At 53.1% G+C, this 135,662-nt stretch overlaps 11 protein-coding genes across 26 annotated transcripts in view; 5 read left to right on the forward strand and 6 right to left on the reverse strand.

Moving 5' to 3' along the window:
- Positions 1 to 1,239, reverse strand: part of Tmem59l (transmembrane protein 59 like) — a 3,747-nt gene extending 2,508 nt beyond the window's left edge. The window contains exons 1-2 of one of the 2 annotated variants that reach the window (XM_032919180.1): positions 614 to 817; positions 19 to 163 (exon numbers count right to left, since the gene is read on the reverse strand). In XM_032919180.1, coding sequence (XP_032775071.1) covers positions 19 to 163; positions 614 to 802 — 334 coding nt within the window. In that variant the 5' untranslated portion in view covers positions 803 to 817. Of the gene's footprint in view, positions 1 to 18; positions 164 to 613; positions 818 to 1,038 lie in introns of those variants that run through there. The other variant, XM_032919181.1, reaches the window with a different exon arrangement.
- Positions 1,240 to 6,888: 5,649 nt separating this feature from the next.
- Positions 6,889 to 18,075, forward strand: Crlf1 (cytokine receptor like factor 1). Of its 3 annotated transcripts, none has more exons than XM_032919166.1 (9): positions 6,889 to 7,132; positions 12,449 to 12,730; positions 12,968 to 13,097; positions 13,230 to 13,399; positions 14,859 to 15,016; positions 15,085 to 15,253; positions 17,250 to 17,437; positions 17,535 to 17,582; positions 17,799 to 18,052. In XM_032919166.1, exons 1-9 carry the CDS (start codon positions 7,009 to 7,011, stop codon positions 17,817 to 17,819), a joined length of 1,290 nt encoding a protein of 429 aa, XP_032775057.1. In that variant the 5' UTR covers positions 6,889 to 7,008; the 3' UTR covers positions 17,820 to 18,052. The 3 variants fall into 3 exon arrangements, with proteins under 3 accessions (XP_032775057.1, XP_032775059.1, XP_032775058.1); XM_032919167.1 differs by having other exon boundaries at positions 6,890 to 7,132; positions 17,540 to 17,582; positions 17,799 to 18,075; XM_032919168.1 differs by lacking the exon at positions 17,535 to 17,582.
- Positions 18,076 to 18,285: 210 nt separating this feature from the next.
- On the reverse strand, positions 18,286 to 20,904 carry Rex1bd (required for excision 1-B domain containing). 2 transcript variants are annotated; one of them, XR_004389772.1, is made up of 5 exons: positions 20,792 to 20,904; positions 20,575 to 20,711; positions 19,894 to 20,098; positions 18,967 to 19,043; positions 18,286 to 18,500 (listed from the first exon to the last, which is right to left on the reverse strand). XR_004389772.1 is itself a non-coding variant. In XM_032919281.1 (5 exons), the coding sequence occupies exons 1-5, from the start codon at positions 20,861 to 20,863 to the stop codon at positions 18,428 to 18,430; spliced, it is 510 nt and encodes a 169-aa protein (XP_032775172.1). In that variant the 5' UTR covers positions 20,864 to 20,904; the 3' UTR covers positions 18,286 to 18,427. The 2 variants fall into 2 exon arrangements, 1 of the variants encoding a protein (XP_032775172.1); XM_032919281.1 differs by having other exon boundaries at positions 20,629 to 20,711.
- A 1,318-nt stretch (positions 20,905 to 22,222) lies between these two features.
- Positions 22,223 to 24,453, reverse strand: Uba52 (ubiquitin A-52 residue ribosomal protein fusion product 1). 3 transcript variants are annotated; one of them, XM_032919068.1, is made up of 4 exons: positions 24,350 to 24,453; positions 23,497 to 23,610; positions 23,281 to 23,367; positions 22,223 to 22,487 (listed from the first exon to the last, which is right to left on the reverse strand). In XM_032919068.1, the coding sequence occupies exons 2-4, from the start codon at positions 23,597 to 23,599 to the stop codon at positions 22,291 to 22,293; spliced, it is 387 nt and encodes a 128-aa protein (XP_032774959.1). In that variant the 5' UTR covers positions 23,600 to 23,610; positions 24,350 to 24,453; the 3' UTR covers positions 22,223 to 22,290. The 3 variants fall into 3 exon arrangements, with proteins under 3 accessions (XP_032774959.1, XP_032774961.1, XP_032774960.1); XM_032919070.1 differs by having other exon boundaries at positions 23,497 to 23,607; positions 24,350 to 24,413; XM_032919069.1 differs by having other exon boundaries at positions 24,130 to 24,372.
- A 2,351-nt stretch (positions 24,454 to 26,804) lies between these two features.
- On the reverse strand, positions 26,805 to 40,144 carry Kxd1 (KxDL motif containing 1). Of its 4 annotated transcripts, none has more exons than XM_032918482.1 (5): positions 39,859 to 40,144; positions 32,841 to 32,965; positions 31,219 to 31,371; positions 28,696 to 28,742; positions 26,805 to 27,584 (listed from the first exon to the last, which is right to left on the reverse strand). In XM_032918482.1, the coding sequence occupies exons 1-5, from the start codon at positions 39,964 to 39,966 to the stop codon at positions 27,352 to 27,354; spliced, it is 666 nt and encodes a 221-aa protein (XP_032774373.1). In that variant the 5' UTR covers positions 39,967 to 40,144; the 3' UTR covers positions 26,805 to 27,351. The 4 variants fall into 4 exon arrangements, with proteins under 4 accessions (XP_032774373.1, XP_032774374.1, XP_032774375.1 ...); XM_032918483.1 differs by lacking the exon at positions 39,859 to 40,144 and adding an exon at positions 35,908 to 36,071; XM_032918484.1 differs by lacking the exon at positions 39,859 to 40,144 and adding an exon at positions 35,660 to 36,031.
- Fkbp8 (FKBP prolyl isomerase 8) lies at positions 39,956 to 46,945 on the forward strand. Of its 7 annotated transcripts, none has more exons than XM_032918475.1 (9): positions 39,956 to 40,051; positions 41,567 to 41,853; positions 43,130 to 43,299; positions 43,374 to 43,462; positions 43,712 to 43,953; positions 44,745 to 44,917; positions 45,768 to 45,845; positions 46,104 to 46,235; positions 46,482 to 46,945. In XM_032918475.1, the coding sequence occupies exons 2-9, from the start codon at positions 41,592 to 41,594 to the stop codon at positions 46,566 to 46,568; spliced, it is 1,233 nt and encodes a 410-aa protein (XP_032774366.1). In that variant the 5' UTR covers positions 39,956 to 40,051; positions 41,567 to 41,591; the 3' UTR covers positions 46,569 to 46,945. The 7 variants fall into 7 exon arrangements, with proteins under 7 accessions (XP_032774366.1, XP_032774371.1, XP_032774370.1 ...); XM_032918480.1 differs by having other exon boundaries at positions 43,712 to 43,932; XM_032918479.1 differs by having other exon boundaries at positions 43,715 to 43,953.
- Positions 46,946 to 51,291: 4,346 nt separating this feature from the next.
- Ell (elongation factor for RNA polymerase II) lies at positions 51,292 to 98,618 on the forward strand. Its single transcript, XM_032918775.1, has 12 exons — positions 51,292 to 51,475; positions 79,375 to 79,422; positions 85,765 to 85,886; positions 86,017 to 86,180; positions 88,083 to 88,348; positions 90,348 to 90,472; positions 91,656 to 91,734; positions 92,039 to 92,519; positions 96,434 to 96,494; positions 96,608 to 96,779; positions 97,129 to 97,173; positions 97,254 to 98,618. The coding sequence occupies exons 1-12, from the start codon at positions 51,341 to 51,343 to the stop codon at positions 97,368 to 97,370; spliced, it is 1,815 nt and encodes a 604-aa protein (XP_032774666.1). The 5' UTR covers positions 51,292 to 51,340; the 3' UTR covers positions 97,371 to 98,618.
- A 1,736-nt stretch (positions 98,619 to 100,354) lies between these two features.
- On the forward strand, positions 100,355 to 103,262 carry Isyna1 (inositol-3-phosphate synthase 1). Its single transcript, XM_032919214.1, has 11 exons — positions 100,355 to 100,525; positions 100,602 to 100,730; positions 100,805 to 100,966; positions 101,129 to 101,261; positions 101,351 to 101,544; positions 101,689 to 101,838; positions 101,916 to 102,131; positions 102,218 to 102,382; positions 102,462 to 102,575; positions 102,674 to 102,891; positions 102,972 to 103,262. The coding sequence occupies exons 2-11, from the start codon at positions 100,611 to 100,613 to the stop codon at positions 103,171 to 103,173; spliced, it is 1,674 nt and encodes a 557-aa protein (XP_032775105.1). The 5' UTR covers positions 100,355 to 100,525; positions 100,602 to 100,610; the 3' UTR covers positions 103,174 to 103,262.
- Positions 103,263 to 103,463: 201 nt separating this feature from the next.
- Positions 103,464 to 114,322, reverse strand: Ssbp4 (single stranded DNA binding protein 4). Its single transcript, XM_032919095.1, is given in 17 exon segments — positions 103,464 to 103,736; positions 103,967 to 104,037; positions 104,039 to 104,070; positions 104,154 to 104,182; positions 104,443 to 104,676; positions 104,756 to 104,810; positions 104,893 to 104,928; positions 105,018 to 105,063; positions 105,264 to 105,334; positions 105,413 to 105,483; positions 105,609 to 105,678; positions 105,757 to 105,816; positions 106,312 to 106,404; positions 108,183 to 108,267; positions 108,353 to 108,414; positions 108,527 to 108,599; positions 114,122 to 114,322. Coding segments are annotated over 17 exon segments (1,242 nt in total). The 5' UTR covers positions 114,178 to 114,322; the 3' UTR covers positions 103,464 to 103,638.
- Positions 114,323 to 130,271: 15,949 nt separating this feature from the next.
- Positions 130,272 to 133,025, forward strand: Lrrc25 (leucine rich repeat containing 25). The gene is made up of 2 exons (XM_032919373.1): positions 130,272 to 131,059; positions 132,854 to 133,025. Exons 1-2 carry the CDS (start codon positions 130,272 to 130,274, stop codon positions 132,990 to 132,992), a joined length of 927 nt encoding a protein of 308 aa, XP_032775264.1. The 3' UTR covers positions 132,993 to 133,025.
- Positions 133,026 to 134,523: 1,498 nt separating this feature from the next.
- The window catches only part of Gdf15 (growth differentiation factor 15), a 2,933-nt gene continuing 1,794 nt past the window's right edge, over positions 134,524 to 135,662 (reverse strand). Inside the window, exon 2 of the mRNA XM_032919316.1 lies at positions 134,524 to 135,305. Within this exon, the coding sequence (XP_032775207.1) occupies positions 134,674 to 135,305 (632 nt within the window). The 3' untranslated portion in view covers positions 134,524 to 134,673. The remainder of the gene's footprint in view (positions 135,306 to 135,662) is intronic.

A 135,662-nucleotide genomic window follows, 5' to 3' on the forward strand; every position in this document is an offset into this window, starting at 1 on the left:
CAGCCCTAGAGGACTCACCTGCTTCACATTCTGTCTCTGTGGCATTGGGCCTAGAGCTCCTGGCCACAAAGCGGCAGATGGAGAAAAGCCGACAGCCCCGCTCACAAGCGTTGATCAGGACGGCCTTGTTATTCGGGGACTCAGAGGGGCCCTCTGGCTCAGGCTGGGAAGGGAGATAGAGACTCAAGCAAAGGGACTCGGGGAAGAAGGCTAGGGTCCCCCTAAGAATCCATGAGACTGAAGTGAGGTTTCAGAAGGCCCAGGATCATCATTGGGGTGGGGGTGGGGGTGGGGGTGGGTGTTGCCCTCGGAGAAACAGAAAGCAGCTTCGGAGCAGGCTGGATAGTGAAGGTCCTGGCTGGAGGAATGGACTGCACAAGTCTCAGGATGGCGGCGGCAGAGGGCTTCTCAGAGAGCAGAGAGCTTGTACTTGAGGGACAGAGTGGCGCAGAGCTGGCTCCGGGAAGGCAGTGAGCAATGTGGGAAGAGGAAAGAGCCTCCCCCATAGGGGAAGCAGGGACAGGCACCCAATCATCCTTGTACTGCGGGTGGGGTGAGCTCCAGGACCTCTCAAGCACAGGTCCCAGCCATCCTGTGGTATGTCCCCACTTACAGTGTTCACCCCAGGTGCCAATTCATCCCTTCCTGGGTACCAATTAATCACTTCCTGGAAGGAAGGGCAGTTCTGAGAGACCCCTCTCCTCCAAGCCACCCTCCTTGCAGGCCCCTCAGCTCCTCCCACTCCTGAAGATCCTCTACCACCGTGTCTCCCCACTTCTTCTAGGGACACTGGCTCCCGCATCTCTCTAGAGACTCTCAGAATCCCGCATGCCTCTGCCAACCTAAGGGACCCCACATCAGCTCGTCCTGGCAAGGACCTCCTCTCCCCCATCCGAGGTTCCCCCATCCAGGCCCCTTCCGAGGATCCGTCTCCAGCAATACCAAATCAGGGACTCGCATCCCCTCCCCCACCTGAGGGTCCTGCCTCAGGTCCCTTCCCTTTTCCAGTGACTGAATTCCTGAGAACCCATCTGTTACCTGCGCAGGGGGCAAGCCAGGGTGACGCTGCCGACACCGCTGCTGGCACCTCTGAGTGTCCCCGAGCTGCGGAGAGAAGGGGTCGCGCGCTGGGGTTGGGGTGACCGGTGACGCCAACAACAACAACAGCGGCAACGCTACCGCAGCCATGGCTGAGCGTGCGCAGCGCGGGATCCGGGTGCGGGTGTCAGGCTGCGGGACCGGGTGTTGACGTCACTGAGCGAGGCAGCCTGGGAAGGGGGAGGGGGGCTGCGGCGAGCGGGGCGGGCAGGTGAATCTCTACCTGGGTCAGGGACACCACATCGTCTTGATGCTTATGGCCCGGCACCCCTGCCCGTATTTGAATCAGCGGGCCGGGGATGCCTAAGAGGACCTGACTAGATAGGGTGATAGGCCTATCTCAGGCCACTCAGGGATGGAGGCCAAGAGCAACTGGGGCCAGGAACATCCAGGATCCTTAGTTAAGGAATTAAAAAAAGGGAGGAGGCAGAGCAAGGAAAAGGAATATGGACAGGGTGATGAAAGAGGGGAGAGAGAAGGAAACCAAGAGGATGAAGAGATTGACGGCCTGAAAGGATAGAGGGGGAGGTAGGAAGATAGTGGGGGTGGGGAGGTAAGAATGAGAAGAGGAAGAGAACGGAAAGTGGGGGAGGGGAAGAGGTAAAAATGGAAAGAAGGAAGACAGGGAGGAGGAGAAATAAGGGGTGTTTGAGTACCAGGAGGAGGAGGAGGACAAAGACTTGGGAGTGAAGAGAGAGGAAGTGGAAGAAGGGAGGCCAGGAGAGAGTAGGACCATAGAGCTGGAACCAGAGTGGATTTGGAGCATCTCAGGGCTCAAAACCAGCCGACCACCAGCCACAGTCAGCCTGCTTCTGGGACACTAGGATTCTAGGGGAGGTACTCTAGGGGCCGCTGCCTCCTCCAGGAGGTCCTTCAGGGCGCAACGCTTAAGGTGCGCCCGCCATTTCGGTGCAGAAACAGACCTGAGGGAACCTAGTGTCTCCCAGGGACTCGGAGGCCCCCATCACTCTAACAAGGCCACTGAGCCGCTCACTTTTCCCATCTGGTGGGAAAACTTGAGGCAAACAAGGACACTGTGGCTTCCGTCCTGGGTTCAGAGGTCTTCCCAGTTTCCTCCGTCCGGGCGCCAGGGCGGGGGCTCTGAGCCCCAGTGGCCTGCTTGGCACAGGTGCCTGCGCCCCGCGCGCCCTGTTGCTCCGCCCCAGCAGACGAGGAGGCCGCTCGCAGGGTCGTCGGGTCACTGGGAGCCGCAGGTTCCGGCCGGGAGGAGGGGCTGGTGCGCCCGGGTCCCCGCCGGCCGCTCGCTTTCATCTCAGCGGCCCGGGCCGGCCCCCACGTGGCTTAATCAGGCGCGGCTGTGCCTGGCGGACCTGAACATCTGGATCCCGGCGCGGCCCCTCCCCCGCCCCTCCCGGGCTGGGCCTCTCTTCCACCAGCGCACCCCGGGCACCGTCCCTGTGGGATGGGACCCCGACTGTTTCCCCAAGTCGGACGCTTAGGCGTATGCTCATCAACCCAACACGCGGAAAGGCTGAGGCAGGAGGATCGCCGGGAGGTCACGATCAATCTGGGCTAAGAGTTCTAAGTCAGCCTGGCCCATAGAGTGAGACCCTGGCTCAATAAACCAAACACAAAGTCTGTTTCCCCAATTTACAGGTGGGAAACCTGGCATCCGGACGCCTGGGCAGAGCCGGAATTCAAGTTCACACTTGTCATTTGCAGAGTCCCGGGCACTTAACCCTTCCGCAATTACGGTCCTTCATTCAATTTCAAACAAACACTCCTTTCAACAAAGATTTTCTTGCCATGACTTCTCTGACAAAAAACATATAGGGTAGGGCTGTCCCCCTTCCAAATTAGGTCATAGGAACCCGGAATGGCACAGGGGATGGGCCTAGGTGACAGAGTACAGGAGAGCTAGCAGAGGCTGCCAAGCTGGGGAGGATGGGGGCTGAAGACATGGGCGGGCCTGACAGTCTCAATAGTGAAGGCTGAGACAGGAGGATGGCCGATAAATTGAAGCCAGTTTGGGCCACGTGACATCGTGTGTGTGTGTGTTGGGGGGGTATCGTTCAGTGTAAAATAGGACGTCGTATGCGTATTTCAGATAGAGAAACTGAGGCATGAGGGATTGGGTTGGAGCGCCCCAGGGCTGAAAGTAAGAGTTTAATGGCTTCCAGCACCCCCTCCTTTTCCGCTCCTCGAGGCCGCTGGGGGTAAGCGGAAGAGGACTTGACCCCGGCCCCCCAGGTGAGCCCCGACGCCCCTCCTGGCGTTCCCCGGGGAGCTGGTCCAGGTGAGGGGCGGGCGGCCGGCGGGCGGCCGGGGTCGGATTTCAGGAAATCCGCCGACATTCCTTCGGGGCTTAAGAGGGAAAGTTGACTCGCCGCCGCCCCGCGTTCCCCCCCCCCACTTCCTACCCCCCGGGGCGGCGCGGCCGGGGGCGGGGGGTGCTGTCCGCGTGAATCAGCGGACTCCCGGCGTTCGGGAAGCAGCCACCCGGTCAGGGAAGGCCGCAGACAAGCGCCCTTTGTCCCTGGCCGCCCTCGTCACGACCCTGTTGACCCCCACCCCCAAGCGGAGTCCAGCCCGGCAAGGCTGGGTGGCGCCGCTGATTGCTGACGACACCGGGGGAGCGATGGGAGGAGGGATGCGGTGCTCCCCCACACGGCTGGCCATCCTGGAACTCAGCACCAGTCTTTTGAGGGTACAGAGGAACAATGACCCCAGGCTTGGTGGCCCCAGAGCACACAAACCCAGGCTGGGAGCTCTCCACATCCCATATCTAGTACGTAAATTGCAGTACGCTACAAAATTAAGATTTGGTGTTCCCACTGTCTAGGCTTTCCGGGGGAGAAAGGCTGGGGCACCCACAGGCCCTAACCCAGACTCTCACTACCACATTGCCCAGAGCACGGCCAGGTACAAGCAGGAGGGGGAGGGGAGTTCCCAAAGGAATGGTCAAGGGAAGAGCAGGTCCCAGCTCTGCCCTTCTCGGTCTGGTAGGCTTTGATTTTTACTGGTCCTGCTGCTGCTCAATCAAAGCTTTGGTGGTTCTCCTCTGGGAATCTGAGGCTAAGGACATTTCCCTGATTTAAACCTGCCTTGCTCCTCCACAGGAGACCCCTGGGTAAAGAGTTCAGGGCTAATAAAGAGCTCTTCCACCCACCCCTTTTAACATTCCCAGCCGCCTTCAATGACTTAGGTCAATATTTGTCAGAAAGTACACCATGGCTACCTTCCTTTCCTAAGCAAAGAAAGGCCTGGACTGGAGAGGAAAGAGTTAATTCCATGGGCACACAGGGAAAGGGTGGGTGCACCTTAAGGTCAATTTCTTTGCCCCAAAGGGTAAAGGTCATCCAGAGGGCAGAGGTCAAACACCAGAGAGGGTTGTCTGCCAGCTTGGGTCAGACAGCTAAGTGGGGTGTGTGTACCCTTACTCTGAAACCCAGCTGCAGGACACTAGCTGGTGCTGTTTTCTGGCTACTTGGAGGGACAGGATTCTTTTATGGCTTTTACTTTTTTGTATTTACTGAACTCTTCTGGCCTCACTGGGCCCAGCAGCATGTGTCTGGGGGCCCTCAGGTATTCAGGACTAGCAAAATTAAGTGGCTGGAGAGCAGGCACTTTGAAGGGCTATGCTGCATAGACGATGAAAGGGCGAAGGTGTGGCTGGGGGAGTAGTGAGAATTCACAAAAGGCTCGAGGGAAGTTTTCCCGAAGCCACAGGCAAAGAGCTAAGGCTCCTGAAAAACAACGAGCCCAAACAGCCAGCGAGCTGGAGAGGCGAGCATATGGTGTGGGCACAGGGTGGGCAAGGCAGAATTGGGTCTCACTTCTTTCAAAGCCCCCTCTGCCTGTGGTGAAAACAAAGACAGGAGGAAGGCGGAAGGAACCCCAGAGGAGGGCCTTGCAACATCCCGGGGAGAGGACGAGGGGCCTGGACCAGGAGGGGGGGTGTCAGAATCTCAGGATGGGGGTGTGTTTTGGAACCAGGGCCAACCGGATTGCTGATGGATTGTACGTGTGGGAAGAAGGGGGAAAGCGTTCAGTCACGCAGCTCCCAGGTCGTTGCCTGCAGCACCTGGGTGCATAGGGGAAGTTAGCCCTTTCCACCCGGGGCTGGGAGGAGGAGCATTCGGGGGAAAAAAAAAAATAAAGATCTTTACTCCAAAAGCCTCCCAGGAGATTCCTACCTCCCTACCTATACCGAGACCAGAGTAAAGCGGGCGCTGTGGGGGAGGGGCGGCGATGATCCTGGAAATGTAGCCAAGACTCACCATCTCCACGGAACCACGGGCCACCTGGCCACATTTCTCAGAGGGGACCTGCAGACCAGTGCCACCTCGGCACCATACTGTGCTAGTCAGATTTTAAGTTTTGGGGGATTTTTTTTTCCCGTACTTGATTCCACGTAAACTTTTTAAGTTGGTCCCAAATTATCATCTGTACAAAATTAGAAACCGAGGCACGAGAGGCCTGGTTTGCCCCCAGCCAAATCGCAGTGGCCGCCTTAGTTTTTATTTCCCTCCTTTGTCATTTGAAGCTACTTGGAGGACCTTTAAGGAAGGGACTGAGCCTCAAAGGGAACGACTGTATGGGAGAAGTCGAACCCTTTACTCCCAGGGAGCTCTGGCTGGGGGCCTTTATCCAACCCCTGGGGTGGGACCACCCGGGAACTCGCATTTCAAGCGCTGCCTCGCCAGCAAAAGACCTTACAGGCCAGAGACCTCCCTTCGTGGGCATCCGGATAGGGTGGAGACGAAGACGCAACCAGGGAGATGAGATGCCAGGGCTGGGCTGGTCCGGGAGGGGTCCCCAAAACCCCAAACAGTGGCCAACAAAAATAACCCAGAGAAAGAACTCTGCGCTCAATTGGAGATAATTCTGAGTTGCTCGGGGCTGCCCGCGTTACCTGAAGTTGGCGGGCGGCGGCCGCCGCAGCGATTACTCACCGCGTGGCGCACCCCACCCGCGGGCCGCTGAGTGGATTTTTCCGTGGGGGGGTTGAAGAAGTCTAGGGAGAATTCTCTTGCACCGATGCACTTCTGGAAACTAGGAATGCGGGGATCGGTCCTGTTCCCCAAAAGACACACCTCTCCCCATGTGCCCATTCATAGGGGCTCCCTGCGCGCTCTCCCGGACATCCCCATACCCAATACTGGCCGAGAAGACAGGCGAGAAGGGACCGTAGGCCGGAGAATCCCTGCCTTCTGGCTTTTTTTTTCTTTTCCCTCTGCGTCGGACGAGGCTGTGCACCGAGGCGGAATGAAGGCTTAGGATAGGGAATCGATGGGACCTGTGCGCCCAGGGCAAGCGACTGGGGGCAACTTTCAAACTCCCTGGGGAAGAAAGAGAGGATGAACAGGGTTCAGGTACTGCTCGATGTGTGCACAGCAAACCCAAGTGGGTATGGGGGGGGCGTAAGACGGGCGGGGAAGGCGGGTAGGAAGGGTCCGGGTTGACTGGAGGGGATCCTGGAAAGGCACCAGGGCTGCGAGCTAGGGACCCATTCGGAGTTAAGGGTACAGGATCCCAGATGAGGGGGTGGGAAGCCTGGGACGGGCGGGACCGGAGAGGGAGGTTCCACGGGCAGGCGGGTGGAGAAGGAGTGGGGGGCTTCGCGCAGGAGAATGGGACTCCCAGGAGTGGTGACTGGGCGGAGGCTGGCCGGGCAGGGCGCGCGGTGCCCCGCGGGCGTGGGAAGGCCAGTGCAGGGCCCGCGATCACCCCCCCCAGGGGCCGGGCCGGGCCAGGGGGCAGGGGCAGGGGCCGGCAGGGGCGAGCGGCGCATTAGCGCCTTGTCAATTTCGGCTGCTCAGACTTGCTCCGGCCTTCGCTGTCCGCGCCCAGTGACGTGCGTGCGGACCCAAACCCCAATCTGCACCCCGCAGAGTCGCCCCCGCCCCATACCGGCGTTGCAGTCACCGCCCGTTGCGCGCCACCCCCATGCCCGCCGGTGGCCCGGGCCCCGCCGCCCAATCCGCGCGGCGGCCGCCGCGGCGGCTCTCCTCGCTGTGGTCGCCTCTGTTGCTCTGTGTTCTCGGGGTGCCTCAGGGCGGATCGGGAGCCCGTGAGTACCGTGCGCCCTGTTCCCCACCTCCCCAGGGAAGCCGGGATCGGACACCCCGGGGGGTAGTCGCGGGGGATGGAAGAGGGGGCGCGAGCGCCACCTGGACGGCCCGGGAACAAAGAAAGGCGGCCCTCGGGGCGCCCTCACCTGTGGGGCTCACGGTACCACCACTCAGCAGCCCAAGAATACCCCGTTATACATCAGAGGCCTCTTATCTGGGTTCCCTTTGCGAAGCTATCCCGCCAGGCTCGTTTTGAGGGCCATTGCAATGTCCTGGGACACCCCCCCCCTTCAGGGTACCGGGACGCTTTGGGGCGCACGTCTGCGTTTTGGATCTCAGAGCGGAAGGGAAGCCTCCCTGGCTGGGGGCGCACGCTTGGGTGCGTTGGGTTGGGTGCTGGCGCGGAGTGGGGTCCCCTCCCCCCATGAAGTGATGCTCCCCGGAGGGAGGGTGGGGCGTTATCGTGAGCCCTCCTGTTCTGTCCGCCTGGCATGCAGCCCGGGGTCCCCCGGGACTTGCTTCTCCGTGGGGCCGGCGCCGCCCCCTCCCCCCTATAGCGGACCCCATGCTTTGGTATCCTCGAAGTTCTCTTCACTGGTGGGGCTCACAACCGTTCTCATTCAGGCTGCGCTGGGTTGAGAGCCTCTAGCGACTGAAATTTCGGTGAGGAGCGTGAGCAAGCGTGTCCGGGCACCGCGAGCCCAGACTTCATTGTCTTAAGGGGCACCCAGTGGGGATCAGCTGCCGAGAAAACCCCACTGTCCCAGGAGGAACTCCTGGCCTTGAGGCCCCATCACCCAACGCACACACTCTCGCCAGGATGCGGTCTCCACATCCAGACCCTCTCTGGGACACACCCAAAGTCACACAAAAGAGCCCCACTGGCTTATGTCCCGTCACCCTGCCCTCCGACGCGCGCTGCAGCCCAGATGCGTATTCGCACACCATCGCGGCGCTCGCATTCCATCCTCTACACACACACACACATACACACACACGCACTCACACACACTCGCGCGCGCGCACACACACTCGTGGTCCCACATTCATTTCACAGGGGAAGCAACACCGGGGTACGCATATGGCCGAGTGCACAGGAGACCTTTCCCAACGAGTCTCAGGACCCCATCCGGAGACACAGGCCACACCGCAGGGGTAGGCAGCACGCTGCGCTGCTGTTCCGGGGCTAGTAGCCTGTGTAGTTTGTCCGCGGTGTCTATGGTCTATGCTCCAGTCAGGAGACAGGGACTCACACTCCTGCTTGCCCAAGGCGTCTGGGCAGGTGTTGGGGTGACACCCAGGACCTTTCTGGGTAGTTGGTGTCGCTGCCAAGCTTGGGTAGTTTTTGAATGCCATCAATAGCGCTAAGCTTTGTTTCCGGGCGGGCTGCAGAGCAACAGGCGAAGGTAGCGGAGTGGGGGTGGCGCGTGTGTTTTTTTCCTTTAAGGGGGAGAGAAATTAAATAAGAGGTTCTCACACCTCTGCAATCTGTTTGTACTTACGGTGTGTCTTAGCACCTGACCAGCCGGCTGGTGGGTCGTAAAAGTGTATGCAGGTACCAGCGGGACAGGAGATGGGGACCCCTGGGGGACGGCTGGGATGGAGGCTACCTTCCCCTTGGCCTTTCAGGCGATCTCACACTTTTCCCTTTTAAAACACATGGTGTTCTTTTTAATAACAGCCGCAAGTCCGCACTGGGAAAGGGGGGAAGAAGCTTGTATAGGCCCCAGCTTTGTGGGGGGAAGGAGGGGAAGAGGGAAGAAAAAAGGGGAGGGGTGTCTCTCTCTCCAGGCTTAGGGGGCTGCTGTCAGCTGCTGCTCTGTCTAGCTTGGCATGTGTGCGCCCCAGTCCCCAGTGGCCTTGGCCCATTGTTTGTTGAAGCCAAGAGGGAGACTGGCGTCCTCTGTCCCTGGGTGTCGAGCTCATGCTTCCTAGTTGCAGCTCACAGACCGTCTTCCCTGTTTTAGGAAGGGAATTAGGGAAAGGGGGCGCCAGGTGTACTAAGTTCTTTTGGGGGTCCCACCAGTTGCTCTAAGGAGAAAGCTTCGGCTGTCCTGCCCAAGCTGGCTTGGCCTTGCCCCCTCCCCCCTCAAGCCAAGAAGGGCAGCTGCTGGGGGAATCCAGGCCAGGCTGGCGTGGTAAAAGGGCATTACCCCCCAGCCAGGACCCCCCAGAGAGTCTCCTTCCTGGCCAGACAAAGGCCGGGGAGGGACAGAGGGGGTGTGATCATCGCCCAGGAGTGCAGACGGTGGGGTCCCGGGTCGGGGCAGTGCCTCCCACCCTGCTGAGGGGGGCGCACAGGCAGGAAGCGGTGGGTGGGCCAGGGTAGAGACGCTGGCACGTCCCAGTTCATGCCGAAGGAATTCTGAATTAGCGGGCGGCTGGCTGCCTGGGACCTCCGGGGCGGCCCCCTGGCCCCCGCCGCCTCCGCTCTGGCCTGCTCCTCCTGCTCCTTCGCACGGACGCGGAGACCTCCGCTGAGCCCTGGGACAAGCCCCAAAAGCAACTGCGATTGCAGGCTCCAGCAAGACCCGCCTCCCCTCAAGGCCAAGTTTGCCCCGGAGTAATCATTCAGGGCCAGGACCATAACCATGTTGGTGCCACCTATTCCATCTGGGATGAGGGACCGTCCAGGGCTGCAGCTTGGCTTCTTAAAGGGAGCCTGGGAGTGGGTGCAGTCCCTATTCTCTGAGCCTCTTGGGAAATGGGTTTTGTTTTTTGTTTTCCAATACTCTTTGCCTTTTCACCCCAACCCAGGGCTCAGTTTTCCTCCCTAAAGGTTGAGAGCCCTGCTGTCTTCCCTGACCTACCCCAGGGCTTTTGCACATGGAGCCCCACCTCCCCGCTTGCCCAACTGTGGCTACTGACTCACTACATTTGGCTGTTGGTAACTGTTCTCAGGGCCTCAATCACAAGGCTATAGCCCCAGATCCTTTCTCTAACTCCTTTTCTTTCTCGCCTTTTCTGTTTCTGTGACTTTATTTTATTTACTTACTTACTTATTTATTTATTTACTCTTTGAGACAGGGTTTATAGGGTTAGCCCTGGCTGTCCTGGCACTCATTCTGTAGACCAGGCTGGCCTCTTAACTCACAAACCCACCTGCCTCTGCCTCCCCAGTGTTGGCACTAAAGGTGTGGGCCACCACAGTTAGTAAGGATAAGTGTTTAGCTGTGTCATTATTTCTATGGTGACCTCAGTTACTGGCGTACTGTAGGCTGTGAATGAATGAATGAATGAATGAATGAATGAATGAAGCAAGCGGGAGTTGTCCCACCCTGAGTGAAAAAAAGGCTTCAGAGAACTGAATGGAGTTAGGTTCCCAGGGCAGCCTGGCTTGCTGGTCTTCTGGGCGCTCCCTATGAAACTTTCCCCACACCTCCCCACCACCCTGCCATCCTGTCTGACAAGGATGACCAGTGGCCAGATGGGGAAACAGACTAAGGAGGCTTGGAATATGTTCCCCTCCTAGGCCTTGCTGAGATCCCAGCCTATGAATAGGACAGCTGTGGGCTGACCTAAGGGTGGATAGGCAAGAAGTGGGGGGTGGGGGTTCCCCCAGGTCTGGTCACCAGATCGAGGTCACTTCCTAAGTGGCCATCTCAGTGGCCCAAGGAAGTCAGATTGTGGAGAGTCAGGATTCCTGATTGGGGGTTGTAGAGAGCCTTGCATGTGGGCTTCTGTGACTTTCCCTTCTCTCGTGACTCAGAACACAGAAACCTTCCTTGCACAGTCTCAAGGTGTGTACTGGAGTGCAAGCAGGGCATAGGGAAAATGAAGGCTTAGTCCCTCAGTCTGCCCTTCATGGTTCACCCAGCAGGGCTCACCTCTCCTCTACACAGGGGCTCCCTGCACAGCACAGACTGACCTCAAATCTGTGATCCCCCTACCTCGGTCTCCTGGGTGCTGGGATGACAAACATTACCAGGGTAGGACTTTCCATTTGAGGTATGTCCACTCCACAGAAACACATGTGTGAGGTTAGAGTGATGGAGAGAGCTCACCACCAGGACAGAGAAGGAGAAGAAGGAAGTTGGTAAGCCAGGCTATGCTTGGTGGTTCACGTGGTCCCAGAACTCTGGAGGCTGAGGCAGGAGGATGCCAAGTGTCAAGGCAGTGTGGTCTAGGCTAGATAGTGAGTCCCTGTCAAGAAAAGAAAAAAAGAGAAAAGAAAATGTTTGTAGGCTGGTGAGACAGCTTGGTGGGTAAGGGCAGTTGCCTCCAATCAAGATGATCTCAGCTCTGTCCTTGGGGCCTCATGGTGGAAGGAGAAAGCAGACCCCAGCCAGCTGACTTCCACATGTGTGTTACGGTGTGCACACATACAGGGAGCCGTCATTAATAGAAAGTACTTAGGTTTGAGTAGGCATTTATGACTGATGTTTTTAAATTTGGGTTTTGATGGGACATGAAAATGTATTTGTTTGGTTTGGTTTGGTGTCAGTTCTGGCTTTTTTTTTTTTTTTGGTTCTTTTTTTCGGAGCTGGGGACCGAACCCAGGGCCCTGCACTTCCTAGGTAAGCGCTCTACCACTGAGCTAAATCCCCAGCCCCCAGTTCTGGCTTTTTAAGACAGGGCTTCTCTGTGTAGCCCTGGGTGTCCTGGAATTCTCTCTGTAAACCAGGCTGGCCTCGAACTCAGGGATTGACCTACCTCTGCCTCCCAAGTGCTGGGATTAAAGGCATGCACAGGCTTTCAGGAGAAATGGATATTTTTAACTCGAGCATTCGGGAGCCAGAGGCAGACTAATTCCAGGCCAGCCAAGGATACAGAGACCCTGTTCTCACTCTCCCACCAAAACCCCAAAATGTATTTTGTGCTTGTCTATGTATATGTGTTTTGCAGCATGTAAATTTCTGAAGACAACTTGTAGAAGTTAGTTCTCTCCCTTCACAGTATAAGTCCTGGGTTCGAACTCAGGTTCTCAGGCTTAGCAGCAGTCTCCTTTATGTACTGAGCCATTTCACTGGCCCCTGCTTGACTGATGGATTAATTTTGAGAAAAGGTCTCCTGTAGCTTTACTCAAACTATGTACCCAAGGGTTATCTTGAATTGCGGATTCTCCTGCCCCACCCCCAAGTGCTGGAGTGGTAGGAGTGTAGCACCTCTCTGGGGAAGGTGCTACTGGCCTTGACCTTGATTTTGTTGCCTCAGCTTCAACAAGCTCTTGGGCCTCATTGTTTTTGTTCTTTATCTGTAAAATGGGTGAAAATTAGTACCTGCTCAAGACTTCATGACTCTTGGACAACCAAGCTGGGTGAGGGACTTGAAGTAGGCTCATCCCATGACTGACAAGTATCTCTTTTTGACCCCAGACACAGCTGTGATCAGTCCCCAGGACCCCACTCTTCTCATCGGATCCTCCCTTCATGCTACGTGCTCTATACATGGAGACACACCGGGGGCCACTGCTGAGGGCCTCTACTGGACCCTCAACGGCCGCCGCCTGCCCTCAGAGCTGTCCCGTCTCCTCAACACCTCCACCCTGGCCTTGGCCCTGGCTAACCTTAATGGGTCCAGGCAGCAGTCAGGGGACAATCTGGTGTGTCACGCCCGAGATGGCAGCATTCTGGCTGGTTCCTGCCTCTATGTTGGTCGTAAGTGGGACCCCAGGACACCCAGGAACACATGGGGGGGCAGCAATGATAGATTTAGAGAGTAGAGCTTGGGTCCTCTGTCCTGGGGTGGGGCCATGGGCAGTCTGAGGTGGAAAAGGCGTTTGTGTGCAGGTGTAGTCATCCCCAGTACAGGCAGTGCAGCTCTGGGACAGCTGTGGCTGCACTGTCCCCTGTCTATCCAGCTGCTTTAAAAAGTATGTCATCTTTTTCTTGCAGTGCCCCCCGAGAAGCCCTTTAACATCAGCTGCTGGTCCCGGAACATGAAGGACCTGACATGCCGTTGGACACCGGGTGCACATGGGGAGACATTCCTACACACCAACTACTCCCTCAAGTACAAGCTGAGGTTGGTGCCCAGGCCAGCCTTGCTGTGTGACCTCAGGCGATATCTGCCCTCTCTGATCACATATGTTCCTGTTGAACCCTGGGGTTGCAGGAAACAGGTCTAAGGACTCAAAAGGGACTCTCCCGCCTACAGGTGGTATGGTCAGGACAACACATGTGAGGAATATCACACTGTGGGCCCTCACTCGTGCCATATCCCCAAAGACCTGGCCCTCTTCACTCCCTATGAGATCTGGGTGGAAGCCACAAATCGCCTGGGTTCAGCGAGATCTGATGTGCTCACACTGGATGTCCTGGACGTGGGTGAGCCCCCAGTGTCCACCTAGACCCAGTAGGGCCCCCCAAGTCTTTTTGGTTCTTCTAGAGGTCTTAGCCACAGTCATGGTGGTTGCAGGACCGTGGCTGTTCATAACTCGATGCACAGACTTTCCCTCACCAAGACAGACAAGACCCCCCCCCAGACAAACACACACTCTGCAGAAAACACCTGGTCTGATCACCCTCCCTCTCAGCAGTCCAGGTGTTCAGGAGGGAGTCCTAGGGGATCCAAGAGGGGGCGCCCAGGTCGGAAGGCGCCCCAGGAAGCCAAGGCCTTGAGCTGGGGGGGATGGGGGGGTGAGGGTTGGAGGCAGGAAGTGGATGATCCCTGAGCAGAATTGGGCCTAATCTAATTAGGGTGTTCCCAGCCCAGAGCAGCCTGGGCCATTTAACCCTTCAAGTGCCTCACTGAAGACTAGGGGGAGAGAACAGCTTGTACTTTCTCCATGGTCCCCCAGAAGGGTTCCGGGGTGCCCCTGGCTCATTCCCACATCCCAGAGCATGTGTATCTTCCTGGTATCTTAACCCTGTTATGCCCTGTGGCTGGCGCAGCTGCCCTGTGGAGGCTCTTGGTAATGTATGAAGCAACAGAGGTGGGCATGGGGTGGCGATACATAGGGATGGAGCCAAATAGCACTCCAGGGTGGGGTGACATATAATAAAGCTTGTTGTCCTGACATTCAGGAGGCCTCCACAAGATGATTACAATTGTTGGAACCACTCTGAGCCATGTATTGAGACCCTGGCTTAAAACACAGACAGTAGCTTTAACAGTCAGCTTGTGACTTAACGGTCAGCTCAGGGTTTCATAGGTGATGGGTGATGCTCGCAGGGGCTGGGTGAGCCTCACAGGTGCTGGGTGATGCTCACAGGTGCAGAGGGAGCCTCACAGATGCTGGGTGAGTCTCACAGATGCTGGGTGAGTCTCAGTGCTGGGTGTTGCTCACAGGTGCAGGGTGAGCCCCACTCCTGTTTAGTGAGACCTCTGCTGCTAATCTCCACCCCAGCTGGACAGGCTTGCTGCTCTATCCTCTTGAGGACAGGATTGTGTGTCTTCCATCAGAGAGAGTAACAGTGATAGCAACTGCTGCTGGCTGTTTCTGAAATATTAAATGACAATGGTCTCTCAGGCCTGGGTGAATAGCCAACAGGTGTGTGTAGTGGGGGCGGGAGATCTGGAAAACGCAGATATGGTCCCAGGAGCCACTGTAACCTAGATTGCACTGGGAGTTCTGTCCCTAGACAATACTCACCACGCAGTGTCCTCAGGGCTGGGCTCACTGTTGCAAGCCTTTAATGCCAGCATTAGGGGAGGCAGAGGCAGAAGGATCTCTCTGAGTTCAAGGCCATCCTGATCCACATAACAGGTCAGCCAGGGCTGCACAGTAAAACATTGTCTAAGAAAAAAAAGCATCTCCAGTGACCTGGCTTGCTCCACCCCCAGTGACCACGGACCCTCCACCCGACGTGCACGTGAGCCGCGTTGGGGGCCTGGAGGACCAGCTGAGTGTGCGCTGGGTCTCACCACCAGCTCTCAAGGATTTCCTCTTCCAAGCCAAATACCAGATTCGCTACCGCGTGGAGGACAGCGTGGACTGGAAGGTGCCCGTCCCGCCCCGGACCCGCCCCTGACCCCGCCCCCCGCATCTGACTCCTCCCTCACCGTGCAGGTGGTGGATGACGTCAGCAACCAGACCTCCTGCCGTCTCGCGGGCTTGAAGCCCGGCACCGTTTACTTCGTCCAAGTTCGTTGTAACCCATTCGGGATCTATGGGTCGAAAAAGGCGGGAATCTGGAGCGAGTGGAGCCACCCCACCGCTGCCTCCACCCCTCGAAGTGGTGAGCACCTCTCCAGGGCTGGCTGGCCCGTGGAAACCCCAATCCAGTCTGTCCTTTCTTCCCTTATTTGAGACAGCGTCTTCAGGTAACGCATGCTAGCCTTAAACTCACTTCCAGACAATGGCCAGCGGCCATCACCACACTTAGGAGACTAGTTATGTTACACTTATGGCTCCGGATTCTATTTAGTCATTTGGCGAAGGATGGCGAGCAACAGTGTGACCTGTTCGAAGAGAACTGAAGATAAGCTGTTTTTAACCTCAGTGCCCTAGACTATCTGTAAGTTAATTTTATATGAAGTAGAACATTCATTACCCGTGGTCCCACGCACACAATCAATAGACCAGGGCGCCTTGTGCTCAAGGGTCAAGACCATGGGGGTGTTGACTGCTGGGCCACCCCGCCAACCCTTAATATAAGGTAACCTAGGCAACCTTAATATTTGCAATCCTCCTGCCTCAGCCTCCTGAATGCTTAGAAACCATGCATGAGCCCCGTTTCTCTCCTCTGGATCCCTTTCTCAAGGTGGGAGAGCCTACAGTTTGTCTTTTGTTCCGCAGACTGTCCTGCCCATGGATCTGCATTCTCTTCTATGAAATGTATTGCTTAAACTGGGCTTAGTTTCCCCATCTCTGTCAGGTTTAGGCAGTACGGCCCAAGGCTAGTGCCCCGCACTTTATTATTTGCAGGCAGTAGAGGAGGCGGCTCCCATCCCCCACCCTCTTCCACCGGTCCCCTAAGACAAGAGAATACCTTTACACTGAAACTCTGAACTCACACAGACGCATGTGCTTAGTTTGCTGCTGCTGAAATAATAGGGAAACTGAGGCCCGGAGAGATTCCTGGTGGAAGAGAGGGTCAAAACCAGCTCCAGGAAGCTCTCCAGCCCCCATCCGGGCCTCTCCAGGTTCTGGGCTTGGCGGGAGTGAATGCAGCCGGGAGGGGCCAGAGCCTTGGAGCTTTGGCCCTTGCTCGTGCCCAGCACCTGCGATTCTTGCACGGGAGCCAGCAGGCGGCTGCGTCCGCCCGGGAGACTGGGGAGGCCGGGGGTAGGGTTGGAGGGGGGTAAGCAGGGGCTGTGGGGGCCTAGTCTTGTGCCAGGGCCTGTCAGCGAGTCCCCAGTTTTATTTATGGTGTGAGGCCGATGTCCTTATCCGCTGGCCTGCTGGGGGACGGCTGCGGCTGGGGATTGGACCTAAGGGCTGGCTTCCCACTCGGTCCTCCCAGCCCACCTCGAAGTCACACCCAAGCATTCTCTCAGGCTTATCTTGGGGACCCGCCCCTTGGTCTGTGCTTGCTGTCTGTCTCCCTCCATTTCTGTCACTCACTTTCCCAGAGCCTTTTAAAAAACGCTTTTAATATAATTAAACAACTTTTTTAAATTGCCTGTTTTTGTGTGTGCCTTCGTGAGCGTGCGTGCCACAGCACACACATGAAGGTCAGAGAACCGTGAGTTGCCTCCTTCCACTATTATGGGACTAGGGCTGGCGATAAGCAGTTACCCACTGAGCCTTCTCACCTGCCCCCACCCCGACCCCCCCACTCTGTTTGGATAGTCACAGGGAATCAAAGGTAAATCACCGGCTTTAATTTGCAGCTAATCTGCCTCAGCCTACCAAGTGCTTGTGCCACCACGTTTGTGGGAGGGACTCTCCTCATAGTGATTGGGGGTATAGTCCCAGGATCTCTACTTTCTGTGTCTTTGTCTTGGTTTGTCCCTTGCTTTGTCCGTGTCCCTAGAGTCTCTGTCTGGCCCCGCTTAGTCTCCATTGATTTCCCTTCCGACCGAATACTCGGTTTTGCCTCCCACTGATTTGACTCCCCTATTTGCCCGTCTCCATCGCTGTGGTATTGCATTCCCTCCGGGTGACGCTGGGTCCACACCTGACACCTTTCCCAACTTTTCCCGGGCCGAAGCTGGTCTGGCTTGGGAGGCCGCCGTCCCCCGCGCGCCTCCTGCTGGCCGCGCCCGACACTGCCGCTCCACTCTCTTTAGAGCGCCCGGGCCCGGGCGGCGGGGTGTGCGAGCCGCGGGGCGGCGAGCCTAGCTCGGGCCCGGTGCGGCGCGAGCTCAAGCAGTTCCTCGGCTGGCTCAAGAAGCACGCGTACTGCTCGAACCTTAGCTTCCGCCTGTACGACCAGTGGCGTGCTTGGATGCAGAAGTCACACAAGACCCGAAACCAGGTAGGAAAGTGGGGAAGGTTTGCATGGGGGTGAAGGAGCTGAGGAGGAGAGGGACCCGGGTATGTAGCCTCCACAACACTGCACTCTTCTTTCCAAGCACAGGACGAGGGGATCCTGCCCTCGGGCAGACGGGGTGCGGCGAGAGGTAAGGGAGTCCGGGTGAGTGGGGACTGCGGCAGTCTAGATAAGGCCTCTCCCTCTCCCTTGGTGTTGCTCAACGGGAAGCTCTTAGCACTCGCTCATTTAGCTTGTATTTATTAGCTGCAACAGGGAAGCGTCAGGCTTCACTGCATCATCCAGCTGCTGAAAGGGAGCCATGTCAAGACTCCCAGGCTTAATGTGGCCTCTTTTCTGCCCTCAGGTCCTGCCGGCTAAACTCTGAGGATAGGCCATCCTCCTGCTGGATGCAGACCTGGAGGCTCACCTGAACTGGAGACCATCTGTACTGTCACTTTGGGGCAATGAAGAAACAAACCAGGGGCTGGGGCACAATGAGCTCCCACAACCACAGCTTTGGCCACATGATGGTCAACTCTGGATATACCCCAATGTGGGTAGGGTTGGAGTAATGACAAGGGTTATGCAGGGCCCTCCAAGAGTCTCTTTGAATAAATAAGAAAATAAAGAGCTATTCAGGTCCCGTGGTAGCCAGTATGTTTGGAGCCTGTGTACTCTGGAGGGTTGGTACAGCCCCCTCACGTCTAAATTTTAGTCCTGTTTTCTAGAACACTACCTGTCCTGAACTCCTTGGGGGTGTGAAATCTTATACCTGCTCTCCCTGTTCCCCTGAGGAATCCCCTCCCCCAAGATGGCCGACCCATCCCAGGATACAGAGCCGATGAGAAAGCTGCAGAGGGAGAATTCTTTATTGCGTGAGGCGCGTTGGAGGGCAGCCCAGCAGGGCACGACCTCAGCCAGCTGGCGGTCAGGGCTGGGCCGGACGCCATGGGCCTCTTTTCCCGTCTTCCTCTGGTCCCTGGGGAGCCACCCTCACTCGGCAGATTCGGCATCAAACCTGAGTTCCTGCAGAACCTCACTGATGGCCTCCATGGTTTTAATTACCCTACAAGAGCGGATGGAAACTATAAATAAAACCCAGATGGGGTGAATTAGCTGAGCTGCACAGCTAGCGGGGAGGGGGGCAATGGCAGGCCCTCCAGCCTGCTGCCAAACCTCAAGCCCAGCCTGGGAGCATGCCCAGGAGGCTGGGTGGCTCGGTGGGTCACAGAAGGCTCATGGGAAAGGCCATGGTGGGGGGAAGGGGTACATGTCACCAGTAAGTCGGGATGCATGCCTGCCTACACTTAGAGACCTGCAATAGAACTGTAGGGGTGCACACAGGGGAGCAAGTGGGATTGATCATGTTCAAACTCCTGAAAGCAATAGAAACTGTAGGCGACATGATATGCTCGCACATCCTAGGAAGCATGCATCTGGGACACCATAGTGCCAGGTCAGAGTGCCTGCCCCTCTCCCACCAAGGTGCCAATGTAAGGTAGCTGGCAGGCCGCGGGGCCCACGGAGCTCACTTTATCTTCAGCTGGTGCAACTTTTCAGGGTCCTGTTCTGACACTCCTGGTGTCCCCATCACCTGCAGCAGCGCCACCTGGAGGTGGAAATGGGAGTGACAGTAGACAAAAGCCACACAGAGGGAAGGAGAGCCAGGAGTGGACCCTAAGGAGAGCAGAGCTTGAGTGGGAGGGTTTGCTTTTAGGGTTCTCCTGTGGAAGGCAGTACTGAATAGTTTGGAAATAGTTTCATAGTTTGGAAAATAGTTTGAACATAGTTTCATAGTTTGGAAAAGCCAGAGAATGGTGACAGGTACGGTAGGTGTGGCCTCCACCCCAGTGGCGGGACAGGAAGTTTTTTGTTGTTTTTTTTTTTTTGGTTTTTTTTTTTTTCGAGCTGGGGACCGAACCCAGGGCCTTGCGCTTCCTAGGCAAGCGCTCTACCACTGAGCTAAATCCCCAACCCCAGGAAGTTATAATTACAGAATGGAGATACATCTGGGACTCTGCAGAGTTTGGGGTTCTTCACTAAGAATTCCAGACCAAAGATCGACCGACCTGTGCATGGTTTACAGTGGGCAAGCTTCTCCCCTGCTAACATTGGCTAGGTTAGAGTAGGTGGAGCCTTGGGATCTGGGTCAAGGACCAAGGATAAGTGTCTGTGGGTATTTGTGCAAGTTTGTGGGTTCCAACGGTGATAACCCAGAGTTGGAGAGGGACTTAAGCAGCCACAGTGGTGGATGCGTTGGGTCTCCAGGGTTCTTAGGGCAGCTTTACTGAGGGGCTGGTATAAATAAGCAAAATCTGGGAGGAAAATATAGGCAGACAGGAAAAACCAGGAGAGGGCCCAAATGCACCGAGGTGTGTGGCAAAAATAGTAGTAGGTCGGGGTGGCTGGGAATGGGTTGTGGCCCATGCCCCACTCCGAAGGAGAGGCGCTGATCTTACGGTGGCTAGGCGCGTCTGTTCTAGCTCTTGAAGGTTGCGCACGTGGCGGGCGAGCACCGGTTGCGCTCGAGGCCCTGCCAGCTCCGCTTCCACTGCCAGTACCTCGCGCGAGGCAGCGGCGAAGGCCTGGGTCACCTCATGCACGACACTCCGGTAACTCGGGAAGTCATGGTGCAGATCACTGAGCAGGTACTGACGGTGAGCTCTGCGGTGGGCGGGGAGGATGCTGAACTAACACCCCTGACTCGCAGACCAAGCTCCCTGCTCTAGCCACCTGGAAGACCCACCCAACTCGAAGAAGTCAAACCTGAATCCCACAGACTGGGAGATCTGCTGTCAGGACAGAGGCCGAGCTTACCCACTCTGCACTCGGCGAAGCTAAGGATCAGGCAGAGGGTCACGCCTCCCCCTAGGCCACACCCACAGTCCTATTCTGCTCTACCCAGATACTACGGGCCACACCCCCAGCTCCACCCAACTCCTCCGAGTAGACTCCGTCCTCCGGACAGGTTTCAGTGTCACGGACCCTTGTACCCACCCTCCTAGACCTCGTCTCTAAGTACGCTGTGCTCCGGGCTACCACACTCCTGGATCAGATCTTGGTTATCTCCCCAACTCTTCCAAACAAGTCCACAACATAGGTCCATCCAGTCCCGCCTCCAGCCGTCTCTCAGCAAGTACCCCTTTGGCAAGCTCTCCCAGGGCCCCTCCCCTCCTCCAGCCCAGCTGGCTCACTGGTCCAGACGGCGGAAGGCCTGTGCGCGTTCATTCTGCAGCTGCTGGATCCTCTGCACCAGCGTAGCGATCGGGGCATCTCTCTACGGAGGAGGTGTGGGGCCATGAAGCCAGAGCCCATAGCCCATCGCCCCGCACCCGTCGCACCAGCACCCGAGCTCACCCAGGCCCACGTGGGCTCCGCAGACCCGGGGCCATCCGCAGCAGCTAGCACCTCTGTGGCGGCGGTGAGCATGACTGCGCAGTCCAGCGTCGCTTGGGAACGGCCGCCGCGCCCCCTGCTGGCCGGGAGGTCCACGACCAACCCGCGCGCACCTGGCTGCCTTTGAACTCTAGCTCTATAGGAACTAAGCTCCAGGATTCCTTGTACATCCGTGGATCCTCACAAGCGGGTATCAAACAAGGTCACAATCAAAGCTACAAGTATTTCTGCACGGGTGATGCTAAGAATGTAGCTAGGGGATAGGATATGTCAGTGGCTGAGTACTAGTTGGTGTTGCAGGGCTGGACCCAACACCACTATCCACATGGCCACTCACACCTGCCTTCAGTACAACCAATGCCCCTTTTGATGTCGCCTCATATAGTGCACACAATCCATCCTTTTAGATTACACCTTTGAAATGGGATGCTGGGCAATGATAGTGCATGCCCTTAATCCCAGCACTGGGGAAACAGGAAGATGTCTGGGAGCTTGAGGACAGCCAGGGCTTTAGAGAAAAACCAAAAATAAAAAATAAAGCTGGGGGGTTGGGGATTTAGCTCAGTGGTAGAGTGCTTGCCTAGGAAGCGCAAGGCCCTGGGTTCGGTCCCCAGCTCCGAAAAAATAAAATAAAAAATAAAGCTGGGCCTAGTAAACCCAGTGGTTGAATGCTCTGAAAGATTCTCTCCCCATTTGACATTAGGGATGGAATGATGGCTGCACATATACCCGGGATTTGCAAACTGCTGACAACCAGGTTCAAGCCCACAGAACCTCTCAAATGACAAGGAAGACTAAATACCTCAAGTCAATTGTAGTCAACACAGCTGGTCTAGCACTCCCCAGGATGGGCTAAAATGTTCCAGGCCCCCTAGAGTACGCAGCTATACTCATACAAGTGTGCCTGATATTCAAAACCAAAGGTGGGTGAGATGGCCTCACAAGCCCATAGCTTTCTATGTGCCCGTGACCCCCAGTGTCATGTCTGACAGAACAGGGCTGATGGTGAGCCTGGATCATGTTGCTCAGGCAGCATCCTAACTGGCGTATGGAGGACTGAGTATGGAGTATTGAGTTGGGTAAACTGCCCTTTCAGAGATCCTAAACCGTGGTCCCCACACATCAGAGCCGAGACTACATAATGACAATGTGGCCAGAGCCTGCTTCCTCATACTGGCTCCCTACAGCAGCACCATGGGCTCTATCTTTACACAGGTTCCAAGTTTTAACCGACTTGCAACCAAAGGCCTAAATTGGGTGTGGCAGAGGCCTGTCTGCCATCCCAGCCCGCAATATTCAAGTGCAGCCTGGGCTATATGGTGAGCTCCCTTCTCACTGGGAGCACCCCACTCCCCACATATCCCTGAACAGAACAGTCACTCTGGACACCAATTACTGCTCCAGTCGATGGAAGGGGACTTTATTTGGTCCCGGGGTCACAGGCCAGGTATGGCCCAGCTCTATTTGACCTTCTTCTTGGGGCGCAGGTTGTTGGTGTGGCCGCACTTCTTCTTGCGGCAGTTGACTGCACGGGGGTGCAGGCGTGCGTAGCACTTGCGGCAGATCATCTTGTCACAGTTGTACTTCTGGGCAAGCTGACGAAGGGACGGCTCGATGATGCCACCGCGAAGACGCAGCACCAGGTGCAAGGTGGACTCTGTTAAAGATGACAAAAGCTGAGTCCTGCCTGGGCAGCTCAGGGTAGATCTCACACAGGACAGGGTGGTGGGCTGCCCAGAAAACCCCAAGGAGCACACCCCAAAGACTCTTCCACAGAGGTCAGACAGTAAAGAACTGAGACTGAGGCCAGAAGGGGAGGCTACTATGGTGCTGGCATCTGGGAGCTTTATGGGTCCCGTGCAAGCACAAGTCAAACTGCAAGAGACATGCCCAGTGGCAGTCAGTCAGCCCTAGACAGCACAGCAAGCATCCAGGTGCCGTGACATACTGGCACCTCACTCCCCGGTGCCCCACTCAGGCTCACGCACACCCACACAGAGAACAGGCAGCCAGACGTAATGGCACACGGGATTTGAGCACAGAATAGTCAGTGCTATGCAGAGATGCACACAATGTATGTGTGTGTTGTGTTTGAGTGTGGTGACAGGAACACAGAACATCGGAATAAATGCTCAAATGGGTTTGACGTTAACACGAGCTAAAAGAAGTTCTTCTAGACACTCTGGGCCTAAGTTGACACAATAACAAAAAGACAAAAGTAAAGGCTTGGCAAATAAGGGCACACAGATGGGCCTGTCTAGTGACCTGGGCTCAAGCCCTGAAGCCCACACAAAGCTTGAGAGGAACCTATTTCAAAAAGCTGTCTTCTTCCCCTAGCTCACAACCACCACTCATTCCCACTGTAAACACATAGAGAAGATGCCAGGTGACTGGAACAGCAGTCAGCCCCACCTACAATAAGCCCCAGTTACCAGCAATAGAGCCCTTACCTTTCTGGATGTTGTAGTCGGACAGGGTGCGGCCATCCTCCAGCTGTTTGCCAGCAAAGATCAGTCTCTGCTGGTCAGGGGGGATGCCTGTGCACCAGAAAACCAGGCTGGTCACAGCTCCTTCCGATAGGAGCTGAGGCCACTCCATTCACCCAGAGGCAACCAAGCTCAAGCACTCCTGCCCCCCAGGACAGAGCCCTCAACAGCACAGCCCACCTTCCTTGTCTTGGATCTTGGCCTTGACATTCTCGATGGTGTCACTGGGCTCGACCTCAAGAGTGATGGTCTTACCCGTCAGGGTCTTCACGAAGATCTGCATGTTGGCGTCTGCTGCACAGTGGAAAGACACATGAGTCACATGTTGAGAAGGCCGAGAACTATCTAGTCTTTTACTAACCACCTAAGACTGCTTATTTCTTAGCTACCTTTACTTCCAAAACACCCAATCCTGCTGCACACTGAAGCTCAGCATTCCCACACTGCCCTGTCTCAACTTTCTCAGTCACCACCACCCGCTGGGGCCGTAAGTCCCACCCAACAGCATCCTACTCTAGCAATGGGCTTGGTGCTCTGCCCTCTAACTGAAGGATCGGACAGCAAACAGTTTTCTCCTAAGTAGGGCAGGCTAGACTCACTGTGACCTATTTCTCAAGTGCTGAAGTGAGAGCAATGCACCGCCACCAATATTTTCGTGTTTTTTTTTTTTTTTTGGTATAACCAAGGCAAACTTTCCAGCCTTGGGTGGCCACAAGCCCCCAAGCACAGTCTGGCCCTGAACCCGCCCCCCCATCTGTAGCCAACACTAGAACCAAACGCCCAATATTATCTCAGGACAGGCCCAGCACTCGCTCTGTAGTTAAAGTCCGAGCTCTTGGTCTTTCCGCCCGCAGCTCCCGGGTCGGACCGCCGCGTGCCCGCCGCGCGCCCAGGTCCCGGCTGTCGAGTTCCACCGAGCATGCGCAACGCCGAAGCGGCACCCGCGACCCCTACAGTCCCCTCGCCGGTTCCCGCCGCATCCCGGCCCCGGCCCAGGCGCCACCAGCCCGTCAGCGACGGGGCCAACACCAACCCGCTCGGCCGCCTCGTTGAAGAGAAAGAGGACAGCGGAACCGGAAACCCCCTAGTCTCCTCTCAGGACGCCTGCGCACTGAGCACGCTGCGTGTCGACGTCACAATCCGCGCCGCACGTCGTACGGTCCCGAGCTTCGCCGGGCGCCATGTTGGGCCCTGGCAGGAGAAGCCAAACTGTCTGGAGCCGCTTCCGGGCGGAGCTTTACCTTCAGCACGTGACAGCCGCTCCTGTGGGAGGGTCCTGTGTTGCCTTTCAGACATGGTTTTTGTTTGAGTTGTTGCTAGCCTTGTGCTGTCAGCACAGCAAGCATACTGCGGTGAGTACTAGGTTAGCCTGCGCTACCTACCAGGTTGGCTGGGGTTCAGAGTAAGCCACTTTGTCCAAAGCCAGTGAGAAGACTTAGCGACTGAAGGCACTTTATCATCAAGGTGGAGGGAGAGTTGTTTGCCAACCTTAACCGGCGCGCAAACGCAAAAGAAATTAATCCTAGCAGCTGGGGAGCAGAAGCCTAGGATTTCTGGAAGTTCAAGGCCATCGCGGTCCACAGAGTTCCAAACCAACCATAGTGAGATCCTGTTTCAAACAAAAACAATACTATCGGGGTTGGGGATTTAGCTCAGTGGTAGAGCGCTTGCCTAGGAAGCGCAAGGCCCTGGGTTCGGTCCCCAGCTCTGAAAAAAAGAACAAAAAAAAAAAAAAAAAAAAACAAAAAAAACAAAATACTATCACCAGAGGCTGAAGTGCTGAATTTCTTGTAAGCTTGGTCATGTGCCTCTTCCTTTTTATTCCCCAGTGCTTTCAGTGCACTAGGCAAAAAGCAGGTGTGGGGGCTGGGGATTTAGCTCAGTGGTAGAGCGCTTAAGGCCCTGGGTTCAGTCCTCAGCTCCAAAAAAAAAAAAAGGAAGTAACTGGGAAAATACCTTTCATTTTTTAATTGAAAATAGGCTTTTTCTTTCCCCATACAGTATAGACTGATCAGGATTTCCTTCCTTCAAGTCGTTCCAGATTCTCCCCAGGTCCCTACTTACTTAAATCCACACCTTTTTTATTTTTTAGGAAACAAACAGGCTTATAAAATAAAACAAAATACAAAAGAGGACGAGAAACAGACATAGGCTTACACATTTGTAAAACACAAAGTTGGAAACCATAATATATACAATGATAAGGTCCAGAGAAACACCTTCAAAATTACCGTTGAATTTTGTGGCCTGCCCTTCAAGTGTGGTTTGTATACCCATTAAGATTTTGTTGAAGAAAATCATTTTTCATTTGTGAATGGCTGTCACCTGGAGACAGCTTCTGAGTTAGGGATGGAGTGTCTTCCCCTTAGCACTGCGGAACTTTTCTGGCTTAGGCCCCTGCAGGCCCAGTGCACGCTGCTATTCGGAGTTTATGCATGTTAATCATGCTGGGTTTCCAGGCCCTGTGCCTTGATGCTCTGTATCCTCTCAGACTTTTAGTCTGCCTGCTCCAAGGTCTGTCTCTTCACTGTCTAGTTGTGGGTCTGTCTTGGTGCCCATCTGCCGAAGTTTATTTCTCTAATGCTGGCTGAGCAGGGGACTAATCTGGTTCCCCCACCAGTTGTCAGATAGAAAACACCTCCTGAGAAGATACTTAACGACTCAGAAGTACATGCATATTTATCGTGTTTTCCCCACTAGCACATGAGTGCTGTGCCCATGGAGACCAGAAGAGGGCTCTGATATCGAAATGCAGTTACTGACTGTGAGCCTCCATATGGATACTGAGACTTGAACCTCTGAGCCATTTTGGCAACCCTAAAAGTGTTTTTGTTTTGTTTTGTTTTGTTTTTTTTATGTGTATGAATGTGTTGCCTATTCATGTGTCTGTGTGCTGTTAAAATGGCTGGTGCCATAAAGTCCAACACAGGGCACCATTTATCCTGGGACTGGAGTTACAGTTGTAACCTTCCATGTGGGTGCTGCTGTTTCCTTTTTAGTACTATCCTACAGTGCTGCAGTTGATCCCTAGGACCTAGTGCTTGCTTGGTTTGGCTCTGAAATCAGGCTATGTCCTGACAAACTATCATTTAAGAGTGCTTAAGGCCAAGAAGATGGTTAAGTGGGTAAAGCTCCTGCTGTGCAAGCCTGAAGACCCAAGTTCAAATCCCCAGAACTCAAGTAAAAGCTGCATGGCACGGCATAGTCCCTGTTACCTACAATTTCAGCTTCAATGTCTAGATAGCCCAGGCCAGGCAGTGGCCTCAGCAGGAACCAGGCTTCTCAGGGAAAGTAGTAGTCTATAAAGGCAGGCTGCCCGCTGACCCTACTTGGATGCCTCAGGACTCCCATCTGCCACAGCCCTGTCTTGGTAGTTCACAGGGTCTGGAGTTAGCTAGCCTCCTCCAGCAGGGCCCCCAAGAGACATCCGGAACTTGCCCATGTTCTGGGGGGTGGGGCCCAAAGACAGAAGCAAGCCACTGCTAGTGTAGTGTTCCCTTTTAACAACAGTCTTTATTGATAACTTCCCAACATCTGTAAACATCAGGTATAAAAATATTCCATTCAGCTGTTTTCTAAGGTGACTGGCCAGCTCCTGGAGATAACCTGATGGACCTTGGAGAAACACAGCTCCTCACAGTCAAGGCTGCCTCTTCCTCCAGAATTAAACACAACAGGAAAAAAGTACTCCACAGAGGGAAAGGAGACCATAGTTGAATCAGCAGCTGCCAGTGGGTAGGAACAAGCTCAGCCTTCCTGTGCCCACCCAGGGTGTGGGGGATGACAATCTGGCTTTGGTCTCTGGGGACCTTAGAAGCACTGTTCAAAGCTGGCCCAGGCTGATTTCAAGGTTACCTCTACCCAGCCCCACTGCCCCAGCTAGACATACATGCTGGCATAGGAAGTCCTGCTCTTATGGGGAGTGGCAGGAATTAGGAACCCTGCCTACAAAAGAAAGGAGCAGCAAAGCTGACTGACTGTGACCCTAGGAGAACCACTGCTGCCCTGGGCCTTTCTAGGAGGTTGGGAGAGAGGTTATTCTTCACGTGTCTCTTCCTCATCATCTGTTTGGCTGTGGCCATTGATGGCAGGAGAGCCAGGTCGAATGTGTGATAGGTCCTCAAAGCCAGGACTGAAGGATGGAGAGGCAGTGTCAGGGCTGGTGTCACAGGAGCCTGTGCTCTGCTCTGAGGTGGCGATGGTTGTGGTGATACTGGGTGGAACAGGGTCTTCATCTTCGTCCTCTAGGAGTGAACCCTCTGGGATGTCTGTGGAAGGAACCCCCATGTTGGTCAGGTCACCCCTCGCCGTCCTATAAGGGTGACCCCTAAAACTCTGTTTCATCCATGGGATATGACTCAGCCCATTTTACATAGGAGGAGATTGAGGCCTGGGCAGATGGAAGGAAACTCATCTCGGGTCTAGGGTGAGCATGAACTCAGAGAGAATATGCCCATCTGTCATCCAATATAGGAGACAGAGGGAGGAGGAATACTAGGAGTCTGAGGCGAGCCAGGACTGCACATGAGCTGCTGCCTGAAGGTTTAACACTTGAAACAAAACCAACAAAAAACCGCAGGGCGGCTGGCATAGGCAGAGGCTGGGTTTGGTTGTGAGTGAACCAGCCCTGCCCTGTATTAGCAATTAGGTGGAGGGAGAAGGATCAGAAGTTCAAGGTCATCTTTAGCTACAAAAGAATTTGAGGCCAGCTAGGGTTACCTTAGACCATGTATTGAAAACACAAAGCAAAGCCGGGTGGTGGTGCACACCTTTAATCCCAGCACTTAGGAAGCAGAAGCAGACAGATCTCTAAATTCAAGGCCAGCCTGCTCTACAGAGTGAGTTCTAGGCCAGCCAGAGCCACACAGAGAAACCCTGTCTCAAAAACAAACAAACCAAAAACAAAACAAACAAACAAAAATCCACAATGCAAACAGAAGAAACCCCAGGAACTCCACTTGTCACTGGAATGGACAAACCCACTCAGGAGATGAGATGAGCAGAACGAGCCTTTGGCAACGTCAGGGTCCAATGATTTTGCAGCTGTAGAACTCCATAGTTCTAGCCCTTCTGGCCCTGCCTCATTCACACCCCAGATAGCATCACTTCCCTCTTCTTAGGATCTCAATTTCCTCTTTGTGAAATGGAATGTCCCACCCCCACCTCACACATGCTTGGGAGTGGCAGCCTGGTTCACAGGGCTCCTGGGTATCACTATTCATTCCTGAAACCCGCCTCCCATTGCAAAAGCCTCTCCACCCACCACCCCTGGGACCCAGGATAGGCAGCTGCCCAGGCAGATTTCAGATGCCAGCAGAAGGCACTGGCAGCAGCAGGGTGTGTGTGTGTGTGTGTGTGTGTGTGTGTGGGTACACTTACGGCTGAAGGCCTCTGGGTGCTGCCGGGCCAGCTTCCCCTTCAGTGTCCTATGGAGAAGGGGACAGGGATGAGCCACCAGGAGCCTCTGAGAACTGCCTGTGTCTATCTCTCACTGTTTTGGGCACTCATCTCATGCTGTCCCACACCCGTGGCTCCTCCTCTCTTCCTAGGCTTAGCCCCAGCATCCTTTGGGAAAGAGTAGGCCTAGGGTGCAACCTGAGCTAACTGCTGCTGTCTACACTTGTTCCTTCTTTCCTGGTGATGCATTGGGTCTTCTTAGTCCATGTCCACCTTGGTTGGTCCAACAATGCCTCCATGAACCAGGCTGTCAGGTCAGCAAGCCCCAGAGCCCAGATACACCCAGCATGTAAAAAAATAATTTTGTCAGGTTAAGAGCCCTGACTACTCTTCCAGAGTTCCTGAGTTCAACTCCCAGCAACCACATGGTGGCTCACAACCATCTATAATGGGATCCGATGCCCTTTCCTTGTTCCTTGTGTGTCTGAAGACAGCTATGCTGTACTCACATACATAAAATAAATCTTTTAAATTTTCATCGTGGGGCTGGAGAGATGGCTAAGCAGTTAAGAGCACTGACTGCTCTTCCAGAGGTCCTGAGTTCAATTCCCAGCAACCACATGGTGGCCCACAACCATCTATGAAGGTATCTGATGCCCTATTCTGGTCTGAAGATGTATATGCAGTAAACACTTACACATTAAATAAAAATTAAAATTTTTTTCATCTTGTCTTTTGTGTGTGTGTGTGGTTATGCACTTGTGCAGGTGCCCAAGGCTGACTCCAACAATTCTCTGGAGCAGGAATCAAAGGCAGCTGTGAGCTATCTGCCCTGGGTGGCGGGAACTAAACTAATGTCCTTTGCAAGAGCCATACACACTCTCAACCACTGAGGCTTCTCCACAGCCAGTGTGCCAAACTTATGTATGTGCTGAGCAGAGCCTCCTCCTCAGGCCCCTTTTTGACTTCAGGTTGGCCTTGAAGTCACCACAGAGCTGCCACTGACCTGGAAATCAAGTCCCTCCTATCTCAAGCTCTGGTGCAGAATCACAGGCATGTGTCACCACCCCCAGTTGGCTTTATTACCTTATGAACTGGCTTCTGGTTGCTCTGCCCTGAAGTCCTGCACTCCAGGCCTGACGGGCTAAAGAAGGGTCTTCAGAGAGTCAGCCCATACACTGACGGCAGCCAGTGTGGCAGAGTCACACAATGACTCAGCACTTGTGAGGCTCAGCACTTGACACACTGGACTCTTGTCTCCTTTCTGGGGATCTAGGACACATGCTGCTGTATTTACTCTTGGGGCTCAAAGAGCTACCTATTCCCCAAACTACATGTCGAGTCAGCCTGGCATTCGGGGCTAGAAAAACTAGCAGACAAGGGCAGCAGAGCACCTTGGTACCAGGGAGGCAGAGGCAGGTGGATCTTTGTTGAGTTTCAGGACAGCTATTGAGACCTTGCCTCAAAAACAAAGCAAAACGGCACCAATAAAAACATTAAATAGACTGGTATAGAGCATCTCAAGACTTCTTGATAGAGTTTACTTTGTTCCCTTAGGTCCCCAGGCCACAGCCTTGGGCTAAAGGATAGGGCACATGTGTGATCTGGATCCCATGGTCTTGGCTGTTCTGGTCTGGGCAGCTGGCTGCTGGTGTGTCCGCCACAGTGGTGGGTGAGGCTCTGGAGTACACCTGAAGGACCATGCTGAGTGCCAAAGACGTGGATATCATGGTCCAGGAGCGAGCACCACTGTGGGAAGACCCAAACCAAACCCTACCTATATCCAGGATGGACACGGGGCCCTGGTTCTCTGCTGGCCAGTCAGCCAGAAGTGGAGGGCCTGGTCTGTCTACCTGCCTCCTGACTCGATTAGGGTCCCAACTATGTAGCACAGGTCCCAAGTAAAAGGGAAAGTCACAACTGGGTGATTAAACGCCCAAGCTTCAATCCCAGCATTCAGGAAGCAGAGGCAGATGGATCTCTGAGTTTAAGGCCAGCCTGGTCTACAGAGGGAGTTCCAGAACACAAAGGCTACACAGAGAAAAACCCTGTCTCAAAAAAAAGAAGGGGTGGGAAGAGATTCACTACTTCCATATCACTCCCTCAGAGGTCAGATCTGTCTTGTTAAACATCCAGAATTCCCTAGACTGAAGAAGACAGAGGGCAGAGCTAGTGAAGAGAAGAGGAGGAGGCCTCGGAGGGGAGGGAGAGGGGAGAAGGTGGAGCAAGGACTTAAGGGACTAAGGAGGCAGAGGCGAGCAAAGGGCCCTGGGGTAGGGTCTTGGAGGTACTAGGAAGAGCTTCAGAGTGAAGGCGCTGGACATCTAAAGAGTTGGTGACAGAAAGGGCCAAGATCCCCAGCTCCGAAAAAAAGAACCAAAAAAAAAAAAAAAAAAAAAAAGGAAAGGGCCAAGAGTGGGGATTGAGAACAGTGGTTTGGGGAAGATGTGCTGAGGAAGCATCTGGCTGTGAGACCACAGAAGAACTCTGGGGGTAGGGGGCCACCTGATCCTGCGGAAGATGCTGTCCAGGTCCCGTTTCATGTCCACCAAGGTGCGGGTGTGGTGCATGAAGCGCTCGCTCATCTGTTGCAGCCGCACGCTGGACAGATTGTTGAAGTTCAGAAGCATCTCGTTGGTTTTCTCGAAGCGGTCCAGCCTAGGGGGAGAGGGCCAGGGCCTTTGCATCAGGCCTATGAACTCCCTCAGCCTGAGCTAATCCCTGAGTCATAGCCTCTGCATTTAATTACAGAGTCAAGGCCTGAGGACTTCTGTCTGCTGTTCTGGTCGCCCAACTCCTACTCACAGCTGAAAGCCCTATTCAAAGGCACTCTTTGTTGCAGCCTACATATTTCATGGAGTTCTTTAGTGGGCATTAGTCCTCTGACAGGATGTTGCCCTGCCTGGGACCTACTCTATGTTCTAAACTGACCTTGAACTGCCTCTAGAGAAGTACCGAAATTACAGGCGTGTGCACTATGTCCAGGCACGAAGCTGGCATTTTTGAGACAGTGTCTGTAGTCTTGGCTGGCTTGGAGCTCAGGAAGGAGTTAAAGGTGTGCGCTGCCTGCCACACCAGGACCATACTGATGTTCTATTATGTGCTCTGCCTCTGTGTCTCTGTGTACCATGTGCATGGAGCATGTGCACACACGGCCTATGGAGGTCAGAAGGTGTGTCCCCTTGAACATGAGCTACAGTCGGGAGCTGCCATGTGGGTGCTGGGAACCCCCTTAAGAGCAGCTAGTACTCGTAGCCACTTTACATCTCTCAGCACATGTTTTTTTCTTTTCAAGGTTTAGTTTTTAAATGTTTCCCCAGACCAATATTCTGAAAATGTGTATGATATTGGGGGAGAAGGGGTGGAACATTGGGGTACACAATGAAGAGGATCTTGGAAACCCAACCTCTCCCCCCATTTCTTTCTTGGCTTCCTGGCTACAAACAGCTTCAAAAGATGGGACAGAAATCTAAGCCAGAAAGCCTCTGTCAGTCCCAAGGGCCAGGACAGTTCCCATTTGATTTTGTCACTGTTAGTCTGGGAGTTTTGTCACTGTTAGTCTGGGAGTTTACGTGGACATATCTGAACCTAACCTAAAGAACCAGGATAAGTCCTGGGCATGGTGGCAAAACCTAAAAACAAACAAACAAACCCCAAAGCAACAACAAAACATAACTAAGTAAATAACCCAAGGTAGAGAACCCCACAAGACACTGCCTCTGGCTGCAGGCTTTGTCACAAACAGAGCTGGGAGCATCTACATGCTTGGCAACAGTCAATCTGAATTCAAGGTAGGCTGTCCCAGCGAGGGAGCAAAGCATCCTGAAGCAGGCTCCCTGCATACCCAGATTGGGCCCTGCATACCCAGATTGGGCCCTGCATACCCAGATTGGGCGCTCGGTACCAATGCCAAAAGCCAGCCCAGAAGTTCCTGAGACCCCTATCCCTTCAGCCCTCCCAGCCTTGGCCTGGGGACAGGAGCCGCTTGGGCCTTTCCCACACAGCTGCAATCCGATCCTGTGCCAAGGCTGGGAACTAGGGGCTTGTTTTCTTTATTCTGTTACGTCTCTGGGCAGGGTTTGGGGAAAATGGTACGATCCTTCCCATGCCTCCCATGGCCTGCTCACATGTTCTTCTGGGCCAGAATTATGGCGTTGACGTCATCAGTGTTCACCATGCTGAGGAAGCGGCCACAGAAGACCCTTGAGGCTGAGTCTGGGGTGTCCATCTCTTTCTCCTCAACCCCTGAGGCCTGAAATGACCGGAACAGAATGTGAGCTCAGCACTAGATAGGTGAGGATATCAAGAGCCCGTCATATCCTCTAGCTGAAATCGTGGGCTGTTTGGGGGCCTGACAGAGACTTGTTCCCAGAGAACATAATCCTGGAAGGCTGTGAAGGCAGCACACTTGATTCCAGCATTTGGGAAGCTGAGGCAGGAGGATGGACCGGGGCTAAAGGGTGAGCTCTTCACTCTGCCACCTCGCATAGCTCAGAGCTCTCCACAGACACAGCTGAGAATGCCGTCCCTCCTTTCACTGTCCAAATGATTCTGCAAGGCTGCCAGCCACTTCTCCTCTGTGCCCTTCTAGCTTCAGGTCAGTGTTTTCCATGGAACACACCCAGGTGCTACAGTGCTCACATGATAGAGGACAACTATAGAGACTGCTTTTCCTCCCAGATACAGAGCCTAGGGGGTCAGACACCCTGGGCTAGCTACAGGTGGCCACAGACACCACACAGAACTCAGGTTCTCTTCCACTACAGCAAGTAGTCTGTGGCACCTCTGCAGGTCCGTTCTTCCACCAGCTTCCAAGGTCTGCCTGTACCTGCTCTCTACCTCACCGTCACTGAGCCCAGCTCTGTGTGTAAGTTCTAGAGACCGAATCTTGGTCCAGAAGCATGTTATTAGCTCAGTTAATGCGGCAAGCACACCCTCCTTTCAAGACAGGGTCGCACTGTGTAGCCCAAGCTGGCTGTAACTCTCTATGTAGCCCAAAGTGGTCTCCAACCTACAGTGTAGCTGAGGACAACCTGGACTTCCTGATTCTCCTGCCTTACCTCCTGAGTGCTGGCACGTGGTTTTTATACATACTTATGAGTGCATGTATGTACTGTGGTTGGTATGCATGTGGAAGTCAGATGGCAATGCTGGGAGTTGGTTCTGTTTCTATCATGTTGGTAGCCCAGGACAACTAGGGCTACACAGAGAAACCCTATCTTAGAACGAAACAAAATACCCAAAAAACAAAACCACACATACTTAGTTTTTTGAGACAGGACCTAACTCTGTAACCCTGGATAGCCTGGAACTTGTTATGTAGACCAGGTTGGCCCTTCTCCTTTGTCAAATTGCTGTGGCTGGAACACAGAACCTCGTACATGTTCCACACATGAGGGCCTGCAGGCCTTACCCAGCCCTGCTTCTGATTATCTTAAAGAATGGAGTTAATATAGACTTTTTCTCTGGGAATCACCTCATTTGCATTTCTTTCCTCAAAGCACCAAGAATATCTGAGGCCCGAATCTGTCTAGTGTTGTACAGCCCTGCATCTTCTAGAAACTGGCAAGGGGCAGGGAAGTGATGGCATACTCCCTTGATTCCAGCACTCAGGAAACAGGTAGGCAGATCTCTGTGCATTCAAGACCAGCCTGGTCTACAGAGTGAGTTCCAGGACAGCTAGGGCTACACAGAGAAACCCTGTCTCAAAAACAAAACAAAGAAGAAAGAAGAGAAACTAGCTATGGGCAGGGCAAAGCCCCTTCCACCCAATAACCACACCAAGTCCAGTCACCCAGTATCAAGCACAACCATGGACAAAAACAGGACTTTAGACCCTAGCACAAGGGGAGAAGAGCAATGCAGGAGAATTCAGACTTCATGGCGAACCAGAACTTCATGATCTTCCCAAGCAAACCCGGGCAACACAGGGAGACTGGCCTGTGAGATGGTTCAGTGCCTAAAAGATGATTGCTACCTGAGGACTCCAGTTCAAGTCCTGGGACACACCTGGTAAGTTGTCCCCTGCACAAGGTGCATGCCCCCATTTCCCAAAATAAGAGTGTAAATTGTCTGAAGAAAGAAGAAAAAAGACGTGTGGTTAAAGGGCATAATCAACAACTAAGTTAATAGCATCTCTCATGCAGAATTTTGATTCCAGAGATTTTGTTCTAGATCAGGTATTAGTCCTGGTCTGGGGCTGAACTGGTAGCATGCAGAAGCCCTGGGTCCCTCAGGACTTAAGGTCAGTTTTGGGTTGTACATACTGAGATCCAGGCCATCCTAAAGGTGCATGAAACTCTATTTTAAAACAGAAGCCTGGTGTGACAGCCCATGTTTGCCAAGACTGTTGTAAATTCAAGGTTAATCTGGGCTACGACATAGTAATTTCGAGACGAGATTCAGACACATAAGACTGTCTCTAAATAAATAAATATAAGTCAGGTGTGGCGAATGCCTATATACACAGTGCTAGAGAAGACAGGGAGATCAGAAGTTTGCTTTGTGAAGTCATCCTTTGCTTTGTGAGTTCCAGGCTAGCCTGGGTCAAATGAGACCTGACCCAAAACAAGATTCAATGAAAGCCAGGTGGAGTAACTCACGATTGTCATCCCAGTATAGAGACTGAAAAAGGTGCATTTCAAGGAGATGGAGGCCAGTCTGGGCTGCTATCTCAAAATTTTAATGACTTTCTTCTTGTACTTGGGTGGCTGAGGAAGGATTACCAGGAATTGGAGGTTAATTTGAATTATTACCTGAAAAAAAACACTAACTCTCCCCCAAGAATGCCAGGCTGACTGGAATGGCTCTGCGTCTCAAGGTTACAAGTAGGAGCACACATCTGTCCCGCCCGAGTCCTCAAACCGACTTCAACTCCACGGCCAAACTCCGAAGGGGAATCAACAACAACAAGAACCAAATCGAATAAGGCGGGGTCCAAACATACATGGAGTTCCCGCCCCTTCGAGCGGGGAAAATGAGGCACGCGCGCACTCCAAGCCGCTCAGGGGTCCCGCTTGCGGACGGTCACACAACTAGGGTTCTCATCTAGATTGGCCCGCGCTGCCGCTGAGCATCCGGGAAAACTGAGACTGTGTCGGTACCAGAGGTAGGATGGGCCCTCCCTCCCCGCCCCGGCCGCCTGGCGCCCTGCGATCCCTCCCGAACCGGCCCTGGCGTCTCCGGTCTCGGCACCTGCACATCTGGCGGCCTGGATGGCGCTTCCGGGATGGCGCCAGCGCGCGTACGTCATCACGGAGCGTCCATGTGTTCCTTCTGTCCAGGCGCCTACGAGCCTGCGCGTACTCCCAGCAAGGAAGATGTAGGACCAAAATGTAGAAGCACTTAACATGAACGTCAAAACGATGACCAATCACAGGGCGATATATGCGCATGCGCATTGTTCCAATCACAGCTCATACGCAATCCGGAAGTGGCCAATTAAATATACTATTTACTAATCCAGGGTTACACAGTGAAACCCTGTCTCGAAAAATAAACACAGGGCTGGAGAGATGGCTCACTGATTAAGAACACTGACTGCTCTTCCAGAAGTCTTGAGTTCAATTCCCAGCAAGCACATGGTGGCTCACAACCATCTGTAACAGATTCTGGTTTATCTGGAGACAACTACAGTGTACTCGTATACATTAAATAAATAAAATGTTAAAAAATACTTGTCATTTAAAAAAAATAAAAATAAACACAAAGTCATATTACCCAGGCTGGATTCCAACTAGCCATGTAGCTGAGGTTACCCTTAAACTCCTGGTCATCCTTCCTCTACTTCCTGAGATGACATGTATGACAATGTATGCCACCATGTGTGACTTTCAGGATTTTGAGTTATCGCTGTAGCCTAAGCTACCCTGGTACTCAGTATTGTTAGAAATAACCCCCACTCTAATAAAGGGGTGTGGAATAAAAGCAGGGATTTGTTTGGTTTGGTTTTTCGAGATAGTTTCTGTTTGTAACAGAGCCCTGGCTGTCCAGGACTCGCTTATTTAGGCCAGAGTCGAACTCAGATCTGACGGCCTTTGCCTCCTGAGTGCTTGGATTAAAGTCCTGTGCAACAGGGACCGGCCAGTTTTAGTTTTTGAAATAAGGTTTCTCTTCTTATCTCTTGTTGTACTGAGATGTTCTCTGTAGGCCCAGCTAAGAGAAAACAGTTTTTAATATGCCTTCTGCAGAAAAGGATTTCAGCATAGAAAATAGGCAAAGGCTGGCATGGTGGTTTCTTCTTTCTTTCTTCTCCTTTCTGTGTGTAGCCCTGGCTGCTCTGGAACTCAAAGATCTGTTTTTCTGTGCCTCCTGTGTGCTGGGATCAAAGGTGTGTACCACTATGCCCAGATAAGATAGAAGGTTTTAAAGTCTTGATCATTAGAAACCTCTGGCTATTTTTCCCCATAACTGGACACTCGGAGAGTTACAATCTTTGAATACCTTATCATACTCCTCTTTAAATTCCCCATTCTAATCCAGGGATTCAACGTCTCATCAAATGAGTCGCCTAGGCTTGAGCCTGACTATCTCTTCTCTGATTGTGGCATGGGTCACATAGTAGAGTGCCTGTAACTTCACAACCATCCTGGACACTAAGAGCACCAGACAGCAGGTACAACTCAGGGAAAGAGGAGTCTAACACTTCATGCTATCTGTGATTCACTGGTGGATTCTAAGCATACCTGATACTGAGAACATAGCAGAACAAATTGCTTTTTACATTATGAATTGGAAATTCCTGTCTACCCTCCTGCCCCAGCTTCGCTGGTGCTGGGAGTAAAGACCCACTGTGCCATACTTAGAGTCTTCTTCTGTTGGAGTACCACAATATGTCTCATGAGGTGGGGAAGGGGCAGGTCTGAGAATACTATAATCAAAGAATTGAGACTGGTGCGGTGGCACACACCTTTTTCCTAGCAAACTCCTGGTGCCTATGGAAGTCAAAAGAAGTCAAATTCTTGGGAACTGGAGTTACAGACAGTTGTGAGCTGCCATGTGGTTGCTGGGAATTGAACCTAGGTCCTCTGTAAGAGCAGTCAGTGCTCTTAACTTCTGAGACATCTCTTCTTTCACACTCCTTTTTTCTCTGTCTTTTACTCTGTCTCCCCTCCCCCCCTCCCCCCCAAGCAGTTTGCTTCTTCTGTTTGTTGTTTAGAAAGATTCCTGATTCAGGTTGCTCAGTGCTGTCTGTATGGTTGTGTAGAAGACCTCAAATGCCCACACTCCATCCTTAGGTGTCTGAGAGACCTGTTCTGGACTGATGAAACCCAAAAGTGAAAGCTATTCATGTCTTCCCACCGGACAGCATATTTCCCTAGATTTATTAGCTCTTTGCTATCCAGCCAGGAGGGCTAGCACACTGCACATCTAGGATCCCAGCTGCTGAAGAAGCTGCAGTAGAACTATCATCACAAATATAAGGCCAACCTGGGCTAGAGAGCGAGTTCAAAGCCAGGCTGGACTATGTATGTAGTAAGACTTTCCCATCTCAAAAAGAAAATAAAATGCCAGGTGATAGTGCATGCTTTTAATCTCAGTACTTGGGAGGCAGAAGCAGGTAGACCTCTGTGAGTTCTAGGACAACTTGGTTCACAGAGTCTAGTTTCAGGGTAGCGAGAGCCTCAAAGGGAAGCCCTGTCTCGAAAAACAAAATTGAAAAAGAAAAAGAGGAAGAAAAAAAGGGGGAGAAAGAAAAAGAAAATAGTTAAGAGATAAAACTGTATGACAGCATGAATCCACACGTAAAGGAAGAGTTACATGGTGGGGCAGGGCCAGTGGCACAAGCACCTTACAGACCTGAGCTCCCTCAGTCTACAGAACCAACATGTTAGGACAGAACTCATTCTTGCAAATTGTCTTTTGGCATTCACTTGTGTATCCGGGTGCATGTTCCATATAGATGTGTAAATGTATGTATGTATGTATGTATGTATGTATTCCCACGTGTAAAAACAAACAAAAAAAGACACTGAGGTCTGCACTGCTCAACTGAGCAGCAGCTTAACATGTGCAAAGGCCCCAGAATCCATTCCAAGTACTAAGAACCAAAGAACAACAACAAAAAACAAACCCACTGGGTTTCAGATATGGTCAGGTTCAAAGCCCTCAGAACTGGAACTAGCCCATGGTTTCTTTGATATCGAGTGAAAGAATTACACAATCATTCTTGAAAGGGGACAGCCCAGGGAGGGCATAAAACAGCTCTGGAGAGTGGATGAGCACTATCTGGTGAGAGGTGCCTGCCTTCTCTCTGGTATCTAGCACTTCTGGCGGAGCTTGCTGGGAAAGCAGGCACTTACTGAACACCTGTGTGCTGCAGGTGACTATCGTGAAACTAGAACATAGTGGCTGGGGGCCGTAGAGTGTCCACTTGGACTTGTCACTGTCCCTCAGCTTTGATCTACTATTCTTTTAGACAGTGTGAATTCTGATCCTCTGACGCCCACTTATCAAATGCTGAGATGACAGGCAAGCGCCCTCCCTGGCTTCCTCACCACGTCCCTACCTTCGATGTAGTTTAGTAAGCAGTCACACAAGACCCCCGAAACCTCACAACAAGCTAGTTAAACACCTTGTAGTCAGAAGTGTTGGCTCCCAGCAATCAGGAAGTTGAGGCAGGAAGATTGCTGCCCGCTTGGGCTACATGGTCAGACCCTGGCTAACTAAAAGACAATATAAAACGTGAGACAAAAGAGAATACTATAATAAAAGAATTGAGACCGGTGTGGTGGCACACACCTTTAATCCCAGTAGCAGGCAGAGGCAGTATGATGTCTGAGTTCAAGGCCAGCCTCATCTGGTATATGTGCTGATCCAGGACAGCCAGGACTACAGAGCTCCCCACGCCCCAGGAAAACAGAGGGGGTGGGGGGAAGAGGACATGAAATGAAGTGTTAAGTAAAATTATGAAAAATTACTGTTTTCTAAAGAGCCCCAAACTGGCCGCTCATGAGCTGCGGTGTTTCTTGTTTATTTCTAATTCGTATGTGAGCAGGAGGAAGCCCGACACGGTGTGAACTAAAATCAGGACGTGCTGCTACCCTCGTCTCCTGAGGCTCAACCAAGTGCGTTCCCACCCCCTAATCACCACAGCCCCTCCACCCAGAGGCTAGAGCCCCTTTAAGAACGGGCAGCGGAGCTTACCAGGAAAAAGGCGGTGTCGAGGGCGCGAGACAGACGTGTGCAGAAGCCAATAAGCGTGGCAGCCGCGGCGTGACCAGCCAATGGGTACGCGGGGGCGGGGCGGCGCATCTGAAGCTGTTTCCCGAGGCGCGGCGGCCGCGACTGGGGGTGGGGAGGGGGGCACAGGACCCCAAGCGGGGTCCCCGAGCCGCAGGCACGTGAGACGGAGCGTAGCGAGGAGGCCGAGGCTCCCGGGGCCGAGGCCTCCCGAGTCTGCGGGGACCGGGGCCTCCCAGGGTGGTAGTGTCGACCGGGCGCGGGGCGGCGTTGGGGTGCGGGGCGCGCGGGGCATTGTGGGGGCTCGGGGTGGGAGGGTCTCCGGTCGGGGCCGGATCCCGGAAGGAGCCCCGCAGGTGAGGGTCGCTGGGCAGGGACGCGGAGCTCCGGGGCTTCCTGGAGCTTAAGGAGAGGGCCTGACAGGATGTACGGTTCTGCAGCTGGGTTGGGGGTCCTCCGTAGAGAGGCCTGGGGCCAGCGAGATGGTGCAAGATTCCATATTGGTGTTCCCACTACTCTTTCGTTTTCATTTAATTTTGAGACTGGGTCTCATGTATTCTAACCCAGTCTTCCAAGTGGCTGTGTAGCTCAGGCTGGCCTTGAACTCCAGGCCTTCCTGTCTCAAGCTCCCAAGAGCTGGATGACAGGCGAGCACTGCCACACCAGGTTTACAAGGGTGCTGATTCTAAAGCGGTGTGCTTGGTAGGAGAACGCTCTTCCAACGAATTACAACCTTAGCTTATGCTTTAAATTTCTGGAGACAGGGTGTCATGTAACTCATGAATTCCATGGCCTTGAATACCTGATCATCCTTCCTCCACCTCCCTATTGCTGGGATGAAAGACATTTGCTGATGCCTGGTTTCTGCAGTGCTGGGAATAGAACCATGGGTTTTGTGCTGGGTAGACAAGTGCCCTATTGCCTGAGCTATGTCCCCAGTGCCCTACTGTGATTAAAAGCTGGAAGCAGGCTTGAAATAGAGGCAGGTTGGAGCCATGGTCCCTGTTGTTGGAAGATTCAGTACCTTCAGGGTACGGAGCAAGAGACATTAAGTATCTGGCACCAATTCTTTATTGCTGGAGCCTTTAGCAGATAAGGTAGCCAGAGGCAAGGACCTTTACTAAAAATTCACTTTTCTCAAGAGATCCAGAAGTTATAAAAACAGCTGTCCCAGTTTGTGGAAAGGAATTAGTAAAAGTTTAAGAAAAAACAAGCAAACAAACAGCTGTCCCAAGGCCTCAGTGACTGTCCCCACTGCCTCAGTAACTCCAACACCCTTTTCTTGACATTCAGTTCAGTAACTTCTAAATCTTGGCCCTACTATTAATTGGCTTGATTTCTGACCTTGACCAAGTGGCTTTGTCTTTCTGTGCCTGTTGGGTCTTTTTTGTGTAAGCTATGGTTTTCCTACGTTCTGTGTTTATAAAGATTCCATGATAATTACTTCTAATAACAGCTAAACCAGCTGTAGTTTGTGGCTCAGAGTGTGAGGTCTCTGCACCCTTCTTTCAACAAGCCAGGTTGGTAGGGTGCCCAGTATGTACATGATGAATGCAAGGGCTGGTGTTGCTGAGATACTCCAGGGATGCCAGTTGTAGGGAACTGGAGCTTAGGAGAGTTAGAGGGCCTTCCTAGATGGGGTTATCACTGTCATGCTTAACTGTTCCCCTAGGGCCAGTTCCTGATCCCCCAGCAGCATGGCGTCTTGGGCCGAGCCCTCTGAGCCTGCTGCCCAGCTACTTTGTGGGGCCCCACTCCTGGAGGGCTTTGAGGTGCTTGATGGGGTTGATGATGCAGAGGAGGAAGATGACCTAAGTGGGTTGCCACCACTAGAGGATATGGGACAGCCTACGGTGGAGGAGGCTGAGCAGCCTGGAGCCCTAGCTCGGGAGTTCCTGGCAGCCACAGAGCCTGAGCCAGCCCCAGCCCCAGCTCCGGAAGAGTGGCTGGACATTCTGGGTAAGTGTGCTGGGTTGGTCAGAGGCACCTTGACCCAGGGATTTCTGGTCTCTTGAGCTTTGTTTCCCCTTCTGTGTGGGTTGGAAGTGACATTAGGATATCAGTGGCTGATTTTTATTTGTTTATTTTGAAATAACCTTACTGTGAAACCCAGGCTGGCCTTGAACTCACACTATAGTCCAAGCTGGGTCTGAACTTTGGATCCTCCTGACTCATTGTCTCAGGCTCGCTGGTCTCACAGGCCTGTGCTATGTGGCTGGCTTCCGAGATGGCTTGATACCAGTGTGTTTGCTGGCTCATACCTTGCCTTGCTCACACAATTTGTAACAGGTTGCTTTCTACCCCCAGTGTTGGAAACAGCAGCTCAGAGAGGCTGAGTCACCTTCTTGGAGCCACACAGCCTTTGCACTGGGTGCCAGCAGCTCTAAGGCAACTTCCACTACATCTTCCCTAAGCATTTGTGTAGATGTGTGACAGAGTCTTAAAAACTGGCACAGCCCAACAGAGCATCGGGTTCTGATCACCCTCCTCTTGTTCCACAACATTCATTTTCTCTCCTAAAATGCCTTCTCTAGATAGTGCCAACAGGATTTTTGTGTTTCTTTTCTTTTAATTTTTTTTTTTTTTTTTTTTGGAGGGGTGCTAGGGTGCTAGGGAATGGAAGGCAGAGGCTCTACCACTGGGGCTTACCCCTAACCTCTCACTAGGGAGTTCTAGTAAGGGTTTCTTAAAACCCTGACCAGCTGTAGCTGGAGAGGTGGCTTAATGGTTAAGAGCACCGATTGCTTTTCTAGAGGTTGTGTGTTCAATCCCCAGCACCTGCATTCACAGTTGCGTGTAACTCCAGTTTGTGTGTATATGGCACCCTCTTCTGGACTCTGTCAGCGCTGCACCCATGCAGGCAGAATGCACATAGACATGAAATTTAAAAAAAAAAAAAAACAAAAAACACATTTAATTTTTTTTTTTTTTAAAAAAGTCCAGAACTTTTGGCCAGGCATGTTGAGTATGAGGTAAAAGGCATATTCAGCTAGGCTGTTTGCCCTGTCTAAAAAAAAAGGAGCCAGCCAGGCCAGCTGTGTTCCATGGTGCCAGTCTCTAGCTCCAGCCTTGGCATGCCATCCCTAATTCTGTCCTGTTGGGATAGGGCACAAAGTCTTGGCTCCACCCCAGTGTTAAAGTAGCACTGGGTGTTCACTGCACCTGAAGGTGGCTCAGTAGAGCAGAGACTCCTGTCTGGCCACCAGATTACAGGCTCACACCTCGGCCCCTGCAGGGAACGGATTGCTGCGTAAGAAGACACTGGTCCCAGGCCCGACAGGCTCTAGCCGCCCACTCAAGGGCCAGGTGGTGACCGTACACCTGCAGATGTCCCTGGAGAATGGCACCCGTGTGCAAGAGGAGCCCGAACTGGCTTTCACGCTTGGAGACTGCGATGTTATCCAGGTGGGAGCTGGGTGGGCAGGTGGGCGGCCCATCGCGGGGCCTGTGCTCTTGTGACACCCCTGGCTGTCCTCCAGGCCCTGGACCTCAGCGTCCCGCTCATGCATGTGGGCGAGACAGCAATGGTCACCGCTGACTCCAAGTACTGCTACGGTCCCCAGGGCAGGTGAGCGCTGGCCTGTGCATCTAACTGTGTCCACCATCCTTCCCATTGCGTCAAAAGGGAAACTGAGGCCGAGGCTGGCCAAGTCACAGGCTCAGGGTAACATCTCAGAATGTGATGTGTGATTGACACAGGGACCCCAGGTCCTGAGTCCTGGCCTTCTTGCCTCAGATTCAGCCTTGCAAGGAGGGTGTGGTGGTGGCTGCAGCCTGGTTGCCAGGTCTGAGTGTCCCCTGTTGGCCACCTCCCCAGCAGGAGCCCATACATCCCCCCCCATGCAGCCCTGTGCCTGGAAGTCACCCTGAAGACAGCAGAGGATGGACCTGACCTGGAGATGCTGAGTGGGCAGGAGCGCGTGGCCCTGGCCAACCGCAAGCGGGAGTGTGGCAATGCTCACTACCAGCGTGCTGACTTTGTGCTGGCTGCCAACTCCTATGACCTGGCCATCAAGGCCATCACCTCCAACGCCAAAGGTGCCCAGCTAGTTACCCGGGGTGTGTGTGCATGCGGGGATCGGGACAGCTCAGGGAATGCAATTCTGTCCTCCATTGTGTGGGAGGGGTGCAGAACTCAGGTTATTAGCCTTCGCAGCAAGGACGCTTACCACTGAGCCATCTTGCCAGCCTGTAGGACAGCCAGACTTCTGCATCATCATTTGGGCCGTAGAATGCTCTAGAATATTCCAGAATATAGACATATTTCCTGCCATCCATAACCTTCAGGTCAGTGGCTCCTTCCAGGTGGTAAATGTATAGTCAGAAGCTGAGGCAGGAGAATGGCCAATTGTAGTCTAGTCTGGGTTACATAGCAAGACCCTTTTGTGTGTGTGCGTCTGTGTCTGTGTCTGTGTCTGTGTCTGTGTGTTCATTTGCAGTGGGGGTCAGAGTTGAACACCTGGTGTTTTCCTCAGCTGCTGCCCACATTTTTTGACATGTCATTGAACCCAGAGCTCAGTGAGAGTGAGTGGCCATGTCTGCCTCTACCCCAGTGCCGAGATTATTCACATGTACTTTGTACTTGGCTCATAAGTGAGCAATGGGACCTGAACTCACCCCTCTTGCTTGCTCACAAGCCCTTGGTGGCATGGGCCTGTCAGCTTAGCAGGAGGGTGGACATAGGAAGGTCAGGAGTTCAAGGTCGTTCATGACCACACAGTGAGTTGGAAGCCATCCATAGATGCTTGAGACCCTAACTATGGTGTAAGGACTTGGGTTGCCTCTTAGGGTCTGGTGGTGTAGACCCCAGGGGAGGGTGTGCCTATTTCCCAGTGACTACTCCCCTGCAGTGGACATGACTTGTGAGGAGGAGGAGGAGCTGCTACAGCTGAAGGTCAAGTGTCTGAACAACCTTGCGGCATCGCAGCTAAAGCTGGACCACTACCGAGCAGCGCTGCGCTCCTGTAGCCAGGTGCTGGAGCACCAGCCAGACAACATCAAGGCGCTGTTCCGCAAGGGCAAGGTGTGTTGCAGCCCTATGACAGCTCCAAGTCTTGGGAGCCCCACAGTCTGTGGTGAATGCTTCCTGTACAGGAACCTTTTGGCTGCCATCTTCTCTAGAGGGAAAACTGGCTTTGTCCTGTCATGGCCTGGGGAGCCCTAAGCCATGTGTTTCTGCTCCCATGCTGTCTCTTCTGCCCAGGTTCATCAGCCATAAGCACTGTAGACAGGGTATGGCAAGGCTGGGCTACAGACACAGCCTCTCCCCTTCACTAGTTTCTAGGCCCGCCATTCAGCAGAGGCCGTCTGGCCCCGTGCAGCCCTTTTCACCTGGTGCAGCTGCCATGTTCTGTGGTGCTGCAGTCCCAGTCCCAGTCCCAGTCCCAGGCCAAGGAGAGCAAGGCACGGGGACACCTGGGGTATGGGGGAAGTACTTATAAAGCACTGTGTGCAGGCTCCTGCCAGAAAACCAGCCATGCTGTTCTAGGATCCTGCAGTGTTGAACCAGACCCTGTGGTCCAGCCACATAACTGAAGCTAAAGAGTGATTGTAGCCAGACACAGGTAGACCAATTGTCCCAATACCCAGGAGACTGAGACAGGAGGACTGCCACAAGATCTAGGCCCTCCTGGGCTATAGTGGAAAAATCCAGAAGGATGGTTGGCTGTTGAAACTGTCCCATCAGGAAAGCTGCCTTTAAATCCGATGGGATTTGTAGGACCCTGGGTCTGATTGAGGTGTCTGTCCCCAAGTCCCTTGTCCCAGTGCAGCAGTGATACCAGTTCCAAGCTGTGGCTTGAGATCAGGTATCATTGTAGGGTGGAGGGGTGTGAGCTCTGGGCAAATAGAGAGTGGGCGCCCCTCTCCCATAGGTGCTGGCTCAGCAGGGTGAATACAGTGAGGCCATCCCCATCCTGAGGGCAGCCCTGAAGCTGGAGCCTTCCAACAAGGTAAGCGGAGCTCTGCTGATCTGGTCTGGCAAGTCCCTCTAGTCTGCCTCTAGTTATTGCAGTTCTGTCTTCTGACTTGCCTAGGGGTGACACAGCAGCTCCCACTTTGTCAGAGCTGATGGGGACAGGTAGAACCCCTGATTCTTAGGAGCCCCATCAGTTGACAAACCCTGGGACCAACCAGAAGGGAGCAGTAGTGATGACAGGCAAGTCATCTGCCTCCTGCACGTGCTCACCCACTTTCACCACCTCCCACAGACGATCCATGCGGAGCTCTCAAAGCTGGTAAAGAAGCGTGCTGCACAGCGGAGCACAGAGACCGCCCTGTACCGAAAGATGCTAGGCAACCCCAGCCGGCTGCCTGCCAAGTGTCCGGGCAAGGGTGCCTGGGTGAGCCTGGGTGGGGTTGGGCGGGGCTGGAGGGGGATACTGGGAACATTAGCCCAGGCAGAAGATGGGACTCTCTGGACCTGCAGGTTGGAGGCTCAGGCAGAGGAAGAAAGAAAATCCACTGGAGGAGTGGGTATTTGGTTTAGGCTTGGGTGTGCATGGTACAAACACTTGCTAGGAGGCTGCTTGGCTCATAGTAGTTGCTTTGGCTATGCAGCCAGCTTTCACCCTTACCTTTATCCACAGTCCATCCCGTGGAAATGGCTGTTTGGGGCAACTGCCGTGGCCCTGGGGGGCGTGGCTCTCTCTGTGGTCATTGCTGCCAGGAACTGACTGTCCCCCTGCGTACCTGGACCCCAACCTGTGCTCCCCAACTCCCCCAGGCTCCCTGTCCACTGCCCTCCCTGGCCGAGACACCTCCTATGGGTTGGGGGAGCAAGGATTGAGGGTCGCACACCCCAACAAGCAGGAAAGACTGAGACCCTGAAAGGGGGCATGGGGTACAGCCCAGAGGGAGGGGCCCTGTTCCTCCAGACCCAGTTGTCTCTCTCCCACAACCCTGTTGTCCTCTGGGGTCAGGCCTCAGCTGGGGCAGCCTCAGTTTTCCCTCAGTAGGCCTGGGGGCAGCACTACCATTCCTTCCTGCCCGCCTGCACCCTCTGTCCAGGCTCCCCCACAGTGATTTAAATAAAGCCTCACCCCACACCCTACTGCTTTCCAGGCCTCTTTCTGATGAAACCCCAAGTTACAGCTGAGCCAGGTCCCCCACAAAAGCTGCTTTAAGGAGTGGCTGGTGGGCTGTGCCCAGGCTGCATACAGCTGGACTTCAGAGGACTTCTGCACATCCCCATCTCTGCTTTCATTTCCTGCCTGAGATTGGTCCATGTTGGGGCCCTGTGGGCTCTGGGTCATTTTTATTTGGTGGGTGTTAGGATTTCAGAAGTCACTAACCTGGCATGCATGAGGCTGTGGGCTCTTCAGGAGGTGGAGGGCACAGTCGTGGTCATGGAAGAGGTCAGGTATGGTTGTCAGGTTTGTTCAGAGATTGTGGTCACCTGAGCAGGGTTCCTATGTCTGCAGAGTAAGAAGGCTGGTCTAAGGCTGTGCTGTAGTTCACAGCAACAGTGACTGCAGGTTCTGTCACATTACATCTGAGACCCTGGGGCTGATGGATGAGGGGCTAAGCTATGAACTCTGTTCTGAGCTATGTCCTGCTTCTAGAAGTCAGGATCACTTTGACCACCTTGTCCCCAAACCTGTGGCCTCATACCACCCTGCATTGCCAGCAGAAGGGTCATGATTCATGCAGTACCTGGTTCTCTGGGGAGTTTGTTTTGAGGTAGCGTTTCTTATAACTAAGGCTGACCTTCAACTACTCATCCTTCTCCCTCCACCTCTCAAGTGTTGGAAGGCAGGTGTTCCATCAAGGTGATACCATATCTCACACTCCAGTGTTTTTATTTTTGTTGTTTAAAACAATGTTTAGAGGTTCTGAGACGGAACTAAAGACCTATTTCCCAAAAATCCTTGCAGAGTGCAGAGATGGACAGTTTTCCTGGATTGCTACACAACAGCTGTTCTGCAGATCCTCTATCCCAGCTGTCCTTGCCTTTTCCCCATCCTCTGGCCAACTCCAGTATTCCCCTGGCCCAGCCTTGGGGGATAATGTCTGGATAGCAGTGTGCCTGTCTCCCAAAGCTCTTCTGATCTCAGCTAGGGTGTTGGGGAGCACTACTGTGTCCAGCCAGTCTAGGAAGGGGCAGAGTGGTATATGAGGTCTTTTAGTCACACCCTACACCTGCTCACCAGAAACTGCACTGGTCTTGTCCCACCCGCGCAGATACCCAGGCTCCAACTTCCTCTTTATAAAGTGCCCTTGAGTTGGCGTAGCACCTATTCACATCTTGCATCCTTTGTTTACCTCAGAGATAGGGTCTTGCTGTGTAGTCTAGGCTGGTTTTGGGACTGCTGGATATTGGTGATCCTCCTGCCTCAGCCTCTGGGTAGCTGGTACTACCTGTCTGGCTTATTTTGTCGTAATCTAAGATCTCATTACATTTAACTAAATTGTACTTTGGGGGGGGTTGTCTGTGCAATGGTACACTCAATTCTTCCCTGTGGGCCCTAGGAATTGAATTTAGGTCTTCCGACTTGGTAGCAAGCACCTTTACCTATAGAGCTGATTTGCCAGCCCAGAAAGTACTCTAGAGATGGATGAGCCATGTGCCCAGCCTCTTGCCGGGGGATCCTGGGCTATGACTTTCTGCCTTTGGAGGCTGGGTACAAGGTAAGTAAGAGGACTCTGGATCCAATGATGGAGCCTGTCCTGCCATGCAAGAGTCAGAGCACTGAGACCAGAGGATTCTGAGTTCAAGGCCATCCTCAGCTATGTGGTAAATTGCAGGCAAACCTGGACTCATGAAACCATGCCTTAAAACAAGGGTCTGGAGAGGTGGCTCAGCAGCTATGAGCACCTGCTGCCCTTGCAGAAGACTTGGGTTCAGTTCCCAGCATGGAGACTCACAAACATCTCTAAGTCCAGTTCTAGAAGATCTCATACCTTCCTATGGCTATGCACGGCACACAGACACATGTATGCAAGCACTCCTGCACATAAAAGTAGCTTAGAGTAGGTGGTGACTCACACCTATCAGCACTAGGGAGACCAGGACTGTGTGGATGAAACAAAGTGTTTCCTGACCCTTTGCTCTGTGGCTGAATTAAATTGACCGGGAAAATAACCAGCGATGTCTCCTGGAGTCTGTGCCACTGGCAGCTCAATTGTTCTATGACTTGACTAACTAGGACCCCCTCCTCCATAATAATATGTTAAAAACTTTATGCTAGGTGTGGTGGCACAAGAATTCAATCCCAGCAGTTCAGAGGCTAATGCAAGCAAGCTCTTTAGTTTGAGGCCCCTTGCTCTTCATAGCTAGTTCCAGGCCAGCCGGAAACCCTGTCTCAAAGGTTATATATATGATGTATGAGAAATACATCTTTTAAAAAGATCTGTTAGGAGCCAATGGGCAGGCATTTAACACATCCCAGCAATTCAGTCTATTAAAAACTGTCCACAGGTAAGCAGTAAGCAGCAGCAATTGGTGCTGATCATCATGTGGGTAAGAAAAGCTGTTAATTATACACACCAAAATATTACATAGTCGTCAAAAAGGAATGAAGCTCTGATTCACCCATTGATGACCCTTGAAAACAATTACACCTCAAAGGCCTCACTTTGTGGGACTGCATTATGAAATGCCCACAAAGACAAGCAGATCAGAGAGTTGCTAGGTGACAGAGATGGAACAGGAAAAACTGCAAATGAGGACCAGGCTTTCCTTTGACAAGAAGGAATGTTCTGGAACAGTCAATGGTGGCGGTTGTGCAACATTGAGTACGTGTGGGATGTCGCGTTAAGATTTGTTTATTGGAAAGCCAGCGCATGACGTGTGGGAGATTCATCCAGTTGTTGAACTTTCAGCAATAGTCACGTTCAGCACATCATCCTGTTTCCACAGCTCTTGCCCTGTTCTGGGAATCCCCCCATTAGCTGGACCTAGCAAACCCACAGGCACTTGGTTTACATAACCACGCCCACCACACCAGCCTCTCAACATACGCCCACTCCCTCCTGGTACGAGCAGGCCCGGCTCACTTCATTTTCCGGAGGGCTGTATGCAGACTCCACCAAAGGAACGCTGAAGAAAAAGCGTAAATATCAAGCTTAAAGGCCCTAGTGGTGGTAACCTCGTTCAAGTGTTAAGGGTTCATGAATAACACGTAGAGGCGGGGCTCGGGACTTGGAGAGGTGGAACCGTCAGTGCCTTATGAATATGCATGAGGCGGGTGGGGCACAGGGAGCTTCCCTCAAGCGGTCCGGGGTCGTAGTCTGTTGAGTGGCAAATCCTTGAAAATTGGTTTGCGCTACGCGGCAGCGGCAACTCCTGAATAACTCAGCTATTCCAAGCGTCTGAGGCTGCTGGGGATGGCCTCCGGAGCTTGAGGTCTGGCTACGTAGCGCGGTGGGTGAACTGAAGTAGGGCGGACCCTGCGACTGTGGGGGGCGTATCAGTAGTGCGTTTGGCGGGTAAGCTGTGGTCTGGGAAAATCTCTAAACACGCGGTGGGGGCGTGGCCAAACCTACCTTATGAATAATGCAGCAAGTCGATGGGGCGGGCTTTGGGGGAGTTTAGGGGCGTGGCCAAACGATAGCGCTTGGGGGAGTAGCTCCTCAGTGACGCAAGGTTCCAAGGGCATATTTGGGGGGCGTGGCAAGGAGCTAGTGGAGGAGGCGGCTTCGCTACAACATATAGGCGTGGCTAAATGTGTAGTGGTTTTTCAAGGTAATTTTATTTCACTGGGAGTGGGCTCGCTGAAGGCCCGATGCGTGGCCATCTAGATCATGCTTGCAACTGCGAACAAACATGTTTGTCGTCGCGGGCTGGCAGTCTACAAACACGTTGGAGACCACGGCCAGTCTCTCATAAATAACAAATAACACACCCTCGCGACGGGTCGCGAGACTGACAGGGCTTTACTGGGTTTGAGATGAGGGTGGGTTTCCAGCGCTCCGAGCGGCGAGGCTACCTTCGCCTCATGAATAATACATTAGGAGTCACCAGGTAGGCGGAGCATGTCTGTGAGCTTGGGGGTGTGGCCAGCCGCGCACGCGCACAAGAGTTGTTTGCTAGAAAGGGAAGTTTCTTATCCCGGAGGCGTGGCCAGTCTTCTGAGGGAAGAGCAGTATTAAGGCTTAGACTGGCCTCGCGAGACCCTTGGGGAGTAGCCAGTTGGGATGCGGTTAGTTTTTGCGGGTGTGTTCCGAGCGCGCGGGAAGGCGTGGCTAACCTCTCATGAATAATGCAGCAAAAATCTGGGTCTCTCGCCTCGAGGGCGGGCCTGTAAGTGCTTGGGGGCGTGACCATCTGTGAGGGTCGCAGGCAAAACGTTCTTCTTCTCTTTCAAAGGAGGCACGCTCGCCCGGAGTGGGGCGTGGCTATGCTGGCCTCATGAATAATGCAGCACGTCGGCGGGCGGCGGGGCGGGGCGGGCCGGCGTGAGGGCGCAGTCGCTGAGGAGGGGGGCGGGGGAGTGATGGTTGCAAGATGGCGGCGCTGAAGGAGGCTCGGAGTTACGGGTTGTCGTGTGGGCGCGTGAGCGACGGCAGCAGGGTGTCGGTATTCCACGTGAAGCTCACCGACAGTGCTCTGAAGGCTTTCGAGAGCTACCGGGCCCACCAGGTGAGCTTTGCGGCGTCCTGGCGGGTAGGCTGCGCCGTGGGGAGACACTTGCTGGGACCTGTGGGGGGAACAAGGCCGCGCGTCCATACCTGGCGACACCTTGACCAACCCCAGTGACATCCTTCAGGTTGACCCTACTCTTGCCTCTTTTTATAAAACAGATCCTTTCTATGTAGCCTAGGTTGTCCCTGAACTGACGGCTATCCTCCTGCCTTAGGTTCTTAAGTGCCAAATGACAGGTGTGTTTGGATCCATTCTTAGAAGGGGTAGTTTAGACAGAAACTTACTGCCTGGCTCCAGATCCTACCACCTCATGTAATCTTGTTTCCTTGGATAATCTTGGACAAGGCTGTTGTGTTTTTCTCACCGACTGAGGTGGTGGTGTTACCTATGGGGGCTTCCTCTGGCTGGGCACTCAGGAGGAGGCTGCTGTATCCACCACACTTGGTCCCTTCTTCATATTCCACTCTTCATCTGGGAGAAATTCCAGGCTTTTTGGTACTGCCTCCTGGCTTGGGAGTGGGGTTAGGGATCTGGGCTGTGTCCCTCTCTCCTGGGCCTCACTCTGGGTCACACCTTGATGCTCCACCCAAGCCATGGCATCACTCTGCATCCATCCACTGGGACAGAGGTTGCAGGTCCCCAGGGGAAGTGGCTTGAGGGTTCATCTCGCTAAAGTGACTGGGGTGTTGGGTCTGTGTCTGGGATGTGTGTTTGCCTGCGCTGGCGCAGGGGGTGTTGACGCGGTCGAGTGAACAGAGAGTAACTAGGAAAGAATGTGGTTTTCTTCCTGCCCGGGACATGTGCTGCACCCTTGGCCAAGCCAGGAATTTATTCCCCACTCAGTGGTCTGGGGAGCCTACCTCTCCCCACATGTTTTCCCTTCACTTCTTTGAGCAACTTCCTGCCTGTGCCCGGGTCTTAGTTTTCTCCTTCCTAGAACAGGATTCAATCTCTTTAGAAAAAGTTGTTTTTTCCTTGTTGAAAAGGTTCCTCATCATGAGGCAGAAAGTGCCCCTGCAGGTGAGAAGGAAGAGGGGGTGAGGATTTGGGTGGCAGCCACTGAGTGACCGGCCCAGCCACTCTTCCTGGTTGGAATTCCAACCTGGAGTCTTTCCCCTTGGGCCATTCTGACTAGTCCTGGAAGACCAGGACTTTTCTCAGAATCAGCTGGGCCAGAGCATGAGTCACCACTGTCAGGTGGACTTGGTACCTGGTGGCAGTAGCTGGCCCTTGCCCTGCCACCCCAGCAGCCTTCTCCAGCACTGCTGTCATACTGTTATTTTTAATTTTGGGTGTGCATTACATCCCCTAAGCCTGATCTTCTTCTTGTGAGGGCGCTTGTGGAATTGCAGGCCACCATGCTTGTCCCCAGAGGAAGCCAGCTATATCTAGCCGGGTGACAACCAGCCATGAGGGAGTCTGGGCATTGCGGCTGGCAGCCTTCAGTTTTGGGACAGTGCAAACCTGTGTTTATCTGGAAAGCTGACAGGGCACTTAGTGGCGAGGCGACTTTGGCGTGTAGTCTGTCGCCAGCATCAGAGCTTGGCTCTACCCTAGGCTGTTGTCAGACCCAGGACTCTTGACTCTAGATGCCAAGGTGGCAGACTGACACCACCAGCCCAGCTTCAGAGACACCTATAGTTTGTTTCTTGTTTTTAAGTGGAGTCTCACAGTGGAATCCTGGTTGGCCTGGAACTTGCCAGGTAGAGCTTACAGGTCTCTAGCTCTCGAAGATCTACCTGCCACCTTTGTTAGATTAAAGGTTGTATTACTGCACCCAACATGGCTTTAATCTTGCTCTCTGGGTGTGAAGGGGTCTGAGCTGAGACAGTGGTAGCTCTGGTGGCAGGAAAGGACAGATTTAGGAATGGGGAACAATGGGGAGGGACTTGGAGAAACTTGGGTGACCAGAGAGGCAGTGATCATCAGCTGATGCTCACAGGGCCAGCACCGCCTCTTGTTCCAGCAGCTAGGTCTTAAGTCTGCTGGGCACTTGCTTACCACTGAGCAGTGCCGCTGGCTCTTACTTTTATGCTTGGTTTTTCTAGACAGGGTTTCTCTGTGTAGTCCTGGCTTCCTGGAACTCGCTTTGTAGACCAGGCTGGTCTGGAACTCTGCCTGCCTCTGCCTCTGAATGCTGGGATTAAAGTTGTGCATCACCACTTTCTGGCCACTTTTATTTTTTTGAGATTTCTTTATCTCTTCTGTACCGCAGGCTGGCCTTGAACTCAGGACTCTCTGGCCTTAGCCTCCCTGTTGACTGTTGTGTCCCAGCACTACCTTATATTTCAGTTTGAGTTGTCAGGAGCTTTTTCTTAGCTTCAGATGTAACCAGAGCAGGGGCTGTAAGGGGACAGAAGGCCATGCCAGTTCAAGGCACAGCCACAGGCATGGCTAGAGCCCATCCCACCTGGGACCTCTAACATAAAAATAATACTAATAAATAAAAAACAGGAAAACTGCCTGCAGTCCCAGGGCTGAGTAGGATGAGGCAGGAGGGTTGGAAATTCAAGGCCAGTCTGGGCTATATGAGACCTTTTCTCAAATAAACAACCTAAAAAAGGTCTCAAACCAAACCGGTGCTGATGTGAATACTTCATCTGTGTGATTTCGGCTCTGTAGGTGTGGCTTCTAGGACACATGAAGAAATGTGGTCTCCCATCCTTCCAGGACAGCCAGTTGCCATTGAGAGGCATGCTCCCTGAGAGCCGTGAGGAGGGCTGGCCTCCACCTACCCCGCTGTAGTTCATCATTGCTGGGTGGGTGACTCTGGGGCCACAGGCATGGAGAGATCAGGGAAGACTGAAGGGTCTAGCAGGATCCTTGTGCCAGGGTTAAGAACCTTGAGCATCTTTGGGCTAGCAAGAGTCAACCTCCCCCAGTCCCTTTTTCAGTTTTCAGAGACTCCACCAAGAGTGGCTCTTGCTGCTTGCCTGCCTCCTGGGCTCGTCCTTAACCACCACCACCCCCAGAAAGAAACACTCCTTTCCTGTCAACATGGGGCTGGCCTTTGGGCCCACAGGCACCAGATGCACCTCTCACGTTACCTCATGTTTGGGAGGCAGGGATAGCTGTGGGAGATCCAGCAGGATGGCTGTCAGAGGGAGCAAAGTGAGGGCTGCTATGGCTAGAGAGGGCCTGGAGGAGGGCAGGATGCCCTGGCTCACTGTGCTACACCATGAGGGAAATCTGGGTGTTGGGCAGGAGGCCCCAGTTAAGCCTACACCTTTCTGATGTGGCTACCCTACCCCTGGGGATTCCAGCCTTTTGGAATTACCAGGACCCTGCTCTGGTCAGAGTGGACTGGTGGCTCCCACTTTGTTCTGAGGCAGATGAGTCTTGAAGCAGCACATCATCCCAGCTTCCTCAGTACACAGGGGACTGAGAACACACTCAGTGACTGGGGCTAGCCCACCTCACTGGCATGTCTGCTGTGCCCTGCTTGTCCCTTCCTTCCATCCCAGTCAGCCCCTTAGGGGAGCAGTGTCCATTTCCAGGTAAGGTCATGGGTGGTGGCTTTAGAAGCCAAGTTACTTCTCAGGATCTCCAAGCAGGGAGGTGGCTCAGGAGCCAGACATCAAGGCCTCAGAACGGCTGTCTGTGGCTCTGCCAGGCAGAGTAGAGCATACTGGCGTGGGCATCAGGAGTGTGACAGCCTTGTGCCTTTGGCCTGCTGGGGAATGGGTTTCCTGTGTGTGTTGCAAGGATGGTTCTGAGGCTGAGTCTCTCCAAGGCCTTGAACAAGAAGCTGGAGTCTTGAGGGGGTGATGGGTGTGTGTACTGGGGACCAAGCTCCTCCTACTGTGACCCTTGACTGTGCTTCCGGCCGCCTGGCTGTGGCCACGGTGACTGTGTGTAAACAGCAGGCACTCAGAACCCACCCCTCTGTTGACTCATCTGCAGGCCAGAGTTCATCACCCTGCAAGCAGTTTTGACAGCACACAGGGATTGTGACATCCTGGCGTCCTTGAGGGAGGAACTACCCAGCACGGAAAACACGGCTACTTTTCCCTGCATACTTGGCTGGTTCTTAGGCCCAAGCCAAACCCACAGGAGACTCAAGGATGGGGCTAGCAGGGCATACACGGGAGTCTTGGTACTGGTTGACCTAGGTGATCTGACCCACACTGGTTGGTTTTTTGTCAACTCCAGTCCCATGGGTCATTCAAGAGTGCCCCCAAGTGACTTCCTACCAGTAGGCAGCTATGGCAGATGAATATTTTTTCTGTTTTTATCTTTCTCTTTTTCTTAGACAGGTGTTATGTAGCACAGGCTGACCCTTTCCTCTGCTTCCCAAGTACTTGGGTGACAGGTGTTTGCTACCACACCCACTTCTTGTGTCACCTTTCAATAAAAAGAAAAGTTGGTGTCCAAATAGGTTACTCTCAGGAGACTGTCCCACACTCAGTGTCACAGCCTTGTGCTCTTATGGTATCCTGCAGACAGGAACCTCTCTGGCCAAAGGGGAGATGTGGCTCCCCACTGAATCACCAGGCCTAGTCACCAGGGATGGGGGTAGGGGCTGGCCTTGAAGTGATGAGTCCCTGGATGTATGTTTGTGTGTTTGCAGCCTGTGGGAAGCCTTGTCTCTTTTACTCTATGCACAGCTAGCATGGAGGGGAGGCCCACAGAAGACAGTTGTGACCGTCCCTGCAGCATGAGGGGCATCCTTTTCCCCTCCACACTCCAGACACACATGCGGTATTGTCTCTTTCTTCCTAGTACTAAGGAAACGGGTTAGCATCCCTTAAGCCTCAAAGCCTGTGTGCTTGGCCTCTACTGAACTGCAGCCCAGCCCAAGCTCTCCTGGCTGCTCCATTTTTGTTCTTTGTTTTGTTTTTTTAATTTTTGTTTTATGTGAGTGAATATTTCTACCTACATTCCACCTGCATTCTTAGTGCAAGATGATGATTTCAGGTCCTCTGAAACTAGGGTCACAGATGATTATTGTATTGGGAACTGACCCTGAGTTCTCTGCAAGAGCAGACAGTGCTCTGTGCTGCTGCTGAGAGCCACCTCCCAGCCCCTCTGTTGTTTTTTTGCAGCTCCAGGTTTGGAAACGACACACTAGGGCATGCCAGGCAGGCAGTAACTACTGAATACCCCAGACTCGAAAGCTTTTTGTTTTGATCTTTGGGCCTCTCATACTATACCCAGCAGGTCTCCCTGCTCCTTGATGCATTCTAGGTGTGGTCCATGACCCTAGGGATGGCTGCTGTGGGGACCTTGAGTAGAGACAGGCTGGTGTGTGCTCTGGGTGAGGGCGTCCTAGGGAAGGAAGGCCCGTGGAGGCAGAGGCCTGTGGTCTTTTGAAGGTGAAGCTCTCTCAGTGCTAGGAGTCACTGGTATGGCCTATGGGAGAGGTATGCTGAACAGCCAAGCTGGAGCGAGTAGGGACCAGAGGAGGCCATAGCAGAAGCTTCAGGCAGCTCTGTGTGTGTGTGTGTGTGTGTGTGTGTGTGTGTGTGTGTGTGTGTGTGTGTGCGCGCACGCGCAGGTCAGAGGACAACTTACTGGAGTTGGTTGTTTCCTTCCACCACTTGGGTCCTGGGAATTGAACTCAGGATGTCTCCACAGTGCAGTTTGAAGGTGGTTTCAATGGGTATAGTAGCCTGTTCCTCTGGCTCTCAAATGACTCAGCAGCAGATATCAGGGTCACCACATTATATTGTTGCTGAAGCCCAGGCTTGGGGTGAGGACTCCCTCACCTAGGCTGGTAGAAATGCAGAGGTGACTCGAAGGCCTCAGGGGCTCTCAGGTCACACCACCAGCTAACTGTGTGTGGCAGCAGGCTTTGTAGGAGCCAAGCAGCCCACCTAGGACTCTGAGAGGTACAGATGCAGGTCCTTGGAAGCCTGGTGGCCCTCACTAGTCATCTCTTACACACAGAAGACCAAGCTCACTGTGGGGATGCCACTCCTGACATGTTCTTCCTCATTCTTCCCCAGTGACTGTCCTGCGTGCTTGGGTAGGTTATGACAAAGCCATGTATATCCCCTTCAAAAGGCCAAAAGACTGTCACTGATTCTGGCTCCTCAAAGTCACTGTGCCACCCTGGAACCTTGGTGTCTCTGGCGGCAGTGCGATGTTGCCTTGGGCGTGTCTATCTTATTTTAATAAGGACATGGCCCCTGTTTTGTTAGCACTTTGCCCTCTGGAGGCAGAGGGTCAGTGCTGGGCGTCCTGTGGCCCTGCTGCGGATCTCTCGGGTAGCGTGATGGTGGACCTCTTTGGGAGCCTGTGTGGCTCCCTCCTGGCATGCTGTGGGTCATAGGAAAGAAGCCCTGTGTTGTTTCCACAAGGTTCACTGTCACCTTCATGTGAGATGCATCAGTCTCTCTACAACTTGGCCATCTTGATGTTTTTTGTTTGTGTGTTTTGAGACAGGGTCCACATAGCCTGGCTGTCCTAGAATTAATTATGTAGACAAGGCTGGCCTTGAACCCATAGAGAACCTCCTGCCTTTGCCTCCTTATTGCTAGACATACACTACCATGCACATCTTTGGCTAGCTGCAAAAGTACATGTGTTCCTCTCACCCAGTGCTGGAATGACAGATTTGCTCACTGTGATAATTGTCCCTGCAATTTTTCCATTAAATGTATCTTTAATATATTTTGGTTTTTTGTTTGTTTGTTTGTTGTTTTTGTTTTTGTTTTTGTTTTTTTTTTAGGAAAGAATTTCTCTGTGTAGCTGTCCTGGAACTCTTTCTGTAGACCAGGCTGACCTTGAACTCAGATCTTCCTGCTCTGCCTCCTGAGTGCTGGGATTATAGGCATGTGCCACCTTGTCTGGCTAGATTTATCTTCATTTGTGTGTGTGAGTCTACGTGTGTGTGCACGTGTGCATGTGCGCGCTCATGGGCCTTCATGTACGAGCCACATTCTCCTCCCATGTTCATGATAAGCCAGGAGCAAACTCAGGTTATAGGACTTGGAGACAAACACCTTTACCACTGGATGCTGTCTTAGGCTATTGGTTCATGCCTGACAGGATGTCTTCAGGAGGCCAGCTGAGAGGAAGGCATGTGGCCACAGCAGCTGAGTGAGGTGGTGTGACCACTGCCATTGCTGGAAAGGCTCGCAAGCCTTATGTACCTTCAGGATACGAGATGAGAAGGCCTGGGAGAGCCTTAGTATCTATTAGCCATGCAGAGGGGGAGAGGGTCCTCAAAGCTCTCCAGCCTTACAGCGCACGGTCCTGTCTTCTTGTTAGCCACAGGCTTTGGCAGTGTTGGGCTCACTCCGTGTCCTGCTTGAATATAGATTCACCTCTGCTGGCTCCCTTAACTAGAGATTGGCGGTGGTCTCAGTCTAGGCGCTGGCCTTTTCTGGCACTGTGAAAGAGAAAAGTGGCCTGTGGGAAACTAAGATTTCTTCCTGGCTCTAACAACCCAAGACCAGCAAGCCAGGAGCTGCCTCTGTGAGTGTGGAACAGGTGGGGCAGCCTTGGCTCCAAGGCCTCCTTGCCTCCCTTGTGTCCAATGTGCTGTTCCTTTTCTGTACCTCTGCGCCCATGCTGATCACATGTGGGTAGAGGTGAGTGGGAGGGAAGGGAAGATTTTTGAGATCCCATTTGAGGACTGTTGGGAGAAGCCCTAGCCTCTAACAGGGGTATGTATGTATGCACACGTGTGTGTCATGACTGCCCTACCCTACAAGCACCAGGTCAGGCCCTTAGTGCAGAGGAAACTGATCTGTTAGGCTAAGGGATTCTTTGCCTGCCCTTCCAAGTGGAGGGCCAACCTTCAAGCCCAGGAAAGTCAGAATATGAGGCCTTCCTGCCACAGTGCTGGGTCACAGCTATGCCACCAATCCCTGGCTCCTTCCTTCTTGTTCTTAAACAGTGGTTTTTCAAGGAAATTATGCTTCCTGCTGTGGACCTTGTGGTCTTCACACATCCGGCATGACTTCACGTCCGGCAAGGCTCTAAGATGATGACACTCACATCCACAGTTAGTCCCTAGGATAGAAGGTGGACAGGACCCTTGGGAGAAGTCCCTGGGTGTCTCTTGTCCTCAGCTTCTTGAAGGTTTGTCCCCAGGAACCTGATGGTCCAGGGCTATGTTCCTCTGTGGTTTTCCTGCTTTCTAAAGGGCCTTTTTTTGCAACCTTTGCTGTCACAGCTATGTGGGGAAGATCCTCTGTAGTGTCCTGTGCTGCCCTTGGCTCAGTAGATGGTGAGGACACTGTTGTGGTTGTTGCCCTAAATCAAGCTGTTAATCTGGGAGTATTGGCTCTGCCTCCCCTGTGGAGCCTCGTCTCCCCCAGCTCTGGTCTCAGGTTGCACTGAGCTTGGAGAGAGTCCCGTGGTTCTGGTGGTGTCGTCAGCTGCAGGTGCTTGGGAAGGATGTCCAGCTACAGCACATGGTCCACATGGCCAACATCAGACTTTGAAAAGGTAGTTACTAGGGATGCTCTCACCCCTGGACACTCCATAGCTGTCATAGGAGAGTGACTAGCCTGTGCTGCTTGCAGAGGGACCTGAGGGACACCTGGGTACTAGTGAGCCAGATGTGACTTTTCCTGTAGAAGAGCAGGATGCATCCCTGCCCTGGACAGAGGACCCTGGTCCCTGAGCTGGAGCACAGTGTGAGTGGAGGGAGGGAGTGCCGCTCTGGGCGCCGACTGCAGCCCCTTCTCTTCCCACTCCAGCTCTGTGAGGGCGGTCCCACCACAGGGTGGGTTAGTGCTCTGTGGGGCGGCTGTCCTGCAGTGGGGCCTCACAGACCGGACACTAGGCTAAGTATGTGTCTGAGAGCTGAACTCTAGAAAGCTCCTGGTGGGTCTGCCCAAGGCTCCTGCTTTCCTGTGTGTCCTCATGTCCTTCAGGTAGCAACTACTCAGAGTGGAGACTTCCCTGGGAGCTGTCTGAGGGCAGGGGCAGGCCACAGCTAGAGGAGTGCCTTCCTTTCCTGTGGCCCTGTTTTTGGAGTTGGCGTGCTGCACCTGCCTTATGTTCCAGGAAAATGTGCTTGGCTCAGAGGACATCTGAGATGGGGAGGGGATAGTGGGAACTTGTGCCAGCCTACCTCAGGTTCCAGCTTCCTTAGAGGAGGACAGAATCCCCTGGTAAGGACCCTCAATCATCCCCACCCCACCCCCTGGGAAATGACAAGGCTTCCCTGTTGGTGGCTATCCACCAGTAGGAAGCCAGCTATGCTAGGCAGGCCAAAAGTGGGGTAGGGGGGTGACCCTCCTTGCTGTCCCCCTTCTGCTTTCTCCCTTTGTCATAGCACTTACTCCCCTCAGTGAAAATGTTCTGTTTTCCCCAGCTAGGAAGGTCAGGAGTCCATCCCCATAGAGAAGGAGACTGCTCTGGTTGATAGGACTCTGAGCTTTAGATGTCATTTTTGATGGTTGGCTGCCTTGGGACCTCAGGTGCACATACCCTCTCTCCCCTCCCATTCTCACCTCTTGAGAGTGCATTGAGAGTACAGAGAGTACATGGAGAGCCTGACTGCTACTTACCCTTATGGTATCTGGGACCCAGATGGCTAGGCTGAGAGTTAGGGTCAGGCTCCAGCCCCTCGGTCCCCATGCTGGGGTCACTACTGTGGACCTTGGGTAACCTAGAACACTAAGGGTGGGTTGGTGGAGACATAGCTCAGTCACTAAGGGGCCTTTGTAAGGCTGCAGCAGGAATTGTATGTTTGTAGCTGTCTGAGCCTTGACTCTGATCTGCCCTGTGGCTACCTCTCTCCTTGTGCTTGACAGGTGACCAGTGACAGCCAGGCACCTTTGCTTTGAAGCCCAGGTCCGTGATCTCCTTAGGGGGAAAATGGGCACCATGTCAGACTCAAGGAGACAGAGGCAAAAGAGTGCACCGTCTAGACCAGAGGAGGCGTGGGCAGGCTTAGTAGTCCCACCCTCCAGAGGAGGCACTTCTTGTCCTCTGTGAGAACTGCTAGTCCTTAGTCACTTGTGATAAAGCAGGAGGCCCAAATAATATGTGTGCTGGCAAGGGTGATGAGGATGTCATAGTGCCCGTCTGGACTGCCCACAGACCTGCCCCATTGTCCTCAGGATTAAGAACTGAAGACAGGGAAAGCCCCCACAATAGGAGGCAGGGGTGTGTGGCTCATGGGCCAGATCAGGACTGACGTATGCCTGGTCCTTGTAGGCATACCTATCATTTGATAGGAAGAAAATGCTAGAAGGTAGATATGTCATCACACTCATGGCCTGGAAGAGCCTTCCTCTTCTGGTTTTGTTACTTTTAAATTTAAAAAAAAAATAAAATAAAATACGCCAGATAGGTGGCTTACACTTTTAATCCTGGCAGAGGCAGAAACCCAGGCCCAGGCCCAGGCCCAGGCCCGGTCTAGCCTGCCTGGTGTACACAGTGAGTTCCAGGCCAGGCAGGGATGCATAGTGGACTCCTATCCCTGAAAAAGATGTATATGGGGGAGGGTTTGTGCCTCAGCATCTCTGTGGAGCAAAGGCCTACCCCCTTCTCCTTTATGCGGGGTCTGGGGGTGTTGCAAGCCCTTTACACAGCGAGCTGTCTCTTGGACCTCTTTTGTTAGCTTTTTGAGACAAGGTCTCACTTTTCAGTCCAGGCTGCAATTTGTGTGATCCTTCAGCCTCCATCTCCCCGTGCTGGGATCCCATGTGGGCCACCATGAACAGCAGCCAGTGGATGGGCTTCCTTTCGTCTAGAATATGTTTTCCCTTTGAGGGCAGAAGACCTTTCTGAGTGGGCAGCAGATTGCTGTTGCCACCATGGATCTCACCATCTAGTCTGTTCCACCTCCCTCTGGGTGCACCCCCAGGGCTTTCTCTCTTGCACCTCCCCATTCCTCCTGTGCCAAATGCCAAGTGGAATCCCTCCCAGCTCCACTTTGTTTCCAGGTCACTCAGTCACTCACACACATGCTGGCTGCGTCTGCTGCTTCCCATTGGATGTCTGCCCATCATTGCTCATGCTCCCAGCTCAGGTGACCCCCAGCTGCCTCTACCTTGCTTCGTGTCATCTTGCTGGGTGGGGGCGTAGATACTATTCTGGAGAGGTGATTCTGCCTGCCCATGATGGATATATGTGTGTTACTCATGTACATACTGGCATACATATGTGCATGTGCACATGCATTTGTTGTGTTTCATGTGTCCCTGGGGCTGTTGCAAAGGTCCAGAGCCCAGAGAAGCTGAGTATCATCTCACTGAGGACACAGCTTAGAAATGACTGGCTCATGTTGAATCAGAGCAGTCTAAGCTTAGCTGCATTCAAGAGCCCACGTGTCATTTCCACTTGGCAGGACTAAGTGAGGCGGGCCCGTGTACTGTGTGTTCCTTGGGTCTCCTGCTCAAGGGTGACAGCCCTTCCCTGCTGGGCAAAGGCAGCATTCATCCCAGGGACACCTGGGCAGGGGCCTCTTGTTTGTCCCGTGCATTGAATTTCCAGCTCTGCGTACCCAGGTGAGGTACTGCCTCATCGGAGCTGGCTGAAACCCGTCCTGGTCCTAGTGGGCTCTTCCCCCACAGAGGTCCTCATAGCACTTGGTGGTGTCCAGTGTGAAGCTGCCCCAACCCCAGCATCTGCACAGCCACCCCACACCCTGGGAAACAGCATGTAATGGCTCTGCGTGGTCGCCCAGGCTAACTCTGAGATGTAGGGAGGGATGGTGACACATGGGCTCCTGTGGAGAGAGATCTCAGGGCTTCATTTATGTAAAACTCGTCTGATAAAGGCCAGGCTTGCCTTGGACTCTAGCTGAGGACAGCCTGGAGCTCCTAATCTTGCTGTCTCAGCCCAAAGTACTGGATGATGAGTGTGCAATCTCTCTGGTTTGTGTGGTGCTGGAAGCCAGGCCCACTCATGTGCTTGGCAAGCACTCTGCCCACCAAGCTGCACTCTCAGCCTCCTAACACTTTATAGCAACTTTAATTTTACAGCAGCCGAGTATACTGTTAGACACATCTTACTCTCTCACCTGCATAGTACCCAAGACAGGCAAAGCACCTGCCATCTTGACTCTTTGAAGGAGCACTAACTAGCAAGCATGGTGGTGGCCTTTGCTGCAGGTAGCACTGGAGCTGGTGGCAGGTCACATGGTGGCAGTACACAGGAAGCAGAGAGCCTTTAATAGAAAAGCAGGACTGCCCTGTACCCCTCAATGACCCACTTCCTTCATTGGCTCTATTTCCTAAGCACCCCATGAACAAAACCAAACTGGCACCCCTGGCTAGGGAAGAGCGTGCTTACATGGAGCCTGTGGGAATGGTTCACACTCAGTGATTCAGGCTTGGGCTCACACAGTTGTGATGGTTTAACATTGTTTACAAGTCCAGAGCCTCTGCTGAGTTCCTGTGAAGTCAGAAACCATTTTCAGGCATGGCAGCCATGCTGTTGTTATGGAAGGTCAAGAGTTCGAGGTCAGCCTCAGCTATGTAGTGAGTCTGGCCTACATAACACCTTGTCTCAAAAATCAAGAAAAAAACCTTCAAGTCACATATTCCCAGCATACAGTGGTACAGAACAAAACTTCCAAAAGGAGGAGCCGGGAGCTGGAGAGATGGCTCAGTGGTTAGAAGCACTGACTGCTCTTCCTGCAGTCCTGAGTTCAATTCCCAATAACCACATGGTGGCTCACAACCAACTGTAATGGGATCCAATGCCCTCTTCTGGTGTGTCTGAAGACAATGACAGTGTACTCACATATATAAAATAAATAAATCTTTAAAAAGGAAAAAAGAATGGGGTTGGGGATTTAACTCAGTGGTAGAGCGCTTGCCTAGCAAGCGCAAGGCCCTGGGTTCGGTCCCCAGCTCCGAAAAAAAGAAAAGAGAAAAAAAAAAAAAAAAAAAGGAGGAGGAGCCAGTATGGCCATGAAAGACTGGACCAAGCAAGGCCGAAACCCAGTGAGGCACAGGAAGCTGGAATCATGTCTCTGGGTGGGTGTCTGGGGCTCACAGCAGCAGCATTTGAACTTGTGGCAGCTCCATGGCCCATGGAAAGTGGAACCTCTCTTGTGCTGCTCTGCTCTGTGCCCACAGCTTTCCTTGCTGGGCTTATTCTGTGGCTGTGATAAAACATCGGCCAAGAATGACTTGGGGAGGAAAAGGTTTATTTCAGCTTATAGTCAGCTTGTAGTCCGTTATCAAGGGAAACCAGGGCAGGACCTTAAGACAGGAGCCTAAGCAGAGGCCATGGCGGAATGCTGTTTATTTACTGGCTTGCTCTACCTGCTCTCCTGCACACCTGCTGGCACTGCCCACAGGAATTATTAATCAAGAAAGTGCCTTCCCCTGAGACTTGCCTGCAGGTCATTCTGATGGAGGTGATTCCTCATATGATACTCCCTCCCCCTTTCCAGACTACTCTAGATTTAGCTTAGGTTGACCAAAACCCTAATCATAGCATCCCGTGTTCCTGGCCATCCTGGCATCCCCTTGTCTCCATTACAACTGATGCTTCACCTTCCTGGCTCTGTGCCTTCAGAGCCAACATGCTGCTTGGATCCATGTTACGTGACTCTCACACTTTAATTCCGGAACCTTGGTCTGAGTCTTTATGCCCCCGCAGCTGCTGTATCCTGCCTGCCTGTGAGGGTTGTACAGACCCAGTGTGGGTTCTTCTGCCATCTCAAAGTGTTGTCACATCCCTGAGCTATGGCTGCTGTAGCCTCTGCCTGCTCAGCTGAACCTGAATTTGCTCTTTACCTTCCCACACTGCGCTTTGGCCACATCTTCCTGCTCTGTTCTCTGCTTGTAGTCTGACGAAGCGCAGTGGGTAGGGACCATCCTAAAGCCTGGTGCTCTCCTCTCTTGAAATTTATTTCCTCTGCTAGTTTATTCTGTTTAGCTTGTTTTCTGAGACAGGGTCTTACTATACAGCTCTGGTTGACATAGAACTCGCTATGTAGACTAGGCTGGCTTCAAACACAGAGAAATCTACTTGCCTCTGCCTTGAGTACTGGGATTAAAAGCTGCACTGCCATGCTTGGCTTATTCTGTTAGTTTTAGGTACACCCTCCCTGAAGGCTTGGCACAGGCAGAATGTAGCCAGATTCATTGCTGGAGCCCACCATGAACGTGCTATGCAGAGCCTTGCGAAGTGCAGGATCTGCTCACTTGCTGCTGGCAGTCTGCCCCCCCATGCTCCTGCAGTCCACCCCCCATGCTCTCTTCTCCTCTGAGGATTCATAGCTCAGAGGAGCATGGGTACCCCTAGAACTGGGGCCATAAGCACTGGGAATGGAACCCGCAAGAGTGACCAGTGCCCCTAACTACTGGACCACCTCTTCAGCCTCTTGGCTTGTTTGTTTTTTAAGATATATTTATTAGTTACGTATACAGTGTTCTGTCTGCAGGCCAGAAGAGAACACCAGATATCATCATAGATGGTTGTGAGCCACCATGTGGTTGCTGGGAGTTGAACTCAGGACATGTAGGAGAGCAGCCAGTGTTCTTAACCTCTGAGCCATCTCTCCAGCCCTTGTTTTGGTATTTTTAAGACAGGGTCTTGCTTGCAGCCCAGGGTATCCTTTCTCCTTCAAGGTACCGGAGATGCTGGGTCTGAGCTATTCGGGTCCATCTGTCCTGTTGCATGATAATACAGTTCATTCATCTGCTCCATCACCCCAAACCCATGTATCCACTTGATTTGAAAAGCTACAGACATCTTTGTTTTTCCACTTTTTGACACGCCTGTAATCCCAGCAGTCACCAGGTTTGGAGCTCACCTGGTCTTCATGGAGAGTTCTAGGCCAATCAGCATTGCATAATGAGCCACTGTTTCAGAACAGAGCAGAGAAGGACCCCTTCTGGAGTGGCTAGCTTTGTCCCTTAGAAGTAGGTGATCCCATTCTGATACATTCCTGTATGTACTGTTTTGACCACAGGAGAGCTGGGTTTCCAGATGCACATCTGTGTCCATGTTTTCATCCATGTTCCTGGAAACCAGGCCTGCGCAGTGAATGCCTCACCCACTGAGCCGCCTTCCTGCTTGGCCTGTGCTTTTATTACATTCTGCTTGAGGCAGTATCGGGGATAACAACGGGCCAGGCTGGCCTCTGATATACAGAGGCTTTGCCTTAAGTTTCCCATACCCCGCCTCTGCCTCCTGAGTGTGGGGATTAGGTGTGTGCCATCACCTTCCTTATGTGACCTCCACTCCCCTGAGGCAGTGCAGAGGAGGGAGCTTTTGGGACCTCAAGGTAGCATCTGCAATTTGTCTTCAGGAGATTTCACCTGTGGCAATGGCTGTGTCACATTTGCAGTGGTGCTGAGAGCTCCGTTGCATCCTAGCTGGCACTTGGCAGTGTCGGTAGCTTTGGCCATTGTCTCACAGTTCTGCCGTGACTTCTCACCATCATGGAACTTGGTGTCACAGACTTTGTGTGAGAGTCCACCTCCTGCCTCCTGGTACCTGGGCTGCCCGTATGACCAAAGGCAAGGAGTGTTCAGCAGAGCTGCTTCCTGCCCTTGAACTTAAGCCACAGGAAGGAGGAAGTGTGTCTGGCCGCTTTAGGCTTCGTCTCTGTAGATCGTACTGCTCTGGGCCCTCTGGAGGGCGCTTCTGCCCTGCTGATCTGCCTGAGCCTCAGCTCCCTTGAGTCTGGAGCACATGGAGCATTGATGAGGAGTGCCTCTCCACAAGACACACTTGTGGGTCCTGTGACATCTAAGCATCTGCCTATGGGATCGATTCCAGTTTTTGGGGACCATTCTGGAACTTGTGTTCCCACAAGGCCCTTTCCTCCCTGGCTGGCACTGTGTATGTTGGAATGGCCCAGAAGCATCCGGTTATAGGCAATTGATAAGCCAGTATTGAACTCAGGAGCTTGTGGCCACACCCCTCTGTAGAGACCCCCAAGTGTCTCTGCGTGGTGTACTAGAGTCCATCCTTTCCCCAGGGTTGGGAAAGCAAATAGATGTGGCTGTGTGCATGTTCACCTACATGTGGAGTGTGGATGAGTGGGAGGCCATGGGTGTTCTGATGCAGCTTTGTGTTTAGAGTCTTTAAAGCACTCCAGAGATAGGGAGGGCTATTCTTGGAGAACCAGCCAGCAGGTCACAGGATGCAACTGTGCCTGTGGCTATGGGTCAGAGGATACCAGAGCTATATATGTGGTCAGTGTCGTTGTCACCCTAAAGATCAGCCCATTTTTGTCTGAGACAGATGATAAATGGATCCAAAGAGAAACTTGAGGAGTCCAGCCTGCAGTCCTTCCTGCCATCCCCATAGCTGCCCCCACAGGTAGATTTGCAAGTGCTGACAACACAGGGACATAGTTCACAGCTCCACCTCATATGCTGGTATAGCAGATAACCTACCTCACTTTTTGGCCAGGTCGGGCCTCCTTGCCCTGGCTGGCTTTGGGTCAGAATACAGCCTGCCTTAGGAGGACTGGAGCGTACAGTGTGCTCTGAGTGTCTCTGCTCACTCTCTGAGCTTCAGCACGCATTCTGATCAGACCCTGACAGCATGACTATCAGTGTGTGTCTCCTACACTCAGGCTCCTTCAAGAACCCTAAGCTCAATGACTGGGCAGGGGCCCAGGCTGCTTTTGACCTCCTGACCCTGCTGTCACAGCCAACAGAGTGGCTGGAGTGGGAGGGGGTGGGTTCATAAATGTGGACATTGTAATTGGTTCTCTGTGCTGGGCTTTGGTCATCTTCCTGAAGCAATGCCAGTTGGCCGATGCTTGACATCAGCTTCTGCACAGCCTGACTGGAGATCAGGGTGTGTCACCCCAAGAAAGGACACGAGGGGACATGCAGCCCGGGACAGTCCCTCTGATACACTCTCTACTGATGTTACTGCGTATGCAGGCTCTGCTGGCCACGGTATTGGGACAGTGGACAAAAGTTCCTTGCAAGGGAAAGTGGCAGCAGAATGAGTCTGAGCTCAGCAGGTGTGGCAAAAACCCCACCACCACCACACACACACACACACACACACACACACACATAGGGGTGACTAGAGCAACCTGAGTGCCTGGGGCTTAGAAGAGAAATGCCAATGTCCCTAGCTGTGAGACAAGGTGGGCAAGCACTTACACACTTCCTCCTCAGGAGGGCAGTGCTGCACCTCCTGTTGCTAGGGTGACCCGTGTGCAATGGTCATGACTTTCTGACTTCACAACTCAAGGAGTACTGTGCCTGAGGGCCCTGAAGACCTGTCCATTGGGGGGGACACCAGTGCCTGTCTTTATCTGTAGTTGGTCTCTTTGCACTTGCATTTGAGGAGGGGCAGGAGCAGGAGCAGGCTTGAAGCAAAGTGGAGCCTTGGGCTGGCCCAGGGCCCCCAGCTCTCTGGAGGTCAGTCTGGGATGTGCTCAAGGAAGTGCCCTAGGGAGGTCAAGGGTTGTGGCTGAGTACGCAGGCCTGCTGGAAGGCAATGGGGTTTAGCAGAGTTCTGAAGTTGCATGCAGATCATGAGTGGGCTGAGTTGCAACATCTGGGTAAGATCAAATGGCGTGCTGGCCTAGCTGGGGTGGTCTGGGACAATAGAACTTGCTGTCCTATGAGGCTGGTTCCTCACACCCTTGTCCAAGCCCCTATCTATGCTTGTCCTGTGACTGAGATTGGGGGTGTCTTTGAAGTTAAGAGGGGGTAGCCTAGCAACTGTCCTGATAGAGTGGCAGGGCCCCATGGTGAAATAGGCCTATGTCTGCTCTATGTGCTTAACAATGTCTGGAGCCACACCTAGATAATGTTGTGGCTATGACTTTAGTGGGGTGGTGGGTAGGACATGTGGCTGTTGAGAAAGCTGCTCTCAAGGAGCTGTGTGGATGGTTATTTGGGAGTTTAATATAAAACTGGTTTTTCAGTAGTGTGTGGTGGTGTACACAAGTGGATCTTTGTGAGTTCAAGGCTAGCTTGATCTACATAGTGAATTTCAGAACAGCCAGAACTATATAGTGAGACCTTATCTCAAAAAAAGACAAACCAACAACAAAATACTAGTAAAACAATAGCCTTCTAAAACTAGTTTTTGTTATGTTCTAAAGAATAGCTGGGGGTGGAATCATCCTGTCATCTCAGGGAGACCAGCTTGAGCGACCCAAGACCCTTCTTTAAAAGTGAAACAAGAAAGTCAGAACATTCATAGCAGGGGCCACCCATATGGGAAAAGTGTGCTCAGAGTCAAAGGATATGCCCCAGGCTGACGTGGGCAGAAGGTACAGCACTAAAAACTTGACTATCATCATCCTTATCGTCCAAAACCAAATGCCCTTTCCTGACAGTAAAGGTGTTTGTGTGTGATGTATGTAAACATGACTGGAGGGGTTGGGCACACTGTCCTGGCAGGTGGGAGCTGATACAGAAGGACCAAAGGTCCAGGCTAGTCATGGTTAGATAGCAAAACTTGTGACTTTAAAAAACAAAAATAATAAAATGTAGGGTGTGTTGGTCAACTTGTCTTCTTGGCATTCTAAACAGAGAGGCACGAGGATTGCCAAGCACTGAAGGCTGGCCAGGTGCAGTTCTGGGTCAGCAAGACCTTCCAGAGCTAAGAAGACAGCAGTGGCCAGCTGTGGAGCCCTGGACTCTGTCCAGTATCACATAACAGGGCATGGGGCAGGGGTCCTGGCTCATTCCCAGCTACACAGTAAGTTGGAGGCCAGCCAGGAATGTGTGAGACCTGCTCACATGAAAGGGTGAGTGTAGTGCTCCTGTAAGAGATGGACAAGAAGGAGTCCCATGTGACTACCTGAGGCAGAGATTAGAGTAACAGTCAACAAGGGAAGGACACTGGGTGTGGTTGCTTCAGCCTGCTACAGCCCAGTGACGCGGATCCAGGACAGAACAGGTTTTGGTGTTTGGAGCTTCCAGGTCAGAGGCATTTGTTATACAGCCACAGATCCCACACACTGCGTGTGACCCATGGACACAACTTCTCAGGAACAGAAAATAAATTGGAGGGGGCTTGACAGCAGGGCTGGGCTGGGGGTATGCAGTATATGGCCACAGTGCCCCTCCCCCCCCCATGTCAGGGCTGCAGGAGGGTGGTGGTTTCTGCTGGGTTGTGTCCTCAGTTCCAGCTTCTAAGAGTCTTCTTTGAGGTCTCACTGTAGGAGCTTTCTGGGTCCCTCCTTGAGTTAGACGTGCCTACTGTAGTTCCACCAAGTGCAGCAGGCTCAGCAGTTTGCCATCCATCTGCCCCATCTGACCTGCTCAGGTGGTCAGGGGAACCTCTGAGAGCCACAGTTATGGGCCTGCTTCCCAAGCCCCAGTTGCTCATGGAGGCGCCTTTCCCAGCAGGGTCTACAGCCTTGGCGACCACACTCATCATTCCAGGAAGCTGGGGGAGGATTCCTGAAGGACATTTCCCAACCGGCTGGGCTTTACTGGAAAGGGGCAGCAGCCAGGAGGTCGTTGGCCAAGACTCAGCCCAGGCAGTCCCTCTCCTGCTTACAAGTCTTTGAGAAAGCAGCCTGTGGCCTGGTGCCCCAAGGAGTGCTAGAAAAAGGAGTCTGCGCCCTCCCTTCCCTGGTCTCCTGTCCTGGGTCAGGGGCAGGCAGTGGATGGAGGAGAGACACACTGCTTAGCAGGATTGACTCCTGGCTCCAGGAAAGGGCAGTGTACTCTACCATCCTCATCCAGCCTTGTCTGGCTCTAGATATGACCCATCCATTTTATATGGACTCTCAGCTCTGTTTCTTTGCAGCCTTAGGACTAGCATCTTAGACTCAGCTCTGTTCTTCCAGACTTGGGACCATTCCACAGCATACTGCCCAGCTGGAACAACATATTGAATTGTGGTCTATATGTATTTCAAGCACATGGCAACCTTTTTTTTTTTTTTCTTTTTAAGATTTGTTTATTCTGGGGTGGTAGTGGGTGGAAGGCAGAGGCAGGTGAATCTCTTTAGAGGCCAGCCTCATCTACAAAGTAAGTTGCAGGATAGCTGAAGGAGGATTAACAGTGCCCAGGCTTCTTGGTGGCTGTGACAGCAAAGTCCGTGTGGACCACAGGAGAGACCCTTATTCAAGAAGAAGAAAAAGGGGAGGGAGACGAAGAAGGACAAACAAGGGGCTCAACTGGTAGAGGGATCACCCAGCATGTGTGAGGCCCTGAATTCCATCCCCAGCACCCCATAAACTCGGTCTGCGATCCCAGCATTTGGGAGGTGGAAGCTAGAGATCAGATTAGCCTTGCCTATGTAGTGAGTTAGAGGCCAGCCTAGGCTACATTAAACTGCCTCAAAACAAATAAGAGGGGTCTGGAGAGCTAGCTTCAGTAGCTAAGAGGATCAGCTGTTCAATCCCAGCATCCACATGGTGGCTTACAGCTGTCTGTAACTCCAGCTCCATGGCATCTGACACCCTTGTCTGGCCTGCGCCCATACTAAACAAGCACATGGTGCAGACATGACAGGAAGGTAAAAGCACCCATACACATTGTTTTAAGGGGCTGGGGAATGGCTGAGACTGAGAGCACTGCTCCAGATGGGGCCTTAAGTTCTGGCACCCACATAGGGCACCTCCCAGTATGCAGAGCTCCAGGCTCTAAATCCTTCTGGCTTCCACAGGCACCTAAATACACAACCTACATCCACATTCAAAAATAAACAAATTGGTTTTCCTCTTCTCTGTTTTTCTCCTTTTTTTTTTCTTTTCTTTCTGGTTTTTTGTTTGTTTGTTTGTTTGTTTTGTTTTGTTTTCATAGACAGGGTTTCTCTAGTGCTAGCTATCCTTGAACTCACTCTGTAGACCAGGCTTGCCTCTGCCTCCTGAATGCTGGGACCAAAGGACCACCACTGGCCTACATGAATAAATCTTTTTTTAAAAAAAGTTGCCATGTGCTTGAAAGGCATATAGATCCTGTCTGAGTCAGGGTTTCTATTCCTGCACAAACATCGTGACCAAGAAGCAAGGTGGGGAGGAAAGGGTTTATTCAGCTTACACTTCCATATTGCTGTTCATCACCAAAGGAAGTCAGGACTGGAGCTCAAGTAGGTCAGGAAGCAGGAGCTGATGCAGATGAAGGGATGTTACTTGCTGCCTTGTTTCCCTTGGCTTGCTCAGCATGCTCTCTTATAGAACCCAAGACCACCAGTCCAGGGACGGCACCACCCACAATTCTTCATCACTAGTTGAGAAGATGCCTTACAGCTGGGTCTCATGAAGGTGTTTCCACAACTGAGGCTCCTTTTTCTGTGATAATTCCAGCTTGTGTCAAGGTGACACACAAAACCAGCCAGTACAGACCCCAATTCAATTTGGTGGTCATGGAGACATGTGGCTTCAGCTGGGCAGCATGTTGTAGAAAGGTCCCCGTCTGTCATCCAATAAAGTATCCAAGGTGGTCAAGACACTAGCTTCCCTCTGACTGCCTAGGTACTGGCGTGAGCCTTCCCTACCCAGGCTCTGCAATGCTCACAAAGGTATCAGTCGGCCTCAGCCATACTTCTGTAAACTGTTGCCTGCCTTAGAGCTTGCACAAACTTCCTGTTGTCTCACCAGCTGCCCTCCTGAGATGGCCCTGTGTCCTGATGGGGGTGGGGTGGAGTGGGTGTCTTGGGACTAGACTGCATTGCCCTGTCCCAGGAATGGGTCAGTGCTGATAGCATACAGGCTCAGTGACCAAGACACTCATGTCACTACCCCACAGGATCTGAAGCCAGCTGACTCTCAGCCAAGTTTGGGCTGTGCTGCCTGGGTCAGCCAGGTGCAGCAGAGCTGTCTGCTGTAAAAGTAACTTTTATTTGCTAGATTGTAATTGTGGTCTAGGAGGCAGTAAGCCTCCCTCTGCTAACCTAGCCCTAGCCCTGGATGCTTCAATATAATCTTATCTAGGCCTAGAATGTTTTCAGCCTCTAAGATATACTGCTAAATGAGAACAACCTTTCTAGTTCTTTCTGTCCTCTGGCTAGCTGGTTTAACTCAGCTGTTCTGACTAAACTCCTCTCCTAATTGATTCAAACTTTCTTCTCTCAGCTTCTGACTGGATTGTTCTGCTTGGCCTCAAGCTGTCTCTAGCAATTTGTTCTAATCTTCTAGCTCCTTGATCTCTGGCTCATTCTGTCGTCTCCTGTCTAGCTTGATCTCTCTTCAACCTGTCTCTGTAAAACTCTCCTGGTAAAACAGTCTCTGAACTCCATGAACCGAACTGCCACAAACTCAGCTCCATACACTGCGCCTTAACTTAGCCCACAGAACCACCTGAACAGAACTGGCTACAACTCAGATCTGCATGCCTGTCTCCTGGGACGAAAGGCGTCTGTATTCCAGCCAGATTACACAGACCAAGAAGGTAAACTTTGGGTGTGATCTCTTGCCAGACCAGCTGTGTTCTGAATTAAAATTCTTCTGCAATCAACCAGGTGCAGGGCCCTGCTGGAGTTCTGGCTCACAGCTGTGTCCTTGGCTTCAGCAAGCTTCAGAAGTGACACCTGTCCCCAAAGAGTATGGTTGTCACTGTTGCCTGCCCATAGCACATAGTCAGGCTTGTTACTCTGATGGGATCAGGGAGGATGTCACCTCCAACCCAGCCTAGGCATGGTGCTATGGCCACCTTACCCATAATTTGCCCTCCAGCACCCACCAGGGCCTTCGGGCTACCAGTGACTTCCCACATCCGCCAGGAGTCCGTGTAGAAATTGAGGAGTTCATAGGAAGTGACATCGGCTGTCACCTGGCCCACAGGACTTTCTGTCTTGCTGTGGAGGTGGTACCACACTGTGGGACCCTGAGGACAGCAGCCAGATGGAGAAGGAACCCTAGACTAGGGCAGGGCAAGCATCCTGCCAGAATGCCCGGCTGTCTTACACTTCCACGTCACTGCTAACCCAAGCAGGGCAGGAACCTGGAAGTCAGAGCTGACGCAGAGGCCATGGAGGGGTGCTGCTTACTGGCTTGTTCAGCCTGGCTTGCCTACAGCCCAGTCTTATAGAGGCATTCCTTCTCAGATGACTCCAGATTGTCTCAAATTGACACAAAACTAGCTAGCACCAAGCTGGAGAGATGACTCAGGTTAAGAACACTGACTGCTCTTCCAGATGTCCTGAGTTCAATTCCCAGCAACCACACGGTGGCTTATAATCATCTACAGTGAGATCTGGTGCCCTATTGTAGCGGGTGGAACACTATATACATAATAAATCTTAAAAAAAAAAAAGCAGTCAGCATAATTGACCCCTTATCAGTTTGACATTTTCAAAATCACATCACTGTTAAGCCATAACCTTTCCTTTCTTTTTCTTTCCCAAGATCACATATTGGGAAAAACCAACCCGAAGAACTCTCACTATCTGGTATCTTTGCTCAAGATTTTCTGGGCTCCTCTAAAGGGCTTGGATCACTTCTCTTACTCTGCCACGTGGCCCCATATACAGAGACTATCTCCTAGGGACAGCTTCACTCCATACTGTCCTTGGTGGCATCTCTAAAATACAGGGCCTTCTACTGCAAATGGGCCACACTTTCACCAATAGGCTCTCCAGGACTCCAAGCCTGGTACAAAGTGCCAAGCCTCAACTGCTCTCCATGCTCCCTCCATGCCTTCAAAACCAGTACCACCACCTGGGCGTCTCTTCACGTAGTTTAGCTGCCAGTGCAAGCGTACTATATTGGCCACTTTTGGAACACAGCTTCTGTGTTCTCATCCTGGGGAAACGTCCTAGATTTCAACTCAGTGAAGCTAGTCTCTTCTTAATCACAGCTGATTATTCAGCCCTGTGACCATCATCGATTGGCCCAGCAAAGTGATGGTTTTACTTACTAGTTTTGGTCTCTTGTTAATCACAGCCAATTCTTCAGCTCCAGCTGATCAGACACCACGGCTTGTTCACACAGAAGGCTTGGTAGAACCTTCCTTCCTTCTGAAACTTTATAAGCCAGGAGTCCCAGCATCTGCATTGCTCTCAATTCTTATGTTCGATGGTATCTCACTGGATAGCCTTGCCTCTCATGTGTGACCAGTTTTCTTTCAGTCACTGGCCTTACAGAACTCTGCAAAGGCCTACTTAGTGAGGGGAGCTAAAGGAAGCCACCCCTCAAAGATACATTTCACTCTCTGGCTGTCGACCTAGATGCAGGACTTTGAGGGTTCCCCTGCCCTGGCCCCTGCTACCTTGATAGGACATACTGAGAACCAGGGCTGGGTGTGCTGCTCTGTCTGCATGGTTTCCAGGGGAGGCATGGTGGACCCCAACATGGGTGGCTTTTTGTTCATCTACCTGCTCACTTATTTTGCCTGAGTGGCCTGTGCTTGGTACCATACGCTTGGCTGGGTGGCGGTGTGCAGGTGGACAACAGAGATGCCTGTCCCCTGTTTGTGTGTAGAGGAAGCTGCTGTGATCACCTGTAAAGGCCTCTCACAGCATGGCATGCAGACATATTGCTAGGAGTCCTGTGACCCTTCAGGGTGCTGCTGAGCCATGTGTAGGTAGAGAACAGATGCCAGCCTTAGCCATAGCACCTTGCCTTCGGTGGCAAGGCTGTGTTCTTGTTCTGGTTTGGTTTGAGACAAAGGCCCAGGCTGGCCTTAAATTTTCGAGTCACTAAGAATGACTTGAATTCTGACCTCCCACTGTCTCCAAATGCTGGGTTTACAGGTGTGCATCACCATGCCTGACTCCGGGTTCCTTCTTTCCCAAGCCTTCTGGAGCAGCCATTGGCACCACATAGCCTGCCTGAGCTGCCATTACACAAGCTGTGGTCCAGTGCAGAGCCCCCAAGCTCTGCCATTCCCAGACTTGACCTCCTGCCCAACTAGTGCACTGGTCAGATTGGAGTAGGGCTGATGCTGGAGCTGCCTAGACCCTCAGCAGCCCGAGGGTCCTGATTGTAGCTTTCTAGACCTAGCTGAGAGGGTTGGGCTTTATTCCAGAACGTTCTTAGTTGTGCCAGGTGTGTGTGTGTGTGTGTGTGTGTGTGTGTGTGTGTGTGTGTGTGTGTGTGTGTGTGTGTGTGAAATGGACCTCCGATTGCAGCTGCTTCAGGGTCAGAGGGTCCTGTGGTGGGCGTAGCGGGAGTGGGTGATTTAGAACACAAGACACGCTCTCTCCTCTTCAAGATGTAATAAACGCTTTGCTGCAGGAAAAAAAAAAAAAGAACACAAGACACCTTTGCAGAAACCTAACCCCTCTGGCCTCTCAAGGCCTTTGAGTGTGTGCTGTGTGAAGAGATTTGATGTGAGGGACCTGCTGTCCTCGTGGCCTGTCTGCACTGAGAGGTGACAGCCAGGGCCAGCCAGGCTATTGGGTCCCTCCACCAGACCACCTGCTGGGCTAGTGGCTGGCGCCATCAGAGTAGCTCATCCTGGTCACCTGTTTCCCCCTAGACTGGCTCACTCAATGGGCCTCCAGCTGTCAGACACATGGGCCAAGGCAGTGGTGAACAGCTGTGGTCCTCTGTTGTGGAACACTGAGCAGTGCCCCTCCTGGTCTGTTTTTGTTAATCTGTTTTCACTTTGCAAAGTCACTGTGACCTTTTGACAGGTGTGGGTCATGATGGCATCCTGCCCAGAGGCTGTTGGCTTTTGAGACAAGGTCTTGCTCTAAAACCCAGGCTGACCTGGGCCTCATCATCCTCCTGCCTCAGCCTCCTGGATGCTGGTGTACCACCATTCACAGCTTGTTCTGTCTTTTCCAAGCCTGTCCATACCTGTCCACAGCCCTCTGGGGAGCTGTAGTCTAATGACGATAACATGGATAGGCTGGCCACTCAGGCAGCTGCTAGGCGGGGCCTCTTGTCCAGGTGAATGGCTTGTTGTTGACATGAAGGGCCCAGCCTGTGTGGCCAGGAGCCCAAGTCTGTGATGGCAGCCAGGTCATATGGGGACAACTACTTGGGGTCAGCCATCCCAGTTCCCGAGGAAGGCTGAGTTCCTAGGTGTCTCTGACCCTGTCCTCTGAGACAGCTACAGAGGACTTGCTCCATAGAGCAAGGGCCTGCTCAGCCATAATGCCACTCTCAGAGCTGCCCCTGGGCTGTCACCCCAGATTCCATGTATATCCTGGAGGATGTATTTTTTCCCCCCTTGTTCCCGGCACTTAGCAGTCCTGCTGCATGCTGGATCCTGTGCTCTGCTTATGCACTGTCCTCTGCAGAGCTTGGCCCTGGGGGTGGACATGGGCTAGGCCTTGCACCTGCTATTTCTTCCTGAGCACCTTCTAGGCCTCAGGCCCAGTTGGCTAGCAGGGCTACCTGACTTGTCTGTCTCCTTTGTTGTGAATGGCTCTTGTGTCTCTCAAAGGCTTCCTTTAACATGTCTTTGCCATTTATGGTAAGATATGGCTCCAGTGGCAGACCAAGCATGTATAATAATTCCGAAGAAAGTAGGGGGATAATGAAAGGCATTTTCCATCTGTTCAGGAATCTGTACAGAGGGTGTTGCTCTGTAGTCCCTTCATCCAGAGACCTCTGCATAGGTAGGCAGTGCACACTGCCACAGAGGCAACTCCCATAGTAGTGCCTGAGGGATTTTATGGTTTGAATTTTCAGTCAGTGTCTCACACAGCCAAGGCTGGCCTTAAACTTCTTATAATGCCAAAGATGGCTCCAGGTTTTGCCTCTTCCTCCTAAGCATGGAGAGTCACTCATGTTGCCTGTGTAAATTCTCCTGGTGTCCCTAATATGGCATCCCCAGGTGTAGGATGGGGCTGGGGTAGACTCAGTGAAAAGTGTGCACCTGGTGTGCCCAGCATCACACAAGACTGAACACCCTGTTCAACATGTGCACACTTGGTTCTCACCTGGGGGCGGGGCTGCCACCTCTCCCACCTGCTCATGCTTGTGGCTGTGGATGTCTCACCTTGGGCTGCACACAGCTACTCTGTCAATTTGTCTTATCAGCACCTGCCGTTCCAAAACTCTCTTGTCCTGTCTGTCAGAAGGGCATTCCAGCCCTTTGTTCCTAAGGGCTTGACCAGAATCTGGGCTTCTGATGTGACCACTGGGTAGAAGGTTGGGTCCTTGTGTGACCGCACCCCCTCTGCAGGGAGCCTCACAGTGGTCCTCATGCATGTTGCCTCTTATATGTGATCCCTGTGTGAAATGATGTAACAAGGTGGATGCACGTGTTTTGTGTCATGGCTAAAGAGCTGACCCAGTTGTGAGGAGCTGACCCTGTGGAACGTATCTACTGGAACGTGACTAAGGGACTCTGAAGACAAGGAGGCCTGTGCCTTCACCCTGGGGGCCAAATGTGTGCCATTTTGTAGGGCCACAGGCTGCCTCACCACCCGTCCCCTGGCTGACTGTTCCTGCCATGCCAGCTGGTGGTAGTGGTTCTGGATCTGGCCCCATGTGCAGCATGCCCTCCTCTGTACCTCTGTGTGCCTCGGGAGCTGACCTGCCTTGGTAGGGAGGCATTGTCATTGAGCTGTATAGTCTCATGTCTGAGGGGAAATGGAGGGCACAGGAGCCTTCCAACAGCAGCACCCCTGAGGAGGTGGGCTGGCCCCAGGGTTTGCTGGAGCAGACTGGAGGACTGTGAGCAGGCTGCTCTGGGCTGAAGCCTTCATGCAGGTCTCCTTTAGAGGCTGCTACATAGACACAGTGACCAAGCCCCTAACCAAACCAAAGGGCTAGCCTAGACAGGTGTTTCACACCAACCACAGCAGGAGTGTGATGCGAGCCTCAGCTGGGTTCATGGGCTACATCTGGTAGAGTGTTCTTTTCTGGGAACCAGCCTTGTGTGACCTGCTTCCTCTTCTCCCTGGGAGTCACAGCCTATGACAACATCCAGGGCTCTTGACCTGGGTCTGCTTCTGTGACTTTGGTTCAGGCAGTTGGAGGAACTCCTACTGACCCTTTAAAACCCTGTGGGTGGGGTTGGGGATTTGGCTCAGAGGTGAGCGCCACCTAGGGAAGCGCAAGTTCCTGGGTTCGTCCCCAGCCCCGGAAAAAAAAAAAAAAAAAAAAAAAAAAAAGCTTAAAACCCTGTGGGTATAGATTGTCTATCTGTCCACTGAAGCTCTCCCTTTATGTTCTCTTTTAGGACTCTGTGTCTCTGAGACCATCCATCCGATTTGAAGGAAGCCAAGGAGTGAGTACTCCCTGCCCTGACACACATGAACTGTGGAAGAGGGAGGCCCAGGTGGCTGCCTGCCTGCCTGCCTCAGTTGCCCAAGCCAGCCTCCTATGCCCAGTAAAGGTCATGTGTGAGAGGAGGGTGATCATCTCACAGTAATCCTTGGGGTGCCCTCTCAAAGGTGGATGCCATTCCAGACGGGGGTGGAGGGGTGGGATTGCTCTGTATGAACCACACCCACCCGTCCTCACCACCTTGTGGTTCTCAGGAGGGAGACCAGGGCCTGCTACATACCAAGAACAGCTCTGCTGCTTAGCTACAGCCTCAGGCCTTTATTTTAGTTGCTAATCTGTTGCTGTGAGGAGACACCATGACCACGGCAGCTCGCTTATAATGCATTTTACTGGGGCTGACTTGCAGTTTCAAAGGACTGGTGTGTGGTCTCCGTAGTGCGGAGCATGGTAGCAGGAAGGCAGACACACTGCTGGAGCGGTAGCTGAGAGTTCTCCATCCAGATCTGCAGGCAGAGAGAGAGGCTTCTGAAACCTCAAAGCCCCTCTTCAGTGACACACTTCCTCCAACAAGGCCACACTTCTAACCCTTTCAAATAATGCCACTCCCTAGAGACTAAGCATTCAAATATATGAGCCTGTGCAGTCGGTCATTCTGGTTCAAACTACCTTTTCCGTTTTCAAATTTTTCTTCATGTCTGTCTGTGCGCTAAGTGCCTGGTGCACACTGAGATAGAAGAGGGCTTTGCATGCCCTAGAACTGAGTTACAGGTGGTTGAGAGCCACCACGTAGGTACTGGAATAAGATTCCAGGTCCTCTGTAAGAGCAAAGGTGCTGTTAACACTGAGCCATATCTCCAGCCCATACCTTTTACCTTATATTTTGATATCTTTTATCCAGAATTGCTCTTGTACTGAAAATCCTCCTCCTCAGCCTCCCGAGTCACTGAGTCGCTTGTCTGTGCCCAGTCCTTGAACTATCTTTTTTTTTTTCGGAGCTGGGGACCAAACCCAGGGCCTTGCGCTTGCTAGGCAAGTGCTCTACCACTGAGCTAAATCCCCAACCCCTGTAACTGTCTTTTTATTTGAAGTTGCTGCCTCATCACTGACCTGGTCAGTGCCCTCTAGCCCATGAGGCGAGATGGCTGTGGTGCATTCCCTGTATTCCCTGTGTCTCGCAGGGCTCTGGAGCTATGTGCATGTTAAAATGGGAAAAGGTCATCCTGGCCACTGGCCCCTCCTGGGCATTGGCTGTGGGACTTCAGTTCCCAGGGCAGGCTAGGTGGGGCACTAGTGTTCCCATCTCCCTCCTGAGGGTGCCTAGACCATACAGGTAAGTTCTTAATCTGGCTGTGAGTGGTAGCCAGGCACATGGCATGCCTCAGCTGCCTACATAGCCTACAGTTGCTGGACCATGAAGCCCTAGGGAACACAGCCTTGACAGATAGCTTCACCCCTATATTAGGGTTCTTTAGAGAACCAGAACCGATAGTGTACGCATAGAGAAAGGGATTTATTAGAGTGGCTCTCAGGCTGTGGTTCAGCTGCTCCACCAATGGCTGTCTGCTAGCGGAAGATCCAGTAATCCAGCAGTTGTTCAGTCCATGAGGCCAGATGTCTCAGCTGCTCCTTAGCATGCACCACAGTCCTAAAGACGCTGGTGCCAGCTCTGATGCCAGCAAAGGAGCAGACTGGCTGGGTAGAGCCCAGCAAGAACAAACAGGCCGAGTGTCCTCCTCTCACGTCCTTTACCTGGCCAGCTGCACACCCAGATCAAAGGTGGATTTTCCACATCAGAGATGCAGACTGAAAAGGGATCTTCCCATTTCAAATGACTCAGTCAAGGAGGACCTTCTTATAGGTGTGCCCAGCCACTTGGGTTTTAGTTCATTCCAGATGTAGTCAAGTTGATAAGCAAGAATAGACATCACAATCCCGTATGTGAACAACAGGTTTATTCTACAAGAGTCATACCAGCTTTGTCTTTTACCACCTCTGTGCTTTGGTCCGAGGCCACGGCTCATTTGTGTGTAATGGGGGACTGAACCCATAGCAGCAAGTCCCAGACATTAGCCCTAATCACACTACTACCCCACTCATCATCCTGGGCTGGCTTCAGACTCATGATTCTTCTGCCTCAGCCTCCTTTAGAACATGCCACCTGTTAATGGTCTTGATGTCACACACCACTGGGCTAGATGTCTGGTCTCTTCATGCCTCTGCAGTCAGTGTAGCTAGAGCCTATGATGCTCAGCACAGTCCTAGTGCATGCCACCTGATGATGCCACCCAGGACCCTAGTATCAGTAGATTCCCAGGAGAGGAGCAGTACGTTGGCATGGGTTTCATGTCCCAGACCCCTGTAGCATTTGCCTTTGTGCTCTGCTCCTTCATGGACCTTGAGCTGGACCATCCCTGGTCTCTGGCTGTACAGTGCATTGAAGCCTCTAAGCAACCGTGACTACTGCCTGACTGCCTCAGTCAGGGCTCAATGCTGTGAGCAGACACCATGACCAAGGCAAGTCTTATAAAGGACATTTCATTGGGGCTGGCTTACAGGTTCAGAGGTTCAGTCCATTGTCATCAAGGCGGGAGCATGGCAGCATCCAGACAGGCATGGTGCAGGAGGAGCTGAATTCTACATTTTCATCTGAAAGAAGCTAGGAACAGATTGAGCATCCTTAGGCATCTAGGAGGAGAGTCTCCAAGCCCACCCCCACAGTGACACATTTCCTCCAACAAGGCCACCACTTCTAATAGTGCCACTCCCTTGGATGAGCATATACAAACTATTGCTCTGGCTGGCCCTATGATAAACAATGCGTGGTGTCTGTGACAGTGTAGCATGGTTCAACCTGAGCACACCAGCCATGTTTGCAGCAGGTGAGGCAGGATGGTCAGAGACTGAGATGCTGTCCGTGTGTCTAGAGTCAGGGACTGCAGAGTGGCTTGGCTTGCCACTGGGCATGCCTACAGTACTGCCTCCTAGGGCAGGGCCTCTCACTTTCCTAACTGCATCCCTTAATACAGTTCCTCATGCTGTGGTGACCCTACATAACTCTTACAAATTGTAATGTAAATACCTATGTTTTCTGATGGTCACAAGTGACCCCTTGTGAAAGAGTTGTTCGACCTCCAAAGGGATTAGGAGCCACAAGTTGACCAAACAAAGACAGCATAAGGAAGGATGTGGAAAACTCCAAAATGTTCAGAAGCAGTGTTAGCTCAGTGAAGAGGCTGGGCAGGCTGCCCAAAGGGACAGTGTAGGGAGAGGAAGGAAGCCAAATTCCCCCATGTGCTCTCTGAGACCTGCTGAGATCAAGATTAGGCCAATGCAGACAGAGGGCATCCCTGCAGTGCTCTTAGGCTCCTGAGTGTGTCTTGAAGACCGAGGGCCACAGAACCACAAAAGAAAGCACTTCTTGTTTGCTTTTGTTTGTTAGTTGGTTTTCTTGAGACAGGGTTTCTCTGAGTCTTGGAACTCTGCAGACCAGGCTGGCCTCCAACACAGAGATCCTCCTACCTCTACCTGCTGGGATAAAAGGCATGAGCCACCATGCCCTGCCGGGCATTATGTCGATTTCTTTGAGACAGAGCTCATGTGGTGGCTAGCCTTGTTAGCCCTGTTTTGTTTTTTAAGATTTATTTTCAGGGCAAGAGAGATTGGTCTAGCAGCTTAGAACACCAGCTGTTCTTGTAGAGGACTCAACTTTGGTTTCCAGCACTTATGTAGTGAGTAGCTGAGATTCATTCATAATTCCAGTTTCAGGCTCTCCAGTGCCATCTCCTGAACTCAAGACACCAAGAGCACCTGTGATATACAAACAGACATGCAGACAAAGCACTGGTGCAGATAAAATAAATCATTTAAAATTTTCTTTTTAAAAATACTTATTTTTGTGTTTGGTCTCTGGAACTGAAGTTACAGATGTTTTTAAGTCACCCTGTGGTTGGTGGAAATAGAACCTAGGTCCTCTGCAAGAGCAACCAGGTACTTCTCTTGACCATGAGCCATCTCTCCGACCCTAGAGTTTGTGTGGTTTATTCTTGAGACATGGTTTTTCTGTGCAGTGCTGGCTGTCCTGGAACTCAGTACACCAGGCTGGCCTTGAACTCACAGAGATCCTCTGGCCTTTGCCTCTGTAGTGCTAGGATTAAAGGTGTGTACACTACCCCCTAGTTTATTTTTTATTTTTAATTGTGAGTGTATGTGTTGAGAAAGGTGGTTGTTCATGAGTGCAGAGTCCAGAAAAATGGTGTTGGGCCCTCTGGAGCTGGAGTACAGGCGCATGGGAGCTGCCATATGGGTGCTCAGAACTGGATGCTCTGTAAGAGCATGGAGCACGCTCACCTGCTGAGCCGTGTGCCCAGCCTTACGTCATCTTGGGGGCTTCTTTCTCCATCTTGTTTTAAACTGAGAAATATTGCTTAGAACACTTCTCAACTGTTACCTGCCCCACCTTAGTTCTCATGGAAGACCCCTTCCCCTCCCACAGATCATCCTGAGCCAGGATTACAGTGAAAGCTAAAAAGGCTGTGTGAGGCCAGTGCTCCCAGTAGCCATGCCCCAGAGCAGCAGGATGGCCTCCAGGCTTGGGTCTTCCGACCACCTATCCCCCTCAGACAATCTAGAGCCAAGCTGTCACTGGGGCTAGCAGTATAGTCCACGCGACAGCTGAGACTACCTACAAGTGGCAACTGCATTGCCTGCTGTCACAGACATGAGCAGGCCCTGAGCTACACCATCAGGTTATGCTGCCACTACCCACTGGGCAACTGAAGCATTCACCATGGCAAATCCTGCTCCCTTTGAACCCTGGCCCTGAGTAGCTCTCCCACCTGTCACCTCTACCATGGCTGAGATAACATGACTTCAGCACCCTGTATGTGCTTGTCCTTAGGGGTACAAAGCTCCCTTTCTAAGCCTCAGTCAGAGCCCCAACACTGAGTGGCACACAGTGCCCTGTCTGAGCCCGTGTGAGATCATTTGCAGACCCCAGGCTGCCCACCCAGATCAGGGCATTAGCAAGGAGCCCAACCATCACTGGCTGTGACAACAACCACATGTATTTCAGGGCTTGTGCCAAAGGAGTGCCAGCTCCAGCCCAAGCCTGAAATGCATGCCAGTCCATGTCTTGGGTGAATGGAAGCGTCACATGCTGGGCACACTCAGAAACTCCTTGTAGTTCCTGCGCCCACTGCTGGGTGGCTGCTTCCTGATGCCATTCAGCCAAGTGCCAAAGCCATACCTGGAAGGACAGTTGGGACCTTAGCAGATGGAATGAATCTGGGTGGCATTGCCTTCATGGCTCCTAGCAGGCTACAGTGTGTGTATGCTTGTGCGCATATGTCTGTGTTGTGTGTGCACGTGTGAGGCTATGTGCTTGTGATCGGTGTGTGTGTATGTGTGTGTACACCTTACACCTTAAGTGAGGTTTGAGAGGCAGGCTGGGGTCCAACTTAATAGATGCTAGGTGCAGACCAACCTGTCCCTCTCCAGAGCTGATAAAAGCCTTGGGGGCTGGAGTTGGGTTCAGTGGGTAGAGCACTTGTCTAGCAGCATTCTGAGGCTCTGAGCTCCATCCCCAGTGCCAAGCAAACCAGGTATGGGATGACATCCATCATCTCAGCTCTGAAGAAGTGAACAGAAGGACAGACAGAAGTAGGCCACATTGTTGAACTTGAGGTCAGACTAGGCTAGAGACCTTTTCTCAAAAAACATATTTAAGCTGGGAGGTGGTAGTGGAGCACGCCTTTGATCCTAGCACTCAGGAGGCAAAGGCTGGTGGATCTCTATTAGCTCGAGGCCAGCCTGGTCTACAGTGAGTTCTAGGATAGCCAAGACTACACAGAGAACCCCTGTCTCACAACCGCACACACGCACGCATGCAGGTATGCATGCACCACATGCATTTGCATTAAGGTAGACACAGGCAATAGGGGCCTTTCAAATTTGGTATGGAGCTGTGCATTTGGAGGGTGGGTTCACTGTGTCTGCAGTCAGGCTGGAAGAGTGCAAGCTGTCCTGCTGGCTGCTCTTGCAGTTGGACAAGCTTTACCTTCATGGATGCCGCAGGTCAGTGCAGCTGCACTGGCTAGGTGGGAAGCCTGAGTGACAGACAGCCCAGATAAAGGTGTCTCCAGAGCCCAGAGGCTGGGCTGAGCTCTTGATCAAGTGACCATCCTCTTCTTTTATGCCAGAAGATGCCAAAGAGGAAGGTGCCCATGTGTCCCTGCTATGCAGGTTGCATGTTGTAAGCGGTGCATGCCATCTGTGAGGGGTGAGTGTGGTTCCTGCTGTAGCTTCCCCATGCCAAGGGTCACAGTGATACCCCTTCTCCCTACAGCACATCTCCATACCCCAGCCCGACTGCCCCGAGGAGGTGCGGGCCTTCTCCTTCTACCTCTCCAATATTGGCCGTGACAGCCCTCAGGGCAGCTTTGATTGCATCCAACAATATGTATCCAGGTAAGGCTACCTGGCCTCAGGCCCCCAGGGAGCCCCAAACCACCTCTCTGCTGCCTCTCCTGCAGTAGCCTAGGTTGGCATGGCATGGCTCCAGTGGCACCTGATGGTGACACTTCCTCTTGTTTTGCAGCCATGGGGATGTACACCTGGACTGCCTGGGCAGCATCCAGGACAAGGTCACAGTATGCGCCACTGATGACTCCTACCAGAAGGCACGACAGAGCATGGCACAGGCGGAAGAGGAGACTCGGAGCCGAAGCGCCATCGTCATTAAGGCTGGAGGCCGATACATGGGTGAGTGGCAAGCAGCATGCACCCTGGCAGGGTGTGTCTGTCCAGCCTCGGAGGTGGGAGCTGTGGCTGCAGGCGACATGTGAGCCCCAATCGAGACAAGGCCCTGGCTCAGCCACCCTCTCCCAGCTTTTGGCTTTGCTGCCCTTCATCAAAGAGGAACAGGAACACGGGGTTGGGGGTGGGGGTGTTCAGGGCACTGCAGGTGTTCTCTATAGGCCACTGTGGCCACAACTGCAGGCTGTGAACTGAGTAAACTCTGGTAACGGGGACAATCCATCAATCAAGTGTTCCCAGGGGAGGAAAGGGGCCTGTCTTTAAAATTGTTTTGATTTTGTGTGTGTGTGAGAGTGTGTGTGTGTGTGTGTGTGTGTGTGTGTGTGTGTGTGTGTGTGTACTTTTTTTTTTTTGAAACAGGGTTTCTCTGTGTAGCCCGGCCTGTCCTGGAACTCACAGAGATCTGCCTGCCTCTTCATAGAATATGTTTTCAAGGCTGACCACTATGTGTTGAATGATTGCCCCGTGGAGGACTCTTTCTCAGGAGTTCATCAATTCTCAGCTTCCTGTAATTCTTTGTGTAGGGTTGAGGCCTTCTGGTCTTTCCCTGTCTACTTTAGCATGTATAGTGAGTTTGAAGCCAGCCTGGTCCACTGAGACTCTCTCTGGGGGGTGGGGAGTAGGGGCTGGAGAGATGGCTCAGCAGAGGACCCACGTTTGGTTTGAGATACCCAAGTGACCACTCACAACTGTAACTAGTTGCAGGAGATCCAGTGCCCTCTCTTGGCCTCCTTACACACATGTGCAGAGAGACATAGCAAACATGCAAAGTGCTCATACATATAAAATAAAGAGTGGGAATTTCACACTGCTCCCGCCCTGCACCACATGCTTATGTGGGCATTCAGTAGTTAGACATGGCTAGACCTTACCACAGGCACTGCCATGGCACTGGTATTAGGGCCTTGTGCTGTCCCTGGTGACAGAGGCTTTCTCAAAGCCAAATGGGGTACGCACACATGTGAATGAATCTGTGGTTAGCAACCTCATTTTGTCACACCTTGTTGGGTACCATGGTGACTTCTAAGACTGTCAAATATAATTAATAGGCACACCCGCTGTCTCAGCACTCAGGGGGCCAAGGCAGGATGATGGTGAATCAAGATAGCCTAGGCTGGGGGTTGGGGATTTAGCTCAGTGGTAGAGCGCTTGCCTAGAAGCATGAAGGCCCTGGTTCGGTCCCAGCTCAAAAAAAAAAGAACCAAAAAAAAAAAAAAAAATAGCCTAGGCTATATAAAGAGACCTGTCTTAAACTACCCAAACCTTCATAGCCTTGGATGTACTCACCCCTACCCAGAGTGTCTCATTGGCCCCAGTCCTCCCCTCTGGCCAGGCACATCATTCTGAAGCAGATGTGAAGGGAAGTATTGGTACTGGAGGGAATCCAAGGCCTCCAGGTTCCCACCTTGCTCTGTCCTGAATAGCTGTTCAAAATGGCCTCCTGATGATTACAGCTGCCACAAAGCACTGGCTGAGACCGTAAGACACCCAGGTCTCTCTGCAGCACAGTCCAGGCACTGTGACTCATGCTACCTCTAAAGTTGCAGAAGCAAGCCGAGGTAGAATCCTGCCTGAGGGCACCTATGCTTCAGGCCAGGCTCGGATTTTGCATGCAAGGGTCTACATGTGGTGGTTGGTGTCCATGTTCCTCAGGCCCTGCCTGTGACTGTGTCAGCCCCTAATACCTTCTGCCTGTGGGCTGTGGCAAGATGCCCACACATTCACAGTTTCTCATCTCTCCCCACCTCTCTCCTACTGCCTAGTGCTTGTGTACTGTAGACCACTGATGCTGTTCCTATGGCATGGGATGTGGTTGCTTCTGTGTCCTGATCCAGGCTCTCATTTCAGGGAAAAAGGTTCAGTTTCGGAAGCCAGCGCCAGGGGCAGCTGATGCAGTGCCCTCCCGGAAACGTGCCACCCCCATTAACCTGGCAAGTGCCATCAGAAAGAGCAGTGGGGGTGGAGCCAGCAGTGTGGTGCAGAGGCCCTTCCGAGATCGGGTGCTGCACCTCCTGGCCCTGAGGCCCTACAGGAAGGCTGAGCTGCTGCTGCGGTTGCAGAAGGATGGGCTGACACAGGCAGACAAGGACACCCTGGACAGCCTGCTGCAGCAGGTGGGTACAGACCAGCCTGACCTCATGTGTTGCAAAATGCTTCTCCAGGCTTCCCAGCTTCATGGCAGCCTCAGGCTTATCCTCTTGAGGTCTTCAATGCCTCACCCCCCTAGCGGGGTGATACCCGCAGACCTACATGGTACACAAACTTGGCCAGTGGCCATTACCTGGAGACTTGCTAAGAGCCTGTGTCTGTGGCTCGTTGTTAGCCCTGCACTGCACATCTGGGCCATGTCTTCTTGATCTCTCTACCCTGGAGACATCTTGGGGCTCTGAAAAGTGAGCACTCATGCTGACATCATGCCCTGGCTGAAGGGTGGTGAGCTTGCTCAGTGCAAAAGAAACTTGTGGTCTGGTGACCTGAGTTCAGTCAGCAAAAAGTGTTGCTGGAGAGATGGAGCACTGGCTGCTCTTATAGACAGACATGCATGGTGGTGGTGGCCCACATCTTTAATCCTAGCCCTTGGGAGGCAGAGGCAGCCCGATCTCTTGAGTTCAAGGTCAGCCTGGTCTACAGAGTAAATTCCAGAACAGCCAGGGCTACACAGAGAAACCCTGTCTCAAAAATAAACAGAATGGGGGCTGGAGAGATGGCTCAGCGGTTAAGAGCACCCGACTGCTCCTCCAGAGGTCATGAGTTCAATTCCCAGCAACCACATGGTGGCTCACAACCATCTGTAAAGAGATCAGATGCCCTCTTCTGGTGTATCTGAAGACAGCTACAGTGTACTTATATATAATAAATAAATAAATCTTTAAAAAAAAATAAATAAACAAAATGCAAGTACCGGCTAGGTTTTGGGGATAGCATAGAGGTAGATTGGGGTGGCCCCGGTGCTCTGGTGTCAACATAATATCAAGTATCAGAGAAACTCTGGAATCAGGAGAGACCATGGTTAGCCTCTGCCTCAGGCCATGAAGTACATGAGTGCCGTGGTCTATGGAGCCAGAGGCATCTGAGGCTCTCTGTGCAGCTCCCAGGACCTCTGACCAGCCATGCCAGGGCTGACCTTGACCAGTCCTATTAACCTGGCATTCTTGAGTGTGTGATTCATCTTTGGGGGCAGCAGGACCCCACAGATTTTGAAAATGGGCCTATCTTGAGCGGGGGTCACCAGGTCTGGTCAGGTCTTTGCAATCTCCACAGTTCATCTGAGTCCCTGAGCATCTGCAGGGAGGAGCCATAGCTTTCATGACTATGCCTTCAGTGTCGGAGGGTGGCCCAGGGCGTTAGAGGCACCAGGGGAGCCGGAAACCTGCCCTAGGGTGGGATGCCTTAGGTAGTGTTGGTCAGTGGAACCACACACCATCGTGGAAGAGTCTCCAGATGGGAGTAAGTGTTGCTGCTTGGAGTAGCCATGAGTGAAGGGCAGTAACCATTAAGTCCCAGTGCTGTCGGGAAGTAGACTATTAGTCAGTAAAAGGTTCTGCCAGGTTGGCATGCTGGCATCATGCTGGCATACCTGTGGTCCCAGCATCCTCAGACAAGAAATTCTGAGTCCAAGGCCAGCCTGGGGTATAAGGCAAGGCTATGTCTTCAAAGCCCATTAAATATAATTCATTCCTCTCAGTTCTTACAAGTTGTGACCTTGGCACAGTTGAATGGCCGATGTGTGCATGTGCTGTACTCTGGCACCTAGCAAGGCCAGCACAGACATTGCCTTGGTCCCTTCAAGGCCTCTCATCAGATTCTTTGAGCCTGAGAGACAGCCTGAGATGAAGTAGCTCTGTGGCGGGGAGAGAGGACTGGCTGGCTGGTGGCCAGTGTTGAAAGGGTAGGCGCTGTGGGGGACTGTGAGCATACGGATGACATGCTGTGCCTCATCAGGACTTTCTGGGCCTTCAGCAACTCAACTGAAGGGAATGTGAGGTGGTGTGGCATGAGTCCACTGCCACCACTACCCTGTGGAGTCCCGTGTTCCCCAAGCACTCATCCCTCACCCCCAGCCCTGCTGCCTCCCCAGGCAGTGACAGTCAGTGAGAACTGGGTATGTTGCAGGTGGCCAGTGTGAACCCCAAGGACGGCACGTGCACCCTGCAGGACTGCATGTACAAAAACGTGCAGAAGGACTGGCCCGGCTACTCTGAGGGTGACCAGCAGCTGCTGAAGCGTGTGCTCATGCGGTAAGTCACGTACTGGGGGGCAGCAGGCTGACCTACACACTCTAGCCTCAGCCTGCCAGATGGCTCACGATTATGGCTGTCCCCAACCAACTATGTAGCCTCCTCTGGGCCAGGGTGTCCCCTCCATGTCCCACTTCGTGGCTTCCTATGAGCCTCTGGAGCCCACAGTGTGTGAGGTCGACTCCAGAGGAGCAGCACAGTAATTACTGTCTTCCCCTGGTGCTGGTGCTGGTGCTGTCCTTGAGTGATTTCTCTCTGAGAGATTGCTGTGGATTCTCCAAGTTTGGGGACACCACTGCACTCTGGGCTCATCTCCATCCTGTGCCCCGGCTGGTGCCTGGGGGTCCAAGTGCTCGGAGGGGGCCCATCTTAGCAGAAGCCCAGGCTTGCCACTCCGCACACACTTCCTGGCAATAAAGACAGCTTACTTGCTCTCCTTTTTCTGTTTTCTTTTTTCCTGACGGGGTTTCTCTGTGTAGCCCTGGTTGTCCCAGAACTCATTTTGTAAACCAGGCTGGCTTCTAACTCAGAGATCAGCCTGTCTCTGCCTTCTGAGTGCTGGGATCAAAGGTGTGTGTTTCCATGCCTGGCTTCCTTGTGAGTCAGTGTCTTACAGAGACGGTACAGGCCTCAACTCCTGCCCATCTTTTTTCTCCACCCTCCCGTAGTGCTAGGCTGACAAGCGCGTGCCCTGTGTTCAGGGCCACCTACACCCAAGTGCTGAAGGTGTCCACATAAGGCCTGTCACTGCTCCACAAGCAAGGGTGTACAGGGCCAGCATGCCTGGGCTAGTTGCCACCACCGAGGCCATGCCCCCTGTTAGGTGCTTTGTGCCAGATCACAGTGGGAGTAAGGGTGACATGGGAGCATGGCAGGACCACACACAAGGTCACAGCTGACACAGGATGGCCTTTGTGCTGGTGGGATCCTGATGTGCTGCAGGCAAGGTATGTGTTTGTATCTGGCCTGTAGTCTCCATCTCATTGTCAAGCCCAGACCCTAACTGCGTGCACCTCAGCATGCCAAAGAGGGGGTCCTCCCTGAGCCCCAACATGGGCTCTGCTCGGCAGCTGCCCTGTGCACAGCCCAGCTTTGGTCCTGAGAACCTGGCCCTCTCTGTGCAGACATAGTCCCCGAGGCACAGTGGCAATGCCACCATAGTGCCTCTACCACTCCTCTGCAGGAAGCTGTGTCAGCCACAGAGTGCCACCACAGACTCCAGCCCGCCCAGGGAGCACAGGGGTTCCGCCTCACCTTCTCAGGTACCTGCCTAGGGGTGGTTGAGTGTGGGATCCTCACTGGTGCCGCACAGCCCTTTGTAGCTAATGTCCACTGCCTGAGCCACACTCCCTTGGGGGACTTGCTGTCTTTGGGGGCGGGAGTATCTCTCTGGGTATCCGTGTGCCTCAGGCACCTCCACTGTCCATTCAAGGCAGTCTTCTCTGTCTGGGTGCTTGTGTGTGGCCCGCTCTGTGTGGGCGCCCCCGTGTGGCCACAGCAGGCCCTGCAGGTGGCTACTAGTTCCCACATACTTCTCTGCTCAGCTTAGTCCCCTTGGCTTTTCAGAAACGGTCACAGCAGACAGACTTCATTGATCCCCTGGCCAGCAAGAAGCCCCGGATCTCACATTTCACACAGCGAGCACAACCCATCCTCAATGGAAGACTGGGTGCCCCCAATGGCCATGAGACTCTGCTGCCCGCTCCAGTACCCACCCCATCAGACGCCCTCAGCTCTAGCCATCTGCCCCCACGGCTGGAGCCGCCACGGACCCACGACCCCCTGGCTGATGTCAGTAATGACCTGGGTCACAGTACCCAGGACTACAAGCACCAGGAGGCCACCCCAGCTCCAGCACCCCGTCTTGGTCTACCCCTGCTGACGGACTTTCCTCAGGCTGAACAACCTACTGGCTCCTCACATGTCCATAGCCGACCCAAGAAGAAGTCCAAGAAGCACAAAGACAAGGAGCGGCCCCCTGAAGAAAGGCCCCCCGCCCCACAGCCTGACTCATCCACTGCCCCTGCACTGCCCACAGATGCCCCAGGTCAGTGCCACTTGGTTTTCTCCTCTGGTATGTGGGGTGTGAGACCACCACTGGGATCAGGACTTGGGGCCATCGTGGCAGGCCACCAGCCTACCCAGTGCTTGGGGCTAGGAGCTGAAGGACCCAGACAGAGGAAACATGGAAAGCAACGCTTCCTGGGAGTACTGAGATGCCCTGAGCCAAAGAGGCAGAGAGAGTCAAGAGAAAAACTGCATGCAGGGATATATGCAGGCCAAGGCACACTAAGTCCAGGGAGCAAAGGTTGCTGGGACCGGCAGACACTCTGAGAAGGGAGTCAGTCCAAGGAATCTCTGTGTATCAGAAGCCTCTGTCCATAGTTTAGTGAGAGCATGGGTCCAGTGTCCCAGCCCTGTGCTGGCTGTGTCCTGCAGTCCTAAGCTCCTGACACCTGTCTCAGTCAGGGTTTACTGCTGTGAAGAGACACTATGACCAAGGCAACTCTTTTTTTTTTTTTTATGAGTATTTATTTATTTTTGGTAGTTTTGCAATTTTCCATCTCTCCCACAAAAATGACTTAGAAAGTATGACAGAATATATGTAAAATGGGAATACCCCAAAACTCTAAAATTTTATCCAAATTTATACTGTACTACTTTAAGATTTGACTAGATATATTGATTGTTAGCCATTACAATGTGAAATTAAAATAAAGCATAAAATATAACATTTTCAATTACATATCATAGGGAAGAACACTATTTGTAAATATTTGATTATGTGACTAAGTTTTATGACTAAACAACCAAGGCAACTCTTATAAGGACGCCATTTAATTGGGGCTGGCTTACAGGTTCAGAGGTTTAGTCCAGTATCATCAAGGCAGGAGCATGGCAGCATCCAGGCAGGCCTGGTGCAGGAGGAGCTGAGTTCTACATCTTCACCTGAAGGCTGCTAGGAGGAGACTGCCTTCCAGGCAGCTAGGATGAGGGTCTTAAGCCCACACACCACTCCAACAAGGCCACACCTCCTAATAGTGCCCCTCAGCGGGGCAAGCATGTACAAACCCTCACATTCCACTCCCTGGCCCCCATAGGCTTGATCAAATACAGGAGTCCATGGAGGCCATACTTAAACATAGCATAATGCAAAATACATTTAGTCCAACTTCCAAAGTCCAAACTGTAGCAGTCTCAACAATGTTAAAAGCCCCAAGTTCAAGGTCTCTTCTGAGATTCCACCCTATCACTTAACTCTAATCCTCAAATCAAGACAGGAAACTAGGTGGGCAAACTCCAAACTCTGAATCTCCATGGCTGATGGAAAAGTGGTCTTCAAATCTTCAACTCCTTTTCATCTTTTCTCTTGGGCTGGTTCCACTCCCTGCCACTCCCTGTTAGCAGCTTTCCTCAGTAGATAGCCCATGGCTCTGGCATCTTGAAAATCTTGGGATCTCCAAGGCAGCTTCAATGTTACAGCTTCTTGTTTCAATGTCTGGGATCCACACAGGATCCTCCAAAGGGCTGGCTTCACTTCTCCAGCTCTGCCCTCTGTAACAGTTTAACTTCAGGCTGACCCACTCCACTGCCACTGCTGTTCCTGGTGGTCATCCCATGGACTGGCGTCTCCAATGTACTGGGGTCTTTCTGCTGCATCTAGGTTTCACCAATAGCTTCTCATAGGCTCTCTTCACGGTGCCAAGCCTCAACTCCTTTGCAATGACCCCTTCAGTCCTGGGCTGTCTGCTGCAACTAAGGCTGCACCTTCACCAGTGGCCTTCCATGGCCTCTCACAGTGCCCAGCCTCAGCTGCTCTTCATGACCCCTTCGTGCCTTCAAAACCAGTACCACATGGGTGACTCTTACAAGTCCAGCTGCAGCAGGAGGTACAACCTTGGCTATCTCTGGAACACAGCTTCTTTGTGCTCTCAGAATAGACTTCCCAGATTATTTCACCCAGTGATGCTGGTCTCTTCTTAATCACTGCTAACTTCTTAGCTCCAGCTGACCAGCATCAATTGTCCCAGTAGTCCCTTCTATTCTCGTCTCTAAAGCCAGAGCCAAATGGCTGAAGCTGCTGAGTTCTGCTGTTTTTAGGAGCTGGAACATGGCCCGAGTGTTCTATTACATTATCACCAGCTTCCTCTTTTCTAACTCCTTCCCTGCCTAAGCTTGGCTGTCCTGGAACTTGCTCTGTAGATTGACCTTGAGTTCAGAGATCTGCATTCCTGTCTCCTGGGATTTTACCACCATGCCTGGATCTAAACTTAGTTGGACAGGATCTTGCCCCAAAGTCCCATTCCCTTAATCTGTTATCTCTTAGAACACAGGATTCAGTTCCATTCTACTTCCTACTGCCCCTTTAATATTTAAACCATATATTTTATTTTTCCTTTCTAAGCTTGCTACACTTGTTCAAAATGCTATTCATGTGACTTAACCAGAGAATAAAGTCTCCACTGGGCATTTCTGAGACTTCCTTTGCAATTAACATAATCTCTTTACCTGAGGCTCAGGTACTCTTCAGAACAAGGGCAAAAAGCAGTCACATTCTTCACCAAAATACCACAAGAGTCTCTCCGCCATACTGAATTTTTTCTCTGAAACCTCTTGAACCAGGTCTGCACAGTTCAAATCTCAGTAACAGTGTCACCCATATCCTTGCCAGGATGGCCCGCTATGCCCCATTTAAAGCATTCCACTGCTTTCCAAAGTCCCAGAACCCATCTTTTTTTCCAAACAAAAGCATGGTCAGGCCTATCACAGGCACAGTACACTTCTGTGACAGATTACAGACACACCTGTGACAGATCCCAGACACAGATGGGTTCCAGGTGTCAGAACTGGTAAATGGCCACCTGGCCCACATATGCTTAGGCCGGATGTTTCAGCCACAGGACATAATCTTCCCTCCTTCCATCCAGGCCCAGCCCCTGGGATGATTCTGCTCATGGTCAGCAACTCCTCAGCAGAGCCCTGAGCCTCCCCCACCTGTCTCTGTACCTGAGGAACCATTCTTAGCTGGGTCAGCTCCATAGTGCAGGTTTCCCAACCCTTTTTAATCATTTGCATTGCTGGTGACAGGCCCAAGGCTCACACTCAGTGAGCACCTGCCACTGAGCCAGCAGCTTATAGACTAGCACGCTGAGTTGGGGCCCTGAAGCAGGAGTGGGTTAGGCTGAGAGGATCTGATTGGAACAGGGTGTGTGGGGACTTCAAAGCTACTGAATGAGGAAAGCAGCAAGTACCCCGTCTCCCTGGTAGCCCGGGCTCAAGAGAACCAAATAAATGGGTTAAATGACGGGGAAGTTGCTCTACCTGGCAGGCAGCCCCAGCCCAGACCCTTCTTTTTTTTAAAGACATATTTATTTATTTTATGTATATGTATAAGTACACTGTAAATTCAGACACACCAGAAGAGGGCATCAGATCCCATTACAGATAGTTGTGAGCCACCATGTGGTTGCTGGGGATTGAACTCAGGACCTCTGGAAGAGCAGTCAGTGATCTTAACTGCTGAGCCATCTCTCCAGCCCCCAGCCCAGACCCTTCTTATGCTCCAGCTGCTCCTAGTGCTACATTGGGTCAGGGAGGTTATGGAGATGAACCCTCCTGCAGTGTGTGCCGTGCAAAGGACAGGTCTGACTGGAGCCTCGTAAAAACCAGTGCCAGCAAGGTTTACAGTTCATCTGTTGTCAGATTTGCCCTTTCGTCTGGGTAGCTGGGGTTTGTGTCCAGCCTAGTGCCACTGTCCCACACAGTCAGACACTGTGAGTTCTGTGGGCCTGCCTAAAGGGCACTTGGAGACAGCATAACTGTGGCTATGAGCTGGACAGTACATCCCCACTGTAACCAGCTGGTCTTGGTACATGGTCTACTGCTGGTGCCAACTTGACCGCCCAGCATAGCTCACACCCTCAAACACTAGCCCTGGAATAATAATACATTGCTCTGCAGGTCTGAATGGAGACTGTGCCAGTGTCCCCACATCCACATCAGAGACTCCGGACTACTTGCTGTGAGTGTCTTACCTAGGCTGTGCCCCATTCCAGGCCCATCTAGGCCCTGCCTGAGCCAGGTACTGCCACCCACTATGGCCCCTGAGCCCCTGCAACCCTTCTTGTTCCTCAGGAAATACCCAGCCATCTCGTCATCAGAGCAGCGTCAGAGCTACAAGAATGACTTCAATGCTGAATACAGCGAGTACCGCAGTCTGCATGCTCGGATCGAGCAGATCACTCGCAGGTTCACACAACTCGATGCACAGCTCAGACAGCTGAGCCAGGGCTCTGAGGAATACGAGGTATCGTAGGCCACTAGAGCTGGTAGTGACTCATGGACAGGGTTTGCCAATGAGCCCTGCAGTGGTGCCTAGGTCAGGGTCAGGATGTGTGGACTGGGTTGGGTGCTAACTTCAGGAGGATGTAGCACACAGGCTTCGAGGATGACCATTTCCCTTTCCCTAGTGTGGCTGCTTCAGTGTGTCTTCCCCATGGTGTCCCCTGCTCCCCTGGAGCAATAGACAGGCCAGAATAATGGCAGGAAGGTTACCTGCGGCTATACTCTGCCTATCTAGCTGGTCACTTCCAGAGAGAGCTGGCACTTGGGGCTTCTCTAAGTAGGACATCACTAATTCTTGGCATTTCCCCCAGACAACCCGCGGACAGATTCTTCAGGAATATAGGAAAATCAAAAAGGTGCGTGAGGCAGAGTGGGTGCTGAGAGGGAAGCTGCTGACTTGGTGGATGTGTCTCACCTGCCCTTCCTTCTGTCGCAGACCAACACCAACTACAGCCGAGAGAAGCGGCGCTGTGAGTACCTGCACCGCAAGCTGGCGCACATTAAGAGGCTCATCGCAGAGTATGACCAGCGGCAGCTCCAGGCCTGGCCCTAGCAGACAGGCGGTCGCAAAGGCTCTGCCTGCCTTTTCTAGTTTTCTATGAACTCGGCCCTTTAGCTGCCGCAGAGACCGTCTATTTTTGTACCTTTTCTACTCTGTTCCGTGCCTCCTCCAAGGCCCACGCCTCAAAGTGTTAGAGCCCCAGGGAGAGTGAGCAGCGAGTGCCAGGCCCGGCTGCCTTCAGATCCCCAGCTGACAAGGTTGCTGCAGTTTCCTGGCTATGCCCAAAGCCCTTACAGCGGCCTCCGCAGCATGTGCTCCTCAGTCCCCACACTGCCCTTCATGTCACTCTGTGGTTGTGTGGTCCCGTGCTGCTGGCCTTGTCTGTCCCTCCATTTGTTTGTCCTGGGATCACCTCCCGGCTGGGTTCCCACTTGGGGGGTGCTGAGGGTGGCACCTTGCTTGCCTTCTCCAGGGCGCAGGCCTGTGGCCCCCAATTGCTGCTTTCTTACTGTGCCTCGTCTCATACCCCCAATCCAAATCCAAGGGGCCATTGGTGTGCATGTGTCTGTGGTGTGCGTATGCATGTGGCGTGAGTGGATTCTGAGCACATTCAGAGGGAAGCCATTTTGGGAAATGGTGGGGTCCATTGGGTCACTTGCTGCTACTCATAGCTGCAGGGCAGAGAGAGAATGTCAAACACAGAGGTCTATTTTTCTAAACCATGAGGGTGTCTCTGGGTGGCTTCCAAAGAGCCTGGCTGCCTGGAGGCCCCTGCCTGGCCCAGCCCCACCCCAGCCAGCCTAGCTCTAGTGCCCAGACCCTAGAGGAACCAAGCCTTTGTGTTTCAATAGAGGTTGGTTTCTAAATGGGGGCACGGCCAAGTTCTGCATGGTGCACTTCCCACACAACTACACTGCACAGGCTTAGGGTAGACCCCAGGTTGCCCATCTCCTGCCCTGAGAACTCCATCCAGGGCTGTTGGTTGAACTGGTCTGTTTGGGTTGTTTTGTTGTCTGTCTGATTTGGGAACAGCAGGGCCACACTCTAGGCTGCAGGTGGTAGCTGGCAGGTTGAGCATGGTCTAACTTATTGGCATTCTCCTGGCTTTTGAACTGTGCTGTGGAGAAAGTCTGCTTTGAGCCATGGAGTTGGTGTTTACAAAGTCTTCACTTTTGCCAAATACATTACAATTGACAGAAGAGGCGGTGCCTCCAGATCCTTTCTTAGAGTCTGTCTTCTGTACACCAAGCAGGTGAACCGCCAACTTTCAAAGTCTATAATAAATTTGATGGAATTGAACCTTGCTGTGGCTTGAATATGTCACTGTAGGCTGTGGGGTGGCCCCAACTGAGAGCTTGACCCAGAGCCCCGTGTGGTCCCACCAGGCAGACTGAAGTAGTAAGGAGCTACTGCAGGGGGCAAAGGCAGAGCAGGCACCCTGCAGCACCAAAGCTTCTGGGTGTGGAGCCAGGTGAGGTGGTGCCCTCTACTAGGAAGGATGGGACAGAAAGAAAGATTTCTTGAACCTGACACCGTTTCTAAAAACAGTAGACCCGGGCTGGAGAAATGGCCCAGTGGTTAAGCACTGACTGCTCTTCCAGAGGTCCTGAGTTCAAATCCCAGCAACCACATGGTGGCTCACAACCATCTGTAATGAGATCTGAAGTCCTCTTCTGACGTGTCTGAAGACTGCTACAGTGTACAAATCTTTAAAAGAAATAGACCCCAGCAAGAGGTACCTGTCTCTTAGAGCTGTCCAGCTAGCATCTAAGACCATAGAGGCCAAGAATGAGCACCATTGGCCCCTGATCCAAGCAGACAGCACCGGCTGGGCATGCATCCAAGGCAGCATGTTAGTTTTCAAAGGGAAAAGCCAAAGGCACCCTGTGAGGGAGGGCCGGGCTCAGTCAGCCTTGTCGCGGGAAGCCTTGGCCGGACTTCTGATAGGAGTTCTGAGGCAGTTGAGGGGGTGGAAGGAGAGTCAGGCACCCTGCAGGCCACTGTGTACCCATCTAGGAACAGCTTGACCATGCTCTTCGTCGCCTTCCTGGAGCCCAGGGCTGACCCCTTGTCCCTCCTCCCAACCAGAGCAGTCTGCTACAGCTACCCTACCCCCAACTCCACCCTGCTCAAGGATGTTCGGCAAGAAGGGACCTTCTGGGGACTGAATCCTCTGTCTCTGACTTTGCTGGCTCCCAGCTCTGAGCCCCTTGCAAAATGAATGTCCCAGTGCAGTCTTTCTGCCTCAACCTCCCAAATGCTGAGATGACTGACATTGACCACCAGGCAGTTTCATTACCTAAAAGAGACTGGTTAAATCATCTGCCATTTCTATTAAAGTACACAACAAGAGGACAGAAAAGAGCCTGCAATCTAAAGCACATTCTATTTCCCCATGATGCTCCTCTGCTCACAGGTCAGCTTCAGTTGCCTCTGAGCTGCTCCCTGGAGCTTTACTTTAGGAGATGCAATGGGTTCCGCCTGTAGTTTTCCCTTGACAGACTCCTCCTCATACATCAAAACCCTCCCCAACAGTTCCCTCCTCTGGGAACCCTGCCTGGGTCTCTTCGTCAGGATGAGTTCTAGTTGGCTGGTTCAGGTTAGCTAAAAGCAACAGCAAAAAAAAAAAAAAAAAAAAAAAAAAAAAAGTGTGGCCCCTCTTACTTTCGTGCAGATGCAGACATTTCGGGCAATCCACCTTTTGGCCCAGCTCCAGCGGTGGAAAGTTTTCGCTAGGAGGAAGCCACTTGTTTTGGAAAGTTCTGGGGGCACCTCCCCCCGCCTGCCCGCCGGGTGCCTACGTTCCTTATCACTATGCCTGCCCAGGGGGAGGCCGCTCTGACCTGGCCATCCAGTCTCCTCCTCCAGGCAGGGCCATGCAGGCCAGTAGGATTAGGAGCAGGCAGGACAACCAATATTGCAGCTCTGGGACCCCCCCCACCTCCCCGCCCAGACATGCCCCACCTCCCTGGCGGTGGCTGTCGCTCATTGGCTGCATCCTGGTACAAGGGTGCGCAGCGAGGAAATGCGCATGGCGCTCGCGCCAGAGACTGCACCCTGCTACCTGGGTTTACAGCACCTAGAACCCCGGTCGTAAGCCACGCCCAACAGGGGCGTGGCCGGGCGTGGCCTCAGCGCTTTTCTTCGCTGCCCCGGGCCTAGGGCCCACGCTGTCGGCTGCCGCAGTCTGACCCAACTCTTAGTCGGTAAGTGCGAGCCTGTCCTGGGCCGTAGGCTTGGCTCCCGGGCAGCGATCCCGCGCTCACTGACTCTGGCCCGCAGCTCGCCGCGATGGAGCCCGCCGCCGAGATCCTGGTGGATAGCCCGGACGTGATCTTCGGCCCCGAAGCCATCGAGGCGCGCTACGAGTACCGGACAACGCGCATCAGCCGCGAGGGCGGCGTGCTGCGGGTGCGCGCAGGGCGCGGGCGGCGGCAGACACTGGGAGCCCGACGTCCCGCGACTCACTCCCTACTCATCCTTAGGTGCGGCCCACGGCTACGCGTTTCACCTTCCGCACAGCCCGGCAGGTGCCCCGGCTCGGGGTCATGTTAGTCGGCTGGGGCGGGAACAACGGCTCCACGCTCACTGCGGCTGTTCTGGCCAACCGGCTGCGCCTGACCTGGCCCACGCGCACTGGTCGCAAGGTAGGGGGCGTGGCTGCCAGGAGGACACGGAGGGACGAGCAGATCTGGGCGGGGGGCGCTTGGAGTGGGGCGCGCGACCTGAGGGGCTAGCGAATCTCAGTGAGTGGGACACCTCCGCCCATCAACACCCTGCTCTGCTTACCGCACCCCCTTCACACACAGGAGGCAAACTATTATGGCTCGCTGACCCAGGCGGGCACCGTGAACTTGGGTCTGGATGGGGACGGCCGGGAGGTGTTTGTGCCCTTCAGTGCGCTGCTACCCATGGTGGCACCCAACGACCTGGTGTTTGACGGTGGGCAAAGCCTCGGGATGGGATGGGGGTAAGTATGGGTGGGCCCAGGGTCCGGGATGGGTCTGGTGTTAAGGGTCCCCGCAACCCAGGCTGGGATATCTCGTCGCTGAACCTGGCGGAGGCGATGCGGCGCGCGCAGGTCCTGGACTGCGGTCTGCAGGAGCAGCTGTGGCCCCACATGGAGAGCCTGCGTCCACGGCCCTCAGTCTACATTCCTGAGTTCATCGCCGCCAACCAGACAGCACGTGCGGACAACCTCATCCCTGGCACACGCGCCCAACAGGTGGGGACTTCAACCCGCTCCTAGGCCTTACTGTCACCTGTTAACCGGCCACAGGGTCTCTCCCTTTGGCAAAACCTACACTTCCTGCCCAAGCCTCTGACAGCTTAGACAACCTCCACCTACTCTTCCTCCTTCCTTTCCCAGTTGGAGCAGATCCGAAAGGATATTAGAGACTTCCGATCCAGTGCGGGATTGGACAAGGTCATCGTGCTGTGGACCGCCAATACAGAGCGCTTCTGTGAAGTGGTCCCGGGTCGCAATGACACAGCTGAAAACTTGCTGCGTACTATCCAGGTATGCACACACCCAAGATTCCTGGGGATCAATGCCAGTCCGGAGAAATCCTTGGCCAACTCTTTCTCTGCCCTCAGCTTGGCCTGGAGGTTTCACCATCCACACTTTTTGCTGTGGCCAGCATCCTGGAGGGCTGCGCCTTCCTCAACGGGTCACCACAGAACACACTGGTACCCGGAGCCCTGGAGCTGGCTTCGCAGCGCCATGTGTTCGTAGGTGGCGATGACTTCAAGTCAGGGCAGACTAAGGTCAAATCTGTTCTGGTCGACTTCCTCATTGGCTCTGGCCTCAAGGTACATTTCGGGCTTCATGCGATGCCGGGAGGAAGAGGCCAGGGTGAGAGTACCGCAGAGTGCCCACCATTTCTCTAACTACACAGACCATGTCCATCGTGAGCTATAACCACTTGGGCAACAACGATGGGCAGAACCTGTCTGCACCACTGCAGTTCCGCTCCAAGGAAGTGACAAAGAGCAGTGTGGTGGATGACATGGTTCAGAGCAACCATGTGCTCTACGCGCCTGGAGAGGAGCCAGACCACTGTGTGCGTGGGGTTGCAGGCGGGCACCCAGGGCAGGGGCTTGGTGCCGTGTGGGGCTGTGTGACTTTTTAAATCTCCACAGGTGGTGATCAAATATGTGCCCTATGTTGGCGACAGCAAGCGTGCCCTGGATGAGTACACCTCAGAGCTGATGCTGGGTGGGACAAACACTTTGGTGCTCCATAACACCTGCGAGGTGTGGTGGGTTGGGCCGGGCGTGGTGGGTAGGTGGGTGGGTGGGATAGGCGTTGGTCCTTCAGGCCCTCATCACACCGTGCACCATCCCCCATTCAGGACTCGCTGCTGGCCGCACCCATCATGCTGGACCTAGTGCTGCTCACAGAGCTGTGTCAGCGTGTGAGCTTCTGCACAGACTCGGACCCAGAGCCTCAGGGCTTCCACCCAGTGCTGTCGGTGCTCAGCTTCCTCTTTAAGGCACCACTTGTGCCCCCTGGCAGCCCTGTGGTGAATGCCCTCTTCCGCCAGCGCAGCTGTATTGAGAATATTTTCAGGTGCGCCTGGTGGTGGGTGGGACTCAGGGATGGCAGACAGTCTTGAGTTGACCCTGATGAGCCTACACTGTCCCCTTCAGGGCTTGCGTGGGGCTCCCACCCCAGAACCACATGCTGTTAGAGCACAAGATGGAGCGCCCTTTCCTGGGCATCAAGCCAGAAGAGGTGAAGGCCACCAGCCCACTGCCTTGCAAGAAAGAGTCCACACCGGCCACCAATGGCTGCACCGGCGATGCCAATGGGCACACGCAGGCACCGATACCAGAGCTGTCCACCGCTTAAACCAAGTGCCCAGACCCTCCTACCCCAATGCCTCCAACCACTGTACTTCAGACCTTGCCAAAGACAATAAAGGGTCCCCCACCAAGCAAGCCTCCGTTGTGTGCTTTTTCCAGGAGTGTCACTATTTAGTCTTGGCTGACCAGGAATTTGCCATGTAGATGAGGCTAGGCTGGCCTCAAACTTCACGCCTTGCATCCCATGGAACGGTGGGCTCCCAGCTCCATCCTCACCCATCCCAACTAAGCAGAGATTTAGGCCATAGTCACAGGTCAAGTAAAGGACACCAGTAGTACCAAAGACAAAACTGAATGGCATTTATTGGCAGAACCCCTGCCCTCACCCCCCAGCCCTGTGATAGCTCACAGGTTTGAAGGCCTGCACTTCTCTGAGGTCCTTTGAGTTTGTGTGTGTGTATATATGTGTGTTTAGAAAAGTCCTTCGTGGGGGTCCTGCCGGCCGGCCGGGCTAGCCAGGAGTCCGGATGGCAGGGGTGCTGCCGCGACCCAAGACCTCACCAGCAGGACCCGAGGCTATCACACGCTCATAGTCATGCCGGGGGAGTACTGCGGAGAGAGGGTGGCGCGCGGAGCGCGGCTCAGCTCCGGCCGAGGCTGGGGCCCGCCCTCCCAGGGGACAAGGGGAACCCGGGAGGATGGGAAGGAGGGGAAGGTGCGCGCCCCCCCACCTGGCCCGCCAAGTCACGGTCTTTCTGGCCCCATGCCGCCCCGCCGGGGTCTGCCGCCAGGCCCCTCCGGCCCGCCGCGGCCGGGTGGGGAGTCGACGAGGCGCTTACGCTTTCGCTCGAACGGGTGCAGGAAGGTCCCGCAGCCGCCATCTCGCCCGTCGTCGCGCGGGTCCCCGGGCGTTGCTCAGGCCGCCCACGGCGCCGGGGGAATTCTGGGGGCGGCGCTGGTCAGCGCGTAGGTCCCCACCCCGACCCAGGCCATCTGCCCCCGCCCACCTAGTGTGCACGACCTCACCTTCGGCAGCCCGTCCATATCGCCCGAGCCTGCAGGGAGAGACACTTGGTTCAGGGGCTGGATACCCCAGAGACTTTCGTTCCTGTAACCTGGGGGCGATGGAAGGTGTACGGGCTACTCCCAGGGGCCACCCGCGAGTTTGGGGACAGGGGTCCCTCAGAGTCGCCCCTCCTCGTAGCACTAGCCGGTGTAGGCGCCAGCAACCCGGTAACCTAATAGGCCCTTGTCCCGGCGCCTGGGGGTCACGGTGCCGACCGATGAAACCGGTAGGTGGCGCCCAGCCACTCACCCAGGGATCCGTTCACGTGGTGCGGCTCCATCGTGCTCATTGAGGCCATTGGGCCCTCCGGGCTGGGGCCGAGCGGGAACTGCGGGCACAGGGCAGCGTGGGGCTCGGGCCGGCCGCCCCCCGCGAGGTCCCCATCGGGTGAGGCGCACCGGCCCCCACTCACGTTAGCCCTGCCAGCGCCCGGCCCGATGGGATTCATGATGGTGTACATGTTCTCGCTGGAGTTGGTGGAGTCTGGGGGGAACAGCAGGAGCTGCGTGGGTGGGTGTGTGGAATGGAGACTCGGACTCACCCCAACCGGCAGGCTCCTTACCTCCAGGGCTGGGCATGATGGGTGTTCCGGGGGCGCCACCTCCTCCTGTCGGTCCCTGCATGGAGACAGGAAAACTGTGAGACTGGGTTTCTTCAGGCCAGTAGCCTGCAGGTCCCACCACACAGCAGCAGACTCACCGAGTAGCTGCCAGGAGATGAGGAAGAGTACGGGATCTGGGAACAGGCAGGGACAGCTGTGAGCAGTCAGTGGCAGACACCTGGCCCCAGCCCTCCTTCCCCAACTCACCCTGCCTGCCACTCACCGAGTTACCGCTGGGACTGGCCCACGGGCCACGCACTCCCGGACCCCTGAAAGAGATGGCGGCCCTGCAGCAGACCAAGCACCGTGGGGCCTGGTAACCCCTTCATTCCCAGATCTCAGTGACTCTTTTGGCCTCAGTTATTCCTCCAAATACTTAGTGGAATAAACGAGGCTTTCCCTGAACACATAAACCAGCAGAGGGGACTGGCTGGGTGACCACAAGTCTTCAGGAACCCTAGCAGCTTACATGTTCATGGATGGCAGGATCTGGCTGGTGGCAAGGGAATTGGGTGGGGGACGCATGCCAGTTCCAAAGCCCTGTTGAGGCAAAGGGTTAGTTAGAGAGAACCCAGGTATGGCCTTTCTGTCCCCCGAACAGGCTGGGCCACCCCTTACCTGGGGCCCAACACTGGCCATTCCCCTCGGAGGGGTCACCCTCTGCATCGGACCTCCCAGGCTGGGGTGCCCTGGGCAGAGACACAAAGAAGAGGGCTCAAGCCTGGGCATTCCCAGGTCTGACAGCATACCCAATGGGGAGTATCGGTGGAGTGGAGTTCTGTGCAACAGTAGCTGGCGTGTATCTGTTACTCACCCTGTGCACGTGGGGAGGGGTCCATGGCACCAGGGATGAGGGGCTGGGAGCCAGGGAGGCCCACAGGAGGCTGTGGGGCAGGCACAGTACTGAGTTGGGAGACATCCCCATCGAGCAACTGCTCCCCCCACCCCCGGCCCTCTCTCACCTGGCCCGGCATCCTCAGGATTGGACGGGCACCCCCTGGGAACCTTGGTGACATGAAGGGCTGGAAGAGGTGGATGGGAATAAATAACCTTCATCTCATCCTTGCCCTAAAGAAACCCTGTTCTTACTATCCCTGTGGGGAGAGTGGGGGGCTAGGGCCTCCAACCTTGCTAGTCCCCTGCTGCAGATCCAGACTGCAAACCACAGCCAGCTGGCACAGCTACGGCAGAAGGGAGCAGGTCAAGGTGTCAGTTTACATGAACCCTGCTACCTAGCTGTGGGATCCACCACTGGGGGCTACACATCTTGTCCAGGAGGGTGGGTGGGAAAAGCTATGAAGCTTGACCTGGGAGGGGTACAGGGGCACAGCCTGTGCAGGGGATGGTATGAAGGGTCACTAATACTCAGGAGCACAGACCCATGCCTGTCCTTGGCTGGGATAAGGTACACACATGCTCACACCCAGTGTGGGGACGACAGCCCTTCCACTGAATTCGAGCCTGCAGCGTACCCCGACCTCAGCTGTGGGGACAAGGGAAGCCGCAGGCACCCATACCTGAAAGAAGCCTGGTGCCACAGGACCTGCTGCCATTGCATCGTTAGGGGCCAAGGTACCCATCACAGGGCTGGGAGCTGCTGCTGCTGCACTCTGCAAAAACAGGACACCCAGGGTGGGACAAGAGCCACAGCGGGGGGACTGCTGTCATGTGGCCAGGCTGGGATGTCAATCTGGACCAGAGAAAGGGGGGGCTGAAGGAGGGATAGCAATAGCCACACCCCAGACTTCTGTGGCTCCACCTCATCTTCAAGTGGCCTATGTTCTGGTGGCAGGATGGCCACCCTCTGTTGACCCACACTCCAAATATATGCAGTCAATCCTTGCCCTAAGGGCCCCTTCCCTCCATCGCCTGCACTGTAGATCCTCACCTGCCCCTACAGTAGGAATGAGCAGTACTCTGGATAGGGTCTCCAGCCCTCAACCGCCTTAGAAGGTCAAGGGCCAGGCTTGACAGGCACTGTGTGTGTGTGTGTGTGTGTGTGTGTGTGTGTGTGTGTGTGTGTGTGTGTGTGTCAAGAGGGTGGTGCTTACAGGCCACTTCCGCTGCCTGCTCCTATTCTACCACAGTGCAGGAAGTGGGTGCAGAGGGCTAACCTCAGGAAGGGGACAGGGTCCTTTCTGCAGACCCCCTCCTCTCACTGTCTTCCCAGGTGGAAGACATATGTCCCCGGCACTGTGCTGGCTAGCACAGGAATACTGGGGGGCTCCTGGCTTGATCTCTGAAACAGGGACATCTCCATAGCTCAGAGCCAGGTCCCTGGTGACCTCTTTCTCCCATTCTCTGAGGTTGGTGCAAGCCAGACTCCAGTTGAGACTCTGGTCTAGCTCCGGGAATAAATGACAGTGAAGACGCACTGGCAAGGACCTCCCCAAAAATCACTGTAATCTCCGATGATTTAGGGGATGTCAGGGCCAAAGCCTCCAACGCCTGCCTGTCCGGTCCCCAATCCCTAACGCAAGGCTCCTCCGGTGCAAAATAGCCTGGCACTGCGGGAGGGCAGCATGAGCAGTAACTCTCCCCGCCCCCGCCCCGTCAATCATCCCACGGAGGCACTGGCGCCCGCCCGCGTTGCCATGACGACAGGCAAGGCCCGCTAGCGTTTCCAGGAGACGCCAAGGTCGGGGCGAGCTGTGGGGCGCCTAAGACCAGCTTGCTCTGGCCCCGCCCTCCCGACGCCCATGCTACCATGGCAACCGGCGCCTAGGGACTGCGGGGTCCAAGCAAAGACTAGTGGCTGCCTGGAGCCCACTGTGCCAAAGGGAAACTGAGGCCCGAAATTGGCCAGGACATTAAACCTACACGCCACACACCAGAGGTAGAGGAAAGAGCTTACTGAGTTCTAGGCCAACTTGCTTTACATAGGAGTTCCAGGCTAACCAGGACTAGTTAGGGAGAGAGACTCTGTCTCAAATAAACAACAACAAAAAAAAAAATCCAGGGGGCTAGAGAGATGGCTCTGTGGCTAAGAGCATTGGCTGCTCTTCCAAAGGACCGGATTTGGTTCCCAGCACCCACGCACCCACGTGACAGCTCACAGGCCCCAGGCATGCACATGGCACACAGACATGCAAAGCAAAGCATTCATACACACAAAATAAAAATGATTTTAAACAATAGTGAAGAGGGGCGTGGTGACACACAAGTTTAATCCCAGAGTTTCAGAGGCAGAAGAAGGTGGATCTCTGTAAATTCAAGACCAGCCTGGCCTACAGAGTAAGTCCTGGGACAGAAATGGCCACACAGACCCAGTCTCAAAACATAGAAACAAGACATGTAAATAAATAAAATACCTAATTTTAAAAAAAAAACAAAACATAGAAACAAAAACAAAAGAAGTGGTCTAGACTCCAGAGCCCTAGAGACTCACATAGTCCTGGAAGACTTTGGCCTCACTGGAGTGTTCACAGGCCTCCCTGCGGTCTGGCGCTGCGCAGTACAGGTCCCAGAAGACGCTGTGGGCAGCGGAGGGAACACAATGATTCCACATGCCCCCACAGGTTCCTCCTGCCCTCCCTCTGCTCCCACGCAGGCACATACCACCACCAGGAGTGCAGGAAGCCAGGAGGCTCGCCCAAGGTGATGTTCTTTTCCCAGCGGATCTATGGGAAAGAGGCAGAGTGAGGAGCCGGCACGCAGGAGGGATCCACCCACAAGCTGGACAGCACAGGACAGTGTGGGGAGGCCTAGGAGAGGGGACAGATGCTGACTCACCTCAGACAGGAAGGTCTGTGCTGACTTCTGTGCCCCCACATGCAGTAGATACTCATATACATACAGCGCAAGCCTACAGGCAGGGTGGTAAATAGGGCAGACTGTTCAGTGCATGAGCACCAGAAGCCTGGCCCGACATGAGGCTGTGGTCAGGTTCCCCAGGCAATCCTCCATCTAATTCACAAAGCTTCATCCACTGCCCCATACTAGATCCTCAGCTCCGCCAATCACAGAAAACAGCATCTTCAATTCATTGATCCATCAGTGGCAACCAGCTCCTATGCATCCATCAACACCCCACTTTACGTCCTCCCAAGGGCCTCATCTTCTTCCTTGGTATCCAGTGGTAGCCCTGACTCCCTTCCTGTAGACTACTCACAGATAAGGAACTACCAGATCTGGTATGGCCAGGGAAGGGACACCGTTTCTGCCCCTGGCACAGAGCCAGCAGGGCATGGGTCTTCTCTAGTGCTGGCTTGCTGTAGGCATAAGGCTTGTTTGTATCACAACGCATATATTTTACTTGAGGTTCCTTCTGTGGGGAATGTTCTCCCTGCCAAGGTTAATGACTCCATGGTAATCAAAAACAGCAGGACTCCAGGAAGCTAGAATGTGTCTGGTGTTCCTCAAGAAAATGGTAACACTGTGACCTTCAGGCAACCTTTAAGGCTGTGGGGAAAATTTCTGAAAACATGAGTTCAAGAATCTATAAATCAATGTAAGAACTGTTCATTACTCAACTATGCAAAATAAAACTGTATGAGGGGCTTCATGGACCTGAGAGAACAGAGGCAGCTACACTAATAATGAGCCAGCCCTGTCAGAACGATATTAAGGATAAAGAGATTTAGGGAGTAGTGATCTCAGTCAGGGCAAGATCCCACCCAGGTAAGCTTATTGTTTGTATTTGCAGTTGGACTATTAATCTGGAGTAAACTACAATCCAGAAGTGGAGGGCACACTTATGATCCAGATCTTGACGCTGGAAGACAGGCTTTTGATCTGGATCTTGAGGAATAGTGGCCATTGAAAACTTACGTCCAGGAAGGGTGGTACACACCTTTAATCCCAGGAGACAAAGGCAAGTATTTTGAGCTCAAGGCCAGCCTGGAACAGATCAAATTTTAGGTGAAGAAAAACTTAGGTCCAGGTGAGGTGGTGCACACCTTTAATCCTAGTATTCAGGACCCAAGAGCCATGCAGACCTCTGAGCTCAAGGTCAATCTACAGAGTAAATTTCAGGACAGCCAAGCTTAGGGCTTGGAAAACAGAAAGCTGGTGATAATATAATAAAACAACAGAGCCATGCTCCAGATCCAGCAAGCACCAGAACTCAGCAGGTCTGGCCATGTGGCTCTGGCTTTAGAGTCAAGGGCTAAGGTCATATAATGCTGGTTCCTGAGATAATCGAAAGGGAACCTGGGGTAAATAACTGAATTGATAGGCAATTCCTAAGGAAAAGGCTTATGCAGAATAAAACATTGGGCCTTGGTCCGGGAGCAGCTGAGTAGAGCAGAACTGTCATTTTGTATCAATCTAGGACTCCGGGGCCCTCTCAAGAGAGGCTGGTCCCTGGCAAGTAATCTGCCTCTAGGGAGTGGGGAGACAGCAGGCAGGGTCTACAATGCCACATACTCACTATGGGGCCACTGCCCTAACACCAATGTCTCACCAGAACCTACAGCTTTCTGGGAACCCCTTGCTCCATGGGTTAACATGGTGTGCTAAGCCATCCTACCCAGCCAGCCTCCTTCCACAACAGCTACCCAGGATCACATAGTCACTGGACACTGGTCTCTCTCTAGCTCACATGTATGTCCTCTGGGTCCCCCACTGTCCCACCAGTCCCCACAGGGATAGGAGGATAAAGGAATATGTTAGAAGCTGGAGAAGCAGACCTAGAGGGCTCCAGGGCCTCCCCCAGCTGTCCTTGCCCCACCCTCCCTGCCTCTGACTCAGGCCCAGCTCTCCCGCTGGCTTCTCTTCCCCTCCCTCACATCCCAGCATGCCTCATGTCTGCTCCAGGTCCTTGTCTTTCTGTCCCAGGACAGAGGTGGGAATGAATGCAGGTACCTTGTACCCCCTTGAAATTATTCCTATATTCCTTCATCCATCCGTCCATTGGTCTGTCCTCCTTGTGCAGTGGCATATGGGCCATCCTCCCAGGGAACATGTTCTCACTGAGACACACCAAGGACAGAGCAGACCAAGGGCTGAGATTGCACACAGAATCGGGGTGGACTGGTCCCAAGATGAGGGCTACGCTTGCAACCTGTACACGTGAGCTGTGACAGCTACTGGGCAGGCATCACACTACCACCCTGTCACCCCACAGTGGCCATCCCTCATCCCCAGATCCTGACTTGCACCAAGCTGTTAGCATGTGCCAAGCCATCAGTGCAGGATGGCGGTGTGGCCCGGGAGGCACTGTGGTCAGAGGCCGGAGGCCCAGGGCCTCCAGCCTTCCCCAGCCCCTCCTCCTGGCCTCTCAGCCACCTGCTCCCTGGCAGCTCCCCCATATCCAAAAGAAACTGAGGGATTGGGCATCGCGGAGCCAGCCGGCTCCCAACAGCACTCCAACATGGGCTGGGGCTATGGGGAGTCCCCTGTGGACCCAGTCACAGGGAGGTCCAGAGGGAAACTAGAGGGAGACACCAAGGCCAGGTCTCAAGCATACTGTCCCCTTTCCCCTCATATCTCAGATCTGCAACACCTGGCATAGCCGCTTACTCCAGGCCCTGTAATCTCAGAACTCCCACTCCTCCCTTGGCTACCTCCTGCCTCCTGCCCCAGGGCCTTTGCCTGGCCTCCCCTGACTCCAGTGTCCGCCAAGACCCTACTCATCCTATTGTCTTCTGATTGCACTGGGGTTGTGGGGGAAGGAAGCTCAGACAAAGATCTGAGACCCCACCCATTCATTCCCCGTCCTGGGTCAGCCCAGACGCTCAGAGACCCAGGTTCCCCGTAGCAGAAAGCAAGTGGACAGAGGGACCATGAGAAGCCAGGGCACGCTCAGTGCCCTTCCTGCTACAAGGGCTGAGTAGCTTGGAGTACAGGCTAGGGCTGTGCAGCACACACAGCTTGTTAGCTGGCTCCTGCGGCTCATGACATCACCGCCACAGCCACCATAATTATGGGGAAATTATTGTAAAGGCCACCCCAGCCAGTACCCCTCAGACAGGCTGCTGGCAGCCAACAGTCACCCTCCAGTCACCCTCTAACCTGTCACCAGGTCCTACCCCAGTCTTCTAGTGACCCTGTCTCCCACAGTCCTTCCTCCCCAGGTGTGGGGTACCAGAAGGAGGCTCGTGTGCCATTCTGAAAGCTGTTCAGAGAAGCCACCTCGAGGCTAGCAGAAGCACATGCCCATGGCCGACACTCACACACCCCGACTTACACAAGGTCCACTCAAGCCCTAGTCCTACCATCACCACCCAAATGCAGGGGCTCCACTGCCAAGTAGGCACCCAGCAGGTCAGACATCGCCTGCTCCTGCTGCTGGTGGCCCAGGCCTAGACACAAAGGGCAGAGGACAGGGGACAAGGGGGCCAGGAAAGTGGAGGCCACAAGCAGGTGAGGCCTGGATACAGCGCTCTTACCCTACTTCTCAGAAGACAAAAGCAAGGCCAGGCCAGCCAGTAACTGAGACACTGGAGCGGAAAGCTCTGACTCCAGAAAGGCATGAGAAAGATGGGGCAGCCCCACTTGAGCAATGTGACCCAGGCCTCATCTACCAAGATTGGTTCGTTCAGACCTCCAGCCCACCGCAGCTCCCGGACTCTGGCCTCAGCTATTCCTGGCCTGGTTGGCCTCCTTCTAGTTCTGTGAGCTGTGCCGATCAGGTACATGGTTTCTTAGACAAGGGCTTACTAAGTAGTTGGACTTGGATGGGAGATCCTCCTGCCTCAGCCTCCAGTACGCCCTTTTCAAAAGCATAAGAAGCCTCCCTGTGGTCCACACTCGGTCTCAGGACTTCTGCCAATCCATGGCCTAGATGTGCTCCCTGCCTGCTCCTACCACAGGGCCTTTGCACATACTGAGCCCACCCCACCCCACCTCTTCACTCTCCCCTTTGCTCCCTACAGCCTACCTTGAGGCTCCTGCCTGTTTCACTGGTGCTTGACTAGATCCCTACTTCCTGGATGAGAGCTTCCTCTCACACAGGCCTCAAGTCATCATACCCACACCCAACCCCCAACTTAGCACAGGACCGCTGACTATGTAAACCATTCCCCAGGCTGGGGACTCACCAGGTGTCAGGGAACCAGCAGCCCCTGCTTCCCACATGGGCAGCAGCCCGATGCCAGGATAGGTCACTTTATCTACTGAGCACAAATGAGTCCTAACTGCAGGCCCTCAGGGCCAGCCTCACATGGCAGCCCAGTGACCAGACTTCTCTGTGCCAGGTGGTTTGTCCCATACCCAAGGCTCAGCCTCTATGTAAGCTGCCTCCCAGGCTTTCCTGCAATCCTGGCCTCTCATACGCACAGCTCAAAGGTGAGTGCTGGAGTCCCAGCACACTTCAAATGCCCCCCTTCACCTACTTCTCCACATGGGCACCCAGGAAAGGATGGCCAGCCCAGGTATGTGCTCGCTGGAAGCTAGGGCACAGCCTGCCCACCTGAGCTACTCATCCAGTACCTTCAATGTAGGGCAGTGAGAGCCAGAACCACTCAGGCTCACCTGGGAGTTCTAGTGGTGGCCCAGGGGCAGCCATGGTCAGGCACCAGCTCATTAGTCCACGCCTCTCCTCTGGGATTTGTACCGGCACCTTTGCTCACAAGTGACAATGGAGTCCAGCTTGTGTCACACACATCCACGCAAACCTCACGACCTTCAGAACCCCAACTCACAACATGGCATTAGGGTCTGACCCAACCTCCTCAAATTCGTAGCCACAATGAACCCACGTGTCCTGTTTAAAATCTCCAGGCTGTATATGTGGGACTCTTCGGCCCTAAGACTGCAGCGCTCCAGGAGCCCCAAGGTCTCACAGCCTACCCCAAAAGCTCACACCTGTCAGGTCTGCATGACCCCAGAACTCCTGAGGCCTTGCAACCCTCAGATGCTGTGCCTGCCCTGAGCATCCTGTGACGGCTCAAGTCCTAACTACTTCTGCTCTCAGATACACCACTGACTCCTTAGAGTGAGCTCCTGATCCCGCACCCGACCAACTGCCACGTGACTCCAACAACTCCTTGGCTCTAGTTTGACCCCTTAATTTCCTGTCCCCTCAGGTATCCTGAGACCTCAAGTCCCCTTGGATCTCTGGAACCTCATGCCCATGCCCTCGATCTCACATGACCCCAAAGCCCCTGGAACTCGAGTACCCTAATATATTCTGTCCTTTGTGTATTCCATGACCCCAAAGGACCCTCAGGACTCGCACGCCCACAGTCACACACCCTTCTGGTCTCGCGTAACCCCATGAGCCCCTTGATCTCGTGTGTCCCCCCGAAATCCCGCACCATTTTGATCCCCAGTAACCCCACGAGCCCTCCGGATCTCCTGTGTCCCCCTGAAATCCCGCACCCTTCTGGTCTCGCGTGACCCCACGGCCCCTGGTCCCGCGTGGCCCCCGCACGGCGCACTCACTTCTCGCGCGCCTGGCCGTCCGAGGGCGCGCAGCCCTTGCTCGCCTTGCCGTACATGCTCCGCACCTGTCAGGCGCGCGTGGCCATCACTGCCCGCGCCCCGATCCCCGCGGCCATGTCCGCGCGGGAGCTACGGCCGCGGGTGGGTTCTCGCCGCGCTGCCCTCCGCGGGCTGTTCCGGGAAGCGCGCCTCCGCCACAGCGCGCCACCGCCGCTCTTAAAGCGGCAACGGCGGGCGCGCGGGTGGGCCCCGTGCTGGGAGCGCGCACGCGCAGAGCCCGTGGGGGCGGCACTGCCCACCAATAGGCTGCCACCGATAAGCACAGGCTACAGTATCTCCCGCAGAGACAATCAAGCCGGGGAGGCGCTCCTGCAGTTGCTATTCCTGCAATTGGGAAGCTGAGGCAGGAGGATGACCGCGAGTTCCATACCTACCTCGACTGTAGAGCGAGACTCCCAGCTGTACAGATATGGGGGGCGAGGGGGCCCTGTGTGTATCTCCGTTTCGACTCAGGATCTGCACTAGTCTCCTGGGTTCACAGAACATGCGCCCATGACATTCTGTTCCCTGGACACGCGAGCCAATATATAGCGTTTCCGGCTGTGAGGGGCCCAGTCTTTTTCTCTTGAGAGGGTTTCATGTTGGCCAGGCTAGTCTCGAACACATTAAACAGAGGATGACCTTGAAATTCTAATCTTTATCTCGGCTTCCCCGGCGTTTGCATGACAGACTTGTGCCACTTAGCCTGGTTTATGTGCTGTGCGTCCAACGCGGTTTTTTGTGCGTGCCAGTGCTGGAAAGACTTAACTCCAGACCAAGCACGTTTTGTTTTTCTGAAGCAGTGCCTCTTCGCACGGCAGGCAGAGGCAGGAGGATCTCTGTGAGTTCTAGGCCAGCGTGGTCTACAGAGCAAGTTCCAGTACAGTAGAAGATACAGTGAGACCCTGTCTCAAAAGTCGGGACGAAACAAAACAGTGTCTCCTATAGCCCAGGCTGACCCCTCCAGCTCTCTACTTCACTAAGGCTCTCCTTGAACAGGTGGTCCTCCTGCCCCCAACTCTGGGTGCACGCTGGGCTGAAAGCAAGCTTTTTCCCCCATGCACACACGGGCCCCGTGAAAGCACTAGTGGTCGTGGCGCATGGGCGTCGGGAGGCAGCCAGGCTATTACTCCCTTTCGCTGCAAGTGTCCCTGGTTGGGCACGAGAGTTTAAAGACAAGCTGGAGATTGCGCCCAGGTGGGTCCTCAGCCCGGGGTGGCGTGGTCATGGGCTCAGGTTTCCTGTGAGAGTGTGAGCGTGACAGCCTGCAAGTCACAGCGGCCCTAAGTCCCGCGTGGTGTTCCGGGTGCAGGCAGATCCCCTAGCCCGGGCCTCCCCGCCCCCACCCTAGCCGGCGGGCGGGAAGCCGAGCCGCCGACGTTCCAGGCGCTCAGGAAAGGCAGCCGGGGCGCGCCCCGCCTCCTCCCCCAGGGCCCGGCTGGGCGGACGCCGGCCTTTCCCATTTCCTGCTTGGCCGGCTGCCCCCTCCCCCAGCTTCCTCTCCCTACCGCGGGGCTGGCGACTGCAGGGTGCCTGGAAGGCCGTCGGGGCCCCTGGGCCACCAGCACAGCACCTTTTTGCAGGCCCTGCTCTCTGCGGTGCGGGTGCAGCCGGGAGGCACAGCACGCAGCACCGAGGTTCCTTCCATCCTCAATTGTGTCCCACCCAGGACGCGCGGTTTCCCCTCTCTCAGCCTTATACTTTTGATTCAATGTCTTCACCCACCCCTTGGAAATATTTATTGAGCGCCTGCTGTCTACCGGGGTCTGGGGACCCAGTGGAGACACTTCGCCACCACTCCTGGAGAAAAGAATCCGCTAGGGAAAGCAGGAGACAGGAGCCGGATAGAGGGAGGGAGGATCGGCGACGGCGAAGGCGGCAGGAGTCCCGCAGGAGGGTGGAGGCGGACGGAGGGAGGAGGAAAGAACGAGGCGGGGGCGCCCGCAGCCCTTGAAGGCTGCTTAGGGTAGGCTCTGCGGGCGGGAGCAACTGCGCCGTCGTCATGGCAACCGAGGCGCTCCCAAACACCGCTAGGAAAGTCGGGGGAGTTGAGCTTCACAGGACACACACACCCAGTTTGGGTATAGACAGCGGCCCGCCCACATGGGGGAGAGAAAGAGGGCTAGCACTGAAGGACTGGAAGGAGTGAGAGAGCCTTTAGACCAGTCATAGCCAGTGCAAGGGCCCTGGGGCACAAATGCGGTTAAGGTGCTGGCGACAGCAGCGCGCGGGTGGGAAAGATTTATTTCAGGAATCACTATGAGTGTCTGGTGTTGGGCTCAGAAAACTGTTCCCTTGGGTGTGTGAGACGGCTCAGCAGGTGAAGGCACTTGGCACCAAGCTTGATGACCTCAGTTCAACCTGCGGGAGATACTGGAAACTGTTGACTACTCTTGTGACTTCCACACGCACAATGGTACGTGTGTTGCCACGCATAAACACACACAGTAAGTATATCGCAAATAAAGTGGTCCGGCCACAGACTTGGACTAACGGGGATGGAAGGCATTTGAGGGGGCCCTCACCTGCTCCCCTTTCTCTCGGGTGCAGTAGGGACCAGATTACCAATTTCCCTAAGCGGCTTGCCAGGCTCTGCAAACTGGATCCCTTCTTCCCAAAGCACGCAGAGACTTCCATTCCAGGCGAACAGAAAAAAAAACCCAGAAGGCTTAAACTTCTTCCCTAGAAGATCCTGCCCCAGTCCACCAGTGGAGCCGGTTCTGTTGCGCCCCCGTGTGGCCAGTACCGGGACTACAGGGCTGCCTCCCCTCACTCCTCCCCTTCGCCCTCCAACCCTTCCCTTCCCCTTATTTCCTCCATATCTTCTCCCTCCTCAATTTCCTCCTCTTCCTTACCCTTTTCCTCTACCCTGTCCTCCATGCCTTTGATGCCCTCTCTAGATTTTCCCAAACGCCCCGTTTGTCACTATTATTGACACAGGTGCTCCTGACCCCCACGCCCCGGGCACCCGCGGGTAAGCGCGAACCGCTGGAGACCCTGCAATACGCACCTCCCTCTCGTTCCGTCCCGAGCCACGGCCCCGCCCCAGCTGTGCTTTGGAGCCGGCACAGCTGGAGCACGGCTGTACTCGGAGACTGTTTCCTCTCCGCAGCTGTAATTATGGGTAATTTTCTAAGTGCAACACAAAAATTAAAACCCAAACAACACCGGGAAGGGAGCAGCTGGTGCACGCGGCAAGCCCGGGGGCGTGGACCTGCGGTGGAGGGAGGAAGGAGTCCTGAGGGCGACCTGTGCCTCAGGCTCTCGGGGTGCAGAGTTCCCAAAATAGAGTTACTGGGGACAGAAGCCCGAGTTTGGACGCTGATTGTTCTGTGCCGCGGTACCAACGCAGCCACTGCCCTCTCGAAGCCACGCGGGAGGAAGGAAAGGAAGGAGAGACGTTAGCCCTCACTAGACTGCTCCCGCCGCTTGAGAACTTCTAAGCCGCATCGATCCTGAGACAGGATACACTACTGGTATGTGCAGGTCCCCCGCAAGACCGAGCGCGGTCGTCCAGCAGTACCGCGTTCCATCCGACCTCGGATCTTCAGCTCAGCGCCAAGCACAGGGCTGAATTCATCTTTTGCTGAGTTCTCCCACCCGGCGTTGGTACATCTGCAGTGAACAGAGCAGTGTCAGAGTGACAAAGCAACAAGCCTGAGGATGCACAACAGGGACCAAACACCGGTGCCTCATTTGGGGGGAGCTAGTAAAGCACGCTCCTCTCACAGACTCTCACGTCATGAAGAGAACTCAATAAGTATTTGCTGAGCAGATGAACCTGCACCCCATTCTCTCCTGACCCCTCGTGGGGCCTGGGTTTCCTGCCCCTTAAAACAGCTATGAACTGTAGTTCCAGCTGTGGCCACGTGATGGCAGTAGCGAACGATTCGGGGTCCTGGTGACACTGGGCCAGGCACATGCTCCCATGTGACCCTTCAAAAGGACATTACATTTTTTTTTTTTTTTTTTTTTTTTTTTTTTTTTTTTCCTGGAGCTGGGGACCGAACCCAGGGCCTTGCGCTTCCTAGGCAAGCACTCTACCACTGAGCTAAATCCCCAACCCCAGGACATTACATATTTATGTGATGGATTATATCACGACAGAGGGACTCGCCATCTATTGCCTCAGCCTCCGAGGTCCGGGATCACTGGCCTGTGACACCAACCTGACTTAATTAGCTGTTTTGTTCGGGGGAGGCGGGGTAGGAGCACTGGCTGCCCTTCCAGAGAACTCTGGTTCAATTCCCAGCACCCACATGGCAGCTCACAACTGTTATTAGTCCCAAACATTGGAGGAGAAAAACTGCGACCCAATTAATTGTGGCCACATTAATTAAAGCAGGCATAGGGGTTGGGGATTTAGCTCAGTGATTGGCGCTTGCTATATAGCTAAGGCCCTGTTGGTCCCCAGCTCGAAAAAAAAAAAAAAAAAAAAAATTAAAGCAGGCATTTTTATTCATGTACATAGTCTGCCTCCTGTACATAAGGCAGGGTTCGAGAAGACAGAATTGAATCTGAGGAAGACAAGGTTTTGGGTTTTTTTCCCTTTTTTTTTTTGTCGGAGCTGGGGACCGAACCCAGGGCCGTGCACTTGCTAGGCAAGCGCTCTACCACTGAGCTAAATCCCCAACCCAAGACAAGGGTTTTATAGCCCAGGAGTAGGGAGTTTCCAAATGGGGGAGTTGGCGGATAAAATAAGTGGGGTGCATGGGTGAACATAGGGGTAAGGAGTTAGTCCTACAGGCTCCTGAACAAAAACACGTGCTAGTGACAAGATAGTCACAGGTGTCCGGAACCTGAGACAAATGGAGGACTGCAAGGTGCTTGTAACTTTTTAAAGCAAAAACATGGTTACCATTCCTGGAGCAGGCAGTGCAGAGCCGATTGTAGTTAAGGTTACAAGTTACTGGGATTGGGGATTTAGCTCAGTGGTAGAGCGCTTGCTTAGGAAGCACAAGGCCCTGGGTTCGGTCCCCAGCTCCGAAAAAAAAAAAAAAAAGAACAAGTTACTGTTGTACCCAGATTGTAAACACCCCAGAGACCACCAGGAGTCACAACTCGATGGCATGAGGGTCTTTATTCAAGTTGGAACTGGGCCACCAACCTTCCTGATGGAACAGGAAGGAGAGTGCACCCCAGGTCTAAGTGAAGGGGGTTTGTAAAGAAAAACACCACAAACGGGAGCTTCCCAACCTCGGCATTACATGAGAGGGTAAAGGAGTGTTGGTCTTTCAGCTATGGCTTTACAGCATCTGGTTATACCACAAGGAGGGAGCAAAAAGGAGCACCTGACTTGGGAAAGACTTAGGTTTCCTTAGCCCACTCTGGTTATCAGCCAGCAGCAGCTGCTCTGTCTATTTGCCACTGCCAGGGACATTTCGCAGTTTTTTTTTCTCAGACCTCAAGGGAGGGGGCCATGCCTCTCTAAAGGCAAGTTAACTTAGAATGGGATTTTAAGAACAAAATGGAGTTTATTCTGCTCTCTCTGTCTCTTCATTCCCCCCACTACTAGTTGCCTTGGAGGCCGATCTTGGGTTCCTTGAGGTTCAGACTGCTAAGTTGTTGATAGTGAGATCTCATTACTATTAGCTGAATAGCCCCCAGTCTCTGTCTTACATATTGTAAAAGCTTGTTTATGATACACGGTCTAAAGGTAAGGAGAAGTAAAAGAGTAACTAACGGTCCCACGAGGGTAGAAATAAAAGTTGTTAACCCGGGGGAGGAATCAAACAGTGAGTGGCACCAACTTTTATAATTTCCTCATATTCTCTGGCATCTATCTATACATTCCCTAACTTTAGCTAGCGATTCAGCCAGAGAATGTCCGCTGTGCTCCAGGTGGGAAGCAGACCTTTCCAGGCACTGGATGTCTTTATCTATAGGGAGGAGATCCCAGGAGCCAAGCCCGCTTACACACCCTCTGTCTCAGGAATGTCAAGCCCACTTACACCCTCTGGGACACCTCGCCAGTTGTCTGTTCTTATCACTTTTACAGCTTCTGCCTCCAGCCATCTGTTCTTATCAGTCTACACCTGCAACTTACGGTTTAGGGCTATAGGGAGGGTGGTGACCTGTAGTGAATTGGTCCTGGGTCCTAGGTGACCTTTCCACCTGCTTGTCTTTGTAAGCCGCTGTTTTCTTTTTTTTTTTTTTTTTTGGTTCTTTTTTTCCGGAGCTGGGGACCGAACCCAGGGCCTTGCGCTTCCTAGGCAAGCGCTCTACCACTGAGCTAAATCCCCAACACCTGACTTGCTCTACTTCTTTGTGCCTCCTGTCCCCCCATTCTTTCGCCCCCTCCCAGGTCTCCGCTGAACCCCTGGAGGTCGGGCAATTGTTTTGTTTGTTTTGTTTTTGTAATGTTAGGGCAGCTATCCCAGTGCCAACCAGGGCTAGCCCTCCCCCTAGAATTAATGTTAAAGTCAAAGAGATAGGTTCTGTCCTTTGTCTCATAAGGTCTCCCTCAGTTTGTCTTCCTAAGGCTAATGATAAGGAACTAAGGCTCTTAATACCATTTTCCCTGAATAATAGATTATGTGGGGGCACTAATTGAACCAAAATACAGAACCCATCTGGGGTCCAAGAATTAAGAATCACTCCATCCTTGCAAGGGGTCAGTCCTGTCGAACAGGCCCACCATGTCTGTTCCAGGGGAATAATCTGTTTGGAATGAACTATGGGAACGGTTCGATTGCCGATGTGTTGATGTGACAAGGGGACTTTCCCCAGACAGGTATCCTGTTTCAATACAGTCTGGAGGGTTAAAGCTGGACCTTCCTGTGACCGACCATCTATACATAACTATTTAACTATTAACTCGGTGTCTTCATAAAAGGGGAAATGTAAGACACTGTACATATAGCAGGGACAGTAGACGCAGGACCAAGACCAAGTCATCCTTTGTTGTTGTAAAATTATTAAAAATAATGGCTGTCTTTTACTCCCACTAGGTCCGGCACCGCAGTGCCCCAAGATGTCTGGTGGACATCTTCATCTCAGTCAGCAAAGCCTCTCACCCGCTCTGCTCCATCCCACATCACACTGCCGATGGCCTCTCTCTGAGCCTGGCAGTAATCTCTCTACCCATCCAGTTCCCAAGGCAGGCTGCACCACCATGCCAGAAAAATACATCTCAATTCCGTGGCGGCTCAGTGTCTCTGCTGCCACACACTCTCCCAAACTCAAACCTACACAAAAGAACACACAACACAATAACCTCTGATCCCATTGATAAGATATAATTGCCCACCTACACATACAAAGTCCAATACATATCCATTCCTTAAGAACATTCATAACGGGGTTGGGGATTTAGCTCAGTGGTAGAGCGCTTGCCTAGCGGCGCAAGGCCCTGTTCGGTCCCCAGCTCCGAAAAAAAACCAAAAAAAAAAAAAAAAAAAATTCATAACAACCTTTAAAGGTACAAAGTGGACTCTTAACATCGGCCTCCATGTTCTCTTGGCAGCTTCTTCCTCCAGTCTCCCTCCGTCCAGTCTCCTCCTCTTTTTTTTAAGATTTATTTATTTATTTTATGTATACGAACACACTATTGCTGACACACCAGAAGAGGGCATCTGATCCCATTACAGATGGTTGAGAGCCACCATGTGGTTGCTGGGATTTGAACTCAGGACCTCTGGAAGACCAGTCAGTGCTCTTAACCACTGAGCCATCTCTCCAGCCCCATCTCCTCCTCTTCCTAAAACTTTTCTCCCACCCATCGTCCAATGACAGGCCTCGTTCTATCTTGTACTTGCCTTCACCTGTATGACATCCTACCATCTTTAACTTGAGGAAAATGGCGTCCTTTTGAACCCTCTGTTTTGGTACAGCTAGAGCCAGGTAGTCTTCCTTAGTGGGGAAGCAGGTCTGGTGTGGTTGGAGTGCACCCAGTCAGTGATTTCATCCAGTTGGTTACAGTTGGTGTGGTCAACAGGATGATGACGTGTCCTTTTCACCTGTGTCTCAGTGTACCTTGGTGACATCTCCTCACATAGTCCCAGTCTCCTTGACTTGTGTGGTTCTGGAACTGGGCCTGCTTCGTACAGGGCACATAATTCAGAGCATATTCATGAGCCCACTGGGTAACTCTGACCCCGAATATTAAATCATTATCTTTCAGTTCTGTAATGGCTGCCAACTGTAGACTGGGGACAGTGGGGGATGGGCATCTGGCAAGGAGAATATTTTTATCTGATACAGGGCAAAGAAGCATCATCCAGTCCCCACCAGTGTCGAGTTTAGTTAAGTCTCTTAATGTCTTATTTATTCCTTCTATCTGCCCTGAACCTTGGGGTCAGTATGCACAATGCAATTTCCAATCTGCCCCAATGAATTTTGCTACATTCTGGCTTACCTTGGACACGAAAATCAGTCCACTGTCTGACCCTATCCATGAGGAAATCCAGACCTGGGTGAGATATCCTCTAGTAATTTCTTGGCCACTATCTTTGCTGTCTCAGTCTTGGCTAACAACACCTCCGTCTATCCATCTATCTGGAGAAAATGTTCACAAATACCAGCAGATATTTAGAACCATCCCTGCTTGATCCCTGTAAAATCAGTTTTCCCAGTGAGCCCCCAGTCTCTCACCTTGCAGTCAGGAATTTGGATGTTTGGCGTTCCTGGGGGTGTTCTCAGCTGGCAAGCTTTAAAGTTTGTCACTATATCCTCAAGAGTGCCCTGTACAGCCTCGAAAGTCACCTTAGATTGTCTCACTGCTCTGTCATTCGTTTCCCTCTCATGTGAGTGACTCTGCATCTTTCTGAGAACAGTTCCTGCTAAAGAGGTGGGAATTATTCAGTCGATCGCCACCAGCCCATTTAATTTCTTCTTCTGCATAAATCAGTTGCTCTGGATGGTTCTGGTAGGACAGTGGCCAATCTAGAGATGGCTGTTTCCTTTAAGGCTACCTCCTAAGCAGCCTTGTCAGCCAGGCTGTTATCTCTAGCCATTGTTTCCTTTTGGATGTCCTGTAGAATTTTGTCTTTATTTTTGACAGTTCTTCCTTCTGCTGTTCGGAACCCACGTTCCTGGGAAATGGCTCCATGCACATGAACAGTAGTAAATGAATATCTGGCTGTCCCTGCAGATGCTAACAGCCAGTCCTTTTCCCGTGATAGGGGTTTGTGGTAATGTTATTAGCTTGGCCCTTTGAGCAGAAGTGCCTGGAGGAAGACACTGAGTCCAGATTACCATTGCCTCTGTTTTTGTAGTCACTGCTGCCCCTGTTCTCTCCTCTGACCCTCATGGATGACGCTGCTCTGTCCATAAACCAGGTCCACTCTGTCTCTGACAGAGGAGAGTCTCAGGGTTCAGGGAAACAGGCAGCTGGAAAAATAACTCAGCCAGGGTTGCTTAGTAAAATCTGATAATGAATCATGTAGGCATTACTGAGCCATCAATCAGAAGGCTGCCTGAGTACCCCTCTAATTGCATGGGAGATAGTCATAATCGAATTCTGTCCCAAAGTTAATGTCTCTACATCTTTAACCAACAGTGCTGTGGCTACAATAATATGCAGGCAAGCCAGGTGGCCATCCTCCTGCCACTGGGTCCAGTTTCTTTGATAAATAAGCCTCCGGCCGTCTCCATGGTCCTAGAGTTTGGGTCAAGACCCCTTTAGTTACTCCTCCAGCAGTCTGTTGAAGCTTGGGTTTCCTTTCTCCTAGAAGGACTCTATCCAGAGCTCAATTCAGTGTCTTCCTGTCTTTCCCTACTCTCTGCAACTTCTGCTAGATCCCGCAACGACTTTCCTCTTGATCTTTCTTGAATCTGTAACTTCTTCCTCATGTCTGGCACTAACTGATGGAAGCCAGGGCTCCCGGACTAGAATTCTGTTTTCTCAGGGTCTACGTGTGTATAGCCTTACACATAGTCTTTATGACCTGTTCAAGAAATAACGCTTTTCTCAATTTCCCATCTAATATCATATCTAAACCTTGGCCAAATTACTGTTGAGATCTGCAGAAAGCCTGGTGGTGAATCTGGAGATTCCTACCTTCCACCACATTAAAGTCCCAATCTGAGTGGGTTCCCTGTGGGGCCAGGAGCCAGTTTCTTGGCCTCTGTCTGTGGTGAGGAGAACCTGTAAGAGCTTTGAGAGTCTGGGGGTGGGGAAGGCATCTGCCCTGAGTACCCTAAGGCGCATGGAAGCGAGTGGTTGTTGCCTCTCAGTGGGCTGAACGTGGCTGGATATTGTCAGTGAGAACCTCTCTTTACAACTCAGAGACCACATCTGTTCAGACAGAGAGCGAGCACTTCTCCTAGCAAGAAGGGTAGCCATTTACTGAAAATAATGAGTGGCCAGGAGTCAGTTGCAAGCTCTGGTGAGGGAGACATGGGCCCATTTGGGGCCTCTCCTGTTCAGTGTGTCCAGGCGTGGAGCCCTGCTCTCTGGGAACTCACCTCCCAATTCAGGGAAAGCCTGGTTAGGTCTACAGGAGGCCCCAGTCTTAGACCTTCTAGGGGCCCTGGATACCAGTGGGCACTGTGCCTGCACTGAGCAGAGGGGAAGGGGAAAGGGGATAAGGCTGTGTGAACCAATCCTGAGAAAAAGGGGAATCACCAAGTGACTGCTGGGAATCGAACTCAGGGTCTCTGGAAGATCAGTCAGCGCTCTCAACCTCTGAGCCATCTCTCCAGCCCTGAAGCTGATGCCACCATTTCTGCTGCTGTTCCTGGTCACCCTGTGGCTGTTCATGTTGATGAAGAAGTGTCCGCAGGGGGAAAGAGGGGAAACTTTTGAAACACTTTATCCTCTACAGCTGACACCCTGGGGAGATTAAAGGTTCCCCTCTGGTGGCCATCCAACATCAAAAGCTGGCCACTCCAAGTTTTAGTCAGTGGTCCTTAGCCCTAACTTCCTTGAGTCAGAATAAGATTAAAGTGAGAAACAATCTGTCCCTTGGCGTCCCTCACAGTTCGTACAAGTAAAGACCAAACAACACAACAAATAAGACAGCCACAAAATAGCCACTCCATGACTGACTGAAAACAAAAATTAATCCAAAGACTAAGACTCACAGATTCACAGATTCCCACTCCAGAAACCAAAAGCAACTGACAGTGGAGCTGTCTGTCTTCCAAGGCTGTGACCCTCCAGCTGTTAGCCTCTCCATGCTGCTCATACAGACACCTTGAGGCTTTTTTCAAAACCGGAAAGCAAGAACAGAAACAGGCAATACACAAACACACAGACACCAGCTGGTGCCAGACTCCCTGGGTCAGGGGTCCTGGAAGTCTGGGGGTTCCTGGCCAATGCACCAAATGTTGTGTCCAGATTGTAAACTCGATGGCATGAGGGTCTTTTTTTTTTTCTTTTTCTTTTTCTTTTTTCTTTTTTTCGGAGCTGGGGACCAAACCCAGGGTCTTGTGCTTGCTAGGCAAGCGCTCTACCACTGAGCTAAATCCCCAACCCCGGCATGAGGGTCTTTATTCAAGTTGGAATTGGGCCACCAACCTTCCTGATGGAACAGGAAGGAGAGTGCACCCCAGGTCTAAGTGAAGGGGGTTTGTAAAGAAAAACACCACAAACGGGAGCCTCCCAACCTAGGCATTACATGAGAGGGTAAAGGAGTGTTGGTCTTTCAGCTATGGCTTTACAGCATCTGGTTAAACCACAAGGAGGGAGCCTACATCAAAAAGGAGCACCTGACTTGGGAAAGACTTAGGTTTCCTTAGCCCACTCTGGTTATCAGCCAGCAGCAGCTGCTCTGTCTATTTGCCACTACCAGGGACATTTCGCAGTTTTTTTTCTCAGACTTCAAGGGAGGGGGCCATGCCTCCCTAAAGGCAAGTTAACTTGGAATGGAGTCTTTTTCTTTTTTCTTTTATGATTTATTTATTATCTATAAGTTCACTGTAGCTGTCTTCAGACACACCGAAAGAGGGCACCAGATCCCATTACAGATGGTTGTGAGCCACCATGTGGTTGCTGGGAATTGAACTCAGGACCTCTGGAAGAGCAGTCAGTGCTCTTAACTGCTGAGCCATCTCTCCAACCCTTAGAATGGAGTCTTAAGAACAGAATGGAGTTTATTCTGCTACCTCAGTTCCCTCAGGGCATAGCCCAAGCCTTGAGAAAACAAATATAATTATAAATGGGAATGAACTTAGTTCGTCTTCTCTATACGATGGTTTTCAAGCCCAGGATGGAGTCACACTGCTTCTTCACTGTAACTCCAGCTCCAGGGAGTCCGACACCCTCACATAGACATACATACAAGCAAAGCACCAGTACACATGAAATAAAAGCAAATGGGATACGAATTGGCTGTTTTTATTACTACTATACTGCCTTTAGCCAAATAGTGGAGATTTTGCTAAATCTTGTACACGAGTCCAGTAAGTGTTCATACTCTGTGAGTTTGAAGCCAGCCTTGTCTACAGAGTGAATTCCAGGACAGCCGGTGCTACACAGAGAAACCCTGTCTCAAAACAACAAACAAACAAGAAACAAAAACAACAAACAAAAAACAAAATCAAACCTTTTCAGACATAAAATCTCAGGCTTAGTACTTCGGTGGTAAATTGCTTAACCATCATGCACCAGGCCCTGGATTCCATCTCCTCCCCCCACCTTCCCTCCCTGCTCTTGTCACCTGCTAACTAAGGTTGGGGCTGGGGCCCCTACATAGGAGATCCCCCTGGACTCCTGTACATAAACGCAGCACTTCTGGGGCGTACTGCAGTGGCCACCCTGGCTTCAATCGCGCCATACGTCTCTACAAGTGGTTTCTATAATTCTGTGAGGGTCTCTGCCAACACCAGGGCCGGCAGAGAAAAGACCCTAGTGAGGCAGGAGGGGAACCCTGGGCTGCATGACTCTGCACCCGGAGTCTGATACAGGATAGGTTATTGTAGCCATACGCACAATTTTGGGGGGAAACCATTCTGCTGATAATTAACCCAACTGCGTACAAGGAAGCTTAAGCCATGCTTATACTGAAGCTCTTTACTGAGTACATATGGTCACTTCCATAAAGATGGCTCAGTCCTGTTGACCAAGAGGAAAATGTCCACAGGAAGGACTGACCGGCCTTGCCCTGCAGACAACACAGGTCACCAAGCTGTTAACCACATCCACATTCTGGGTAGGAAACAGTCGTCTGTCCAAGACACTAGCTCACTGTTTCACGTTTCCTGAGTGCTTCTGAGTACAGGCACTCGAGTTCTCTATAAAACCCCATCCTGGGTGGCAGCACAGCCTCTGCCGCCCCAACACTGGGGATGCAGAGGCAGGAGGATGACAGTTCCAGCACAATCTAAGCTACACTGGCTGAACACACAAAGATCATAGCTCAGAACTGCTTTGTCTCTAAATTCCCCAGGAACTAGAAACTGGGTTTGCGGGTCTGAGAGTGGGCAAAGGCTCAATGCTGCCAGAGTTCAATTGTCAGTCTTAACTTGATAACCTCAGTGACTCTCAGTGTCCCCCGCCACCCAGCCCATCCCCTGGTCTTTGCTTGGCCAGCAGCCTGGCGCGCAGCCCTCCTCCTTCCTGTGGGAAAGAATGGAGTATGCCCATGGCACAGTCTTCATGGGCCCTGTAGCCATCACAGGGAGTCAGGAAAGGGGTCACTGGAGTGCAGGACCTGGGCATTTCTGGTGTGTCAGACATTTGTAGGGGACAAGCAGCAGGTGGAGCTGACCTCAGAGACTGGGGCACTGGGGGGGGGGGTGCAGGCTGCTCCAGCATAGAAGCATTAGGACAGCAGAGCTCAATTGTGGGGTGTCATATATTAGGGACCTTGGTGCTGAAGGCTGCATGTCTGAGTCTCTAGGGATCGTGGGGGTTATGTGTGTGTCACTGGCATTTCGGAAACATTGGGGGTCTCCCAATATCTTTGAGGGCTTTGAGGTCTCTGAGAATTGTTGGATATTTTGGGGTGTCTATGAGCATGCATGGTTATTTGGGTACTCCTAAGGGTCATTGGGAAGTTTGCTATGTCTGGGTATATTGCCGAGGGCTCTTCTGGCTTCTGGCTGTGATTACATTCAAAGATTTCTGTAGACTGGTTCTTGTCACCATCCATGTCTGACATCTGAGGTCATCCTCTGAGAACACACAGGGGAAGGAGAGAATAGACTCTTGTCAGCTGTCGTCTGTCCTCTGTGTCTGTCACCTCTGCTCCCAGAGTATTCCACTCCCCAAAAATGAGCCTCAGGTCATGAGCAGAGGCTGCTGGAGCCTAGGGAAGGGAGGCTGCTCATGTCACATCATTGTGTCTGACTTCTGTCACTCAGTGTCATGAGTCCCGGTTCATCCACATGAGGCATCATGTTACAGACGTATGGGCTGCTGGTGTGAGGCCCACGATTGGGCTGAGCCCGAGCTCTCTCAATTGCTGGGCATTCTCTCCAGCCGCATGGTCTCGCCAGGATCAGGAATACACACGACCCCAGATACCAGTATAAGCCAGGTCCCCCTTACCCCCTTCAGTGCTAGGGTTCCTGTACCCCACGGCCCTGCCAGCCTGTGTGGTCCGCATCCCCAAGGGGGTCAAGGAGAGAGCTGGCCCCCTGATCCTGTGAACCCACACAACCATGCCACTTCTTTCTCTTCTAGGACCTGGGTGGGGTCCTCTCCCACAGCCTGGCACGTCTCTCTGCCTCAGGGATCCGGATTCTGTCTTCACACTCCCTTCCCCTGAGCACACACCAGCTGGGCTCCCACTGGTCCCGGGACTTGCTGGCTTGCCCATTTACACCAGTGGGAGGACAACACTTCCAGTTCCTCCTTCAGTTTCCTCTTACCCAGCTGCTCCTCAGACCTCAGGGTCTTAGCTCCTGCTGCCTTGCTGAGGACCGCTCCTGCCTGCCAGGTATTTATCAGCTAAATGCCCTCCCTGAGCTGGTCCCCACAGCCCCTCTCCAACAGCCTGCCACAGAAACTTCCACAGAGCTTGGAGAAGTAAGGACAGGTTTTAAGACTCTGTGGCAACTCCTAACTATGTGTTGAAGCCCTAACCTTTTTTTTTTTTTATAAATCTTTTTTTTTTTCTTTTTTTTTCGGAGCTGGGGACCGAACCCAGGGCCTTGCACTTGCTAGGCAAGCGCTCTACCACTGAGCTAAATCCCCAACCCCTTGAAGCCCTAACCTTAATGCCTCCTCTTCTAGGATGCCTTGTGAGGGTCTGTCCCTTCTTTCTGTCCTGCCTCCATGCGGACAGACTTCTGATCACTTCTCCATGCGGGGGTTGGACTTCTGATCACTGTCCAGTTCTGATCTTTCCCAGGACCAGATGTCCCCTGAGTACCTGCCCAGAGCTGAGGCATTTTAAGTGATCGTTCGTTGAGTGAATATTTGTAGAGCCCAGCAAAGGTCAGGAAGCGGGTGGAGGGGAAGCTGCGGGCCAAGGAGCTCAGAGTGAGGTCACAGCAAGAGAGAAGTGGGACAGTTCGGCCCCTCCTCCTCTCGTGAGAGCCTGAGGCTCGCAGAGGTCTCTCTGCTGACCCCTCTACTCCTACACCTGCTCCTCTTCCCTCAGGTGCTGGACTCACAGGTGGAGAGCACCAGAAGCGGTGAACCCCAACCCCTAGGCCCTTGAGGCTTGGGACACCGCAAAGATCAGGAGGTGAGACCCAGGGCTCAGGCAGCTGGCACGGATCCTTCACAGCATCATGTCTGCCTCACTCCAGGGTTGGGCAATGTAGAATAGCAGGGTCTGCAGGAAAGATGGCCAGGACCCAGGCTAGGCTGTTTCCAGGACAACAACTCATTTGCACATAGTTGCGCCTTGGCCAATAGGAGTGCTGCAGATGGTGGGAAGCCCGGGCAGGTAGTCTAGTCTTGTGGGCAGGTGCGGGATGTACCCATTTCACAGACCAGTAGTTGGAGACTCAGGGACCAGGGAAACAGCTCAGCCAGGGGTCATAAGCTTTCATGTCAGGAAACTGATTGGGGTGTTTTATTTGGGCTTTGTTGGGTCTTACTATGTAGACCAGGCTGGCCTCGAAGTCACAGAGATCCACCTGCCTCTGCCAGCCGAGTGCTGGGATTAAAGGTATGCGCCACCACATATAGCCTGGTTTGAATTATTAATTAATCTGTAAACCCACGGTGTTTAACTCATTTAAACCCACAGTGTTTACCACACAGGTGGCTAGAATGGGGAGCACCGGAGCTGGGCTGCTGTGGTCATGCCTCCCAATGCTGTTGGCCCTCCTGCACGAGTCAGGGAGTCAAGATCTTACCTGCACGGTTTACGCAAGCAACGTGGACTGGACTCAGACATTTAATGACACCTGCCTCAATTTCAGCGGCCTCGGCCTGTCCCTGCCACAGAGTCAGCCCTTGAAGGCCAGGCATGCACAGGTCCTGGACCTGTCTAAGAACAACCTTCGGGTGCTCCCTGGGGTCTTCTTTGCCAACCTGGAAAAGCTGCAAACCCTGATTGTCACCCACAACCATCTGGACAGTGTGGACAGGTCGCTGGCCCTACGCTGTGACCTGGAGCTCAGGGCAGACTGCAGCTGTGGTCTGGCCTCCTGGCAGAATGTTCGGCAGAACAACTGTTCTGGGCAGCAGCAGCTGTGTCTACACCCAGTCACGGCAGCTCCCAGGAACCTCTCCACCTTCCTCCAGGTCAGCTGTCCCCCAGGCTGGGCCCCGGGGTCCATTGGCACCCTTGTTGCTGGGACTATCTTCCTGGCTTTGGCTGTCGGTGGATCTGTGCTGGCCTGGAGGCTTCGTCGCCGACATGTCAGTAAGCAGGGTCTCAGCAAAGCCCAGAATTCACACGATGGCCCCACACCAGTGACAGACTTCTTGCCAAGGTACAGCAGCCGGCAGCCTCGTCCCAAAGCCCCAGAGTTGCCACCCAACAGGTCCACAATGGATTATGAGAATGTCTTCATTGGCCAGGCAGCCGAGGATTGTTCATGGTCTGCAGACAGGTGAGTGACCCCTGTCCACAATGAGCAATTACTCTGCTTTAGAGAGCATGGAGGCCTGAGAGAGTGGAGTCACCATGAGTATGTAGTTGGCCCGAGACTGTCAGCTGGGCCTCGTGAAGCTTCACATGTTCAGATGAGGGCAGCAGGCCTCACCTCACCTCCAGAGGTAGGAGAATGAGAGTTTGTAAAGTTCCCAAGGGGCCAGCCGCCATCTTGTGAGCTGTAAACCCAGCTCATACCTCTGAAGGAACCAGGGTTCCAGGTCAAGTAGGACTTGGCAAAGTCTCCTGGCTCACAGATGTCTGTGTCCCCATGCTAGAGGACAACACCCTCATCTCCCTGTGGCACTCGGGATGCACAGTAGGTTAAAACTGAGTAGGTGAGTAAGGATGGTGTGCCCACCTATCTTCCCAGCCCTGTGGAGTGGAGGCAGAAGGATTCTGAGTTGGGGACCACAAGAGACTCTGTGGTCTGTGTGTGTGTGTGTGTGTGTGTGAGAGAGAGAGAGAGAGAGAGAGAGAGAGAGAGAGAGAGAGAGAGAGAGAGAGAGAGAGAGAATTGGGAAGTTTGTGGGGGGACTGACCAAGAATATGGAATAGGGAAGTCTGCTGGAAGCTGAGGTAGGAGATTTGTGTAACTCGGTTGAGAAGAAATGTATGCAAATGATATGCAAATATTGAGAAAGGGGAAGTGACCGGTGGAGGGGGATGGGGAAGGTCACCAATGTAGGCCGAACCAGTTAGTCAGGGATCGGGAGAGATGGCCCCGCCCTGGCTTCACTGGCCCTGTTCTAGGCCCTGCTCAGCTTCCCAAAAACCGAAAACTGGGGTTTCTTTCTTCCTTCTACTTCATGGAGCCTGTCACAACCTCTTCTGCGATCACAGGCAAATGATAGTGAAAAAAATTAAAAGTAAACTGGAGGTAGGGCTGGATCGGAGCTGGAGTGCTCTCCCAGACATCTCGTCCCTGCCATCCAGACCATCTGGAGTGAGGGTGGGGGATGTAAAATCCGAGTTCAGGCTAGCCTGGCCTACACAAGACCCTGCCTCAAAACGCAAGGACAAGAAGCTGGGTTCTGCAGCTGGAAAGAAGATATTGGCACATGTGCATGCACACATGAGTATACCCACACAGGCACGTGCATGTGCATGCACAGACACACATACATGCAGGAGCCATACTAGTACATATGGATGCACACTCACGCGTGTGTGCGCGCGCACACACACACACGCAGCACAGACACATATATGCACTCACATGCACACACATGCATGAATTATTCATGCACTCACACGCAAAAATAGGTCCACACACATACATGGACGCAGACACACATAAATGCATGAACCATACATGCACATATACACACATGCACACGCACAGACAACACAAATACACACGCTCGCACGCTTGCACACACATGCATGCACACGCACACACTCATACCCATGCTTACACGAGTGCACATATACAAGTCAAATCAGGTGTGTGTCTTCCACACATTTTTTTTTTCTTTTTTTCGGAGCTGGGGACCAAACCCAGGGCCTTGCGCTTGCTAGGCAAGCGCTCTACCACTGAGCTAAATCCCCAATCCCTTCCACACATATTTTAATGATGCTGAATCGGTGACTTTCAGAAGAGTGGAAGTCACACAGGAAGTTGGAAAAACAGGTAGGAGCGGAACAGGAGCATATTATCTGTGAGAGCCAGGCCAGCCTGGGCTACACGATGAGACCCTGTCACTGGCCCCTCTCTCAGTCACCCGCTTCTGATGTACATCTGCCTCCACAGAAGCTGCCCTTCTGGAGACAATGACTGCTACATGAACTACAGGAGTGTCGACCTGGACCCTCAGCCCGTCTATTGCAACCTGGAGTCCCTGGGGCGGGCCCCATTGGAGGACGAGGAGCGTGTGGTTTCGTGGCGCTGAGCCGGGGTCTGGCCCCCAGGGACAGACATTTAACCTGAGAATCCGTTCCCAGCAGTAAACCCCCCGCCCTGCCCCCCCTGCACGCCCAACATCACAGGGAGCACGAAGACTCCTAAAGAGGAAGAAAGATCAGCAACAACCCTCCGGTCAGTGCGCATGCAGATGGTGCTCCATAAATGCTCTGGGCCACGTGGAACTCTGAGCAGGACTGACCGGTGGTTTCCGGAAAGTCCGAACTTTATCTGAATTCACAGTTCTGCTCGCTCTGTGTCCCCTCTGCCTGCTGCTCACCCACCAGCCACTCAGACTCCATAGGGGGCATTCCTGCCTTCTCAGCCCTTAGGGGTCTTTCCCCTCCCTTCCTCTTCTCAGGTTCACTCCCCTCCTCTCCCTGACTCGGGTCATCCCGGAAGCCCCAGAGGTCTCAACACGGTCTTCATCCGTTCCTCCTCCCACCCCTTATCTTCCTTCCCTTCCCCACCCTCAAGATTCCCGGGTTCCCGATCCTAGGTCTGGGCTCCAGCCTATGTGGCTCTCCCTGCCTCTCTGTGTCTCCCTGTGTCCCCTCTTCTTTCCTTCTGTCCTTCCCATCAGGATTTACTGCTCACCAGAGTACACTTAAGGCTCACCAGAGGGGGTTGGGGACTTGGCCTCAGTGGTAGGCTCTTCAGGAGGCTGTCCTGAGTTCTCCCCACCCCTGAAAAAAAAAAAAAAAAAAAAAAAAAAAAAAAAAAAAAAAAAGAAAAAAAAAAGAAAGTCTCTCTCTCTCTCTCTCTCTCTCTCTCTCTCTCTCTCTCTCTCTGTGTGTGTGTGTGTGTGTGTGTGTGTGTGTGTGTGTGTGTGTAGCCCTGGCTGTTCAGGAACTCACAGAGATCGTCCTGTCTCTACTCCGGGCTCAGACTAAACTGACGGTGGAGGATGCACTTCTTGTCTGGACCTTTGAAAGAAGGCATATGCCATGCCTTTGATCCTGAATTTTTAAAGTGGGAAGACTCGCCTTTAATCTGGGCCTCACCCTCGGCTGGGAACCTATATAAGGACAATGGAAGAAGAGCTTTTGCGCTTTGCTTGCTGGCACATCCATTCCTTCACGGGCACTGGAGCTCCCTTCAAGATTCCAGCACATACTGAAGACCAGCCGAGACACCCAGTCTTGTTGACTGAGCAGCCACTGGCTTCTTACACTTTTCATTCCCAGCCAGCGTTGTCGGACTATCTGGACTGCAGAGGCCCCCTGATTCTGGGATGTTTGGCCTGGCTTGAAGTGGGGATGGGAGGAATGTCCAGGGGGAACCTAGAAGGGCGCTGAAGCAGGGGCTGTAGCAATGAACTACTGACTGTCCTGCTCCTCCTTGCGGCTCAAACATGGCAGGACCACCAGGCCCTGGCTGGTCACTCACATCAGCTGTCAGTCAATAAAATCCCCCCAGGCCAGCCTAATGGAGGCCCGTCCTCTGCTCCACTTCTCAGGTGACAAGGGAAACTGAGGCTAGGGTGATGGGAATCATGCCGAGATCACTGAGACGCCGCATAGAAACCAAGCTCACCTTTATTAGCAGAGTTTTAAATAAATACACAATCCACCCACCCAGCCCAACCCCAATAAATTAATAATATTATTAAATAAAAATATAAATAGCATCATGGAAGGGGAGTGTAGGTAAGGAGCAGGGCCCAGTGCTCAAGCGCAGTGGCAGCCCTGGGCTACCAGGTCATCATAAGTCTGCAGTGACACGCCGCTGTCTGTCCTGTGCATAAGAACCACCGGGGTGTAGCTGGAGGGGACACAGCACGGGGCCGGCACTCTGTCGGGCTGCAGGCCATGCAGGCGTGCTTTGATCTGCGCATGCGTGTTGGCCGACCGGTAGAGGTGGGGGCACTCGCCCACGCACATGCTCAGTTGCAGCTGACGCGGGGACAGTACCCAGTCGCTCCAACCTAGGTCCTCGAGAGTTGCCTGCACAGTCTCCAGGTGACAGCAGCGCCCGGGACCCAGCGGACACGAGTCTCTTGGGTGCAAATGTGCGCTTCGGCGCCCCCTGCCGGCGGCCGATCGTAAGTGCAGTTCCAGGCGTGCGCCGCCAGAGGGCAGCACCGCTAGGTCGGGAGGCGGCGCCAGGCGCAAGCGCAGTGCGCGAGCGTGGGGTCCCTGGAGGCTGATCTCACGTTGCAGGGGCCTGGTGATGTCCCAGGGCCTGGACGAAGGCGTCAGCAGGAGCAGCGCTCGGTGCACGCGGTAGGCTTCGGGGAGACCCTGAGTCAGCGACGCCCGGTTGACGCGGAGCAGCAGCCGGCCGTGGGACCCCAATCGCACTGCAGAAGAAACCAGAACGCCCGTTACTCATGTGCTCAGTATGTGCCAGGCACAGGTGTGTCCGTGTGCAAATGTGCCAATCCCACCCACCACAGGGCCTTTGCACAGATGTTAAACATATGTAGCCCAAGGTCTCTCAGGGTAGCCCTGGTTCTCAGTGTAGTTAAATAAATGTAACTCTCGATGTAAGCCAGGCTAGCCTCGAACTCAGAGATCTGCCTGCCTCTGTCTCCCAAGTGCTTGGATTAAAGACTTCCACCAGCACCTTCTGGTTAAAAGCTGATTTTGCTCTTAGCAACAGGGAGATCTCTAAGGTCTGCCCTGTGGAGTACTTCTCAAACCTTTCCCCAAACCTC

The sequence above is a fragment of the Rattus rattus genome, chromosome 13 (genome assembly GCF_011064425.1).
Source record: "Rattus rattus isolate New Zealand chromosome 13, Rrattus_CSIRO_v1, whole genome shotgun sequence".
Classification (NCBI taxonomy): Eukaryota; Metazoa; Chordata; class Mammalia; order Rodentia; family Muridae; genus Rattus; species Rattus rattus.

Coding starts and splice junctions, on each gene's coding strand:
- Fkbp8 (XM_032918475.1), top strand. CDS start 41,592: ATGGCGTCTTGGGCCGAGCCCTCTGAGCCTGCTGCCCAGCTACTTTGT. Junction 43,300..43,373: donor GAGACTGCGATGTTATCCAG/GTGGGAGCTGGG, acceptor GCTGTCCTCCAG/GCCCTGGACCTCAGCGTCCC. Junction 45,846..46,103: donor AGCTGGAGCCTTCCAACAAG/GTAAGCGGAGCT, acceptor CACCTCCCACAG/ACGATCCATGCGGAGCTCTC.
- Uba52 (XM_032919068.1), bottom strand. CDS start 23,599: ATGCAGATCTTCGTGAAGACCCTGACGGGTAAGACCATCACTCTTGAG. Junction 23,368..23,496: donor CAAGATCCAAGACAAGGAAG/GTGGGCTGTGCT, acceptor TCTGGTGCACAG/GCATCCCCCCTGACCAGCAG. Junction 22,488..23,280: donor CGACTACAACATCCAGAAAG/GTAAGGGCTCTA, acceptor CATCTTTAACAG/AGTCCACCTTGCACCTGGTG.
- Kxd1 (XM_032918482.1), bottom strand. CDS start 39,966: ATGCGCCGCCCCGCCCCCGCGTACCCATTGGCTGGTCACGCCGCGGCT. Junction 28,743..31,218: donor AGCATCTTCCGCAGGATCAG/GTGGCCCCCTAC, acceptor CCTTCTCCATAG/GACACTGAAGGGGAAGCTGG. Junction 27,585..28,695: donor GCACCCAGAGGCCTTCAGCC/GTAAGTGTACCC, acceptor TTCCTTCCACAG/ACATCCCAGAGGGTTCACTC.
- Isyna1 (XM_032919214.1), top strand. CDS start 100,611: ATGGAGCCCGCCGCCGAGATCCTGGTGGATAGCCCGGACGTGATCTTC. Junction 101,839..101,915: donor ACTTGCTGCGTACTATCCAG/GTATGCACACAC, acceptor CTCTGCCCTCAG/CTTGGCCTGGAGGTTTCACC. Junction 102,576..102,673: donor TGCTCCATAACACCTGCGAG/GTGTGGTGGGTT, acceptor TCCCCCATTCAG/GACTCGCTGCTGGCCGCACC.
- Ell (XM_032918775.1), top strand. CDS start 51,341: ATGGCGGCGCTGAAGGAGGCTCGGAGTTACGGGTTGTCGTGTGGGCGC. Junction 90,473..91,655: donor CTGAAGCGTGTGCTCATGCG/GTAAGTCACGTA, acceptor ACTCCTCTGCAG/GAAGCTGTGTCAGCCACAGA. Junction 92,520..96,433: donor ACTGCCCACAGATGCCCCAG/GTCAGTGCCACT, acceptor ATTGCTCTGCAG/GTCTGAATGGAGACTGTGCC.
- Lrrc25 (XM_032919373.1), top strand. CDS start 130,272: ATGGGGAGCACCGGAGCTGGGCTGCTGTGGTCATGCCTCCCAATGCTG. Junction 131,060..132,853: donor TGTTCATGGTCTGCAGACAG/GTGAGTGACCCC, acceptor CTGCCTCCACAG/AAGCTGCCCTTCTGGAGACA.
- Crlf1 (XM_032919166.1), top strand. CDS start 7,009: ATGCCCGCCGGTGGCCCGGGCCCCGCCGCCCAATCCGCGCGGCGGCCG. Junction 13,400..14,858: donor ACTGGATGTCCTGGACGTGG/GTGAGCCCCCAG, acceptor CTCCACCCCCAG/TGACCACGGACCCTCCACCC. Junction 17,583..17,798: donor CAGACGGGGTGCGGCGAGAG/GTAAGGGAGTCC, acceptor TTCTGCCCTCAG/GTCCTGCCGGCTAAACTCTG.
- Rex1bd (XM_032919281.1), bottom strand. CDS start 20,863: ATGCTCACCGCCGCCACAGAGGTGCTAGCTGCTGCGGATGGCCCCGGG. Junction 19,044..19,893: donor AACAGACGCGCCTAGCCACC/GTAAGATCAGCG, acceptor TTCCACCTCCAG/GTGGCGCTGCTGCAGGTGAT. Junction 18,501..18,966: donor TTGCACCAGCTGAAGATAAA/GTGAGCTCCGTG, acceptor CCGCTCTTGTAG/GGTAATTAAAACCATGGAGG.